The sequence below is a fragment of the Leiobunum rupestre genome, chromosome 1 (genome assembly GCF_980474605.1).
Source record: "Leiobunum rupestre chromosome 1, qqLeiRupe1.1.hap1, whole genome shotgun sequence".
In the NCBI taxonomy this organism is placed as follows: domain Eukaryota; kingdom Metazoa; phylum Arthropoda; class Arachnida; order Opiliones; family Sclerosomatidae; genus Leiobunum; species Leiobunum rupestre.
In genome coordinates this window covers 25,011,677-25,155,855 of record NC_143384.1, presented here as the reverse complement: position 1 = coordinate 25,155,855, position 144,179 = coordinate 25,011,677, and the positions used below count along the sequence as shown (strand labels likewise).

General features: G+C 34.9%; 9 protein-coding genes and 1 long non-coding RNA gene across 15 annotated transcripts; 5 read left to right on the top strand and 5 right to left on the bottom strand.

The window, feature by feature from the left end:
- Positions 1 to 48,947: 48,947 nt before the first annotated feature.
- On the bottom strand, positions 48,948 to 54,536 carry LOC149961973 (uncharacterized). Its single transcript, XM_090177732.1, has 3 exons — positions 54,412 to 54,536; positions 50,444 to 51,352; positions 48,948 to 49,869 (listed from the first exon to the last, which is right to left on the bottom strand). The coding sequence occupies exons 2-3, from the start codon at positions 51,318 to 51,320 to the stop codon at positions 49,016 to 49,018; spliced, it is 1,731 nt and encodes a 576-aa protein (XP_090033858.1). The 5' UTR covers positions 51,321 to 51,352; positions 54,412 to 54,536; the 3' UTR covers positions 48,948 to 49,015.
- A 38,584-nt stretch (positions 54,537 to 93,120) lies between these two features.
- LOC149961972 (uncharacterized) lies at positions 93,121 to 94,082 on the top strand. The gene has a single exon (XM_090163244.1). The coding sequence runs from the start codon at positions 93,121 to 93,123 to the stop codon at positions 94,033 to 94,035; it is 915 nt and encodes a 304-aa protein (XP_090019370.1). The 3' UTR covers positions 94,036 to 94,082.
- Positions 94,083 to 101,118: 7,036 nt separating this feature from the next.
- On the top strand, positions 101,119 to 102,442 carry LOC149961971 (uncharacterized). Of its 2 annotated transcripts, none has more exons than XR_016481210.1 (3): positions 101,119 to 101,166; positions 101,252 to 101,604; positions 101,668 to 102,442. It is a non-coding gene; the product is annotated as an uncharacterized LOC149961971 (long non-coding RNA). The 2 variants fall into 2 exon arrangements; XR_016481211.1 differs by having other exon boundaries at positions 101,130 to 101,296; positions 101,408 to 101,604.
- Positions 102,443 to 105,663: 3,221 nt separating this feature from the next.
- Naa20A (N-alpha-acetyltransferase 20 A) lies at positions 105,664 to 106,292 on the top strand. The gene has a single exon (XM_090177932.1). The coding sequence runs from the start codon at positions 105,756 to 105,758 to the stop codon at positions 106,275 to 106,277; it is 522 nt and encodes a 173-aa protein (XP_090034058.1). The 5' UTR covers positions 105,664 to 105,755; the 3' UTR covers positions 106,278 to 106,292.
- Positions 106,293 to 106,303: 11 nt separating this feature from the next.
- On the bottom strand, positions 106,304 to 107,908 carry LOC149961969 (mitochondrial thiamine pyrophosphate carrier-like). Of its 3 annotated transcripts, XM_090177879.1 has the most exons (5): positions 107,682 to 107,908; positions 107,449 to 107,570; positions 107,067 to 107,387; positions 106,781 to 106,958; positions 106,304 to 106,716 (listed from the first exon to the last, which is right to left on the bottom strand). In XM_090177879.1, the coding sequence occupies exons 2-5, from the start codon at positions 107,554 to 107,556 to the stop codon at positions 106,409 to 106,411; spliced, it is 915 nt and encodes a 304-aa protein (XP_090034005.1). In that variant the 5' UTR covers positions 107,557 to 107,570; positions 107,682 to 107,908; the 3' UTR covers positions 106,304 to 106,408. The 3 variants fall into 3 exon arrangements, with proteins under 3 accessions (XP_090034005.1, XP_090033996.1, XP_090034013.1); XM_090177870.1 differs by lacking the exon at positions 107,682 to 107,908 and having other exon boundaries at positions 106,305 to 106,716; positions 107,449 to 107,667; XM_090177887.1 differs by lacking the exon at positions 107,682 to 107,908 and having other exon boundaries at positions 106,524 to 106,694; positions 107,449 to 107,667.
- A 6,009-nt stretch (positions 107,909 to 113,917) lies between these two features.
- Positions 113,918 to 122,977, bottom strand: LOC149961968 (monocarboxylate transporter 12-like). Of its 2 annotated transcripts, XR_016481180.1 has the most exons (8): positions 122,782 to 122,977; positions 120,569 to 121,654; positions 119,671 to 120,151; positions 119,508 to 119,602; positions 119,218 to 119,445; positions 118,873 to 119,155; positions 117,235 to 117,864; positions 113,918 to 117,017 (listed from the first exon to the last, which is right to left on the bottom strand). XR_016481180.1 is itself a non-coding variant. In XM_090177705.1 (7 exons), the coding sequence occupies exons 2-7, from the start codon at positions 121,484 to 121,486 to the stop codon at positions 117,578 to 117,580; spliced, it is 2,292 nt and encodes a 763-aa protein (XP_090033831.1). In that variant the 5' UTR covers positions 121,487 to 121,654; positions 122,782 to 122,977; the 3' UTR covers positions 113,918 to 117,577. The 2 variants fall into 2 exon arrangements, 1 of the variants encoding a protein (XP_090033831.1); XM_090177705.1 differs by having other exon boundaries at positions 113,918 to 117,864.
- Positions 122,978 to 123,151: 174 nt separating this feature from the next.
- On the top strand, positions 123,152 to 127,485 carry LOC149961967 (uncharacterized). The gene is made up of 9 exons (XM_090162949.1): positions 123,152 to 123,304; positions 123,365 to 123,430; positions 123,606 to 126,092; positions 126,168 to 126,302; positions 126,361 to 126,488; positions 126,546 to 126,773; positions 126,843 to 126,930; positions 126,989 to 127,116; positions 127,176 to 127,485. The coding sequence occupies exons 1-9, from the start codon at positions 123,281 to 123,283 to the stop codon at positions 127,375 to 127,377; spliced, it is 3,486 nt and encodes a 1,161-aa protein (XP_090019075.1). The 5' UTR covers positions 123,152 to 123,280; the 3' UTR covers positions 127,378 to 127,485.
- Positions 127,486 to 128,247: 762 nt separating this feature from the next.
- Positions 128,248 to 131,439, bottom strand: LOC149961966 (phosphoribosyl pyrophosphate synthase-associated protein 2). Of its 2 annotated transcripts, none has more exons than XM_090177830.1 (9): positions 131,240 to 131,439; positions 131,028 to 131,147; positions 130,790 to 130,962; positions 130,606 to 130,721; positions 130,366 to 130,453; positions 129,878 to 129,997; positions 129,740 to 129,810; positions 128,729 to 128,875; positions 128,248 to 128,668 (listed from the first exon to the last, which is right to left on the bottom strand). In XM_090177830.1, the coding sequence occupies exons 1-9, from the start codon at positions 131,311 to 131,313 to the stop codon at positions 128,510 to 128,512; spliced, it is 1,068 nt and encodes a 355-aa protein (XP_090033956.1). In that variant the 5' UTR covers positions 131,314 to 131,439; the 3' UTR covers positions 128,248 to 128,509. The 2 variants fall into 2 exon arrangements, with proteins under 2 accessions (XP_090033956.1, XP_090033947.1); XM_090177821.1 differs by having other exon boundaries at positions 128,249 to 128,668; positions 130,357 to 130,453; positions 131,240 to 131,438.
- Positions 131,440 to 131,590: 151 nt separating this feature from the next.
- Ccz1 (vacuolar fusion protein CCZ1) lies at positions 131,591 to 134,093 on the top strand. The gene is made up of 11 exons (XM_090177782.1): positions 131,591 to 131,737; positions 131,863 to 131,960; positions 132,024 to 132,117; positions 132,191 to 132,313; positions 132,376 to 132,596; positions 132,659 to 132,856; positions 132,918 to 133,060; positions 133,120 to 133,231; positions 133,489 to 133,650; positions 133,709 to 133,836; positions 133,902 to 134,093. Exons 1-11 carry the CDS (start codon positions 131,663 to 131,665, stop codon positions 133,955 to 133,957), a joined length of 1,410 nt encoding a protein of 469 aa, XP_090033908.1. The 5' UTR covers positions 131,591 to 131,662; the 3' UTR covers positions 133,958 to 134,093.
- Positions 134,094 to 135,891: 1,798 nt separating this feature from the next.
- LOC149961964 (NADH-cytochrome b5 reductase 3) lies at positions 135,892 to 137,172 on the bottom strand. Its single transcript, XM_090177857.1, has one exon. It carries the CDS (start codon positions 137,025 to 137,027, stop codon positions 136,110 to 136,112), a length of 918 nt encoding a protein of 305 aa, XP_090033983.1. The 5' UTR covers positions 137,028 to 137,172; the 3' UTR covers positions 135,892 to 136,109.
- Between the last annotated feature and the right edge of the window lie 7,007 nt (positions 137,173 to 144,179).

Genomic DNA, 144,179 nt, shown 5'->3' with positions numbered 1-144,179 from the left:
ACGATGCGCTAATAACGGCAATAACCATCAGCGTTTCCAAAAGTTTTATCCCGAGTTGGGCTCAGGCCGCGCTAAGGGCAGCTCGCGCCATCGTCGCGGAATCCTTCCTATAAACCAGGGCCAGCTCCCCGTTTTTTTGTGGAGTTGACTTTTCCGTGATCCGCGTTGATGGGGTTAGGGCTAAAGAGTCATTTTGAACGAAGGGCCCCGGATTTAATGGTAGACCTAAAGCTTGTGTTTTTATCTGTTTTTATCTTCTCAGATTTACGTTGCCTTTCTGTTGGTCGTCGCAGAACGCTCCTATTACCTCTAAAGGTCACCGTGTCGAGGTGGATTCGCGAGTCTCCATTAAGTAACTGTCTTGCCAAAATAATCGTCGATTGAAAGGTACACTCGATATCTCTGGTTGGATTTCGTCTGTTTTTTGTTGAAGATGGACCATGGATTAAACACTAAAGGATGTTCCACGAGCGAAAAAACGCAAAAATACTCTGTAACCTTGCCACCTAGCGGCGCGAGCCCGCGAACCGGAAATTGTTTCCTATCCAGGGGCAAACAAACATGCGTGTCATGATACTTCATGAAACACGTTACGATCGAGCCAACGCGAACTCGGCATTGAAATCTTAGCTCGTGGAACATCCTTTAGTGTTTAATCCATGGATGGACATTGGTTTAAAATAAAAGATTTTATACAGGGTGTTTGAAAAGGTTGTGCAAAAATTTGAAGGAGCTAAAAGAGCGCCAGAGAGCTTCAAAGTGTGGCCTACTAACCCCTGGATGTAGGCTGCAACAGGCGCAAAACCAAGCAGCAAGGAAATGCGAACATTAAGGTTTGGGTTCGTGTGATAGGTAAAAAAGGACTTTGTAAACAAATCGAGGTAACCAGGGTAAAGAAGTAAACTTAAACAGTATTTAAAGTCCCTGCTGCTTTGTTTTGCGCTTTTTGGAGCCGGCTTCCAGGGGCTAGTAGGCTCTTTTAACTCATTGTATTAAAATGGGGGAAAACAGGCATACTTCTCAACTCACCCCCCACAACTCCTTAAAGTTTTTGCATAACCTTTTGAAACACCCTGTATATCTTGAAAACAGCTTTCAAATCCTTAAATCCGAGAAAATATCCGATTTAAAAATCAATATCTGTAAAAAACCAGAAAAAGTATTCTTAAATATCAATACCAACATAGAAAAAGTCGGAAATCACCCCGAAAAACGTATTCGTAAATCTCAATATCAGCATAAAATTCAGAAATCAACAAGAAAATCGTACTATAAAATCATCAAAATTTGCATAAAAACCTGATATAGACCATATCCCTAGGGAATCAACACGGAAATCAGCATAAATTGTCTTTAATCAAAACGGAAATCGTATTCTAAAATCTCAAAATCAGCATAAATTGCTTTTACTATAAAAACAATTTGAAATACAATTATCAAAGTTCTCTAAAAACTAATAATTAACCTAACAAAAATTGATTTCGAAAATAACTTTGAGAATCTAAATCCCGTTGACAAAGTTTGTTATTATTAGCTTATCCTAATTAAAGAAATTTAATAATAGTTCTACGTTTCAATGAGGGGAGTAGATTATTAATAAAAAATAAGGTTGAGTTAATTATACCTTAATTTATTTTAATTAAATCTCCAATTAAACTTTCTCTCAACTTATCTGGAATATCCTCCACTAGTACTTAATCAACGCTAAATATAAGGATACGCGAAAAATAACTTCATTAAACGCTGAACTTTTGAAAATAATTATTTCCCCAATTAGAGACCTAATTAGCGTGTAAATTGAAAATGAAAGTTGCGTAAAAAGTGTCTTTTAAACAAAAATAAAAGGAACTACATATAAACGCAACAACGGATAACGGACGAAATTTATAACATCGACACTAAGTCTTAATGCAACCCATAAAAAACGCAATCGTTTCAACCTATAATAACCTCAAACGTCACAATACATAATAATTTCGACCGTCACAATCCATAAAATCCTCACACGTCACAACACATAATAAGCTCATACGTCACAAAACATAAAAACGTCACCCGTCAAAAACATAAAAACGTCACCCGTCACAACCCATAATAAGCTCTAACGTCACAGCCCATAATAATATCGAACGTAAAAACCCATTATAACCTCAATCGTCACAACACATAATAAGCTCATACGTCACAAAACATAATAACTTCACCCGTCACAACCCATAATAAGCTCTAACGTCACAACCCCTATTAGCCTCAAACGCTACAACCCATAATAACCTCAAACGTCACAACCCATAATAACTTGAAACGTCACAACCCATATTAGCCTGAAACGTCACAATCCATATTAGCTTGAAACGTCACAATCCATATTAGCTTGAAACGTCACAATCCATATTAGCTTGAAACGTCACAATCCATATTAGCTTGAAACGTCACAATCCATATTAGCTTGAAACGTCACAATCCATAATAACCACGGACGTCACAACCCATAATAAGCTCAAACGTCGCAACACATAATACCTTCACCCGTCACAACCGATAATAATCTCGAACGTCACAACCCATATTAGCCTCAAATGTCACAACCCGTATTAGCCTGAAACTTCACAACCTATAATAACCTCAAACGTCACAACCCATAATAGCATCAGCCGTCACAACCCATAACGGACAAAACACATCATAACAAACTCATAACTGACGAAACACAAACCACACGCCGTATCACGCCGTTGACTACGCCGTAAACCAACGTAAATCCTCTTTTAAAAGTCCCGGCATGTCGCCAGCTGTTAGAAAAAAGGCCATCCTTTTTTTAAGTGCCAAAGGCGCCCACTAGACGGCGCTATAAAAATCCTCGAAATAAAAGGGCAAAGAGCGACTTTTAAATGAGTCAGCTCCAACGTTTTGTTCCGCCCACTTCTGTTAAGCTAAAACAAAGTCACGTAACATCGCAATATATTCCAATAAAGTACAAACTACACCCGTCCCCCCGCCCTTACACGCGCTATCTTTAACTTTCTTTCGGAAAGACACTTTGATGAAGACACGTACTAGGATTTTATTACCGATTCGGGCTATCCTCAGAATTAATTTAAAAGGACATTTAAATTTATAATTAGGAGCGAAATTGACCGCCGGACTATTACCAACACGAAGACCTGATGCAATTCAAATTGGGACGTTAGTATTACGCAAAAACGCCGTCGGAATAAAATGTATACTTAAATTATTCCTTAAAAGCTGAAAGCATTAAGTTTAGGCTTTGTTTTTATTTTACTAAACACGGTTGTTTTAAGGGTTGCAAATAGAGTAATTTTAGGTAGTGCTCGGATTTCGATTAATTTTTATCCATGAATAAAATAAGCTCGGCAATATTTAAATAATAATTATTTAAATAACCAATAGTTGAATAAAAATTGTAAAATGTTTAAATAATCGAAAGTGAATAATCCTATTATTTAAATAAAACAAACAATTATTTAAGTAAATGCCACTTTTATTCAAATAAATGCTTGGTTGCGTAAAAAACATAATTAAATAAGTTAAAATGATATTCTTTTTACCAACGTTTTTAAATAAATCGGAAAATTTGTGGATAATGAATAAACAATTCCGAGCACAAATTTTAGGTCAAGTGATAAGTAGCGGAAAGTTGTCAGACCATGACCACATTAACAAGTTATCTGGTCATTGGCGTAGCAGACTATCATTAGAAAAATTAAGAAATGGTGTACTTATTGGGATTATGTTACTTAGGCTTTTACCAGAACTAAGGTTAAAACGACGTTTTTAAACAATACATATAAATGTGAAATTTAAAACGGTTTTAAGTAAGGTAATTCCTCTTCAGCTAAGTTGGTAAAAATATTTGCCATAAAACTAATTTTGCCTTCTTCGTACAACATCAAACGAATGAAAAAATATAATTAACCCTTGAAATATGCAATGAAAGTTAAAAACATGAAATTGCCGACAATTAGTCTACAACAAAATTTAATGAACTAAGGCTAGCCTAACTTTGTCGCACGTACTGTCGCCTAAGCCCCGACTAACAAAGGAGACTACCCGAGGTGGTTATCACCGATTTTGTTAAAACTCGGGGGTTTAGTAGACCTTATAGTATTATGAAAATTCGCAAAGGGAAAAGTTGCAATGGGCTTTTGTTTTCCTATGGCAACCGAAAATGTTTCGACCTCTCCATTTAAAAAAGCACTGGATTTTCTCGGTTAACCAAATTTTGTTAAAATTTAACCAAACTTGATCAATTTTACTCAAAATCCTTGATCAATTTTACCCAAAATAGGTCAAATGTATGTTTTTGGGTAATTTTTGAAAATATAATTTTTTGAATTTTTTTAAGTAAGTACCCTGTGAAACCGAGAAAATCCCATGTTTTTTCAGGGTTCGAAAACAAAAAACCCGACCCAAAAAACCCAGTGGGTTTTTTGGACCCATACACCCCAAAAAAACCACTATAAAACCCACCTGAGAAAAACCCACTTTAAAATGTCATATTTTAATGAAAAGGCATATATATATATATATATATATATATATATATATATATATATATATATATATATATATATAGTAGTTTACAAATTTAACCGGCTTGTTAACTTAATAGTTGATATTTGAGACTTATAACTTCAGATTTCTACCAGTCCTTTGGTTCAGCTTTGCTGCTTTTGCAGTATCTGTACACTTTTACAAGCTTTTCAGCTTTTTCTGACACAAAAAAAGTGAAGCAGTCTACCTAGCAGACGATATCTAGTTCCTACAATCTTTTTTAGCAGGGCTCGACCATAGAAATCTCATAGGTAACTAGAATGCTGCCGTGTAACTGGCAAATGGACCAAACGCCGTGGCATACGATAGCCAGATCTCAGCCAATCAGAGCTCAAAGAGTGGTTCTGCCAAGAATTTAATGTCACCAGAGAAAATGACGTCACCTAGCTCCCGCGATAGTAGTGGAACCAAGGAGGATTATTATCCTCCTTGGCGGAACCACTCTACGGCCTCTCATTGGCTGAAGGTTCAAAACGAACTGGCGACAAGCTCGGCCGTAGGCGGCAGCATTCTAGTTACCTATGAGATTTCTATGGGCTCGACATAAGACATTTCTAATTTCTCTTGATTTGGGTTTTTTTTTGACATATCATGTAATACAAATATGGAAATAGTATACTAAAATAAAAAACCCACCCGAATAAAAAAAAACACGAAAAACCCACTAAAAAACCCCCTGGGTTGGGCTTTTTGGAAAAAAAACGGGTTTTTTCGAACCCTGTGTTTTTTTAATGGAGATTTTTATTTTGAGAGATCAAAAACATTTTCGGTTGCCATGGGAAAACTAAAGCCAATTGCAACTTTTTCCTTAGGAAATTTTCATACTACCATGAGGTCTACCTAACCCCCGAGTTTCAACAAAATCGGTGATAACCACCTCAGGTAGTCTCCTTGTAAGATTATCGTAGGGATAGTTGAACAGAATTCTTGGGGCGCTTCAAAGCGGCTGATGTACCTCAATAAGCCTTCCGATTTAGGCCACGCCTACCGTGTCAAAATATCGGGAACAGTGAGTCCCCTTAGATTCTTGGTCCATGACTAGAACATGATGTCCACGGATAGTCTCTACCATAAGTCTATAATGTTATTCTATAAGTTTGTAACTTTGGGGAATATTTTACTGAGAGCTAGTAACGGAGGGACGTCATCACAAGAAGAAAATCTCCCCCTAGCGAGGCGCTGTCAAAGGCTACGTGTGACGCGTTAGCGAGCGGACGCGAAAGGGTGATGAAGCCCGTAATGCAGTCTGTCTTGTGAATAGCTCTTACAAGGAGACTACCCGAGGTGGTTATAACCGATTTTGTTGAAAGTCGGGGGTTAGGTAGACCTTATGGTAGTATGAAAATTGCCAAAGGGAAAAGTTGCAATGGACTTTAGTTTTCCTATGGCAACTGAAAATGTTTTTGATCTCTCAAAACAAAAAAATCTCCATTTAAGAAAGCATTGGATTTTCTCGGTTTCACAGGGTACTTACATAATTTTTTTTAATTAAATTTTCAAAACTTACCCAAAAAGATGAATTTTACCTATTTTGGGTAAAATTGATCAATTTTGGTAAAATTTTACCAGAATTTGGGTAACTGAAAAAATCCCATGCTTTTTTAAATGGAGAGGTCAAAAACATTTTCGGTTGCCATGGGAAAACTAAAGTACATTGCAACTTTTCCCTTTGCGAATTTTCATACTACCATAAGGTCTAAATAACCCCCGAGTTTCAACAAAATCGGTGATAACCACCGCGGGTAGTCTCCTTTTTAGTAAAACTTTTGCGTGTGAAGAATAGGAAGTGTCACACTTATGTAACAAAATTATAGACTTATGTCTCTACATAATTAATAATCTTTAACTATAGATAGATACATAATTGCTATTATAGAAAATAAAAATTGCTTAAATTATCCCTAAAAAATACTAAGTATTCAACGAAATCTGTATGGTCATAGAAAACCCCGACAAGTTGCAATTGGCTTCATTACCATATTGAAATAGCATGTCCAGCATCCGTTCACGAAGAAACGTAGAATTACTCAACAACCCTTTGAATCCGACAGCCGTCCAGGATCCTTTTTCGTGCTCCACACCCATATTAATAAACGCGCGCGCGGTTAAGCGTGCATGATAGGAGCGAAATAAAAGTGAGTCAGTTGCTAGTAACAAGCTGATAATGGGACTTGTTCCCAGGAAGGAAACAATCAAAGAGAATTTAGAAAACGGGAGACTGCGGATAAAGAGAGCATGTTTTCCGCCGGAGCTTCGGGGACTTAACTTTGTACTGGTCCCTGAGCCACCGTTCCCGACTCCACCCCTTGACGCTGCCGGTTCGTCTTCCCCGCGTGACTAATACATCATCCCGACTTTATCGGCAGAGAGGAAAAAACAGGGGATTCACTTTTGAATGAGAGAGTTAAATTAGGGTTAATGCCTTCTGGGTATCATTTGACTTTTGGTAAAGTAATTGGTTTTTGAAAAATTCGTGACAAAGTAGACCAGGGTCCCGTTAAAGTTTTTGAAAGGCGAAGCGATTGGTTTTTGAAATTCGTGACAAAGTAGAATAGAAATGATTTAAAGTAGAATAGAAATGATTTAAAGTAGAATAGAAATGACTTTCAGGTTCTGGAGATTAATTTTATATTTTAAAGGGGAACGGTCAAGCTTTAACCAGTTAGATAGCCCTATAGCCCATTAAAAACTAAAATTAACGGCGAAAACCGCATCAAAAAATATTGAGTGGTTAATTTTTAATAAAATATATAAATTTCGGGAAATCGAAAAGTGCGCGTCCGCCGCGACACCTGGTGAGAAGTCGGTGATACAGGAAAACAACGTAAAAGCGCGCGCTGCTGAAGACGCGAAAAATATGTTTTGCGGCGCGTTCCAGTTATAAGAGACTTAAGCCTAAATTGAGCGATTTTAAAAGTTAGGATAGTTCGCAAATCGCTCATACGGGGTTAGGGGCACTGACGGCAGCCCCTAAGATGGCGGCGAAAATTCAAATCCAAACACCTGGCGTTAATTTTCGTTTCAACTTTTTGGGCCAAAAGCTATTTTTTCAAGACAAAAAAGATACGTGTTAGTATATTGAATGTCTTGTTAATCTTTTGATACGGAAATAAGGCCATATTTGGAAAAGCTTGGCCGTTCCCCTTTAAAGATAAAGTCAAGCTTCCCTCAGTAGTCACTGGCGGCTCGTCAGTCTAGGACGTAGTAAAAAATTCAAATTTTCAATACAGATACGAGGTGTACAGAAGTATCTTTGGATTATTTACAACCGCAGTAAGATAGGGCCACACTCCTTTTAAGAAGAAGATTTTGTAAGGAAATATCTTTATAAGAAAGCTATAAAGAAATGATAAGTTAACTATGGTAAAACCCTGTGTACTAATCCTTGTATTACGTTTTACCCAAAAACACTAATTATAACGTTTTCAATCGTTATTTAGAATACAGATTAATTAAAATGTACTTTAGTTAGCTCATGTTTAACTCATGAAGGTCTTAAGAGAGCATACTTTTTGAACTTTTACTGCAGATTACCTTGAACATAGATATTATCATTATAATTACAATTATTATTATTATATAATTATTTTTAAATAATAATCAGCAACATCTTAGGCCCAAGTCATCAAGTGACTTTTAATTCTTTTCATGTTTACAACACTTTTCACAGTCGTACAGTTGAGCTTCGGTTTCTGTTATAATTACTATAAATTTTATTTTTATTAAAGTTATAGTAATAAATTAATTAAATCATAGTAAATTAATTAAAATTATAGTAAATTAATTAAAATTAAAGTAAATTAATTAAAATTATAGTAAATGAATTAAAATTATGGTAAATGAATTAAAATTATAGTAAATGAATTAAAATTATAGTAAATGAATTAAAATTATAGTAAATGAATTAAAATTATAGTAAATGAATTAAAATTATAGTAAATTAATTAAAATTAAAATTATGGTAAATGAATTAAAATTATAGTAAATGAATTAAAATTATAGTAAATGAATTAAAATTATAGTAAATTAATTAAAATTAAAATTATGGTAAATTAATTAAAATTAAAATTATGGTAAATGAATTAAAATTATAGTAAATGAATTAAAATTATAGTAAATGAATTAAAATTATAGTAAATGAATTAAAATTATAGTAAATTAATTAAAATTATAGTAAATTAATTAAAATTAAAATTATGGTAAATGAATTAAAATTATAGTAAATGAATTAAAATTATAGTAAATTAATTAAAATTATAGTAAATTAATTAAAATTAAAACTATAAACAATTCAAATGGTAAAAAAATCATACCATTTTAACATTAAAATTATAGTAAATGAATTAAAATTATAGTAAATTAATTAAAATTATAGTAAATTAATTAAAATTATAGTAAATTAATTAAAATTAAAACTATAAACAATTCCAATGGTAAAAAATCATACCAATTTTAACATTAAAATTATAGTAAATTAATTAAAATTATAGTAAATGAATTAAAATTATAGAAAATTAATTAAAATTATAGTAAATTAATTAAAATTAAAATTATAAACAATTCAAATGGTAAAAAAATCATACCAATTTTAACATTAAAATTATAGTAAATGAATTAAAATTATAGTAAATTAATTAAAATTATAGTAAATTAATTAAAATTAAAACTATAAACAATTCAAATGGTAAAAAATCATACCAATTTTAACATTAAAATTATAGTAAATGAATTAAAATTATAGTAAATTAATTAAAATTATAGTAAATTAATTAAAATTAAAACTATAAACAATTCAAATGGTAAAAAATCATACCAATTTTAACATTAAAATTATAGTAAATGAATTAAAATTATAGAAAATTAATTAAAATTATAGTAAATTAATTAAAATTAAAATTATAAACAATTCAAATGGTAAAAAAATCATACCAATTTTAACATTAAAATTATAGTAAATGAATTAAAATTATAGTAAATTAATTAAAATTATAGTAAATTAATTAAAATTAAAATTATAAACAATTCAAATGGTAAAAAAATCATACCAATTTTAACATTAATTAATTTCGTTTATTAGTCGTCTTGTTCGTATGTAAAGCCAAATACGAAATTATTCAACAAGCATTTAGGAATCGAGACATATTTGGTCAATCTCAAAATAAATAAAAGATCTTTCCGTCTATGAGGAAATTGGGGAGGGAAGAAAACCAATTTCGTTTGCCTGTACCTAAACAATAAAACTTTTTCTTTACAAAGTCAGCCTCGAAGTAAGCCTTGTAAGGAACGCAGTGACAACAGATTGAAGAGTTGGTGGATACGATAACCATATCAAGCAAATCATGGTGCCCTTAAGACGACCTTTTCAGCAAAGCATATCCCAAACAAAATAAATAAATAATTTCAATACGACGGGTACATCGAATAAATAATTCAATAAACTTTCGGTTTTAAAGCAAACAGAAACACCGAAAATTCGAAGACGAGAGTGAAGGCTTAAAACCCGTTTGAACAAGCTGCTAAACCTCAAATTACAGTGCGGCGCTCAAGTCGACATCTACATTCGGGGAACCGAAAAATTGGCGATAAAAGCACAGTAGCCATATCTTTATATTAATTTAATTCCTAATTTTAATTTAATATTAATGACATTCCTTATTTCAATTTAATATTAATTTCATTCCTAATTTTAATGTAATATTAATTTCATTCCTAATTTCAATTTAATATTAAATTCATTCCTAATATGAATTTAATATTTAATTCATTCCTAATATGAATTTAATATTAATTTCATTCCTAATATGAATTTAATATTAATTTCAATTTAATATTAATTTAATTCCTAATATTAATTTAATATGAATTTAATTCCTAATATGAATTTAATATTAATTTAATTCCTAATATTGAATTTAATTCCTAATATGAATTTAATATTAATTTCAATTTAATATGAATTTAATTCCTAATATTAATTTAATATGAATTTAATTCCTAATATGAATTTAATATGAATTTAATTCCTAATATGAATTTAATATTAATTTAATTCCTAATATTAATTTAATATGAATTTAATATTAATTTAATTCCTAATATGAATTTAATATTAATTTCATTCCTAATATGAATTTAATATTAATTTCAATTTAATATGAATTTAATTCCTAATATGAATTTAATATTAATTTAATTCCTAATATGAATTTAATATTAATTTAATTCCTAATATTAATTTAATGTGAATTTAATTCCTAATATGAATTTAATATTAATTTAATTCCTAATATGAATTTAATATTAATTTAATTCCTAATATGAATTTAATATTAATTTCATTCCTAATTTTAATTTAATATTAATTGCATTCCAAATTTTTATTTAATATTAATTTCATTCCTAATTTTAATTTAATATTAATTTCATTCCTAATTTTAACTTAATATTAATTTCATTCCAAATTTTAATTTAATGTTAATTTCATTCCTAATTTTAATTTAATATTAATTTCATTCCTAATTTTAATTTAATATTAATTTCATTCCTAATTTTAATTTAATATTAATTTCATTCCTAATTTTAATTTAATATTAATTTCATTCGTAATTTTAATTTAATATTAATTTCATCCAATATTAGTTTAATTCCTAATTTTAATTTAATTTTAATTTCATTCCTAATTTTATATTAATATTCATTTCATTCCAAATTTTAATTTAATATTCATTTCATTCCTAATTTTAGTTTAATATTAATTTAATCCTAAATTACGCATAGATAGAGGGCGCCATATTTCTAGAACAGACAGCGAAGAACCCCTCTATATATACTCCCTTTATACCTTTGCAGCCAGTCTGCAGATATCGAAGGGTCACTCTAACTTTCGTAATGGTGTCCCCAACCGAAACAAAATTTATGAAATTCGCCCAATAGTCTAACAAGGAGACTACACGAGGTGGTTATCACCGATTTTGTTGAAACTCGGGGGTTAAGTAGACCTTATGGTAGTATGAAAATTTCCAAAGGGAAAAGTTGCAATGGGCTTTATTTTTCCTATGACAACCGAAAATGTTTTTGATCTCTCCATTTAAAAAAGCATGGAATTTTCTCGGTTAACCAAATTTTGTTAAAATTTTACCCAAAATACTTGATCAATTTTACCCAAAAATGGTCAAATTCATCTTTTTGGGTAAGTTTTGAAAATTAAATTTTTTAAAAAAATTTTAAGTATGTAAACCTTGTGAAACCGAGAAATTCCCATGCTTTTTTAAATGGAGATTTTTGGTTTTGAGAGATCAAAAACATTTTTGGTTGCCATCTGAAAACTAAAGCCCATTGCAACTTTTCCCTTTGGCAATTTTCATACTACCATAAGGTCTACCTAACCCCCGAGTTTCAACAAAATCGGTGATAACCACCTCGGGTAGTCTCCTTGTAAGTATAATTCTAGCGGCACCTATGATGCGCCGGACAAAAAAAATAAAAAATGCCAAACAAATATATACGTTTTCCGGAACGAGTCCAAACTGTAAATTTTTTTCCAAACCCGATTAAAATGAAAAAGCAATAGTTCAACAAAAGCGTAAGCTATTAATAAATAATCATCCTCAAATACAACAAATTTTAAAATTGCAATTCGCAAACTTCCTCGCTTAATATTTTGGAAAGTAAATCGTAGAGAAAGTGTCCTTTGCTACAGCGTTGAAACCAAAAGATTATTAATAATAAAATATTATTAGATAGGCTGTGAATGGGTTAGCAGATAGCATTAAGCCTTGTTTCTCATGATCTCCACAAAATAGGCTCCGGCTACACGGAGAGAGAGTCTACAATCGTACTGTAGTATCTTCCCCCCTAACCGAGAGAAAAGGGGGAACGATTACAAGAGAAAAGGCGGATGGGCGTGGTTTTTCACGAGTAATTCAAGAGGCGAACATTTTGCTACCCACCTATTTTCTGTTCACAAGTTGCAAAATGACTTTTGGAATAGAATATATTTTTCTTGTTCGTTTGATGATGGTCTTTCCGAAAATGTAACTCACTTGATGAAATTCCGTCGTTAAGTTTATTTAATATTAAAATTAAATTTACGTGCAGCGCCCCACTGCGAATTTTATTTTGAACGATTTTCACTGAAATTTTTCCCACTGCATCTGGTAGATGCCAAAATTTGTAGAGGTTAACGGTAATAGTTAGTGTAGGAGCTGTTGGCTCGCGTGGCGTGTAGGTCTTGCCACCACCCTCCTACGTATTGTAAACCCGGCCACCTGTTTAAAGGGAATATAACCTCAGGTATTTAGTGTGGAACACCAACGTTTATAGTTCTGGCCACTCTTGCCTTTGGCTTTAAAAGGGTTTGGCGCCACTGTACAGGGAAATTTGAAAAATTGAAGATGGCTTTGCGGGTTATATTCCCTTTAAGGCATTAAGTTCATACATGTTTCTGTAATATCCTTGGTCAGGAATCCATATCTCTACTTGGAATGCTTATAGCGGCATATTTTCATATCGATGTGGCTGACGGTTTTTTGACGTAACTATGTTAAATTAACAAATAACAACGTGGGAATTTTTCTCTCGTAGGCGGGGTCAAAGCCGTCAGAGTGATCTTATCATACGCGATACGGCAGGATAAGCATTCCAAGTAGATGTATGGATTCCTGCCTTGGTAGATATGGTGATGTCAATTTAGCACGCGGGGGTTTTTTAAATCATGTAAGCACCCACGTACTGTAGAAAATTTTCGATTTCGGCCACGGAATCAGTAGCATCTACATTTTGTATCCAAGCCTAAACTCCATGTTGAGGATAGCGGCCAATGAGAAATAACGTGTAGTCAATGATGTCAATCACCACGCTAATATTTAAATTGTTTTGGCGTTCTACGTATGATTTCTAATTAACTACGAAACGGAAAGCAACGAAACTTTATACTTCAAAGGTATTTAAACGTAAGCGCTTCGTTTAATCATGGACAGTAAATTAAGAGGACAGGTTTTCGATACCCTTCCACAGTGCATTTTATTTCTCCCCGCGTATCTATCAGCTCGAGAGACTCCGAGGGAGCCTTGCAAGGTCGTTTGTACCACGTGATCTTAAAATTTCAAAATGGCAATCTAACGCGGTTGATATTGCTACGGAATTTTTTGCTCTTTATATTTTAGTAATTTTTAATTGTGGTTTTTTAATTCAATAAAAACTATCAACTGATATTTAGTATATCATATTTAATCTATAAAAACGTGAAAAAATACCTTTTGGCGTAAAAATGTACTTCGTGTTTATCTATTTTCTTTTTTCGAACAGTATCGTCCACTCTTAGCGATACTTGTTTTTTTTTTTTCAAATAACCTTGGCCGACTCCCTTCGTGTGATTGGTTTACGCAGGCTAAAAACCAGGCTTTTTACCGATAATCTGAAATCATAGAAACTACAAGAGGAATAGAAAGAGTCGATGAAAAGTGTTACGGGCTCGGTACGGGCAAATCGTTCTCCGTTCAATTCCGCTTGAATCTAATTGGCCGTCATTTCCAAAGCTTTTTTTTTATTGGACCAGAGATAACCGGAAATGAAGGGAGAACCTTTTGCCCGTGTCATCTTAGTAAAGCATGTACAAAGGCAGGGCCTTCTATTCCTGTGGTAGTTTATATGCTAAAATCTACTATCCATGGTTTAATAACAAAATTAAGGCGATAACGAATAATTTGCCACTTACTCTTTAAGTTCATAAAATAATATTTGTTTTTTAAATCCTGTTTCATTAATATTTTATTAATTTTATCAAAGCGAAATAATTTTCAATTACTTTTTATTTATTATTAATTTACTTCTGAAATTAAGATAGCGACATTTTCTCAATTAATTTTTAATAAACCGAGTTCGTTTGAGCTAGAGATTATATTAATCCATTAATTATTTTTAAGGACGAAACTCCATAGAACATCAAAAGATAATGTTTATTTATTTTGTTTATTATTATCCAAAATTAATTATCTTGATAAATTTTAAATCATTGCCTGCCTTGATTTAACCCTGTGCTAATTGAGTTTGGCAGAAATTGCAACAGTCAACAGATGGCGCTTTGAGCTCTACATGACGTAGAAGAAACAAGACGTACGACGGTCAGAATACACACAATCCTCCTAATGTGTTAAGTTTGTTTGAGCTATTCACAGCAACCTGCAACGCCGGTATCGCAACCAAAATATATCCACGGTCACACGTATATACATATTTACACTTATTTGTTACTTCTAGTCATACTTTGAAAGCATCGAAGATTCCTTCGATCAGTGTCACTTTTATTTTTTACTTCTGATCACACTTATATGTTACTACTAGTCAGCCGTTGAGTGTCACACTTATTTCTTCTAGAAACTTATTAGTTACTTCTGATCACACTTATTTGTTACTTCTGGTCATACTCCGAAGACTAGGCCGACAGTGTCATACTTAATTGTTACTTCTACTCATACGTTGAAAGCGCGGCCCACTCTGAACGGCGTTGAAAAACGCCAGAGGGAAACGGGCGCGTAGACCTCTATAAAAACGCGGATTTACAATGTTGGAAATTGCGGGGGTCCGTATACGCTGCCCAAAAAACCTTACTTAGAATTAAATTTAAGGAAAGTATTTGCAATTCTAGGTTAAATGTAAACCACAGCTATTCAAAAATATAACTTTCATGAAAATCGGACTTAAATTAAGGAACGTTATGTCGACTTTCAGGCGGAAATATAAAACCACGAACATTGGGGTCCGGTAAATAACCCCGAAAACTATACTTAAATTTAATATTTACTGATATAACCGAAGTTGTAGTTTAACTGAATCCTAACCTATCCAATAATATTTTTTTTAACGTTATCGGACTTAATTTTAAAGAAAATATCTACCACATAAAGGAAATCACCGAAAATAGTAAATTGGGTAAATGCCCAACTTCTTGGGCTCCGATTTGAAAACTTTATGAAAGGCTATCAATGGCGATGTCTGTACATTCGAACGAGATATCATTGACTCTTCTAGCCCTAACCGTTGAAGAGGTATGCGTGACACGGCGGCATCGGCGGCATCGGCAACGGCTACACTGTACGTGAGACTAATACACCCAAATCCTTAGGATTGTGTGTAAAAACGACTGTTAAGTTTAACTAAACCGTCCAATGTTATTTTATAGTGATCTAGAATGTTATATAGAATTATAGATCATGTTATTTTATAGTGATCTAGAATGTTATATAGAATTATAGATCATGTTATTTTATAGTGATCTAGAATGTTATATAGAATTATAGATCATGTTATTTTATAGTGATCTAGAATGTTATATAGAATTATAGATCATGTTATTTTATAGTGATCTAGAATGTTATATAGAATTATAGATCATGTTATTTTATAGTGATCTAGAATGTTTTATAGATTATGTTATTTTAGAGTGATCTAGAATATTATATAGATAATGTTATTTTATAGTGACCTAGAAAATTATATATTATGTTATTTTTAGAATGTTATATAGATAATGTTATTTTTAGAATGTTATATAGATAATGTTATTTTTAGAATGTTATATAATGTTATTTTTAGAATGTTATATAGATAATGTTATTTTTAGAATGTTATATAGATTATGTTATTTTTAGAATGTTATATAGATAATGTTATATTTAGAATGTTATATAAATAATGTTATTTTTAGAATGTTATATAGATAATGTTATATTTAGAATGTTATATAGATAATGTTATATTTAGAATGTTATATAGATAATGTTATTTTTAGAATGTTATATAGATAATGTTATATTTAGAATGTTATATAGATAATGTTATTTTTAGAATGTTATATAGATAATGTTATATTTAGAATGTTATATAGATAATGTTATTTTTAGAATGTTATATAAATAATGTTATTTTTAGAATGTTATATAGATAATGTTATATTTAGAATGTTATATAGATAATGTTATATTTAGAATGTTATATAGATAATGTTATTTTTAGAATGTTATATAGATAATGTTATTTTAAAGTTATCTAAAGTGTTATACAGGGTGTCTGATTTTGCTCTGACATCGCATTTTATGATTTTCCAGGGTATATTTATGACGTAGCGAACATTTAAAAAAATTCATTTTCCGGAAATTCAAAAATTTATATTTTGACCTTCAATGAGAAAGCTGTAGAGCATACTTGAAAACGTACAAATAATGTTGGTTCGGTCGGAAAGACCAATTTTTCATAAAGATATGAGGTCATGAAAAATAAAAAATTGGTCATAGAAGGCAATAGCTTTTTCGGGCACTGTAAGAAAACACAAATGTACCGAATGTTGATCTTTTTAGTCAATCAAAACCGAAACAAACACCAACAAATTACAGGTGGATTTTTGGTTTTGGACCTACTAGATTCTAGTACGATTTGTCGCATTTTGGTCAACGTTCTGATTATTTAGTAATGAAAGCAGGGTTGACAAAAACCCGGCAAAAACAAGTTTTTGCCGGGACATGTGGAAAACCTGGTAAAAACGGGAAAAAAGTGGAAAAACGTCTTTTCATGCTAAATTAATCATTGATACATCTATTAAGTGACTAATTTGGTCATTGCAAATAGGAGAGATGAAAAAAGCCAGAAAAAGAGTGATTAAAATAGAAGAATATACTGCTTTTATTACTTATTTTTTGTTGAATTTTGCCACTAGAGGTGGAAAACCATGGAAGAACGATTTTCCACACGGTTTTTAACAGGAAAACAATAGGTGGAAAAACCGCGGAGAAATCTAGTTTTTTCCCACCCGGTTTTTTCCACCCTTGCCAAATTGTGCCAACCCTGATTGAAAGCGCCAAATTCCTAATCTACTACCTTTGGTTTTAATGTTTCTTTTACGTCACTGTATTTTACATGTACAGGTCTAGGAGCGCGTGATGGAATGGCGAGGAATTTAAGATTTTCTAGTGCGCGTGCAATATTGCGTGTGCTACGATTGTACTAATAAAGCTCCGTCTTGTGACGTAAGATAATCATTTGATATCTATTTTTGTTACATTTATTTTATAGAAACATCTATATTGTACCATGTTGTTGATTTATAAAATGATGAACTTTATGACCTAGCCGATAACGGATAATTTAGCATTTAAATTATACCATTTTTCATTTTATAAAAATAAATGTACAAATTTAAAAAAGTTGTTTTAATTTTCATACTTATAACTCGCACATCGAAAAACTCTACACCCTAAGCCTTATTTATGATATTGTAAATTGCCAAATATTTAATATATAATTATTATCGTTAATTATTATCGTCAATTATTATCGTCAATTATTATCGTCAATTATTATCGTTAATTATTATCGTCAATTATTATCGTTAATTATTATCGTCAATTATTATCGTCAATTATTATCGTCAATTATTATCGTCAATTATTATCGTCAATTATTATCGTCAATTATTATCGTCAATTATTATCGTCAATTATTATCGTCAATTATTATCGTTAATTATTATCGTTAATTATTATCGTCAAATATGATCGTTAACTATTATCGTTAATTATTAACGTCAATTATTAACGTCAAATATGATCGTTAATTATTATCGTTAATTATTATCGTCAAATATGATCGTTAATTATTATCGTTAATTATTATCGTTTATTAACGTCAATTATTATCGTCAATTACTATCGTCAAATATTATCGTCAAATATTACCGTTAATTATTATCGTCAATTATTATCGTAAAATATGATCGTTAATTATTATCATTAATTATTAACGTCAATTATTATTGTCAATTATTATCGTTATTTAATATCGTTATTATCATATTGTCTAATATGAGGTTAGAATCAATTTAATACGTGTATTATACTCTATGGCATTTTAAAAAAATTCTGAAAAATCTTTAAATCCATTTGGAGCCTTCGAAAGGCGGTCTATTCACCAGCGGATAATGTCGTGCTAAAGGGAGCTAACATTTTGAGGGTCATTTTGTGTCCGAAATCCCTCCCTCTCTCTCTCTCTCTCTCTCTCTCTCGCTTGGCCCTAACCGCTTAATGGTCCTCCTGCTAAAATATGAGCTGGCATTTGCTTAAATTTTTCTCTTTAATATAATGTACCGCATTCTACTAGGACCATTTTCACCCCCTTTTTTATTCCCCCCCCCTCCCTTCGAAGAAATTGTCGCTGTTATAGTAATAAAAGGCTGCCTCATGAATTCGACTAGGGCTGTCTGTCAGAATTGTCCTTAAAATGGCCTATATAATTAAATAATAATATTTTAATAATAACATGATCAAATTTAATAAAATCAACGATAATGACAGCATAATAATGGGTGAAGTTTCCCTGATCGTGTTTGTAAGTGATTCTAGAGCCTTTTACCCGGAAAAGGCCCGAAATGATTGTAAAATCTAGAGCAGTTTAACAGGAAAGGGTTTAAATTATTCTAAATCTAGAGCAATTAGACTTGGAAGGGGCCTTGCTTCTTTAGCAATTCTAAAACTAATATCAGTTTGAAAGGGGGCGTTTAATTATTTGAAAATTTAGAGCAGTTTAACCGGAAGCGGCCAAAAGTATTCTAAAATCTAGCGTAAGTTTGACCCGGAAGTGGTTTTGGCGATTCTAAAATCTAGAGTAGTTTAACCTGTAAGAGGAGTTTAATGATTCTAAAATCTAGAGTAGTTTAACCTGTAAGAGGAGTTTAATGATTCTAAATTTAAGAGTAGTTTGATTTGAAATTGAACCTAAATGGTTCTAAAATCTAGAGCAGTTTAACCTGGAAGTGGCCTTAGCTTCCGAAAATCTTTAGCAGTTTGACCGGAAGTGGCGTTTAATGATTCAAAAATCTAGATCCGTTAAACCGGAAATAGTGTTTAATGGTTCTAAAATGTAACTCAGTTCCAAAAATCGAACGTAAATTTTCCCGGGAGTTATTCTAAGGGAAATCCAAAAACCGAGAGTAATTTGTCCCTGAAGTTACTCTAAGGGAAATCCAAAAACTGAGAGTAATTGGTCCCTGAAGTTACTCTAAAGGAAATCCAAAAACCGAGAGTAATTTGTCCCTGTAGTTACTCTAAAGGAAATCCTAAAACCGAGAGTAATTTATCCCGGAAGTTACTCTTAAGGAAATCCAAAAACCGAGAGTAGTTTTTCCCGGAAGTTACTGTTAAGGAAATCCAAAAACCGAGAGTAATTTATCCCGGAAGTTACTGTTAAGGAAATCCAAAAAACCGAGAGTAATTTATCCCGGAAGTTACTGTTAAGGAAATCCAAAAACCGAGAGTAATTTATCCCGGAAGTTACTGTTAAGGAAATCCAAAAACCGAGAGTAATTTATCCCGGAAGTTACTGTTAAGGAAATCCAAAAACCGAGAGTAATTTATCCCGGAAGTTACTGTTAAGGAAATCCAAAAACCGAGAGTAATTTATCCCGGAAGTTACTGTTAAGGAAATCCAAAAACCGAGAGTAATTTGTCCCTGTAGTTACTCTAAAGGAAAGCCTAAAACCGAGAGTAATTTATCCCGGAAGTTACTCTTAAGGAAATCCAAAAAACCGAGAGTAATTTATCCCGGAAGTTACTCTTAAGGAAATCCAAAAACCGAGAGTAGTTTTTCCCGGAAGTTACTGTTAAGGAAATCCAAAAACCGAGAGTAATTTGTCCCTGTAGTTACTCTAAAGGAAAGCCTAAAACCGAGAGTAATTTATCCCGGAAGTTACTCTTAAGGAAATCCAAAAAACCGAGAGTAATTTATCCCGGAAGTTACTCTTAAGGAAATCCAAAAACCGAGAGTAGTTTTTCCCGGAAGTTACTGTTAAGGAAATCCAAAAACCGAGAGTAATTTGTCCCTGTAGTTACTCTAAAGGAAATCCTAAAACCGAGAGTAATTTATCCCGGAAGTTACTCTTAAGGAAATCCAAAAACCGAGAGTAGTTTTTCCCGGAAGTTACTCTTAAGGAAATCCATAAACCGAGAGTAATTTGTCCCTGTAGTTACTCTAAAGGAAATCCTAAAACCGAGAGTAATTTATCCCGGAAGTTACTCTTAAGGAAATCCAAAAACCGAGAGTAGTTTGTCCCGGAAGTTACTCTTAAGGAAATTAAAAAACCGAGAGTAATTTATCCCGGAAGTAACTCAAAAGGAAATTCAAAAACCGAGAGTAATTTATCCCGGAAGTTACTGTTAAGGAAATCCAAAAACCGAGAGTAATTTATCCCTGTAGTTACTCTAAAGGAAAGCCTAAAACCGAGAGTAATTTATCCCGGAAGTTACTCTTAAGGAAATCCAAAAAACCGAGAGTAATTTATCCCGGAAGTTACTCTTAAGGAAATCCAAAAACCGAGAGTAGTTTTTCCCGGAAGTTACTGTTAAGGAAATCCAAAAACCGAGAGTAATTTATCCCGGAAGTTACTCTTAAGGAAATCCATAAACCGAGAGTAATTTGTCCCTGTAGTTACTCTAAAGGAAATCCTAAAACCGAGAGTAATTTATCCCGGAAGTTACTCTTAAGGAAATCCAAAAACCGAGAGTAGTTTGTCCCGGAAGTTACTCTTAAGGAAATTAAAAAACCGAGAGTAATTTATCCCGGAAGTAACTCAAAAGGAAATTCAAAAACCGAGAGTAATTTATCCCGGAAGTTACTGTTAAGGAAATCCAAAAACCGAGAGTAATTTATCCCGGAAGTTACTGTTAAGGAAATCCAAAAACCGAGAGTAATTTGTCCCTGTAGTTACTCTAAAGGAAAGCCTAAAACCGAGAGTAATTTATCCCGGAAGTTACTCTTAAGGAAATCCAAAAAACCGAGAGTAATTTATCCCGGAAGTTACTCTTAAGGAAATCCAAAAACCGAGAGTAGTTTGTCCCGGAAGTTACTCTTAAGGAAATTAAAAAACCGAGAGTAATTTATCCCGGAAGTAACTCAAAAGGAAATTCAAAAACCGAGAGTAATTTATCCCGGAAGTTACTGTTAAGGAAATCCAAAAACCGAGAGTAATTTATCCCGGAAGTTACTGTTAAGGAAATCCAAAAACCGAGAGTAATTTGTCCCTGTAGTTACTCTAAAGGAAAGCCTAAAACCGAGAGTAATTTATCCCGGAAGTTACTCTTAAGGAAATCCAAAAAACCGAGAGTAATTTATCCCGGAAGTTACTCTTAAGGAAATCCAAAAACCGAGAGTAGTTTGTCCCGGAAGTTACTCTTAAGGAAATTAAAAAACCGAGAGTAATTTATCCCGGAAGTAACTCAAAAGGAAATTCAAAAACCGAGAGTAATTTATCCCGGAAGTTACTGTTAAGGAAATCCAAAAACCGAGAGTAATTTATCCCGGAAGTTACTGTTAAGGAAATCCAAAAACCGAGAGTAATTTGTCCCTGTAGTTACTCTAAAGGAAAGCCTAAAACCGAGAGTAATTTATCCCGGAAGTTACTCTTAAGGAAATCCAAAAACCGAGAGTAATTTATCCCGGAAGTTACTGTTAAGGAAATCCAAAAACCGAGAGTAATTTGTCCCTGTAGTTACTCTAAAGGAAAGCCTAAAACCGAGAGTAATTTATCCCGGAAGTTACTCTTAAGGAAATCCAAAAAACCGAGAGTAATTTATCCCGGAAGTTACTCTTAAGGAAATCCAAAAAACCGAGAGTAATTTATCCCGGAAGTTACTCTTAAGGAAATCCAAAAACCGAGAGTAGTTTGTCCCGGAAGTTACTCTTAAGGAAATTAAAAAACCGAGAGTAATTTATCCCGGAAGTAACTCAAAAGGAAATTCAAAAACCGAGAGTAATTTATCCCGGAAGTTACTGTTAAGGAAATCCAAAAACCGAGAGTAATTTATCCCGGAAGTTACTGTTAAGGAAATCCAAAAACCGAGAGTAATTTGTCCCTGTAGTTACTCTAAAGGAAAGCCTAAAACCGAGAGTAATTTATCCCGGAAGTTACTCTTAAGGAAATCCAAAAACCGAGAGTAATTTATCCCGGAAGTTACTGTTAAGGAAATCCAAAAACCGAGAGTAATTTGTCCCTGTAGTTACTCTAAAGGAAAGCCTAAAACCGAGAGTAATTTATCCCGGAAGTTACTCTTAAGGAAATCCAAAAAACCGAGAGTAATTTATCCCGGAAGTTACTCTTAAGGAAATCCAAAAACCGAGAGTAGTTTGTCCCGGAAGTTACTCTTAAGGAAATTAAAAAACCGAGAGTAATTTATCCCGGAAGTAACTCAAAAGGAAATTCAAAAACCGAGAGTAATTTATCCCGGAAGTTACTGTTAAGGAAATCCAAAAACCGAGAGTAATTTATCCCGGAAGTTACTGTTAAGGAAATCCAAAAACCGAGAGTAATTTGTCCCTGTAGTTACTCTAAAGGAAAGCCTAAAACCGAGAGTAATTTATCCCGGAAGTTACTCTTAAGGAAATCCAAAAACCGAGAGTAATTTATCCCGGAAGTTACTGTTAAGGAAATCCAAAAACCGAGAGTAATTTGTCCCTGTAGTTACTCTAAAGGAAAGCCTAAAACCGAGAGTAATTTATCCCGGAAGTTACTCTTAAGGAAATCCAAAAAACCGAGAGTAATTTATCCCGGAAGTTACTCTTAAGGAAATCCAAAAAACCGAGAGTAATTTATCCCGGAAGTTACTCTTAAGGAAATCCAAAAACCGAGAGTAGTTTGTCCCGGAAGTTACTCTTAAGGAAATTAAAAAACCGAGAGTAATTTATCCCGGAAGTAACTCAAAAGGAAATTCAAAAACCGAGAGTAATTTATCCCGGAAGTTACTGTTAAGGAAATCCAAAAACCGAGAGTAATTTATCCCGGAAGTTACTGTTAAGGAAATCCAAAAACCGAGAGTAATTTGTCCCTGTAGTTACTCTAAAGGAAAGCCTAAAACCGAGAGTAATTTATCCCGGAAGTTACTCTTAAGGAAATCCAAAAAACCGAGAGTAATTTATCCCGGAAGTTACTCTTAAGGAAATCCAAAAACCGAGAGTAGTTTTTCCCGGAAGTTACTGTTAAGGAAATCCAAAAACCGAGAGTAATTTATCCCGGAAGTTACTCTTAAGGAAATCCATAAACCGAGAGTAATTTGTCCCTGTAGTTACTCTAAAGGAAATCCTAAAACCGAGAGTAATTTATCCCGGAAGTTACTCTTAAGGAAATCCAAAAACCGAGAGTAATTTATCCCGGAAGTTACTCTTAAGGAAATCCAAAAACCGAGAGTAGTTTGTCCCGGAAGTTACTCTTAAGGAAATTAAAAAACCGAGAGTAATTTATCCCGGAAGTAACTCAAAAGGAAATTCAAAAACCGAGAGTAATTTATCCCGGAAGTTACTCTTAAGGAAATCCAAAAACCGAGAGTAGTTTGTCCCGGAAGTTACTCTTAAGGAAATTAAAAAACCGAGAGTAATTTATCCCGGAAGTAACTCAAAAGGAAATCCATAAACCGAGAGTAATTTGTCCCTGTAGTTACTCTAAAGGAAATCCTAAAACCGAGAGTAATTTATCCCGGAAGTTACTCTTAAGGAAATCCAAAAACCGAGAGTAATTTATCCCGGAAGTTACTCTTAAGGAAATCCAAAAACCGAGAGTAGTTTGTCCCGGAAGTTACTCTTAAGGAAATTAAAAAACCGAGAGTAATTTATCCCGGAAGTAACTCAAAAGGAAATTCAAAAACCGAGAGTAATTTATCCCGGAAGTTACTCTTAAGGAAATCCAAAAACCGAGAGTAGTTTGTCCCGGAAGTTACTGTTAAGGAAATTAAAAAACCGAGAAAAATTTATCCCGGAAGTAACTCTAAAGGAAATCCCAAAACCGAGAGTAATTTATCCCGGAAGTTACTCAAATACGGAAAGGAAGAAATTGGAAATCGAGAGTACTGTGACCTGGATGAAAACCTTGCTATTCATCCCTTGACCTGGATATCCAATTTTATTTAGTTTATTTCTACCAAATTTATTTATTTTGTAATACTCAAAAGTGTCAGCGACTCAGGTTGAGAGTATTAAAACCTTATTTCTAGTAAGCTCATGAATGTCGCTGCTTAAGTCGACCATCATGACGTCGTACGAGATCTCAGTCCTTCTTCCGGTGCATCTTTTTTTTTCATTTTGGTCTAAATGACAGCGTAGTTTTTAGGGGCAGAATATTTTTATTACCCACCCCCGTGCGAACCCCCCCCCCCCGTACGTTTTTTCTTTTTTTTTCATTTTACGGGATAAAGGCCGCGCTCTAAAACTCATTTACCTGATCATATTCAGCATTGCTTAGAGCCGTAGACTTAACCTTAGTCCCCAGTTTAAACTCGCGCTACCAGCTAAAGGTTTACTCCATGACAATGGATACAACATTATGTTCTGACCACTGCGGCTTCGCGCGCCCATTAAATGTTTTACGGTCGGCATGGTCCGAATGGTTAAAGACAGACGTTCAACGCTACTCCGTAACTGTTGTCATTTAGGCTGGCGTACAGCAACCTAGCCGTATGAGAAGACAGCCTGGATAAAGGCGGAGTTTATAAGCTATTAATACGAAGTAACCGTCTGGCATAAGTTTCGCGGCCAAGCGCCCCCTGCCGTTATAAATCCAGAGGAGGCTGTATAGGCCATTTTCACGCTCTTAAAAATTAGGCTTGGGTTCATTCACCCAGCTGTTTCGCCGTTTTTCAGCGCCAGGTGGCCCGAGTGCCGTTCACTCACGTACGGTTTCGCCTTTCTCCCTTTTTACCAGTTCGTATTTAGCAGATTTAAAGGACAGTAAAAATGGTTGCACCTGTGTGTTTTATTATATTTATATAACGGTGTCTTCTCTAGCTAGGCCTCCTCACGACTGCGGGATTTCGTTTTGTTTTGCGGCTGATTTAGAGCTAGAACGTTTAATAGCCGCGAAACTGTAAAATTTCACGATATCGAAATAATAGAATATTTGCTTAAATATTGAAATAAAATAATTATAAAGTAAAAGCATTGACTATTTAAAGTTCATATAGTTTCTTACTGATCCCTCGAAGTTCTTTCAGATTCCTGAACGTTCTTATAGGTCCCTGAACGTTCTTACACACCCCTGGACCTTCTTACAGATCCCTGGATGTTCTTGCAGATCAATGAAACCGTTCTTACGCACCCCTAGACCTTCTTACAGATCCCTGGACCTTCTTACACACCCCCTAGACCGTCTTACATATCCCTGGACATTCTTGCAAACCCCTGGACCTTTTTACAGAACCCTGGACGTTCTTACACATCCCCGGACATTCTTACAGATCCCTGGACCTTCTTACAGATCCCTGGATGTTCTTGCAGATCAATGAAACCGTTCTTACAGATCCCTGGACGTTCTTACACACCCCTGGACCTTCTTACAGATCCCTGTACGTTCTTGCACACCCCCGGACCTTCTTACAGATCCCAGAATGTTCTTGCACACCCTCGGACCTTCTTACACATCCCTGGACGTTCTTACACACCCCTAGACCTTCTTACATATCCCTGGACATTCTTGCACACCCCTGGACCTTCTTACAGATCCCTGAACGTTCTTACACACCCCTGGATCTTCTTAAAAATAGGAATTATATGATTGCTGGAAGCAGTGCAGTATGTATATTTCACTCAATTGGATGAAAAACCTGAAATATCTCAATTAATATAACAAAACCCGGTGGCAACACCAAAATAGGTAATGCGTAGCTTTCAAAACAAAATTATACAAGATTTTATCCACGTGGATTATATATTTATATACCTTAACAACCGACCTGTCATCCCCTGAGATGAACTTGAAGTCACCTTCCATAACTAACAACCTGGCGGAACAGCTTACCATCTTCGGCCGCGCTGTATCAGGTAAGGGCGTACTACGTTCGCGTGATGAGCGCCACCTGGTTTATTGGCGCCCGTTGAAGGGTGACGAAATCAGCATGACGTCACCGCCCAACTACTTAATGTGAGTCAAACAAAAGGCGTTCCCCGGTGCGAGCTCTTCGCGAGATTGTCCAAATAAATAGCGCTTGGGAGAAGGCTGAGCGTCAAGACAGGTAGACGCCGACAGCCGCTATGATGAAGAACTCTTAAGAGAAGATGACTTATTTTATGACAACGGTTCTATTTTCGGAGAGACAACCCCGCCTTCTTTGGGGAAGTACAAAGAGTGAATGGAATTGAAATGACTATCGCGGGAAGTCGAACAAAGATCATGCAATGTTTCCCTTAAATCCCTACCTTCGAAAACGTTTACAGCAGATTTACAAATATTTCGAATTATTCCATTGCAGCTCTACGTTACACTATATTTCTCAAATATTTCCGACATTTCTTGTGGATTTCTATATTTACAGAAATATTGAATATATTTCTTAAGAAATATACGAGTTGTCGTATTAATCTAGATTTGCCTTATTTCTGCGAAGTTACCAAGATATCTCATATTTATCCGGATTTCTATTTCGCTTGGATTTCTGGACTTCAAGAAATACTGAAAATATTTGTTGCTATTTGTTGAGATTTTTGTGTCTTGTAAATTTTTTTATTTCCAGAAATATTGAAAATATTTCTCAGGACTTCTTATGTTTATCTGGATTTCTATTTCGTTTCCATATCTGGATATAAATAACTATTGGATTTATTTCTATTGAATTTCTCGAGATTTCTTATATTTTTACGGATTTCGATTTCTTGTGGCTTTCTGGATTTCCAGCAATACTAAAAATATTATTTAGTATTTTTCCAGATTTTCCATATTTCTAATAGACTTCGGGATTTTCAAAAACACTGAAAATATTATCTAGTTTTTCTCCTGATTTTCAAAATTTCTACTGGATTTCTGGATCTCCAAATATACTGATAATATTATTTAGTATTTCTCCAGATTTTCATTATTTTTACTTTATTTCTGGATTTCCAAATAAACTGATAATATTATTTAGTATTTCTCCAGATTTTCAATATTTCTACTGGATTTCTGGATTTCTAGAAATACTGAAAATATGTTTTGTTTTTTCTCGAGATTTCCAATATTCTACATATTTGTAGAAACCATAATAAAAATAAAGGAATTAGAGTTAGAATGGAATTCGAACTTCCATAGATTTCTAGTATTTCTACGAATTTCCCGAGATTTCCAAAATTACTCTGGATTTGAGTTTTGACACATTTCCGAAATTTCATGTGGATTTCTAGAAATATATATATACTTGTAACACCAGATTATTTTATCAATATTATCTCGCTTTCTAGTGTCTGGGTTTTTATATTCATGTCGTGCTTCAAACAGAGAAAAATCATCTACTCGCACGTGCTACGAATTGTTCCAAACGTAATTAGCGCCGAATTAATTTTGTAAAATGCACCATAAATATGAAACTTTATACTCCTTTTAAGGATAAATCAATTTGTTCCATCAGAGCATTTTATTTAAATTAACATAAATTAATTTAGAGACAGAATGTTTTTGTCCGTACAACAATTTTGAATTAACAATTTGTAAGCAGTATTGGGAAACTGAATAAAAGGTTAGCTTTTTTTTTCAAAACTTCACAACATTTACCAAGAACTGATTTAGGTAAAAGAGAACTTGGAAAAGCCACAGTTTTCCTTTCCATGTAGTTACGCCATCTATTGAGTGAAATCGAAAGTATTAATAATGGCAACTTTCACAAAAACCAAATTTTCCCAATTGTTTAATAATTCTAAATATACTTTTGGAAAATACTGTAAGGAGAATGTTAAATCTGACGACATTTTATGCAATTAATTATTAATTATTAAAATAGTTGATTTTATAAAATAAAAAGTGGTCTTGCCCTACTTGTTAAAATGTTGAGCTTACGTCACAAGACAGCTTTATTAGTAATTCTTCACACGCACGCTAGAAAAATCTATATTCCACGCGCGCGTAGCCTTGTAAAAGTATAAGACTGTGACGTAAGAGTAACCTTAAAACAAGAAGGCCACGTTACTTTACATAAATAAATAAAAAGCATCGTATAAAAAATAAAAAACCACAAAACAATTTAAAAGAAATGTAAACCAAAATAAAACGATTAAGTCCTAATAAGTCCAATTTTATTTTTAGTATGGATTTCAAATTTTCAGGACGCGTAGCTCGTGCAGAAGGACATTTGACACGGAAAATTTCCCCGACTTTGAACCACGTTTTCAAGGTCATTCAAAAATTATCTGGAGAATCGTTGAGTTAAAAAACTTGGTTCCACTTAGAAAACTATACACCGTGACATTTTACGGTAAATTTTAATTGAATTTTCCAAATAAGGTTGAATGAAATTTATCTGAGAAAATATTCTAACAATTTTTTATGTAAATCGTTTTAGATACAGAAATAAAATAAACTTTGTATATTAATCTTACAAAATATCACGTATTTACAAAAATAATACATAATATAATAATAATAAAAAATATCATAATGTTTCGTTTTCCTTTAGAGATGGCGTTCTTTACTTAATATCAAGATGGAGCCTGAAAAGGGGTGGAGCAAAACACCGGGGCTACAAGCTGCAGTCCAAGCATCTTCACCGAGTAAATTAGTACATGATTTTACCTATATAGTTATTCGATTAATAGAAATATTTATGCAATATCAAATAATTTAATTAAAACGAATATTTTTATCTCCAATCAGGGTTGGCTGATTTAAGTCACACTGGTTTAAACCATGATTTAAATCATGGTTTAATCCAAGTGATTTTTTTTTTAAAAACCAATGGTTTTTTCATAATTTGGTTTTTTTAATTAACTAAAAATTATTCCAAAATGTCTGTACATTTTCTTACCGAAATGATTACATTTCTAAACCATTTACAAGGTGAGCACATTTTCTACATTTGAAATACCTTCCTATATTTCCCTTAGGTTTTCTCATGTAGTATATAACCCGAAAACATTCCGTCATCGTATACCCTTCTTCGTCCTATATTTCACTTTATTTTATCTACTGTTTTTCTATATGAATCCTTATTTTTTTATGGTTTTTCTATATTTTCCTTTAATACGCTTGAAAATTTCCTATTTTTTCTGTAAAATTTACCTGCCCCCCCCCCCCCCTGCATTAATACAAAATCAAAAATGAAACTAAAACTTCGTTCCGGTGAGACTTGTAAAAAACGAAACTAAAACTAAAACTTTGTTCTGGTCACGTGTCACTTGCAATAATACTCATGTTAATTTTTAGTTGATTGGGAATATGTATTCACGGTTAAACAAAAGCGGAAAACAAAAAAACCTGAGTTTAAGCCCAAAAAAAACGATTTATTGGGGTTTATATTGAAAAAACCAGGTTTTTTTTCCATCCTGTCTCCAATTATCCCAAGCTTATGACGTACGGAAAGTGAGTCTTCACAAGATGAGGGGAAGAGAAATTATCGCCCACTGACTTTCCCAAAGATGGCGCCCAATACGTAAAGCGTTAAAATGGCATGATATTCTGTCCATTTAATTATGAAAAATTTATTTTAAATGAAACACCCGGAGAGACGTAGCACCAGTTAAATTAAATATCTTAACATTCACCCCCGAATTAAAAGGCGCAAATTTGTTTAGACCCCAAAATATAAACAAACCAGACCCTTAAATTTATACAATAATTCGCCACATTTGGTCCGTGAAGACATCAAAAATGAACGAGACTTAACCTTAAACCAAAGATTCCGTTGTGAGTACAGTACCAAACGTACCACAAACCCCTCTAACACCCTTCTCCTAAACAACCAGGTAAAATATCCATCGTGAAAACCCTCCAATTCATAATTCCCAAACTTTCAGACGAGAGGGCCTGCAAACACGGACCTCGACACGCTGGGCGACAATCAAGAGGTTAAGTAAAAGCGGAAACTTCAAACTATTTCGACAACACCTCCAAGTTAGCTTGACGAAACGTCCGCGAAGTTACCGTGGGAGCCTACAGGCGTGGCCGTTCTAAACGTCGACCACTTAATCTCTCTAATTAAACAAACAGAAACCGCGGAATGAGCCCAAAATTTAAACTGTTTGCCAACAGCCTTCTCTTTGTGTCGGATATAAACCCCAAAATTTCAACACCTGACTGAATACGTCTATATTTGTTAAACGAATATTAATTTCAATTTTGTTTATTTTATGTACCATGCCCCCTTTCTGTATTAGCAGCGTGTTTGAATCAAACTGGCATTTGTTCCGTAATTAATTTAACGTTTTCGAAGCCGACGTTTTCCTTTGAGAAAATGCCAAGGTATTACATTTTTACCTGGTTGGTTCGTAAATTTCGTGGTTTTCTGATTTATCTTTAAACAATTTTGGTAAACACATAATTTCCCTACTTGGTGTTGGATCAATTTTATATATTTATAATTATAAGGGTAATTATTATTATTATTTTAATTGTAATATAATTATAATTATAGTTATAATTGTAATTATTATTATTATTTTAATTGTAATATAATTATAATTATAGTTATAATTGTAATTATTATTATTATTTTAATTGTAATATAATTATAATTATAGTTATAATTGTAATTATTATTATTATTTTAATTGTAATATAATTATAATTATAGTTATAATTGTAATTTATATTATTATTTTAATTGTAATATAATTATAATTATAGTTATAATTATAATTATAGTTATAATTATAATTATAGTTATAATTATAATTATAGTTATAATTATAATTATAGTTATAATTATAATTATAGTTATAATTATAATTATAGTTATAATTATAATTATAGTTATAATTATAATTTTAATTATAATATAATTATCATTATAGTTTTAATTATAATTATAATATAATATATAATTATAATTATTATAATTATAATATAATATATAATTATCATTATTATGAAATGAAAATGAAATGAAAAAGGTGGTTTAATGTGTAGCAAAGCAATACAATGATGTATCAGCAAGTTGTTACACAGGTTTGTTTTTAGATGCTCATGGCATGGTACATTTTTTTGGTTTTATAATTTTTATACATTGTTAAAAAGTTTTACTTACAGCGAATTTACCACAAATGACATAGTTTTAAATATTTTTCTATACAAGAAATGAGACGGAAATGACATTGACTAGGAGTGTAGATGATTAAATTTTCATAGTTTGACAGGAATTTATAATTTTCTGTTTTAAGGAGTAAGATAATTTAAGTCACACGGGTTATACAATTTGTTTTCAAATATTAATTTTGCAATTGTGAATATCAATTGTTTTACTGAATTTATTAGCTGTAATTTGGACCCTATTTATTGGATTTAATCTACTGCGACCAGTTTTAAATGTATCCATACTCCATACATCTAATATTATAATTAGGGACAGAGAGGTTTATTTGGGGAATTAAGTTAGAGCTTATAAGGAGGTTATTTAACAATTTGTACAAAAAAATTAATTCGGTTTGCTCGCGAATCGTTGAAAGAGAATATAAGCCAATGTCTTTAAGTATGTTTTCATAGTTATATTTACAATGTTTATTTAAGAAAAAAAATACAGGTGGTCTACAAATTTACGCAGAATTTTTTCGATGTTTAATAATAGATAATTAGAGCATCGTCCCCAGGCAAGAGACCCGTACATTGCTTTGGAGCGAATCAGGCTTATATACAATAAAATAAAATGTTTACTAGAATTTATATTTCTGCTAAGTTTTAGGGCTACTCCTAATAGACGTTTACAGACGCTTATTGTACTATCAATTTGTTTCCGAAAATATAATTGATGATCAAAAATGACCCCTAAGTCTCGTGTGTCAAATTTGCGAGTTATTTCATTATTTTCTATTACGTAATTGTATCTAGACCCCTGTAGCACATGAAGTCGTTTTAGGGTCGGGGTACGGTCGAAAAGTCGCTTTATAGTCGACGACCAAATGCCGACCTAAAAACGTCCGAACGTTTTTCGACACTAAAACCGTAAATCCTTTTTTGGGACTATTTATGGTCGGTATGCCGACCATTATCCGACTTAAAATAGACCTTACATTTAATTATTACCCCTGTGGCACAAAGAGTCGATTTAAGGTCGCGCTTTGCCAATTAATCGCTCAAAACTGTGAAACTTTGGCGATTTAATAAAACAAATTGAAATATTTTTAAAATAACTTCCTTTCTGTATTATACTTTTTCGAAAAAGATAATATATTCAATCTGAGAATGTTTCCTTATTAAAAATCTCTCAGCTCAAGTAGGTTACATTCGTATAGCTAAATATGTTAGGCTAAGATATTATTAATGAAGATTTATTCGTTACTTTTACTAAGCCCCAAGAAATTCTAGAACTCTGTACTCTAGATTCAAGAGCTTTCCGATTGACGGAAATAAACTCATTGTTTCACTCCCGTTTTTTTTTCGACGTAATTATACAGTGCATTCTAAGTCGGGATGACGTCGTTTCGGAGTCGGTTCTTAGGTCTATTAAAAGGCGGTAAAGAGTCGAAGTTTTGTAGGCGGCCGACCCTTTTACCCCTAATACATTTGGACCCTAAATCCAAAGGTCGGCCGACCGTTGTCCGACTTTAGTGTTTAGTACCTTTTGCCGACGTCGGCCCAACTCTAATTTGCTACAGGGGTAATGACATTAGTTTTTCTGGTGAAGGAAATAATTACGGATTTTGTGGGATTTATTGTTAGATTGTTTAGTTTGCACCAATTATTAATTTTAAATAATTCACCTTGTAATGTGTCACAATCACCAACGTCCCCAATGACTCGACAGACCTTATTGTCGTCGGCAAATTGGTAGAGTTCAGAACTACGTAAATGAAAAAAAAGCAGCGGTCCGAGTGACGACCCCTGCGGAACACCACATGTCACAGGGTAGGTCACATCGGTCGCAACCCCGTTGCACCTTGGACGAATAAATACGGGACCGCTCTCCGGTAGCTTTGTTCATGCTTTTCTCTGTAGTATCAACTTTGAGGCGACTGGACGGTTAAAGGGGGGGCCAAAAAAAGGGGGTTTACTGGGGCGTACAGGTAGCGTCATCTACTAAAACTTTTGGATGTTTTATTTTGACTATTGCGGTGAAAGGAGCGTCAGTATTTACGTCTAAACTGCGCAGTTAAGGCCTCGGTTATTTGTCAGTCTTCCTTTTAATACTCAGATCAAGTGGATCAGTGTCACCAATGTTTGTTGTTTTTTTTTGTCTACGAAAGTTAAATTTATTCTATTTATTATGTTACGAAAATATATTTATAAAAGTAATATTTACCACAGGCTTTCGTTTAGGAGGCATCTAAAACTATAACCTGAACTTTAAGCAGACTACAGAAAGGCTTCACTCTAGCATGTGACCGAAACAGCCTATCACGAACTTGCCCCGTTTTTCCCGCGCGCCACCAATTGAGAGAAAGAGTAACCAAGCGGTCGCATCAAACTTCGTAGCGTAAAATCGTACACGTGAGCCGTCCCGTATTTATTCGTCCAAGGTTGCACTTAACAACGTTTAAACGGTTGCTTAGATAGTCCCGAACCCAACCAAGAAGATTACCATGAAGGCCGTACTTATCGAGTTTTTTTAGGAGGTAGTGATGTGACACCCTATCAAAGGCTTAGCCAAATCCAAAAAAATAACATCAACTTGATTCTGACCCTCAACGTTCGGCACTAGGGTGTTTAGGAAATTTACGTGATTAGTGGCGACGCTTCTTCCTTTGAAAAAACCATGTTGGCAATGGTTTGGGAAAACCAATTAGAAAGGTACGAGTGCATGATGTAATCGAAATTTTTGGTGAAAACGCAAAGGAGGGAAATAGGGGAAAATTTTTAGCGTCACCGGCAAAACCACTTTTAAGAATCGGGCTGACAATTACTTTTTTCCATAATTTTGGAAACTTTTTTGTGACAATATAATATATAATTATCATTATTATAATTACAATTATAATTGGTATTTTACCAATAACCAACAGGTTTTTTAGATTATGTTCAACAAGTTGTCATTGTAATATTGATCAAGAACTTCAAGTGAATGTATTTTTTAATTTGGAAGGAAAAATTCTATTAAATTTCTTTTAAATGTTTCCTGTCCAATTTCATTAATAATTTAATTTAATTTTTATTTTTCTTTATTCTATTTTATTTTTTTTATTTGTAATTTGATATTTAATTTTATTTTTTAATTAATTTGATATTTAATTTTATTTTTTAATTAATTTGATATTTAATTTTATTTTTTAATTAATTTGATATTTAATTTTATTTTTTAATTAATTTGATATTTAATTTTATTTTTACTTTGATTTTTAATTTGATTTTTATTTTGATATTTAATTTTATTTTTAATTTGATTTTTATTTTGATATTTAATTTGAATTTAATTTGATTTTTATTTTGATATTTAATTTGATTTTTAATTTGGTATAGAGCTTGGTTTTCTATTCCAGAAAATGTTTATATATTTCAGAGTACAAATTTAATTATTCAACCGGAAATTAACGTTAAGACTTGGTGAATGAACTACTTACGAAGAAATTGATTTTGTCGCATCGATAGTTTATTTGGTAGCTGCCTTCTCTCTTTTAGAATTTCAATGCTGGAGCACCTGGCGCCATCTAACTAACCCGCCTTTACGATATCTGTTGAAGCACATAAAGATTTAATCGTAAATTTAGGGATTACTCTGAACTCGGAATTATATTTATAATTTAAACACATATTGTTAATGTAAACGAATCTCTGTTAACGTAATTAATGGTAAATTTTTTTCACAGTGTCAAAGCGGTGGTGGCAGGGGCACCGAGGTCATGTAAACCAAATCCTACCAAACATTCAAATTATCTAACAGCCAATGGGGATATGACGTAATAAGGGCAATGCGGCCAAGCCAATTTGTTTCCTTTTTACTTAATTTTAACTAATTATATAAGTATTCTGGTCCTATTATATTTATTGGATTCAATTTAGCGGTTTCATATGGAAGTATCTTTTTAATTTCAAAAACAATTTAATTTCAATAACAATGAAATTTCCATAACAATTTAATTTCAATAACAATGAAATTTCCATAACAATTTAATTTCAATAACAATGTAATTTCCATAACAATTTAATTTGAATAACAATTTAATTTCAATAACAGTTTAATTTCAATAACAATTTCATTTCAATCACAATTTCATTTCAATCACAATTTCATTTCAATAACAATTTCATTTCAATAACAACTTAATTTCAATAACAATTCAATTTCAATAATAATTTAATTTAGAGAGCCATTTTGCTTAGAGAGCAATTTAATTTCAATAATAATTTAATTTAGAGATCCATTTTATTCCAATAATAACTTAATTTGAAGATCAATTTAATTTCAATAATAACTTAATTTAGAAAGCAATTTAATTTCAATAATAACTTAATTTAGAGAGCAATTTAATTTAATTAATGATTTAGTGTGAATAGCAATTTAATTTCAATAATAACTTCATTTAGAGAGCAATTTAATTTTAATAATAATTTAATTTAGAGAGCAATTTAATTTCAATAATAATTTAATTTAGAGAGCAATTTAATTTCAATAATAATTTAATTTAGATAGAAATTTAATTTCAATAATAATTTAATTTAGAGAGCAATTTAATTTAATTAATGATTTAGTGTGAATAGCAATTTAATTTCAATAATAACTTCATTTAGAGAGCAATTTAATTTTAATAATAATTTAATTTAGAGAGCAATTTAATTTCAATAATAATTTAATTTAGAGAGCAATTTAATTTCAATAATAATTTAATTTAGAGAGCAATTTAATTTCAATAATAATTTAATTTAGAGAGCAATTTAATTTCAATAATAATTTAATTTAGAGAGCAATTTAATTTCAATAATAATTTAATTTAGAGAGCAATTTAATTTTAATAATAATTTAATTTAGAGAGCAATTTAATTTCAATAATAATTTAATTTATAGAGTAATTTAATTTCAATAATAATTTAATTTATAGAGTAATTTAATTTCAATAATAATTTAATTTAGAGAGCAATTTAATTTCAATAATAATTTAATTTAGAGAGCAATTTAATTTCAATAATAATTTAATTTATAGATCAATTTAATTTCAATAATAATTTAATTGATGTGTTGCTGTGTCTGGGATGGTGGGCTTGTAAAGTAGTTAGTTCCCTTATAGTTTATATTACAAAAGAACCTGATAGGCAGCAGTAGGTCCTCGTTGCGTTGAGAAAGAATAAACCTAATAAGAAAACAACTCGAAAATACTAAAGACAATAAATCAGCGAGGTTTTCAGCCGGTGGGACTGTGACTCAGGAAGGCTATGTGGTAAAAACAACAACATGGGAAGATCGTGCATCAGCAATTTCATACAATACACTTACATCTTTTCTCTTGATATAAGCCGTCTGACTGGCAAATATATTGGTCAAACGCGTGGATGAATTTTCTACTTGCTTTTTACTCTATCCGCGTTGTTTACCAGGAAAAGTTACAATTGGGAGAGTCATTGTTTCGTTTTTTGGTAGAGAGTTGCGGCCTCATTGGTGGTTTAGTGTAAAACCCAGTTCCATATTGGACAAGTTTATTTGAAACCAGGGTTGGACATAAGGATATTTTTTTAGTAGTCGGCCTGACTAGTGAGCCTCCTATCTAAAGTTATTTTAGTAGTCAATGACTAGTGGGGGTAAAATGGGGGTATAAAAACATGAAGGACAGCCAGCATTTTGCTTTACCCGTCAGAATTAAAATATGAGTTTATCATTACTTCAGTTAGATGATGAATTATGAATTTATAATAATAATAATAATAATAATAATAATCAGCTAGGCTTATACGCAAGGCACCATCCTAGGCCTAAGTCATCGAGCGACTTTTAAAGCCTTTAATTCAGGTGGCCGGGTTTCATATAGGCTAATACCCAAGGCACCACCTTAGGCCCAATTCATCTAGCGACTTATAATGCATTTAAACGGGTGGCCGGGTTACAATGCGTAGGAGGGTGGTAGCAAGCCCTTCGTGCTACGCGAGCTCCCTAGTCCTACTTACTACACTATATTCGCCATTATTTATGAATATTTAGGTAAATTGACTAGTGAGCCCCCATAATTCGATTAATATTAGTAGTCAGAACATTTATTTTAGTAGTCAAATGCCGTAACTAGTGCCTTATGTCCAACCCTATTTAAAACATTGTTGGGTGCCTTGACTGAGAAATAGAAATAGTGGCGCCATCTGCATTCGATTGAGAGATTTAAAGTTGAAGGGTTATTCTGAATTTGAAAGTAAAGTAACATAATATTCATACATATTATAGATGTATCATGTATTTATTTTTAATATTTATACATATTATAGATGTATCATGTATTTATTTTTAATATTTATACATATTATAAATGTATCATGTATTTATTTTTATAATTTATTTATTTATATATGTTTATATGTAACATGTATTTATTTTTATAATTTATATATTTATATATGTTTATATGTAACATGTATTTATTTTTATAATTTATATATTTATATATGTTTATATGTAACATGTATTTATTTTTATAATTTATATATTTATATATGTTTATATGTTTATATGTAACATTTATTTATTTTTATAATTTATATATTTATATATGTTTATATGTAACATTTATTTATTTTTATAATTTATATATTTATATATGTTTATATGCATAAATTGTTGTAGGCGGATAAGCCTATTTTTTACCAACATACGCCTGTAAAAGTGTTCCAGCAGCAGTACGCGGGTGCCCAGGGATAAGAAAACTACCAAATAGCTGCAGTCACTGGACAGTAAACCGCAACCTGAGGGTAAAGAAAAGTCTACCTGAAAGAACGAACCTTCAAGTCAGATAACCTTCAACTCCCAATGAACTCAAGTCACGAAAAAGCACAGACGGATAAAATAAAATCGTCATAAATTGAATCAAATTCATACGGTTTGGAAGCATTTTTAAAATTTATTCGTGACGTACTAATTTTTCCCATCAAAACGCAGAAGCTAACACCACTTCTATTACGATTTCTGAAAATTGAAAATGTTAAAATTTGCACTACTAGTGACTTGAGAAGCCAATTTCAGGTTACAACGCGTAGGAGGGTGGTGGCTAGCCCTTGATGCCACACGAGCCAACAGCTCCCTACACTCCTTATTACCGTTCACCTCTACAAGATTTTATGTGAAGGGATAACCGAAGAACTCGGTGGAAAACCGCTTTAACCAGTGGGGGGATAACTTGCAAACTCGACGCGGAAGGAATGGTTCCGAGTTTTCACCCAGTGCCACAAGCTGGGATCGAAACCGGCTCCTCTTGCTGCGAGGCGAAAGTGCTAACCACTCCACACCCCACTTATCTTTGGTCTTACTAACCAAAAAACAACACAGTGTAAAAGTATGTGGGAGTTAAAATTATCCAATTTAGTGAAAAAGCTTTTAAAATTTGAAACCCTGATAATTGCAACCGATTCTCAGATAACAGTTGCGTTATACATACATTAGATATCAGAACAGTCAAAATGCAAAACAGATAGTTTAAAACCGAAAATAATCTGAGTTCTTTCAAAACCAACAGATAAAATGTGGGAAGATTTCAGTTGCCTTACAGTTATCGATTTTGCATATCCCCCAAATAAATTCCTTTCGAAATTTCAATTACTGTTTTAATTTGCTTTTCATAAGATTATATATTTACTAAACATATAAATAATTTAACTGAATCAGGTGACATGAATTATAACATATCGGTTACTTGGGATACTTAACGGATCCACCTAATCCAGGGGTGTTGATCCCGTGGGGGCTATAGTGCGCAAGCCCCCCACAGGAAAAAACATACGGCAGCAGAGCCTTCACAAAAATAAATTTGGGATAACTAGCAATCAAAGAAAAATTTATTAAGAAAGTTATTATGATATTGAAGAGGCAAGTAACATTAACATGAAATAAGCATAAAGTTGATTTCGATAGATTTGTCCAAACAGAAAATCCCCTCGTCGTGTACCCTGCGTTACACAATTATCTTAAATTATGCTATAAAGTGAATTTAAGTGATCTAGCCATGTACACATATTTTTCTGAAGACATCGACTTAAATTTTGTTAACAATGAATAGGTGATTCTGAATTATATTATCGACCAATTGATGGATTTTGAAATGACGTTTTAGCTCAATAACATGGGATTCTGACCGATTCCCAGGACCCCCCCCCCCCCCTGTGAAAAATTTTAACAAATTTCAAAATTTCGAAAATTCCAAAAATAGAAAAAATAGATAAAAATTGACAAAAAAAAACATCAAAATTGATCAACTTTTGATCAATTTGAGGTCAAAATCCCAGGTTATTTTCAATGGGAAAATTTATTATTTTGTGTTGTCAAAAACATTTTTCGTTGCCATGGCAAAACGGTTGCCCATTGAATAAATTCCCTTTAGGATTTTTCATGATACCCGAAGGTCTACCAATCCCCCGAGTTTGAACAAAATCGGTGGGTTACACCTTGGATTAATAATAGTAGTGTCTACCTGGATATATCACTTTAGCGTTCCGCGTGCATTTGCTAAGTGTTTGTTACGGGTTCTGTCTTGTAGAAGGCTACGTGTTACGGGAGTTTCTGAAATTCTCCGTTAACTTCGCCGAAGCGGCGCTGCTGTCGCAAAAGTCATTTGTAGACAGGTTTTTTCGGGTTGTCTCCTTGTAAATGCAAAACTTCAGATATCTGAAAATTGAGACCCGATGAGCTTGTTCAGTTGGTCGTTCGAAGCCCTTTCCAATCTTGAGAAAGATGATACACTTCTGATAACAATGGTTCGCCTAGTTCAGTGAAAGTTCGCCATCATTAGTCGACAACGTAACATAGTGGAGGGTCCCCCGCTTCCCACGGGAGCCATTGTTCAATCAGAGATCACATTCGCCATTTAATAACGCCATCTCTAGGTAGTAAATTGTACTAAATACGATAATAGAGCCTATATATTAGCAAACAACATGGACCAATGGACCTCCCTTTCTCGGCTCGTCATTTGTCAACAAACTTAAACGCTTAACGTCTTAATAGAGTGCCAAGCTTCGACCAATCTACGAAGACACTCTTCGCGGCTTAGATATCTAATAACCGAATCGACCAATCGGCGACCTCGCCGGTGACGTCACAGCGCATTATTCAATAATACCCCGCCGTTATTATATAATCCGGCTACATCCAATTCCCAAACTATTAAGGGTCATTTTCGTCCCGAATGTTGTATAGAAGTTATTATATAGTCAGAGAATCTGTATAATATTCCGCCTCCGTGAATAATCGCGACGTGCGAGTTTCGCGCTCCGTCAGGTGGATAAAATACGTACTAAATTACCGAGATTGAACCTGGCCCGTTTTAAAATTGCCCCAGGGGTCACTTAACGCCCGTTTAATTATATTCTCGATATGCCTTAATATTATTATTACTATTCCGAGTTTAATTACCTGAAAAATGATAAAATTACCAAGAACCGTTTTACGTCAGGGAGAACTTGGATATGGCTTATAGAGACGCGAAACTCGACCGAAAACGCGCCAAGAAAAATTGTTGCAACAGCGACGTCTTGTGGAGGAAATGCGCATTTTGAACCGACTATATAAGACGCAAATAGAGCTAAAACAACACAATTTTTCCAAAAAAATTTATTTAAAGCAATGGCCGCTCTATCATGGCCACCTGTATCATGAAATGGCCCCTGTTATTAGAGATGGCCATGAATCTATCCGATTCTTCGAAAACCGCGACATTCCTGGAGAGCGTGGTGCCATCTATTTATGTTAAAAGTAGCAAAAGTTGAAAATAGCCAAATGATAACGTCGTCAGAGAGCCATTGTAGAGTTTTATAGTTAGACAAATTATACTCTATTTAGTGACCTTTAACCTAAATTATACATACCACGTAAAAATATTGTTTATAATTGCTGTAGTTTATGTAATTGACCAATTGGAAACCGATCCAATCACCGCGAGGGGTACCTATAAGTACCGCCTTTTTGATTTCGACGCAATCGACATCAATTGAAAAAAAGAGCTACTTCACGTCGAGCCGTCTATTTCTCCACGGGAAATTTTAATTAAATTCTTAGTATTTTAAATAATTTAAAGAGAGTTGTAGCTTCAAAGAAACCCTGCTTGGATGCTTTTCCGTACTACTTCTAAAATACCTCGTAAAGTATCGCCCCCTATAGTAGACGCAACGCGAAATATTTTAATTATATCACCCGTCGAGAAGCTCCATCCTTGGATAAATAATAGTAGTTCCTACCTGGATATAACACTATATAGTCCCGCGTGCATTTGCTATGTGTTTGTTACGGGTTCTATCTTGTAGAAGGCTATGTGTTACGGGAGTTTCGGAAATTTTCCGCTAACTCCGCCGAAGCGGCGCTGCTGTCGCAAAAGCCATTTGCTGGTCAGGTTTTTTCCCAAGTGATTTATCTAGGTAGGAACTACTATTATTAATCCAAGCTCCATCATGCGACGGCGAACGATTTAATTCGAGAGACTATTTCTGTAATAGCGGCGCCGCATGCTTCGTTGCTAATATACGGCAGTTATTTAGTCCCCGTAATTAGACTTTGGAAATTTTAATCAATCGGACTTAGTACACTAGGTTGGAAGAGCTGCTGACATCTATCGTGCGATCCTGGTACCAGAGCTTTTAAAACTGTTTAATCAACATTAATCATCTCACATACCTGGACTAGTGGCGTAGTCCTGTAATTCCCAGCGTCTGTGGGCAGAAAATGTAGACGGTCTTGCGAGGACGACCACCAATCCCCCAACGGGTGTCTGTCTCGCTTCCGCCACTGGTGTCCCGTCCCTGTCCCCAAATATCCCCCCATTTTCGTGGCCTTTACACGTATCTCACCCCTGATTAATCGCATAGCAGTTAGTTGACTGAGTTGTCCCATCTACTCTAAAAAAATCATCTCACATTGGATTGAAACGATTGCAGAAACTTCAACAAGAATGGTAAGATTATGAAAGTTTAAAATAGAAACCGTCGACAAGCGTGTCCGAGTAAAAATAGGTCTCCAAGTTGGCGATTTGTCCACCGAAAAACATCCAATTTAAAAACGGTTGAATTTCAACACCCGCGGGAAACTTTTAATTTTAAAAGAACGATCTGTTTTTGTCGACGAGGCAATAATACCTTTGACCCGCAAACTCTAAAACATTTTGCCAAGGGGCAAATTATAGTTCAGCGCTTAAGTCGCCATCTACATTCGCGAGAAAAGCAATAATATTTTAAAATTAATTTAAAATTAAATAGAAATAGGAAATATCCCTAAGGTTGTGTAGGGACATCTTCCTCATTATAAATTTGTTTTTAAAAATAAAGTGTTCTATAGTGTACAGTCAATCGTTCAAAATTACTTCATTTCAAGTTAATATTCCTCTATACCCTAGTAGCCTGTTTGACCTTAGTACCTTTGGCCAATGGTGTTAACCCAAATGAAATTTACGAAATTTGTCCCTCTGTCAGAGAATAATTCTGGCGTCATCTATGAGGCGCCGGAACTCAAAAAAGATCTGTTCGGTTCCCACACTGAAAAAAAGCCTCCAAACTACGCCAGCAGACGACGGCAGCTCTATCTTGAAACGAGAGTATGATTTCTATATAAAAATCACTTTAAACGCATAGCGTTGTTGGACTGCAGAAAGCGCCGTGTCGGGGTATACTGAGATGAGCGGTTTTATTTTTTCAAGTTTATATTCTTTCGGTGTCGTTTCTGTGTAGTTAAGAGGAAAGTTACTCGCTTGACCGAACCGACTTTTTCTTTAAGGGTCCGGAGAAAAACGGTTTAGTTGATGGTTATATAGTGGTCTGACAGAAAGTTATAGTAGAGTACAGTTTACAAGGTTTGTAAAGTACCGTTGGTACGTAACTGACTTAGTTTTAAATGAGTATTAGACACGTTTGTCGGGCCGTAAAAAAGGTTGATAGGTTTTTTTGGGGGGACATTCACGAATAATGCATTTTCAAAAATTAATTAATTTAAAGCAAGTAGCGGTTCGACATGAAGTAGCTATTTTTTCAATAGATGTCGCTAGCGTCGAAATCAAAAAGGCGGTACTTATAGGTACCCCTCGCGTTGGTTGGATCGTTTGTAAAGTGGTCAAAACATAAATTACAGCAATTATAAACCATATATTTACATTGGATGTTTAATTTAGGTTGAAGCCCACTAAATAGAGTATAAATTGTCTAACTATAATACTCTACAATGGCTCTCTGACGCCGTTATCATTTGGCTATTTTAAATTTTAGCTTCCTTTGCCATAAATAGATGGCACCACACTCTCCAGTAAAGCCGCGTTTTCCGAAGAATCGGATAGATTCAAGGCCATCTCTAATAACAGGGTTCATTTCATAATACAGGTGGCCATGATAGAGCAGCCCCTTGCTTTAGAGGGCGTTTGTATATTTTTGGTGAAAATCAAGTAGCTTCTCCCATTACGTACCTCGTGATAGCGGATTCAGATAATCATATTCTAGGATTTTTCCCAGCTCTTAATCATACAAACTGATAACGTAGACATACTTTACGATGTTAAGTAACATTGCGTATATACCAAAAGTGTGACAATCCCTGTACTTTCGTATGCTAAAGGTTTAATGAATGCTCGACTCGAGATCGACCACACAAAAGACTATTTATTGTCGCCTTTCTGGATCTTTATTTAGTCTATGGTATTATATCGTAGGTAGATGGCGATAGCATCTCCGCAGAACGACGAAAAATCAAAATTCCACTAACTTTGACCAGTGCTACTTAGTTCCTCCGTTCCTCACTACGAGGCGTTATTTGTTGGTTTTAACTTCCCTCCCTTCCCAAGGCATACTTTCCCTTCTCCCCTCCCAACTTGTATTTCGCTCGTAACATTCATTATGAAATAGGTCCGATTGACACACTTTTGGTAATTATGTCACTTTTCTATATACTAATCTCCACCACTCTCCCCCTATTCGGCTTTCCGTTGCTATGCAACTCGTTTTGAAATTTGTAATATTTAGGCTTAGGGTCTCTATTCGGTGTTATAGTCGCAAGCCAGATTTCCCGCACGGTACTGACGAGTTCCAAATAGGACGAAACCGGACTACCGTTGGAATTTCTGGCTATTTTATTTAATTTTTAACTCGAAGATCTATTTGGTCCGAGTTTCGCGTCTTTTTGTTTGCTCGAAGACCTATTGGTTCAAGCTATTAGTAAGTTTTTAAATTTCTTCTAATTTGTTTAGGGTTTAGCTTTATTATCCCTTTTCATAATGGACTAATCTACTTATTCGCTAATTTTATCATACTTTATGATATTTGACATAAGAATGATTTTTATAATTTTTATATTGATAATTAATTGTAATTATAAATTCCATAGATAGCTGCATTCTAAGAGAGAGAGTGTCCCAGGAATCTACTTCGAATCTTGAATAATAAAACCAAAGAAACAAGATGTCGTTTTTGAAATCGGGAGAAAAATTCAAGAGGAAAATTCACCTTTCAAATATTTGTATCCGAAATTTTGATTTTTGTTCACTCTCCCAATACTTCAAGTTTAAATTTTCTAAAACCAAAAATAAACACGAAAATAATCAATGAAATCTAGTCTTAAGATAATTATAATATAGAGAATACATAATCGCAGATTTTTTCCTTTACCACTATACTCAGTTGCAGGTTAAGAAAGGCCAAATATACTAGCACGAATTTCCTGTAAATAGGAAGCGGGAATTTCGAATTTGGCCTGTTTACGGTTGAATTTCTAGGTATACCCGCGCGCGTTATATAATTTTTGAAAATACAGTCTATTGAGTTATATTTAAAAGTGATCATTAATAAAACTAACATAGATAAGATTTAAAATCAGTTGTAAAAATTCATGATTAGTGCGATTCCAGGGTAATTATAGAACGAGTAATGCCGAGATTACCACGTTGACGTACATAAACGCACGATTTGATGATTGTTTAGGAGCGTAATACCAAAAATACGCAAAAAATTATCTACATTAAATATTTTTTGTTCACTTTGACTTGGGCCTAAAGGTGGTGCCTTGAGTATTAGCCTAGCTTATTATTATTATTATTATTATTATTATTATTATTATTATTATTATTATTATTATTATTATTATTATTATTATTATTATTATTATTATTATTATTATTATTATTTACGCAATAGACATTTCTAAAATGGATTAATATAAAACGCGTAGGAACCTTTAGGAATTCAACAAATATTGCTAGTATCTTTCCGCCAAATGAACTATATATTTTGCCATTCTTTACCTGTAACTGAGTATAACTAAATTCATATTTTTAAAATGAAACCTTTTTTGTAATTGTATCTTGCTACTTTTTCCTCTAATTGGTATTATTTTAACAGTTTTCGCAACCTTTCATCTTCATTGTATTGGGGGGAATTATATTGTTAAATAAGAATTTAACTTGGTGAATAATTCTTCATTTTAGTATTGGCATTTATCTGGCTTTTGTCTTGTGACAGAAAAACTATATAATTGAAGAGTTAAGTGCCAGACGAGCCCAAAGGTATGTATGGACAAAAAACACTTTTCAAATGGGCGATCTTTAGTAAACAGCGATTTTGACCTTTAAAATTCTATCTCAAACTTCTAAATGTTTAACTCTAAAATATACTCAAATCTAATAATAAAAAATAACTGCTATAACAGGGTTCGTACACAATTTCCGGAATTATATTCCCTAATATTTCCAGGTTTTCCCTGACCAAATTGAGGTAAAAATCTTGAAAAATATTTTTTTTTCAAACATTTATTTGCCTGATTTTTTTGGGGTCATTTTAAAATTCCCTGACCTTTTGTAAACATTTTTAAATTTCCTGACTTTTCCCTGACCTTTTGGAAACATTTTCAAATTCCCTGACTTTTCCAGATTTTCCAGGTCGTGTACGAACCCTGTATAAGCCGGGCTATATCAAAATTGAAAATGGCAATCTTTTATATTCAATTAAGCGACGCCATCTATTAAAGGGACACACCGGGGTTTTATTTTAACCAGTTTCCCGCGCTTGTTTCCAGAATATCCGAGCCAAATTTTTTCAAACGCCGGTGTGGCCCTTTAAGTTGCTAGATGGAGCCGTCTAATATTTTAGAGTCTAATTTGTGAGCTGAAAATTTGGATTTCTTACTACATAGGCGGGAATTAAAGCAACTGTCGGCTCTATCATTGCCACCTGTATTGTGAAAAGGCCCCTGTAATTAGAGATGGCCATGAATCTATCCGATTCTTCGAAAAAAAGCGACTTTAGTGGAGAGCGTGTACCATCTATTAATGGCGAAGGAAGCTAAAATTCAAAATAGCGAAACAATAACGTCGTCAAAGAACCATTGTAGATTATTATAATTAGACAATTTTTACTCTATTTAGTGGAGTTAAACCTAAATTATATATCCCACGTAAAAAATATTGTTTAAAATTACTGTAATTTATGTTATTGACCAATTTACAAAACGATCCAATCGACGATAGGGGTACCTATAAGTACCCTCCTATTGGGTCAAATTGTAGCTGTACTGTCTTGTTTTTATTACGACGATAGCGACATCTGTTGAAAAAAAGAGCTACTTGACGTCAAGCCGACACTTGCTTTAAATTTGGTTTGACACAGATTGACCCAGCGTTCTATAAAACCGGCCAAACTTTTCATACAGACTATAGAGCTAGTTCAGCAGGACTAACAACATTTGTTATTCTTTGGTTTAAGAGAATTCGGCTTGTGTCCTGTCTTTATATAAATATTTTAGAGACGTACCTTTTAGGAGTTGTAGGAGGGACCCTAGGTGTTGAAGTATGTTTGGGGTTAAGAATATTTTCATGATCTATGTTTCTTTTTAAACCCGTGGATTTGAAACTAGTATTTTGTTTATTTGCCATCATACATTTATTACAAAAATCATTTAAAATAAGAAAAACGGTGCAAAAAGCCGGAAATTAGTTAAGCCTAGGCTAGCAACTACGCTACTCCTAAAAATTGACTGCTCTCAATTTCTTACGGGTTTGCCAGATAAATATTTTTCTCTAACACGAAGAACCGGCCAAACCTTCAACTCAAAAGGGGGAAAGCACACCACACCGATTTTATAGAACGCTCTATTGTGAAAAATCACAGGAAAATAAGTCGCAAAAAAGTTATCAAAATTCTAAGATATTTTTAAATCATTGAAGTTACTTAGGGGAAGATCCCCTTGGATTTCGGGATGCTTGAAATGTCACATATGTGCGGAAACTCTGGAAAGCAATTTGAACGGAAGTGCGAGGGCGGGGTAAGTTTCCTTTGTCTTTTAATCCAAGGCCCGGTTCCTTCCCCACTTTTGCTTCTTTTGGCGCTTTCTTGGCTAGATCGTACATCCTAATCTTCACTTCATTCCTGGCGTCTGTTCCACGCAAAAACACTTACCCTCTACGAAACACTCCGCCAAGTAAGGGACGCAATTTCCACACTAAAAATAAAACCCAAAGAAAACCTCTCAACCTACAAAATAGTCTCTTTATTTTTGTTCTGTTGAGAAGCGTGTGTGGGTTGGATTCTCACTTTTAATCATACATTTTTATCAAGTGTTGTTTTTTGCCGATTATATAATTAACTCCACGAATAGAGAAATTCCGATAGATCGATGAATGAATGAATGAATATTTATTGGCTTCTTTTACAAAAGTATCTTTTATAACAGGGAGGAATCTAATTTAAAACAGGATTCTCAAACAGAGATAACAGGGTTCGTACAAAATTTCCGGAATTAAATTCTATGACATTTCCATGTTTTCCCTACCCAAATTGCCAAATTTTCCCTGACCATTTTTGTAGAATAAATTAATGGTTTGAGGTAAAAATCTTAAAAAATATTTTATTAAAAAATTTATTTGCCTTATTTTTTGGGGGCATTTTAAAATTACTTTACTTTTTGGGAAAATTTTCAAATTCCTTGACTTTTCTAAAATATTTGGAAATTATTTTCAAATTCCCTGACTTTTTAGGTCCATTTTATAACTCTCCGATTTTCGTGATGAGTGGCAAACCCTGTAAGGACACTTCGCCATGTTAGCGAGCATTCAAACATTAAAGATAAATATTATCTCGCAATTTGTTCTAGGTTACCTTAAATTTTGAGCAAAATATTTTCTTTAAAATCCTCCCGAATTTTGTCCCCAAAAGAAGCAATGTGTTGCGTGGCTAGTCTCGGTAACACAAACTCTATATTTGACTTTGATAAGCATTGTATGGAGACAGTTATTGACTATATAACGGTTTACCGACGCCACTTCTGGAAAGTAATGTGGAAAAAAATATAATAACAAAATTATTTAAACTATTTTATTTTATCAGGTAGTACAACTCTTCAGTAAAAATTTGCTTTTAGTATAGTTGAAAGTTAAGTATATTAACCTGATAGATTTAAATATTGCTTTCAGCATAATTGTAATCATTCATAACGACTTGACACGAGAAATCCACTCCACTGGGATATATCGTTTCCGTCTGTGATTCCTTTGTAGGATGAGGGTTTCCGCTTGAGCTAGTAACTTGACCACCAGTACGTGAGTCATCGCAATTGGACGACGTCACGCTTGAGATATTGCTTTTCGATACTTGGATGGCGACGGTCCCATGACCAGAATCTTCCTCGGCGCTTGGAAGTGACGCGGTCGTGTCTCCGCTCAAGGTCATCTCTTCCCAATCAGCATCGTTACATTCCGATTCGTCGCCGTAACGGCCAATCAAGCTGGCGATACCATAATGACGATAATTGATGGCTGCCATCTCGGGCGTACACTCCATCAACCCAATCTTGGTCTTATCGGCTCCGTGTCTCAGCAACAGAAGCGCCACATCCTTATGGCCATACCGCGAGGCCAGGTGCAACGCCGCGCAACTACGATCGTCTGTGGCGTTCGCATCGGCTCCAGCTGCTAACAACAGAGACACGACGGATGCTAGTCCCAACTGGGAGGATATGTGCAGAGGATGAGGACCTAATGGCTGGTTAACCAGCGCTCTTTCTCCAATTAGGAGTTCCACAACATCTTTATGGCCTTGTTTGCTGGCTAAGTACAGCGGGGTTTCGCTGTTGACGTTGATCGAGTTGACGTCGGCGCCTTTTCCGATTAGCACGGTCACGATGTCCTTGTGGCCCAGACGAGCGGCGACGTGCAGAGCTGTATCCATGGTGTGATTTGCCATGCATAAATTGACGTTTGCTCCGTGTTCGAGTAGAATCTTGACAGATTCCTGGTCACCTATATAGGTGGCTAAAGGGTAAAGAAGACATTGAAAAATAGCGATATATGGTGAGTAGTACAGTTCGTAGTTAGCAGTTCAAAGAGTCAGTTAGTGAGTCCCGTAACGCTTTCTCAGAACCAGGAATACCGGTATTATTGCACTATATATAATTTAAAACCGAAGAACCGACAATGAACAGTCATAGAAACTTAGAACGAAGTCTGAACATTCATAAAACCAAGTCTGACAATTCGTAGAACCGTAAATCTAAGTCTGAACATTAATTAATTAATAGTTAGTGTAGGGAGCTGTTGGGTCGCGTGACATGCAGGGCTTGCCACCACCCTCCTACGCATTGTAACCCGGCCACCTGAATTAATGGCTTCAAAAGTCGCTTGATGATTTAGACCTAAGGTGATGCCTTGGGTATAAGCCTAGCTGATTATTATTATTATTAAAAGCGTCATATTTATAAATATTATTGCCAATGCAATTTTGTTAAGTAACGGTTTTAAGAACCGTTTCCCGGTTCCGGATACTCATAGAACCAAGGAACTGGACTTTCTAGGCCTAATGGTAACCAAAGCCAAGTAGCCAACTCACCAATTACCAGGGGAGTATCCCCGTCATCGTCAGGTATGTTCGGATTAGCTCCGTTCTTCAGCAAGATTTCGACCACGGATTGACTTTGATTAATTGCAACCGAGAGCGGCGTCAAACCTTTGAACGTAACCTGATTGACGTCCGCCCCGTATTCAATCAGCAGCGCCACGATGTCCTTGTAGCCATTCTTAACGGCGCTGACGAGCGAACTGAACCCAACCTTAGTGCGAACATCGACAGCGGCTCCGTAAGCCAAAAGTAACTCTACCACATTGATATGTCCTTTGCCGGTGGCCAAATACAAAGCCCCGTGACGGTTCTCGGCGAGGGCGTTCACATCGGCGCCTTTTTCCAACAAGGTCTCCACGACGCTTTGGTAGCCATTCTTGGACGCTAACAGTAAGGGCGTGTGTTTGGTCTTGTCCATGACGTTCACGTCAGCGTCGCTCTCTAACAGAGTCCTCGCCACGGCTTCGTGACCTTTGTTCAGGGCTACCATGAGTGGTGTCAGTTGCTTATTATTGGGCACGTTGACATTGGCTCCTTCCGACAACAATAACTTGACTACGTTGTTATGTCCTTTCTTGGACGCCATCAACAGCGGGGTATTTCCAACCGACGCCTTGTTGACGCAAGCGCCGTGTTTGATTAGTGTCTTGACTATGTCCTTACAACCGCAGGCGGACGCCTTGACCAGTGGAAGGATGTCGTTAGTGCTGGGTGTGTTGGTGTCGGCGCCGTGTTTAAGAAGGAATTGCACCACACCCAAATTGTTTTCGCACACAGCTGCCTCCAGTAGGTCGGACATCGACCCATTCTCTTGACGTTTTCGTTTCAGGTTCTCTTTGGGTGGTTTGGCTTCAGTGTCGTCCTCCATGTTTACAATAAGTACTTTCAACGCAAAATTCACTAAAAGGATAAATTAAAATAAATAAATACATTTCCGGAATTAAATTCCCTGACATTTCCAGGTTTTCCCTGACCAAATTGCCAAATTTTCTCTGACCATTTTTGTAGAATAAATGAATGGTTTGAGGTAAAAATCTTAAAAAAGATATTCATTCAAAAATTTATTTGCCTGATTATTTTGGGGTCATTTTAAAATTTCCTTGCTTTTTGGGACAATTTCAAATTCCTTGACTTTTCCCAGACCATTTGGAAACCTTTTAAAATTCCCTGACTTTTCCCAGACCTTTTGGAAACCTTTTAGATTTCCCTGACTTTTCCCTGACCTTTTGGAATCATTTTCAAATTCCCTGACCTTTTGGAAACATTTTCAAATTCCCTGACTTTTCCCTGACCTTTTGGATCGTCTACGAACCCTGCCAGAGGTGATTTTCACTGATTTTGTTTAAATTCGGGGGATAAGTAAACCTTTATGTTATTGAAATTTCCCAAAAGGAAAATTTTCGACGGGCTTTAGTATTGCCATGGCCACCGAAAATGTTTTTGAATACTTAAAATCTACTTTTCCCTATATCGAAATTAGCATGGAGAAATCGCAGATTAAAATAGTAAAAAATATAAATTACATTAAAAAGAATTGTAAAGTTTAGCCAAATTTAGCCAATATAATGGCATTGCCCTTTCATAACCAAGATTTGGTCATTTTACTTGCATTTACCTAATTTACACATTTTACTAGTATTTACCGAAATGTACATACATTCACTCATTTTTACCCATTTTAAATAATATAACCCAAATTCACATGTGTTTACCCAATTTGCTTATTTTTCCCAAATTTACACGCATTTTCCCAAATTAACCTGAATTTACTCAATGCACAAAATGTACATAGATAAGACTACGGCCAACAGCACGTCGTCAAGGTTGGCCGTTATAGGACTATGGCAGCGACCGATGGGGGTCGATTTTTCGGAGGTCAGATGCTCGAAGTGGGTAAACGCTTCGTTACAAAACCGTCAACCAGAAAGCTCTCAGAATTCCAATCTAGGGTACCCATTTTTATATTAATTATAATAATCATTTGCGGTCATTTTCTTTTGTGAAATCTTAGATTTTCGGTGTTGTTAAAGGCAGTTTTAGTACATTTCAAGATTTGGAAAGTTTTCCTATTTCAATTATTTACAATAATTTACGAAATTTAAATTTTGAGACTCAAAGTCACTCAATATGGTAGTTACCTATTTCAATTTAAAAGTGAAAATTTTCTGCCAAAATAAACTTGAGCGCCATCTATTAAAATATTTTGGTATTAAAATTATACTGAAAAAGGTGTTTTTATAGTTAAAGTACCGTGATACTTAGAACAACTCAGGAATACACTCTATAATTAAATAGCATGGCGTGTCTAGACTTGGACCATGCAAATTCTATTCACGACTGAAAACTATCGCTACGCCCCCTTTGGTTCGCCATTAAAAGCTAGATCGGTATCGGCTAAAGCAGACGCTATTAGTTTTTCCTCATCGTTATTCGTAAATTCGATTTTTTAAATAATGATAGTTGCATTTTAATATAATTTTTACATCGTTTGCTTATATTTTGATAAGATTATTTAAGAAAAAACGTTCTTATGACTTATTAATTTGTCTCTAGCAGATGCTAGATCATAGCCGCAACCAGGGTTGGACATAAGGCACTAGTCACGGCATTTGACTACTAAAATTAATCGAAACATTTACCTAAAAAAATATATATGACATGCGAGTTCTGATTCATAATCTCAAATTAATGCGTCATTTTATAATATTATATTATATTTTATATTTTAAAGACTATATGCCGTTAAAAAATTGTGATCAGCCAAAGTCAAGTAACTGACGTGATAATAATAATAAAATATTGGCTGTCCTTATTGTTTTTATACCCCGGGACTAGTCCGTGACTACTAAAATAAATTAAGATAGGAAGCTCACTAGTCAGGCTAAAAAAATATCCTTATGTCCAACCCTGGTTGCAATTTCGGAGAAGTTAGCGCCGTTACGCCACCTAGAATCGTTTCGGTGGCGAATTACAGAGACTGGTAGGCCTATATGAATTGAGTCGCCTAAATTAATAATGTTAATGCCTTTCTCCTTTTTTGTACAAAAATCTGGCAGCGCTGTAAATTTTTATCGTGCTGAACAAAATGGCGGAGCCGAGGGTTAAATAGGAGCGCTAGCAGTCATTGCCGGGGAAATTCATTTTAAAGCCTAAATTAACTAAGTTGGATTTTACGGTTTTACCTAAAGTTACGATTGTAAAGCTGGCTAATATATTTTTTTCATATTTCTTAACACGCGCTCTCGAAAACGTCGGGATGCGCAGAAAACAAAGACATTTATGGCGCCATTTATTCGAGGCAGACTTCTGGTAATGGATACTTCATTTTGGCTATAATAAAATCTTAAATAGTTTTTCGCCTAGAACACTTAACACTTATCAGCGACTTAAATGCACAGTAGGCCTATTACTTCCCTAACTTCGCGATTAGAGTGCTGCATGAGAATTGATGTTTCCATTTCCCGCGAATGCAAAAGGGAACTTTCGGGATGGAAATGCACGGGATGCAATTTTAGGTCTGTTAAATCAAAGATAATATAGAACTTCATACCCTAGATTGAAATTCTAAGAGCTTAGAGCCTGTTGCAAAAGTATGTTTGTCTAGGATTTGCCAATATAACTTTGTGGTCGAATCTTCGCCAAGCATACTTTTGCAACCAGCCTTAATGTCGGTTCACACAGGCATGAGGCAGTAATTTAGAATCTAGGGCTCTAGGCTACGGAGTTGTGTATTATCTTTGGTGTCAATCAATTTTGCTACTCTCGTCCCCGTCTTTACCGAAATCAATATCTTGAGAACTTCTAAAACGTATTTAACTACTAATTACTTATTATTGATAATTTTAATTAATCATTTGCGAGCATTTTTTTGGGTCTAATCTTAATCCTGGGTTACTAATGAACAAATTAAAAAGGATTCATAATTACTATACAAAGAGATTAGCTTAAATAATACATACGTGACCTCTTTTTCGTATTCGTAATGTCTAATCTCTAAGCCAATAAAAAGCCATGGGTGAAAAACAAAACTTAAATACTATTTTTAAAACTACTCCGAAAAAGTACGAACTTCTCTAACAAACGTTTAGGCCCCGACTGAAACTGACAGAATTGTTTTGTTTTGGTAAATGCCTTTATTAGATGGCGCTAAAAACGTCAGTGTTTAGACTGCGCAAATAATCATAGAAATTATAGTAGAGGAATAACAACTCTAACTTCGACAAGGCCTCAAAACATATCTTTAGATTCTAAAGCTAAATATTTCAACAGATGATACTTAAGCCATAACATAGCTTATCATTGATAATCATCGTATATTATCATAAGTAACACCGAAATTATTTTCAGAATTATTGCTCAATCAAGGTTAAAATCAGCACGGAGCCCCCTAGTGTCTACAATATGCCCAAGGCGGAATAAACTATAGAGTTCGTTTGCAAGCCCAAGTCGGAACCGGTCGAGTGTGTCAGTAAGGAAAAAAAGTTCGGTCAGATAATTAAAATTAAAATAATAGTAAGTGCAGTGGATAAATAGGGCACTCACTTCTTATGTTAATAATATTAACATTAATATTAATAATAATAATAATCAGCTAGGTACCACATTTGGGTCAAGTCACCTAGCGATCTTTAATGCCTTTAATTAATGTGGCCTGGTTACAACGCGTAAGCCCTTCATTCCACGCCAGCCAACAGTTCTCTACACTCACTATTACCATTAATGGACCAAGGTTAAAGGGGAACGGCCAAGCTTTTCCAAATATCGCTTTATTTGCATATCAAAAGATCAACAAGACGTTCAATATACTTACACGTACCTTATTTTGTCTTGAAAAAATTGTTTTTGGCCTAAAACGTTGAAACGCAAAATAACGCCAAGTATTTGGGTTTGAATTTTCGCCGCCATCTTAAGGCGTATCGCCAGCGCCAGCAGCACCTTATTAGTGAGCGATTTGCGAGCTATCCTAACTTTTAAAATAGCGCAATTTAGGCTTAGGTCTCCTATAAATGGAACGCGCCGGGCGTGCAAATCAAATATTTCGCGTCTTCAGCAGCGCGCGCTTTTACGTTGTTTCTCTGTCTCACCGATTTCTCACCAGGTGTGGCGGCGGACGCGCGCTTTTCAATTTCCCGAGATTTCTTTATTTTATTAAAAATTAACCACTTAATATTATTTTATGCGGTTTTTGCCATAAATTTTAGTATTTAACGGGCTATAGGACTATCTATCTGGTGAAAGCTTGACCGTTCCCATTTAAGTTAGACCTTTTTAATTTGAAATAACGTGGTACTTCGGCACATATGCCTTCGGGGTGGACAAGAAACCTAGTAGCAACAACCACAGCATCCCACACAATGAGAACGCAACCCGTCAAAATCGTGCATTTTTACCTCTCCGAGGGGACAAAGTCCCCTAGTTACCTCTCCGAGGGGACAACGACCGTGTCTGTCTGTCTGTGGGTGGGTCTGTCTGTCAGGACTGCGAACGCGTTCGCATTTTCGGTGCAAAGTGTAATCACTGCGTACGCAGTTTCTCAAAGGGTTGGCAAAACCACCGTGTGACGGTGAGCGTTAACGGATGCATTTGCGGTTTGGTTTGGATGGTGTTTTTTCGCTCACCGTCGTGACGGTTTGGTGTATTACGGTTTTAGTAATGTTTATGCGTAGGTTGTGAGTGTTGAATTTGTTGTGTTTGTGTTCTGATGGATGTGCATGTTGAGTCTGTTGTGTTTATATGGGCGTTTTCTCTCCAACTTCTTCTTAATGACTTTGGGACGGACCGAGTGCTGAGTGTAATGCTACCTCTCAACGTTCAATGGCAGGGTTTCCACCAGTTGTACACGGTATTCGTCTTAGTATCAATTTGGGATCGCATCGGGCGGGATTTGAACCCGAGATCTCCTGATTGACAGGCGGACGTTCTACCACAGAACCACCGACACTTGTTACGCCTTATTGAAAATTAGACCTTCAGCTTTATCGGAAGCGTATTTAATAGAGTACGAAATTTTGGTTTAATTGAAATAGAATTGAAATTGAAATTATTGCATCGAAGAAATTCTAATTTAGCGTTTCTCTATTGATTAAAAACAAATGCGCCACCCAGGTTTCGAACCCAGACCATTCGGCTTGGCAGTCGAGCGCTCTACCACAGAACCACCGATAGCTGCTTAGATTCACTGAAATTAAGACAGGCATCGTAAGCATAATAGGTAATAAAGTCTTTTTTTATTAATGAATTTATGAAGGCCTAATCTGGTATTTTTTAAAGGTTAAATCTTGTTTTAGCGCAGTCAGCCGAGATTAGAGGGTTAAAGGGTAGACCCTGTGGGTGGTCCACTTTCTTAACGACCTATATATAGTTCTGTTAATTCAAAGGAGATAATTTAACGTTAATTGCTTTAAAAGCTGGCGGTTAGTCAAGTGGCTCTCTGTGCTTTGTTGATGGTAAGGTTTTTGCTTCTTGTAAATACATTTGGTGTGGATATTTGGATATCTACGATTTCTTGGGTGTGCGAGTCATTATATGATATTGGAAATTGGACGGCATTGGTCTTTTTCATGTGGTATGCGTCACAACGTCAACAGGAAGTGAACGAGTCGTCCACTACCAGATATCTACGGTATCTTCATCAAGGGCGAGTGTTGAAATAAAATGAGCGTTAAAGATGCGGCAAGTATTTCGTAAGCGAGTAATTCCAAAAAGCCTCTGTAGATATTTCTTTCATTAAAATTTGCTTCGTATTATATTTAACTGATAAACTTGTTCTGTAAAAGGGTTTAATTCAATTGTACATTGTTATAGTACGTCTAACTTACTGTTGTAACTACTTAACTTATGATATTCTGAATAAATTAAAATTGGTCGTTTCGTCTCAATTATTTTAATTATAATTAAAATTTTATACCGGGCGGGATAGAAATGGGTTAATATTTTTAACAAATAACTCTAAATTGCGGAGATATATCTTTAAGGGTTATCTCGAGAAATTAATACCACTAGGGACAATTCTTCCGAGGAGAGGTATATTTTGGCTTGCCAACTTGTCTTGTGTACATTTTTCCCTGGTTAGACCATTGAGTTGGGAATAAATAGAGTTACAACTAATTCTGGCTGGCGCGAGACCAATTTCTTTCAATAAGGAAACTTTATCAACTTTATCGTTCTACCGTGGCGGCATCTGTCTCTGGTGGTGGCTACTATATGGCAATTGAATTTTTTCGCGAATCTGACGCGAAATTGAAATGTATGATTACTCGTAACAAACAAACCTTGGAAGTTGTTTAAAAATAATTTTATTCCGTCAACACGATCCTTTTTAACTCAAGTTACGGTGAGTTAGCTAATAATTATTTATTATTAGCCATATAACTTTACAAAATATAGATGGCGCTACCGCCTATTTATAAAGATGTATTTCGTACAGTCTTCTCAGAACAGGTCCCGCGTAACCATGGCAACCGAAATCGTAATTGTAATTCTAGCAGTATTATTCCTAATTCAATGGGTTAGACGCTTTAGCGCCTTCTTCTAGAAGAAACTAACAATAAAATAAAATTCCAGAAGCGCGTGAAAACAAATTATCGATTACAGAAAAAATATCGTATGCCTGAAAACTGGCTGTGGATTTAAATTGTGTGTGAAATAGTGACGTTAAACTTGTGAAATCCAAATTTTTAATAATACTTAAAGCTCGACCGATTGAAGTAGGCTGCAACAAGCGCAAAACCAAGCAGCAGGGATTTTAAATACTGTTTAAGTTAACTTTCTTGTCATAATGTATTTGAAATTGTTTTCTATTACATTCCTTATCGAAACTAGTTAAGGGATCGTACGACATTTTTGGATTTAAAATCCCTGACCATTTTTTGGCAATATCCCGGACCTTTTTGATAATATTCCTGGTAATTTTTCATAGGTAAAATACAAAGTGAAACATATTTTTTTAAATATCACAAACTTAATCATACAGGGTGTTTCAAAAGGTTATGCAAAAATTGTAAGGAGTTGTTGAGAAGTATGCCTGTTTTTTCCCCATTTTCCTAAGATGAGTTAAAAGAGTGCCAGAGAACTTCAAAGTGTGGACTTTAAATACTGTTTAAGTTTACTTTTGTACGCTGGTTACCTCGATTTGTTTACAAAGTCCTTTTTTACCTATCACACCTTAATATTCGCGTTTCCCTGCTGCTTGGTTTTGCGCTCGTTGCGGACTACTTCCAGGGGCTAGTAGGCCACACTTTGAAGCTCTCTGGCGCTCTTTTAATTCATCGAAAATGGGAAAAAAACAGGCATACTTTTCAACTCACCCCCTACAACTCCTTCAAATTTTTGCATCACCTTTTGAAACACCCTGTATAGTACGCCCGAATACGCCATTGAAAATATCGTACATCCTAAAAATTATCTCGGAATTACCGTCGTGTACGATAATTATCGTACGTCTGGCAACGCTGCCGTTAACCTCCACAAGTTTTATAGAAATAAGGACAAACCGAAGAACCAGTGGAGAGAGAACTTGCAAACTCAACGTGGAAGGAGTGGTTACTTATGATATTATCTACGGAATTTCGCGGTTAATCGTCGCGTTCCCCATCTCCCCTGGCGCGAAATGGACTGTTCCACTTAATTCCCTTTGGATAAACAGCGTCCTTGGTCAAAAGAAACGTAACCCTTTACCATTGAATTGGGAATAAATAGAGGTACAACTAAATCTGGCTGGCGCGGGACCAATATCGTTCAATAAGGAGACTTTATCAACTTTATCGTTCTACCGTGGCGGCATCTGTCTTTAGTGGTGGCAACTATATTGCAATTGAATTTTTCGCGAATCTGATACGAAATTGAAATGTATGACTACTCGTAACAAACAAACCTTTGAAGTTGTTTAAAAATAATTTTATTCTGTCAACACGTTCCTTTTTACCTCTCCGAGGGGACTTTGTACCCTGGAGGGGTATTACAATCACCGTGTCTGTCTGTGGGTCTGTCTGTCCTGCGAACGCGTTCACATTTTCCGTGCAAAGGTTAATCATTGCGTACGCAGTTTCTCGAAATATCTGCGTACGCAGTTTCTCAAAGGGTTGGCAAAACCACCGTGTGACGGTGAGCGTTAACGGATTCATTTGCGGTTTGGTTTGGATGGTGTTTTTTCGCTCACCGTCGTGACGGTTTGGTGTATTACGTTTTTGTAATGTTTATGCGTAGGTTGTGAATGTTGAGTTCGTGTTATGACGGTTTTGAGTGTTGAGTTTGTTGTGTTTGTGTTTTGATGGTTGTGCATGTTGAGTTCGTGTTATGTCGGTGGTGGGTGTAGAGATTGTGGTGTGTCTGTGTTATGATGGTTGTAGATGTTGAGTTAAATGAAAGTTAAATCTAGAACGTTCCATAGACTGTTCTGAATAAATATAAACATTTATAATTTTGCATAATTCTGGTTGCCATTTTATTTTCTATCACTCGCCCACAACATTAAAGTTCTGGCAATCCCGAATCAAATAAATTTTCGATATAACGGCGACGGGAAATTATTCTCGTAAATTCATCGCGCGGCCTTAGGGAATATTCTTTTAACAAAATTTCGATAAACTATCCTTTAATTAAAATCCGCGCGATTCCGTTAAAATTATAAACCAAAAAGCGAACGGTCGTTATAATACCCTCTGTAGATATTTCTTTCATTAAAATTTGCTTTGTATTATATTCAACTGACAAACTTGTACTGTAAAAAGGGTTTAATTCAATTGTGCATTGTTATACTACGTCTAACTCACTGTTGTAACTACTTAACTTATGATATTCTGAATAAATTAAAATTGGTCGTTTCGTCTCAATTATATTAATTATAATTAAAATTTTATACCGGGCGGGATAGAACTGGGATAACATTTTTAACAAATAACTCTAAATTGCGGAGATATATCTTTAAGGGTTATCTCGAGAAATTAATACCACTAGGGAGAATTCTTCCGAGGAGAGGTATATTTTGGTTTGCCAACTTGTTAACTCAAGTTACGGTGCGTTAGCTAATAATTATTTATTTATAGCCAAATAACTTTACAAAATATAGATGGCGCTACCGCTTAATTATAAAGATGAATTTCGTACAGTCTTATCAGAACAGGTCCCGCGAAACCATGGCAACCGAAATCGTAATTGTAATTCTAGCAGTATTATTCCCAATTCAATGCCCTTTACTAAAAGTGAGCACCAAAAGTTTCGCCGTAACAAATAAAGACGTTGGAAAGGGGCTTTGTTAGCGATCACCTTCTGAGGTTCTCGAGTTAAGCCAAAGCCGCAATGCTTGTTCGCTTCGTAGCGCGCTTTTAAAGACATTTAGCCAGCAGCCCATCCTTTTGGCTGGTCTCTCTTGGCCGTATTTGTAACTTAGACCTGTCTCGCGCGGTGACATTTACAAATGACAGTACTTCGTGCTAGGGCATTAGACGGGACAACAGTGTCGCCCCTTCCTTTTGGCGGCACATCCCCGCGAAAGGGACTCTGGCAACGTTTCTCGTTGTTCCAATGTGCGCTTTTACTTTTGGGGGGAAACACACTCTTAACTGTGGAACTCATTTTTTAAACCATTTTTAGAGTTGGTTTTGTTGCGGTTAGATCTACGTCTTACGACTAAATATATGTTTATTTATACTTAGGGAAAATAGATATGTTGAATCATAAGTCACAAGATGACTTGGCGCCACTATTAGACCCTTTCGTTACGAGTTGGTGAAAAGTTAATTCCCTCAGATCCCTCTCCCTTAACTAGAGTTGGCGTTAAGTTCATTTCCCCATCCCCTTCGTTACGAGTTTGCGAAAAGTTAATTTCTCCACCCCCTTTGTTACAAGTTGGTGAAAAGTTAATTTTCTCTCCTTTAACTTGAGTTGGCGAAAAATTAATTCCCGTACCCCCTTTCGTTACGAGTTGGTGAAAATCAATTCCATCCCCTTAACTAGAGTTGGCGTTAAGTTCATTTCCCTATCCCCTTGGTTACGAGTTTGCGAAAAGTTAATTTCTCCACCCCCTTTCTTACAAGTTGGTGAAAAGTTAATTTTCTCTCCTTTAACTTGAGTTGGCGAAAAATTAATTCCCGTACCCCCTTTCGTTACGAGTTGGTGAAAATCAATTCCATCCCCTTAACTAGAGTTGGCGTTAAGTTCATTTCCCTATCCCCTTGGTTACGAGTTTGCGAAAAGTTAATTTCTCCACCCCCTTTGTTACAAGTTGCTGAAAAGTTAATTTTCTCTCCTTTAACTTGAGTTGGCGAAAAATTAATTCCCGTACCCCCTTTCGTTACGAGTTGGTGAAAATCAATTCCATCCCCTTAACTAGAGTTGGCGTTAAGTTCATTTCCCTATCCCCTTGGTTACGAGTTTGCGAAAAGTTAATTCCTTCTCCCTTAACTAGAGTGGGCGAAACGGTTATTTCCCCAACACCTTTCGTTACGAGTTGGTGAAAAGATAACCCCCCCCCCCTTTGTTACGAGTTGGTGAAAAGTTAATTTTCTCTCCTTTAACTTGAGTTGGTGAAAAATTAATTCCCGTACCCCCTTTCGTTACGAGTTGGTGAAAATCAATTCCATCCCCTTAACTAGAGTTGGCGTTAAGTTCATTTCCCTATCCCTTTGGTTACGAGTTTGCGAAAAGTTAATTCCTTATCCCTTAACTAGAGTGGCCGAAACGGTTATTTCCCCAACACCTTTCGTTACGAGTTGGTGAAAAGATAATCCCCCCCCCCCTTTGTTACGAGTTGGTGAAAAGTTAATTTTCTCTCCTTTAACTTGAGTTGGTGAAAAATTAATTCCCGTACCCCCTTTCGTTACGAGTTGGTGAAAATAAATTCCATCCCCTTAACTAGAGTTGGCGTTAAGTTCATTTCCCTATCCCCTTGGGTACGAGTTTGCGAAAAGTTAATTCCTTCTCCCTTAACTAGAGTGGGCGAAACGCTTATTTACCCAACACCTTTCGTTACGAGTTGGTGAAACGATAATCCCCCCCCCCCTTTGTTACGAGTTGGTGAAAAGTTAATTTTCTCTCCTTTAACTTGAGTTGGTGAAAAATTAATTCCCGTACCCCCTTTCGTTACGAGTTGGTGAAAATCAATTCCATCCCCTTAACTAGAGTTGGCGTTAAGTTCATTTCCCTATCCCCTTGGTTACGAGTTTGCGAAAAGTTAATTCCTTCTCCCTTAACTAGAGTGGGCGAAACGTTTATTTCCCCAACACCTTTCGTTACGAGTTGGTGAAAAGATAATTCCCCCCCTTTGTTACGAGTTGGTGAAAAGATAATTCCCCCCCCCCTTTGTTACGAGTTGGTGAAAAGTTAATTTTCTCTCCTTTAACTTGAGTTGGCGAAAAATTAATTCCCATACCCCTTTCGTTACGAGTTGGTGAAAATCAATTCCATCCCCTTAACTAGAGTTGGCGTTAAGTTCATTTCCCTATCCCTTTGGTTACGAGTTTGCGAAAAGTTAATTCCTTATCCCTTAACTAGAGTGGCCGAAACGGTTATTTCCCCAACACCTTTCGTTACGAGTTGGTGAAAAGATAATTCCCCCCCCCTTTGTTACGAGTTGGTGAAAAGTTAATCCCCCCCTTTGTTACGAGTTGGTGAAAAGTTAATTCCCCCCCCCTTTGTTACGAGTTTGTGATAAGTTAATTTCACCACCGACCTTCGTTACGAGTTGGTGAAAAGATAATTCCCCCCCTTTGTTACGAGTTGATGAAAAGTTAATTCCCCCCTTTGTTACGAGTTTGTGATAAGTTAATTTCACCACCGACCTTCGTCACGAGCTGGTGTAAAGTTAATCCCCCCCCCCCCTCCACTCGAGTTGACGTTATGTTCATTTCCCCATCCCCTTCGTTACGAGTCAGTGAAAATTTATTATGCCAACCCCTTTTGTTAATTTCTTCTCCTCAACTCGAGTTGACGATAAGTTAATTCCTCGCCCCCCTTCGTTACGAGTAGAGGTCGGCGGAACAAATAAATTAACCGCAAAAATTGCAATTAATCATTAAAATTAGTATTATTTGTTGTATACGAATAAATTATACGATTAAACAACGATTTAACATGCAAAATTAATCATTTTTTTCGAATATTTCTGAATAATTCTCGGTTATGAATAAATATAAACAATCGTATAATTTCTTATTCAAACGCCGACCTCTAGTTACGAGTTGGTGAAAAGTTATTTTATCACCCCTTCGTTACAAGTTGTCGAAAATTAAATTCACTTCCCCCTGGCCACAAATAATATCTAACAATAACGTTACAGACATCATCAAAGTTTATTCTCTAAGTATTTCCTTTAGCAATTTCGTTATGCTAGAATCTAGTCTATCCCACCCTTATTCAAATGAACCAAAGAATAGTTATTTATGGTCCAAAATATTAATAACAACGGTCGTTGAACGTATGTCGCGGTTTGGATGTCTTTGCACCCATTTTGATTGTATGTCATAAAATGAAAAACAACTACTAGTCTGTTTATTGTTTTTTTTTATGGAAACGGTGGATACTGGGACAATAATAAAATTAGGTCGTAGACATTAAGCCTAAATGGAGAGAGCTTGGGTTTTTGCTCACTTAATGGTTTTTCTTACAAATATTTCGTATACACGAAAAAATCTACCGTCGGTTTTAATGAAAGTTTATGGGGATGTTTTATGCTTTTAGACCAGTTATTTTAGCTCCAAAACTGCGTATAACCATAAGTTTATAACGTGTATTTTACAAAAGAAGTAAAATGAAGGCATATTTACTGAAGCCATACTTGTAAAAAGTTAGTAGGCCTATATGATCATTTTATTATTTGAAAAAATATTGGAGCCTACTTAAAGGAGAACTGTCACCAAAACCAAAATTTACGAGGTTTGTTTACAGAAAGATAGAAAATATATTAATAATTATGTCCCTGAAATTTTATAGTTATTGGAAAAGTATTTAAAAAGTTACGCTACTTTTTCCGCAACCTACATCAAATGACTTCAAAAATTTCAAAAATCGTGGTTGAACCTACGTGCAGCGCCAAAAGAATGAAGCGGCAAAATTTGAGAAAGGGCGGCGTGTAAGGCGTATTAAAAACTACAATTTACCAATATAACTTGGTTAAAAAGCCAAGGAGAATGTCGTAGCAGACGGCAGTTCCGACCGAAAAACGATAAAACCGGGGAAAAAATATTTCGTTCACGAGATGGCGCTGCAGGTATGTTCAACCAAGCGGTTCTGAGATTCTCGAGTCGGGGGGGATAAAACACGAAATTTGGTTGCTTATAATAAATCAAATACTGGAAATATTAACATGAAATTTTTTGTATAACCATTTTCGGACGTCCTCTATCCTTTTAAATAGTGTTTAACCAATTTTAGGGTGGTGACAGTTCTCCTTTAAGTATAAGAAGTATAACCAGAACATTAGCAGGATAGGTGTGGATACTTCTCTCTAAAGATATATATTATTTACTTTTGGTATAACTAATTAAGAACACTCCCGGCCTACAACGAGAAAAACAACATACGAAAACTATGAATTAATTCAATAGCTTAGTTAAAGGATGAACATCGTCAACAGTGTTAGTTCGTGTTGGCAGAAATCAATTCGCGATCGAAACGAGTCTAGGTGGCGTAACGGCGTTAGCTTCTCCGAGGTTGCGCCTAAGATCTAGCGCGGCGCCTGCTACAGACAAATTAAAAGGTCATAAGAACGTTTTTTCTTAAAGGGGAACGGTCAAGCTTTAACCAGTTAAATAGCCCTATGGCCCATTAAAATCTAAAATTTATAGCGAAAACCGCATCAAAAAATATTGAGTGGTTAATTTTTAATAAAATAAAGAAATTTCGGGAAATCGAAAAGCGCGCGTCCGCCGCGACACCTGGTGAGAAGTCGGTGATACAGGAAAACAACGTAAAAGCGCGCGCTGCTGAAGACGCGAAAAATATGTTTTGCACGCGCGGCGCGTTCCAGTTTTAAGAGACTTAAGCCTAAATTGCGCGATTTTAAAAGTTAAGATAGTTCGCAAATCGCTCATACGGGGTTAGGGGCGCTGGCGGCAGCCCCTAAGATGGCGGCGAAAATTCAAACCCAAACACCTGGCGTTATTTTTCGTTTCAACTTTTCAAGACAAAAAAAGGTACGTGTTAGTATATTGAACGTCTTGTTAATCTTTTGATACGGAAATAAGGCCATATTTGGACAATCTTGGCCGTTCCCCTTTAAATAAACTTATCAAAATGTAAGCACACGATGCAAAATTTTTATTAAAATGGAAGTATCTTTATTTATAAAGTCAATTTGAAATTTACGAATAACGATGAGGTAAAACTAATAGCGTCTGCTTTAGACGCTACCTATCTGGCTTTCAATGGCGAACCAAAGGGGGCGTAGCGATTGTTTTCAGTCGCCTCGGGTAAAGTATGAAAGCTATTAACAACATAGTTCCACCTTGGAGTAGAGAAGACTGGAGGGGAAATTTCCATATCTGTAGCATTGAGTCTCTTCCCCCATCAATTCGGCCTAAGCCCTCCCAGCATGCACTGCGTTTTTGGTAGGGGCCTACGTTTTACCTTACTCTAGCGGCGAAAAAGAGAGCTATTTCCAAGGGTGTGGTGAATATTTGATGTTGATTTTATAGAACTAAGGCCGAACAAACCGTTAAAGGTTTGAACTTAGAGGTTAGAATGGCAAATTTGTAACCGTCAAAATTATGTTTTAAAAACGGTACTATATAGTTTAACCATTGACATAGTTAGAATTGTTCATAATGAAAAAGTACTGCTGTTATAAAAATTGCAAAAGTGATTCAAGATACCATGTAAATATAACATTCCACCCAGTTCCAAAACCTGGTAAAAACCATGCAACTTTGGAAAAATGTTTAAAATGGATTACTGCCCGATTGAGGGCGACACTAAGGCGCCCCTACCGCGAAGCAAAGGATTATGGGTAACGTTGAGCTTACAGACTTCCCACCGTCTTTTCCCCTCCAGTCAACTTCTCTACTCCAAGGTTCCACAGTGCAATAGGGACTTGGCAGTACTACGTCACAGTTTTTTTTCAATAGTTTTTATCGTGGGGAGAAAAATGTTACCACAATGGTGGCCATGGCCAAAGCTACGGAGTGCCAAGTCTCTATTATGTAAGTGCGTATTTTTAGTCATTGTAGGCTTGCGCGATGGTCTATTCGTAGCAGACGAAGGTCGCGGGTTAAAAACTTTGGCTTAAAAAGTCTTTAAAACTTTATGGGCGACAGAAACGCCTCTAGGTGGTGCTGCGGTACCAGGCCTATGATTTAGGGTTTAAATCTGGGAGTCGTAATTCATCCGCGTTACCATGGAACTTGATGGAAGAAACATAAACAGCGTGAAAATATGGTAAAATGCCAATTTTAAAATTTTATAACATGTATTACATCAGCATTTCCCAATTTGTTTTTGCTTTGGAACCCTAAATTACCCACCTAAATCTGGCGGAACCACAGCTCATTTTTTTAACTTATCATAAAAGATTCTTGACACAAACAAAGATGGCCACGCTGTGACTTATCGGAACCCCTGTGACCCTTCCACGGAACCCCAGGGTTCCGCGGAACACCTTTTGGGAACCACTGTATTTCATACATCTTAACCCTCTAACACGATAATAGGGTCTAATAAGCTACCTATCTAGTTTTCGAAGGTAACCAAAAGAGGACGTAGCGTTAGCATTCGGTTGTGATTCATGTAATGAAAACATGATTTTAAGTTTGTGTTTAAAAGATTTATCCGTTTTTAATTTTAAATTTTCTCTATCTCGACTTTTTAATTCTAAAAATATTGTCAGTTACACTTAGATTTCAATGAGCAACAAGAGATGTCGCCACTGCATCGAAAGATAGGCACTGTTTGGAATTTTTAACATAACGGTTATTGAAGCTTTCATACTTTGCCTCTATCACCCCCGGTAACGCTTGACCAAGCGGAAGTGGGTTTCCAGTGTTACAGGGTTCAGAAAACCACCTGTTTCCGCTAGGGGGCGTTCGGAGCACATCTAACAATTTTATCACGTTGAGGTACATCCATAAGCGAAGCTAGATAGTTAATCCAAGCTTCGAGTACTTTTGATGTTGGGAGTCTAGTATTTCCGTTGGGGTTAACTGCTAATAGGATTGTCTTCCTTCAAGAACTTCGATCAATTTCTATTGAGTACAGATGTTTACTTTCTACTTTTATTTTCTGCAGTTACTGTTAATCCATGAGATAACATCAGCTTACGACAGCACTCTTAACTCTCGGGCTAAATGGCAAACCATCCCTAGACACAATTTGGGGGAGAAAATCCTCCGAACTTCGCTTGTAGAGACAGTGTCGCCATCTATCACTGAACGTGAAAATTGTTATTATATATTTCTTTACGCCTTGGCTCCGATGCGTATCGCCATCTAGCTACCAAAAGAGGAATTATATTGTAACTTTTATGTTACTCATGTGGCATGTGGGACTGAATTAATTAAGTTATTTTTTTAATCTTATAATTTATATTTAGATTTATATTTATTTAATGCAGACGATAAATAAAGTTCAACTATAACAAATATTTTGATTATGATATTTCACGAGTTCTTTGTGACCTATAGTAGAAATTTAAAGGGAGCGTGAACTAAATTAAAAAATTAATGTAACTAGCGCCAGTAAATCCTAGCTTCTGTTAAAATTGATGGCAGTTATGTGAAATTCGATTATCCATCATAAACATGGAAGTTCATTCTCCCTTTAATGGTTAGTTGTTCGGTTAGTATAGTACCTCCTTGGTAATATGGTCACCACACTGTCTGAACAATTTAGCACCCTACAAAAAAGCGGTACCGCAGCGCCACTACGGGAAATCGTTTAAATTGAGGATGTTTTTATTTATACCAAGAAACAATATATGTATATTCTAGAATGTCTAAGTAAGGGGTTGATCACTTCGAGTACTGTAGCTTTGACTAGAGCATAGCGGTCGGCGGCGGCGTGAAGTGGAAAAAAATCTCCACCCCTTTGGAAATTTAAAAAAAAAAAACATTAAAAAAAAAACAAAGTTACATAGGTAAACTCAAAAAATTTCGGCGGCGGGAACAAAATTTAGCGGCGGCGTTGGCTGCGCGAGGAAGGGCGCCAAAATTGGTCCATATTATTATATTAGGGGCGCCAAAATTGCAGCTCGCCCCTGGCGCCATTTTCTCTAGCTACGGTCCTGGGCCAGGACAAGAAAATGACTCAGCGGCCGCGGCTCAGCGCCCGTGAAAATATCGGCGACGGCGGATCGGCGCTAGGCTCTAGCTTTGACTGTACTAAAAATAGTACGTTTACTCGGTGTACATAATTTACAGAAGTGGTGTCTAAGGATCCATTGGCACCAAGCTCCGAAGGCGGCTCGAGAAACGGGTAGGACTTAATGCAAGACGGGACCCAGTGGCGTCGCTAGGGTGTTTTAGGCGGTGCTTGAACCACCTGAAAAATTTCTGAAGCGCCACCTAAAATTTTCGAAAAGCGCCTTCTAAAATTTTCGAATTTTTCCGGTTCACTCGGCGAAAAGTTTCTTCGATTTTTTTTAAATGCTTCCTAAAAAAGGGTATCAAAAACTTCATTTTGCATACTCAGCCTCGATGTTTCAACTTCTTAAACCTTTCTTTGAGGGGGCTTTCCCCCTTATCCCTCAATGGAACACCCCTGACCAGGGGTTATGGCTTAAGCGCCCCCAATTTTTAAATCCTGGTGACGCGTGTTTTCAAATTCATTCGCTGGATGCCGTCGCTAAGAAGGCGCACTGCGGAAATAAAATTATTTACTATACTCAGTTGCAGGTTAAGAAAGGCAAAATATCTAGTATATTTGGGGGAAAGATACTAGCACGAGTTTCCGGTAAATCATCGCCGGGAATTTCGAATTTGCGCTTTTTTTCTGTTGAATTCCTAAAGGTTCCTACAATCCATTTTAGAAATGTCTATTGCGTAAATTTCAAAGTGATCAATAAATATTTAATGTAGATTACTATTTTTAAGCTTCATTATAACGAATTTTTTGTATAATGCTCTTAAAAAATCATCAAATGTACGTCAACGTGGTAATCTCGGCATTACCCGTTCTATACTTACCCTGAAATCACCTAAAGGTTTTTTTTGTAGTACTAAAAATAAATAATTACAACTGTTTTTAATTCTTATCTATGTTAACTAATTAATTATCACTTTGAGATATAACGCAATAGACGTTTATAAAATGGATTAATATAACCCGTGTAGGAACCCCTAGAAATTCAACCGTAAACAGGCCGTGGATATCAAAAGGGACCTTTATAAAAAACAATTTTTTTTTAATTACCCCATTTTTACAAGTTCTCTGAAAATATTGGATATATGTGCCAGATTTCTACATTTTTACCAATAGTTAAAGCATATTTTTTTTATTATTTAAAAATTTAAATAAATTAAAAAATCAATACTTAAAACCAAAGGGCCCCTAACTACGTCATACTGCCAAATCCTTATTGGCGCTGCTGTACTGCTTTGGGGGGGGGGGTAACATTAACCGAACCCACCCACCCAGACGTTTTATCTCTAGTTCCGATGGTCTTATAGACTCTTTGACTTTACCCCCTTTTCATCGACTACCTGATAGTCACGGAACTGATATCGCCATCTATCGACCATTCGACCACAATACGCAAGTACATTTAAAGTTCCTGTTTAATACGTTTGTATTAAAGGCTATTTTTACGTTTGACTCCAACAAACCCTGCAGCTACCTTCCCCGTCCTACTCAGCATGTGCACTACTCGGAGACCTGGAACATTTTCTTTTTTCTTGTCCCCGCTTTGCGGCTCACCGCGGCCCTTTAGTACGCTGCCTTACTTGTCTTCCGGTTCATCCTAGCGGCTCTCATTTAGCTCAAGCTCTTACCCACGTGCATCTCCCGGCATTGCTGCGGGCCCTTTCAATGTTCCTCTCTCACCTCATTTCTGTAGGCCTTCTCTAGTCCTCTCTTACTTCTATAAGCTTTATTCAAGGTGCAGGGCGTCTAAGGATTGCGTACGATCCGACGCCTTACTTGTTTTCTCACAAAAAAAACCCTGCAGCTACACGCAATGTTAATTTTTTTTGCGTCGCTTTGCTGTTTATTAATTTATAGCCACTTAAAATATCAGATTTACCTAATTTTATTTTACACAAAAATTAGTTTAAGTTAATAATTTATAGTTTAAAGCCAAAACTTCCAAAAATAAGTTTAGAAACACTTTAAATCCATTATAAAAAATTATTATTTCGATTTCCATGAATTTGTCGAGACATTTTAGCATACTTCAGAAAATGAAATAAAACTTAGCTTTTAACCGCGAGTGAAAAACTACATTAAAATCAACTAACTCAGTCAACCTTTGTTACCTCATGGAAGTGGAACCCCATTTCAAATTTATAGTGGAAACCTCGCTTGAAAAAAAAGATCGGTATATAAATTTTTTCTGCCGATGCTAATTCTATCATAGCAGATAGCACAGCTCAAAATCTTGTGAATCACTGGAATTTCAAATGGAACCCTGGGGTTGTATGAAGCCCCATTTGAGAATCACTGGACCTTTATATCCTTGATAATCGGGATAAATCAGGGATTCTCAAATTGGGGGAAAAAGCAGGGATTTAAATAATATCGTGATAAGTTAGGGATTTTATTAATCAATAAACTTTGAATCGTATAGAAAAATTAGGTATCTTATCTTGGGCGCTCATGTCTGGCACATTTTCCCACTCTCAGTATCTGGTAGTTATAAAATACCGGATGTTTCAAAAGGTTATGCAAAATTTGAAGGTGTTGTAGTAGAGGGTGAGTTGAGAAGTATGCCTGTTTTTCCCCATTTTCCAACGATGAGTTAAAAGAGCGCCAGAGAGCTTCAAAGTGTGGCCTACTAGCCCCTGGAAGTAGGCTGCAACAAGCGCCAAACCAAGCAGCAGTGAAATGCGAACATTAAGGTTTGGGTTCGTGTGATAGGTAAAAAAGGACTTTGTACACAAACCGAGGTAACCAGCGTAAAAAAGTAAACTTAAACAGTATTTAAAGTCCCTGCTGCTTGGTTTTGCGCTTGTTGCAGTCTACTTCCAGGGGCTCTTCTTAGGCCACACTTTAAGCTCTCTGACACCCTTTTAACTCATCGTAGGAAAATGGGGAAAAACAGGCATTCTTCTCAACTCACCCCTACAAATCCTTACAATTTTTGCATAACCTTTTGAAACACCCTGTATAATTAAGTTTGTGATATTTAAAAAAATTGTTACATTTTGTATTTTACCTATGAAAAATTACCAGGAATATTGCCAAAAAATGGTCAGGGATTTTAAATCCAAAAATTTCGTATGATCCCTTAACTAGTTTCGATAATGAATGTAATTGAAAACAATTTCAAATACATTATGTCATTGTAAATATTTCCTAAACCCAAGAAAACCATCACCATAGCTACGAATACAGATATACATGTAGCAGAGCTATTTAACTTTAGGAGATTAGAGTCCGGCGCTGTACCAGTAATAGAAACGCGTGTCTTACCATAAGTTTGGCTTTCTTCTCATTCACCTGGGTAAAGTAGAAACATAAGTCTACAATATTGTTCCATAAGTTTGTCACTTCAGGGAATATTTTTCTGAAAGCTAATAACGGAGTGACGTCATCACAAGTAGAAAAGCTCCCCCTAGCGAGGCCCTGTCAAAGGCTACGTGTGACGCGTTAGCAAGCGGACGCAAAACAGCGTCGAAGCCCGTAATGCAGTCTGTCTTGTGAATAGCTATCAGTAAAACTGTTGCATGTGAAGAATAGTGTCACACTTCTGTAAAAATAGTATAAACTTAGGGTAGAAGGTATTTAAATTTAATTGTGAACAGCTCCCTCTATTGCAGAAAAACAGAAGGTCGTGAAAATTATAAAATGAAGATGGAATTCTATTTAATATGAAAATAATTTAATAACAATTATTTACTTTTATAATTTAGAAAATAAAAAAATTCAGTAAATATTTATTTAAAATGAAGACTATCTTTACTCAAATAGATGGCGCTAATGTGCAATAACGAGTAAAGAGGGGTAAATTTGAGAAAACCAAGTCTAGCTGACTTATACGTGTCATTCGAATGCTTCCGTAAGCCAACCTACTAAAGTTGAATAACCCTGGACATAGCTTGAATTCTACAAGGTTAGGTTCAGCGTTATCAAGGGTGATGGAGGGGTAAACTTTAACAAATACTTAACACGAACTAAATTATGAAATTTACCGGTTGGGGAACATCCTTCAATGAAGCTAATTAAGTAGTTCATGGTCGATGACGCTCTCAAATATTTTGACACTTTTAATAAAAGATTATTAGGATATAGCGCCAAATTTTACCAATATACAAGCCTGAAAGATAGCAAAGCTATTTAGTTAGGGTTCATACCACCCATTCCTAGAAGGACTTGCATCAACCTCGAAAATAGGTGTCTGAAAAGTTATGCGGCTTTTCTTTTGTTTTTACAGAAAACAGAAAACAGCGCGTGAAAAGCCTTTATTTTACGAAATAAAAATTTGAAAAGTCTTGCACGAGCCAGTTCCCGTGAGATGGCGCGTTCTTAAAAAAGGCGCATCACATTCGAGACAAAAAAAAATCAATTATTACCAGCGATACATGTCCCTCTTGGGGTAGGTGGTCTGGGGTTAGGGTAACCAAGATCTGGTTTAAGTAAATGGGAACCTGATTCAATTTCCATGTAGATCTAGCAAATATATTTATTTATTATCCAATATTCAGATGCCGCCATCTATTGAGCGAAATTGAAGGTATTCATTAATATTACGAATGAAATGCAATATGATATATTAATATTACGAATGAAATGCAATATGATATATTAATATTACGAATGAAATGCAATATGATATATTAATATTACGAATGAAATTTAATATGATATATTAATATTATCAATGAAATGTAATATTATACATTAATATTATGAATGAAATGTAATATTATACATTAATATTATGAATGAATTGTAATATTATACATTAATATTATGAATGAATTGTAATATGATACATTAATATTACGAATGAAATTTAATATGATATATTAATATTACGAATGAAATGTAATATGATATATTATTATTACGGATGAAATTTAATATGATTTATTAATATTACGAATGAAATTTAATATGATATATTAATATTATGAATGAAATTTAATATGATATATTAATATTACGAATGAAATTTAATATGATATATTAATATTACGAATGAAATTTAATATGATATATTAATATTATGAATGAAATTTAATATGATATATTAATATTACGAATGAAATTTAATATGCTATATTAATATTATGAATGAAATTTAATGTGATATTTTGATATTATAAAATATAACTTATTTATTAAAAATATATTGATATTATAAAATATAACGTATTTATAAAAACTATATTGATATTATAAAATATAACGTATTTATAAAAACTATATTGATATTATAAAATATAACGTATTTATAAAAACTATATTGCTATTATAAAATATAACGTATTTATAAAAACTTTATTGATATTATAAAATAAAACGTATTTAAAAAACTATATTGATAATATGAAATATAACGAATTTATAAAAACTATATTGATATTATAAAATATAACGTATTTTTAAAACTATATTGATATTATAAAATATAACGTTATTATAAAAACTACATGGATATTATAAAATATAACTTATTTATAAAAAATATATTAATATTATAAAATATAACGTATTTATAAAAACTATATTGACATTATAAAGTATAACGTATTTATAAAAACTTTATTGATATTATAAAATATGAAGTATTTATAAAAAATATATTGATATTATAAAATATGAAGTATTTATAAAAATATATTGATATTATAAAATATAACGTATTTATAAAAATATATTGATATTATAAAATATAACGTATTTATAAAAACTATATTGAAAATTATTAGTTAATATAATCATACTGTTGAATATTGTTTCTTTTTCCGTTCAAGAGATAGCGCTTTAGAGCTAAAATCAAGATGGAGCACGAAATGGGGCGGGGCGTTGGTATAACATGATAATTTCGGAGGTTTAAGTTGCAGTCCCAAGTTCATCCTGGCGTAAATCGGCTCTAGGCTTAGTAATTAATTTTGAAGTAAGATAGAATAAAATCGAAACACTGCATTGGCAGCTCAAAACGGGGCTAACTTAATGAAAAAATATAAATATATTTTCTCCTCACCTCATAAAAATCGTTTCATATTCAAAATTCCTTACATGTTAATATACAACCAAAAACCGTAAATCCGTAAATGAAAAAAACGTTCTTGCTCTTTAAAGGTTATGTAGAAAGTGCAAAAGTGTACTAAAGTTTGCCTCTCGAAAGACATCAAATAACAAAATAGGGGTAAAAAGGAATTTGGAGAAAAAAATTTAATTTGTTAAAGTTTTAAGTAGAAAATAGAACAATTCGGAACATTTAAGACTGGACCAGTGTAGCTTTCCCACATTGTTTCGCCAAAAATAGGCGGGCTAACTTTAAGTAAAAAAAGCTGTTGTAATGCGGGGGAAAAAACCCTTAGGGTGGAAACGTAAGAAAGGAAAAAAATCCATTCCACCCCCTGTGTAGGTAGCATTCCAGTCTAGCCTTTCGGAGTGAAAAAAAAACTAGAGTTATATTTGGTATGTGACTCCCATAATTTTCGGAGCAGTAACTCTCTTATCACGTGGAAGTTATAGACTGGTGATAACGACGGTACCGCCATCTAGCCCGGTTTATTTTATTTCTTATTTTTTTCACATTTTTTTCTCTTGGTCTCTCTTTATTGCCTGTCTTTTATCATATAACGTTTATCTACGTCCCAGGGACAGTTTTTTTAACACTTGTCCTGGGGTGATGTTCGCATTGAACGCCAAGGGTCCGTCAAAATGCTGAGAATTTTTCACGTGAAATTGAGAATTCTGACTTCGAATTTTGATAATTCAATGTAATTTCTTATCGTGCGTTGTCTTGGATTAGGCTTTTCAGATAAGTTTACTTAGCTGCTAGATTTTCATTTACTAAGCGTTTAAAATCTATAAAGTATGTGCTAAAAGGCTTCTAGCATTGGTCGCTAGTTGGCTTTATATTAAAATTCTTATGAGGAAAATGTTTAAAAGCAGCCAGCGATTAGATGGCGCCACTAAGTGCTAGGGGAGTTAAGCTACTTCCACCAATTGGAAAGCGGGTGAAAGGTCACGCTTTTTCATGGCCCAAATGCCCAATAGGTCAAACTTATTAATTAAATTGGTGGCTCGCCTTCTAGCTATTTTGGTTGATGTTGATAAATATAAATTTTAATTCACAGAAAAACAAATTTATAATTATACGATAATTTCAGTTTAAATAATATGCCTAGTGCCCCCTAAAACTATGAAATGATCGTTCCTACATTCTACGCAAGTATTATCAAACACATTTTTGGTTGTATCAGAAATACAGGGTGACCAGGGAAAGGATTGGAAAATTTTATAGGAAAAATAGGAATTTTAGAGGCGAATTATAGGAAAATTTTGGAAATGATATAAGCGAATTATAGGAAAATTTTGGAAATGAAATAAGCGAATTATAGGAAAATTTAGGAAATGAAATAAGCGAATTAAAGGAAAATTTAGGAAATGAAATAAGCGAATTATAGGAAAATTTTGGAAATGAAATAAGCGAATTATAGGAAAATTTTGGAAATGAAATAAGCGAATTAAAGGAAAATTTAGGAAATGAAATAAGCGAATTATAGGAAAATTTAGAAAATGAAATAAGCGAATTATAGGAAAATTTTGGAAATGAAATAAGCGAATTAAAGGAAAATTTTGGAAATGAAATAAGCGAATTATAGGAAAATTTAGGAAATGAAATAAGCGAATTATAGGAAGATTTTGGAAATGAAATAAGCGAATTAAAGGAAAATTTAGGAAATGAAATAAGCGAATTATAGGAAAATTTAGAAAATGAAATAAGCGAATTATAGGAAAATTTTGGAAATGAAATAAGCGAATTATAGGAAAATTTAGGAAATAGAAATAAGCGAATTATAGGAAAATTTAGGAAATAGAAATAAGCGAATTATAGGAAAATTTAGGAAATGAAATAAGCGAATTAAAGGAAAATTTTGGAAATAAAATAAGCGAATTATAGGAAAATTTAGGAAATGAAATAAGCGAATTATAGGAAAATTAGGAAATTAAATAAGCGAATTAAAGGAAAATTTAGGAAATGAAAAAAGTGAAGTATAGGAAAATATAGGACACTAAATAGGAAAATATAGGAAAAATAATACGATTATTATTGCATATCGGTATCACCTATTATATTGATAATTTTTTGTACACGGACTTCTTACATTATTGGATCACTCAGCGGATTTACATTTCAAGATTTTGTTCGAAAGTTTTCACGTACATAAAAAATTTTTTCATTATCAAAAGACTGTTAAATTATAGGAAAATAGGTGAAAATAAAGGAATTTATAGGAAAGCATTAAAAATAAACGAAAATATAGGAAATATAGGTTATCATGGCTTGTTAAAGAAGAATTTATCTTCCTATCTTTGCTAATGTTATTCGCTTAAATTGAAAAAACATAGTGCGTGGCGTCAGATAATGATTTTCTAATGTTATTTCACCGGTAAAATATAGTTTGTCAATAATTAATTATGCCTACGCGGCGTAATTTTTACATTTTACATCTTTAAAGGGAGTATAACCTTTTCAGGAATTTGGGGTAATATATAATTCCCTCCCCTCATTTTTCTAACCACGTGTTAAACGTAGTGTGAAATAGTGGTTTTGGATAAATTATCCCACTAAAAGTCTACCCGCTTTGATAGTGCTTTAATTTCTCATATCTACTTGAACGCGTTTCATGAATCTAAAACCACGTACCTCATTATTACGAAATTATATTTGAATAAATATCCAAACTTTAATGAAAATAATTAATTTATAGTTCGGATATTGTTCTTTATAGGTTAATTAAGGATGCATTTAAAAGATAAACACTAATTATGAAACAATAAAGGTTTAAAGTGAGAAAACCTCTTCAGGGCGGGCACGCTTCCTCTAATAGAGGAATTGGGTGTTTCTACTATCGTTCTAGAATCTAGACTAGCGCCATGAGCGCGAAAAGAGAGAAGCTATGGCGCACCCTACCAAACAAGGCGGGTTCTACTCCCTTTAAGCGTTTTGGTGTCTGAGGCCTTTGGCCGACACCATAAGTTGTTATCAAAAAAAACTTTAAGCAAAGTAATTGCCTCAGTAAATTTTGAGCCGTGATGCACCATCCGCGATTTGGCGGGAAATAGTTGATTTTATAAAATAAAAAGTGATCTTGCCCAACTTGTTAAAATGTTGCTCTTACTTCACAAGACAGAGTGTGTTTTTCGCACGAGCGATTTGCACGCGCGCTACAAAAAGCTAATTTATTCCTCTGGCGACTCTAGCGCGCGCTCGTAGGCTTGTAAAAGTAAGAGACTGTGACGTCAGAGCCACATTTAAACAATAAGGCCAGGTTACGTTAAAAAAAGAACTATTCGCTCGCAACGGAAGATTAATTTTTAAATGAGGAAGTAGTGCGAACGAAACCTAAATGTACAATTTGTTTTTTTTTTATAAGGCGTAGGCATTTTCTCATACCCCCTCCCCCCCCTTATACCTTTATTGAAGCCTAATAAAGTTCATTTTCCCGGATAAGGCGGTTAGTTTTGTTCTTTCGCTAGATCCGAAAATACACTTAATTTTTTGAACACTGCATATTTTATTTATTGTTAGAATCACTATTAAATTTTTCTACGTTTGACAGTTAATTTTAAAAGATAATTATATATTATCTACATAGTTAAAATTATCCCTTTTTTATATTTTGAGTTTTTTGACGCTTTTGGATTTGATTTTTGATTGAAAAGTCAGAATTAATAAAGGGCCGCAGAATCATTTGAAAAATTCCGCTCGAATTTTAGGTAGCCGGCGGGCTGATTTTTATTTCATTTTGCAGCGCGCCAGGCCGCCGCCGATCTTTCCAGGGTTGGAAATAAGGACAAGTAGTCAGCCTGACTACAGTGACTAGTGAGCCTCCTATCTTAAAGGGGAACGGCCAAGCTTTTCCAAATATCGCCTTATTTGCAAATCAATAGATCAACAAGACGTTCAATATACTTACACGTACCTTATTTTGTCTTAAAAAAAAATAGTTTTTGGCCTAAAAAGTTTAAACGCGAAATAACGCCAAGTATTTGGGTTTGAATTTTCGCCGCCATCTTAAGGTGTATCGTCAGCGCCAGCAGCACCTTAGCGAGCGATTAGCGAACTATCCTAACATTTTAAAATCGCGCAATTTAGGCTTAGGTCTCGTATAACTGGAACGCGCCGCGCGTGCAAAACAAATCCTTCGCGTCTTCAGGAGCGCGCGCTTTTATGTTGTTTTACTGTCTCACTGATTTATCTCCAGAGGTCGCGGCGGATGCTCGCTTTTCAATTTCCCGAAATTTCTTTATTTTATTAAAAATTAACCGTTTAATATTTTTTTATGCGGTTTTCGCAATAAATTTTAGTTTTTAACGGGCTATTGGGCTATCTAACTGGTTAAAGCTTGACCGTTCCCCTTTAATTTTTTTTTTTAGAAGCTCGTTATGAGCGATTGTAACGGGTGGGACAATTTAGTCCGCTCGTCCATTTGATTAATCAGGTGCGAGATATGTGTTACGGCCACTGGCCAACGGGGGGATACTTGGGGATAGGGTTGGGACACCCGTGGCGGAAGTATGACAACCACCCGTTGTGGGATTAGTGGTCGTCCTCACACGGCCATCCACAAACTCTGCCTCCCGGACGCCTGGGATTACAGGAGTGAGCCACTACTCCCGGCTCCCCTTTAATTTATTTTAGTAATCACTGACTAGTGGGTATAAAAACAAGAAGGACAGCCAACAATTTGCTTTACCCGTCAGAATTAAAATAGGAGTTTAATATCGCTTAAGTTACATCTTGGACGAAGAAACACAGGGACGTCTCGCGCGTAGCATCTACAGCGCTTTTTTTAGCGGCGGAAGTTTGTTACAGCTGCCGTGAAAAAAGGGGAAGAAAAAGAGGGAAAAGTGATACAGGCGCCATCAGTGGGAGAGAGATAAAATACGCTCTTTTTTAAAGCACGTGACCAAACACCATCTTCTAGTTTAAGCTAAAGGGTCAAAGTTTAGGAAGTTATTCAGCTGCAGTGACTTAGTTTTTCTTTTAAATTAACGTTCGTTATTTACATGTAAGAAATTAATTTTAGGCCTTGGCCAATGCCTAAGAGATCTCTGACATAATGTTAAACTTGGATAAAATGGCTGAACCAAGCTGATTTTAATATTGTACGCGTATCCAAAAACACACGCAGGCTTGAATTTCTGATAATAATTACATATTTTAAGCCATAAAGCAAATTAAAACTTACGAGAACTTTCATTATTGGAGCCATGCGTTTTTCTCACGTTAATTAAACCTAGAGCAGACCGGCTCAGATTGGTCTAATCATGTGACCGTAAATAGCCAATAATAACTGACTCACTTTTGTCGCTAGCGACACCGCGCGAGATAATTAGGAAATAGGTAACCCGCAACAAAGCTTCGCCGCGAAATATTCGCCGTGAGACGTCCCTGTGTTTCTTCGTCCAAGGTTACATGAGGTGTATGTTTTTTTTTTAAATGGGATTAATGAATGGTGAATTTATGATACGTCATATTCGCCATTATTTATGAATAATTAATTTTAGTAGTTAGAACATTTATTTTAGTAGTCAAATGCCGTGACTAGTGCCTTAGGTTCAACCCTGATTCTTTCTAATGTGCTGTTCCGTTTTCCCGATGAGTTCTTAAGGCCTTTTCACACGAGCCAACTTTTCAAATCAAAATGCTGAGTCAGCAAAAATGGATCAGTGATCCATTTTTTACTCGCGTACTTTTTTGGTGGATCAACTCATCGAACTTTTATTCACACGAACCAACTAGTTGACTCAACTCAAGTTGACTCATCTAGTTGGGTCAAAAAGTTGGCTCGTGTGAAAAGGCCTTTAATGTAAAAAAAAGTCTCAAATTTTATTTGTAAGGTATTTTATCAAGCCTTTATTTTCAATAAAGAAAGGTACACGAAATATTTTAGTATTGTCTAAACACGTTTGGTTTTTGTAGTGTACCCAAGCTTAGTAAAATTTCGAAAATAAATTTCTATCGGAATTTACTCGATATCTTAAGCCGTTGAACTTCGGCTAGTCTAGTATTTATGTACCTAATGCGCAAGATTCCACCACATGTGACATTATCCTTAATAAGTGAAATTTAATATATTATACTATTATTATATTTAGTATTTTACTACAATTAGAACGTTACTTATTACTCAGTTACTAAGTTACTGCTATTACTCTTTTAGTAATTTCCTATTATTACAATTTTAGTATTTACGGATAAAAGGAATTTTGTAATTAAAATTATTAGTAATTTACTATTTTACAAAAACAACAATTTACGAAATTAGCGTGATGTGAAAAATTATTTTTTCAGTAAATGAGTAATTAAGCAATTTTCAAACTTTGCAATTAAATAATTTACGAAATAAATTTAGTAAATCGTAAAACAAACTTCAATAATTAATTTTCGAAATTACAAATTTAGTTATTTGAAATAAATTCTTTATGGTAATTTGAAATTTTTACCTTTATAGTAATTTGAAATATTTACCTTTATAGTAATTTTAGATATTTATTTATAGTAATTTTCAATATTTAGTTATAGTAATTTTCAATATTTAGTTAAATAAATAAAATGGGTGAAATTTGTAAGTTAAAATAAATAAAATAGGTGAAATTTGTAAGTAAAAATAAATAAAATAGGTGAAATTTGTAATTTAAAATAAATAAAATAGGTGAAATTTTTAAGTTAAAATAAATAAAATAGGTAAAATTTGTAAGTTAAAATAAATAAAATAGGTAAAATTTGTAAGTTAAAATAAATAAAATAGGTAATTAGTCGTTCTCAAAAATTAATAGCCGAAGGGATTATTTGCATTATTAAGAAATTGATCATTTGCCTAAATAACTAGCTATTTCTTAATTTGCTTCTGTAGTATAGTATGATAGTACTTACTAGGAGACTACCCGAGGTGGTTATCTCCGATTTTGTTGAAACTCGGGTGGTAAGTAGACCTTCATGTAACTTGAAAATCCCTAAAAGGGTGGACAAGAATGGGCTTTCGTTTTGCCATGGCAACCAAAAATGTTTTTGACAACTTAAAAACTTATTTTCTCTATGGAAATTAACATGGTAAAATCAAAATATTAATATTAATATTAAATATCAAAATATTAAAAATTTCATCAACTAGAAACATATTTCACATCATGACTCAATCTGGTACATTTGGACCAATATACGTCAATTTGGGTAAATATGAGTAAATATACATATATTGGGTAATTACGAGTAAATATACATATATTGGGTAATTACGAGTAAATATACATATATTGGGTAATTACGAGTAAATATACATATATTGGGTAATTACGAGTAAATATACATATATTGGGTAATTACGAGTAAATATACATATATTGGGTAATTACGAGTAAATATACATATATTGGGTAATTACGAGTAAATATACATATATTGGGTAATTACGAGTAAATATACATATATTGGGTAATTACGAGTAAATATACATATATTGGGTAATTACGAGTAAATATACATATATTGGGTAATTACGAGTAAATATACATATATTGGGTAATTACGAGTAAATATACATATATTGGGTAATTACGAGTAAATATACATATATTGGGTAATTACGAGTAAATATACATATATTGGGTAATTACGAGTAAATATACATATATTGGGTAATTACGAGTAAATATACATATATTGGGTAATTACGAGTAAATATACATATATTGGGTAATTACGAGTAAATATACATATATTGGGTAATTAAGAGTAAATAGGCATATATTGGGTAATTACGAATAAATATACATATATTGGGTAATTACGAGTAAATATACATATATTGCGCACCAGATTCAAAATAAAACAAATGGAAAATTAACAATCACTAATAGCGAACAGTGCAATAAAATGAACACACAAACAAAAAAATAAAATACGCGACAAATAGAATAACAAAACAAAAAGAAGAAACGAGATAATAATAGTCCGAAGAAAGTTATCAAGTATAGCGCAAGTGGCGGAAACAGGGCTTCCACATTTGATGTCTTAAATTTCCCTCTGGTGATAATTTCATTTAACAAAAAATCCCTTTTATCCCATTTTTGGATTGGAAATACCCATTTTTATCCCTCGCTATATTTTGGAGCTTTTAGTACTAATTTATATAAATATTCAGTTTAATTCTGAAACGAATTCCAAATATAAGGTTTTATTTTGTACAAAATTACTTAAATTGGAATAATTTTACAAAAATATATCCCCAAAAGTCGCAAATGGATATGTAGATCATGACTTTCATTATTATCTAACGTATTGGAATTGTTTTTTACACCTGTGACTCATAACATATCCATGGACTAAATATACATTTAGACTACGTCTACAACAGGCTATGTTATCAGAAAAGCTAAAAAATCCCTTTCTTCCCGTGCTAAGAACACTTTTCCCTCATTTATCCCCCACAAAATGCCGTTTTCCCTCACTTTTCCCATATTCCCTCTTAAATTGCATTATTCCCTTTTAGCATTTTGGAAGGTTGAAAAATCCCCGCATGTGGAAGCACTGGGCGGAAATAACGTCTGAAAATCCGGCGTGGACCGCTTTCAACACACCCGCCAGAGAGACAGGAAGAACCCTCTTATGGAGACTACTAAGGAGACAACTTGGGATGGACAGGCGAAGAGAATAAGCTCCGCGGTATCTACCACCCCGCACTTCGAGCAAGAATCTGAGCTACTCAAATTAAAGCGGAAAAGAGTAGCTTTCGTGGGAAGGCGTCCGCAGCCGAGACACGCCAAAAGAGTGTCATCCCGCCTGGGGAGCTGAAGCCGCATAACCTCGCGAGGCCCGGATTAGGCTTCGCCTCCCTGAGCGCGTAGGCGGTGGCTCGGGTCTGCCAGTAATCCCACCAAGCACTGGTAACCACTTTACTATACACTGATTTCAATTCGGAGAGCGTAGCCGGGAGGAAAAAGTCCACCTTGGAGGGGCGCGGAAGACTGGTGACGGCCTCGAGACCGTCCGCCGTTTCATTGCCCACTACGCCGACGTGAGCCGGACACCACAAGAGTCATTGAGTAGGAGTACCCGTCGCGTAAGTCATGAATAGCGGTGATTACCGGATCATTTGAACGCGAATGTAACATCGTAAGCGCGCTTTTGGAGTCGGAGCAGAGGACTATTGAACTTGCAAGATGAGCGGAAGCGTATGAAAGTGCCAATTGAATGGCCAACAGCTCTATCCTGTTGATGGGATGGCCGGGATCCACCAAAGACCGAGCACCGACCCCGAGAGAAGGAATGGCGAAGGCGCCACCCCCGAACAACTGTCACCTTTGCGAGTAGTTAGCCAACGGGAGATGACCGTCACCTTGGGAGGTTCCCAAGGAGGAGTGGACGTGGGAGGAAGATGACCCCTGGAGGAATGAAAGAGCCAGGAGAGATTGTGTTCCCTAGCCAAGTTCCACGCCCGGAGCAGAAATGGAAGCCGATACGGGGCGAAGCGATGGTCAATGACCTCCAGTTGAGCCAGGTTGTCCCGCAGAAGAGCGGGATAAAAGGCCGGGGTATCCGCTGCGCCACATGGAGCAAGTGTATGAAGGTCCAAAAGAGTGCGACGAAAACTCAGTGGTGGAATTGCGGCCTCAGCTTCCATCAGGACAATGGGTGTAGACCGTGGCACACCAAGGATGACCCGTAGAGCAGCGTTTTGGACTTTGTCCAAAGAGGCGAGCAGAGGAGCGGCTGCAAACGCATAGAGGGGGCTGGAAAAATCCAGCCTGGAGCGAATGAGGTGGGTGTACAAAAGCCTTAGCACGCCCCTACTGGCACCCCAACCAGTCGCTGAGACAGTACCCTAAAGATTGAGGCGCTTGAGAGAAGACGAGGCTAGAGCCTCGATGTGAGGCTTCCATGTGAGTCTGTCGTCGAAAATACCACCAAGGTACCGATACGAGTGGACCTTGGTTAAGGGAGTGCCATCGAGACTGAGAGGGAGATCGCCTAAGATGCTAGTCGCTTTTGAGAGAAGCATAAACTGGCACTTGAGTCGCTGAAAAGTTGAGACCCCAGCGTGTACCGTACTCCGCAATGTGATCAAGCGATTGCTGCATGGAGCCGTATAAGGCGCGAAGGGCTTGGCCACAGACCAGACCGCAATATCGTCGGCGTGTTCCCCTTGGCATAGTTGAGGGATCCCGTCCAACATTACAGTGAAGAGGATGGGGCTGATTGAGCTGCCCTGAGGAACGCCTCTCGTGACGAGGTAAGTGGCTGAGAGCGCACCATTGACCCTGTCCTGATAGGTCCTATACTTGAGGAAGTCTTCCACCCAACGAAGAAGATTGCCGGTAAGACCCCGGCGTTGGAGTTTGTAGAGCAGCGCCTGGTGGTGAACACTGCCAAAAGCGTCTTTCAGATCTAAGAAGACCGCAAGGCAGTGATTGTTCGTAGCGAGAGCGCCCGCGTCTAAAACCCGATTGCTCTGCAGGCAGAACAGCGTTCTGGTCTAGGAACCAAACCAGTCTGCCTAGAACCAGCTTCTCGCAAATTTTGCCGAGATTAGGAACTTTGTCTGCCTTAAACTATGGCACGCCAAACCGGACAAAATTCTCAATTGGTTGTTACTAGACTCAATCTAGCGCCAACATAGTCAAGACGGTCGCGTCGATATACTCGAGCCTCTCGCGTCGATATACTCGAGCCTCTTACGTCAACATAGTCAATTCACTCTAGCGTTGACATAGTCAATTCACCCTCGCGTTGACATAGTCAATTCACTCTCGAGTCGACATAGTCAAAACACTCTTGCGTCGACACACTCGAGCCTCTCGCGTCGACATAGTCAATTCCGGGTATAAATGTAACCATGAGTTTCTTGTGACAGATGATGTAGTAACTGGACTGAAACATATATTATAGACCACTAGTAAATATGTTTTAATATATGGAAATTTCACAGTATTTTAAATATACCGGAATTATGTCACAAGAAAAACTGATAATTATAATGCCATACAAATTTTACATTGTTAGTTAACGAAATTTAATTTAATAAACAACATGTTATTCCATTGAAATTCCCGAAACCGGCTTTAAATATTAATAAAATCACGTTAAATATTGAAACATCTTACAATACGCACTGATTACCAATAATGGGAGTACACAAATTAAATCTGAAAGCCCCAGAATGACTGTTATTGAAAAAAATTGTTCGCTAACTATTAGATCTAACATTATAAATAAATAAAATTATCGCCTTAAAACTTAAACGTTCAAAATCATTCGAAAATCAACTGAAAACTATTTTCTCGAACTTGGTGAAGTTCACATTTATCTTGGATAAGTATGCCAATTCTCCCATTATACCTTTTAGTAACACCCGGAATTGACTATGTCGACGCGAGAGGCTCGAGTGTGTCGACGCAAGAGTGTTTTGACTATGTCGACGCGAGAGTGAATTGACTATGTCGACTCGAGAGTGAATTGACTATGTCGACGCTAGAGTGAATTGACTATGTTGACGCTAGAGTGAATTGACTATGTTGACGCGAGAAGCTTAAGTATATCGACGCGAGAGGCTTAAGTATATCGACGCGAGAGGCTCGAGTATATCGACGCGACCGTCTTGACTATGTTGGCGCTGGATTGAGTCTAGTAACAACCAATTGAGAATTTTGTCCGGTTTGGCTCAATTCGTTGTCCCCTCAGCAACTCAAGGATCTCGCGGGCCCAAATTCTGGGGTATCCGGCGATTGTCTGCTGAAGTCGCTCACGAGACTTTGTAATCTTATGCTCGATGGCCTCGTCCATCAGGAGATCTACCACGTGCTGTACGGCGCCTCCCTGTGCGCTCCCAAGAAGAAGGACGGGGGTATCCGTCCTATCGCTGTCGGCCACACCGTTCGGCGTCTGGTAGCCAAGTTAGCTTGCTCGCATATTGCGCCAATTCTCGGCCCTTTTCTTCGTCCATCGCATTTGGGGTTCGGTACCCAGGGTGGGGGGGGGGCGAAGCCGGGGCCCACGCCACCCGGCACTACGTTAACCACCCTCATCAGGCTCCCACTGTTTTACTGAAAGTCGATTTCTTAAACGCTTTCAATATGATCCGACGAGACCGTCTCCTTGAATGCGTCCGCGAGGATACCCCCGACCTCTATTGGTTTTTACGCCAATGCTATAGGGCGCCTTCACATCTCACCTACGGTGATTCAATCCTGTAATCCGAACGGGGTGTTCAGCAGGGCGACCCATTGGGTCCAGCGCTCTTTTGCATCCTCGTGCGTAGAGTGGCTTCCCGCGTGGCTTCTGAGCTTAACATCTGGTACCTCGACGATTCGACGCTGGGCGGCAGTCCACGTTCCGTCCACGACGACCTGCTACTTCTCCAAGAACTTTCCGCAGATATCAGCCTGGAGCCCAGCCCTTCCAAATGCGAATTATTACTCCTAAACCCCGGCGGCTTTGACTTTCAACACTACCAATCTTATGTTCCATGCGGCGGCTCCTAACATTAAACTCTTACCGCGCTCCGAATACATCCTCTTAGGAGCTCCCCTCTCCGACGAGGCTATCTCCACTCGCTTGTCCTCTAAAACCGAGGCCTTGAATTCCATGGTTAGAAATCTTCAGCAAATATCTGCGCATCGGGGTTTTTTTCTGTTGAAAAACTCAATTGCTATCCCGAAGCTGTCGTATCTCCTCCGCAGTGCCCCCGTTTGGCGTGACGTCTCTGGCCTTACGTCTTTCGATGACACCCTTCGTTTGGCGCTGCAAACAGTTACGAACACTCTCATCGACGAGGCACCTTGGCTACAGTCGTCGCTTCCCGTGTCTCGAGGAGGCCTGGGTATTCGCCACGCCTCTACTCTCGCTCTCCCCGCCTTTCTCTCGTCGGTATCCAGCGTGGAGGCCTTTGTCCGCGCTATTCTGCCTGCCTCTATCGACCCTCATAGGTTGGATTTTTCCGACGCTTCATCTCAATGATAAATCCTTTCGGGTGCGGCCTTGCCATCGCCGGATCTCCGAAGTCTTCAACGCGCGTGGGAGGCTCCTCTTGTCGAGCAGTCTATCACTCGGTTGTCCGCCCGTACTTCCAGCGACAGGGACAAAGCTCGGCTACTCTCGGTCAGCTCTGCGGACTCTGGGGGTTGGCTAAACGCCCTTCCTTCGCCGTCCTTCGGCACGCTCTTAGACGACGACTTCTTCCGGATCGCTGTCGGCCTTCGGTTGGGTGCCGAATTTTGTGTGGTAGCCGTGTGGACTCTCCACCACCCTCCTACGCATTGTAACCCGGCCACCTGAATTAAGGGCTTCAAAAGTCGCATGATGACTTAGGCCTAAGGTGGTGCCTTGGGTATTAGCCTAGCTGATTATTATTTTTTTTTTCGGCACCCACGGTTTGAGTTGCAAACGAAGCTCTGGTCGGCTGTCAGCCACGGCGCCGTCAATGACCCTCATTTCTGCCGGTGTTCCGACCATTCTAGAACCCCCCGGCCTGTCGCGGGACGATGGGAAACGAACCGATGGCATGACCTTGGTCCCCTGGTCCGGTGGGAAATCCCTGGTCTGGGACTTTACGTGCACCGACCCTCTAGCCCCGTCCTACTTGGCGTCTTCCTCTTCAGCCCCCCTCTGGGCAGCAAATATATACCTAAATTGGGTAATTACGAGTAAATATACCTAAATTGGGTAATTACGAGTAAATATACCTAAATTGGGTAATTACGAGTAAATATACCTAAATTGGGTAATTACGAGTAAATATACCTAAATTGGGTAATTACGAGTAAATATACCTAAATTGGGTAATTACGAGTAAATATACCTAAATTGGGTAATTACGAGTAAATATACCTAAATTGGGTAATTACGAGTAAATATACCTAAATTGGGTAATTACGAGTAAATATACCTAAATTGGGTAATTACGAGTAAATATACCTAAATTGGGTAATTACGAGTAAATATACCTAAATTGGGTAATTACGAGTAAATATACCTAAATTGGGTAATTACGAGTAAATATACCTAAATTGGGTAATTACGAGTAAATATACCTAAATTGGGTAATTACGAGTAAATATACCTAAATTGGGTAATTACGAGTAAATATACCTAAATTGGGTAATTACGAGTAAATATACCTAAATTGGGTAATTACGAGTAAATATACCTAAATTGGGTAATTACGAGTAAATATACCTAAATTGGGTAATTACGAGTAAATATACCTAAATTGGGAAAAGTTTCGAAATTTCGGTGATTTTGGGTCAATTGGGGTAAATATTCTTAAATTGGGTAACCACGAGTATTTGTACGTAAATTGGGGCAAATAAACGTAAATTGGGTTAGTTCTGGCATTTATATGTCAATTTGTTAAATTGGGTAAATTTAGGTAAACTAGGTAAATTTGGGTAAATATACGTGAATTGGGTAAATACTAGTAAATTGGATAAATCTAAGACCATTTACACCTGGACTGCAATGAAGGTTGGCGTTGTTGTTAGGCTAGTGTCACCGCTACCCCAACGCCACCATCGTTATTTAGAGGCAACTGGTCCACAAGGGAATTCAGGCTGAAAAAACACGTTCACTTCGCGCTCCTTTCGTTCATAGCGTCACCCTCCTCTCCCGACATTTTACTCGGTCGCCCCGCGAGTCGTGACCAATTTTCGCCCGTTATTTACGGCGTCAAGGCTTAAGTGGAAACCACATGGCCAAATTTATTGAAATTCCACCTAAAACGTATTGGGAACTTGTTGAAGGTATGTTTAATTATGAATTTTCTAATTTTTTATCATGGTGTTAGATACTCGTCCACCCGCTAGAAATGAAGAGGAGCCCCGAGTCCGAGAAAAACAGTGGAAGGGAGCAAAGAATATAAAGCTCCAGGAATGGAAGGTGTAGCTCCGTCTAGTGGAACTTTTGCGCCTCTCGTTTTTGAAGAGAGACCGGTTCCGGTAACCGTTTCCGGTTACTCTGATTTGCTTTGCGGGAAGTTTCTAGCTCAGCCAAAACACGCGGCCAATAATATCAATCCTTCCATTCCGGGGGCTTTATAATCTTTGAAGAGAGCGCCTCCTAAAGAAGGGGGATCAAAAAAGGGGGGGTTGCTGCATGTTTGTAGATTTCTTTCGCGAATTTTCTCCCCTTGGTGATGTTTTGTAGCGGACACTCTGAAAAAATTGGAGTTATAACATTGGCATTGTAGATTTGTAGTCCAGGTGTAATTAAGAGTAAAACAGAACGAAAATTAAAAGTACACAAAAAATATTTTTAAAAATTATAAAATTAAAATTAATTATAATTTATATTTAATAAAAAAATATTAATATATATTTATATATTATAATTAAATCTATACCTTTATATTAAGGTTCAAAAAAATGATTGCCGCATTTATATGTTGGTTTCAAAAAATAAGGCGTTAGACAGACAAACGTATATATCTTATGAGCTCTACCGTTTTATTAGATCCATCGAAGACTCGAAAATTTGTGACGTGTGCGCTCCTGCGCGCGACGCGTTTTTCCTCACTTGGTCGAAATAAGAGAGGCGATCGCCACGAACGGCTGAATGCACCCCCCTTGGGTGTAAATGGTCTTAGGATAAATGTGGGTAAATACATGTAAGTTTGCTAAATTTGGGTATATACACGTAATTTTAGTAATTATACGTAAATTGGGTTAGTTTGGGTTAATGAGTAAAAACGAGTAAATACACATAATTTTGGTAAATATTGTAAATTGGGTGGATTTCGGTTAATATACGTAAATTGCAATAAATATATACTTAAATTGGGTAGGGTTTTGTAAATATATGAGTAATTTTACGTAAATTGGATACGTTTGAGTAAATATATGAGTAGTTTTACGTAAATTGTGTAACATAGGGTAAATATACTTAAATTGGATAAATATACATCCATTGGGTGTAAATTTGTAAATTACGTGAAACTAAAAAAATTAAATAAATTTTTTTTTTATATAATTATAATTATTTTTCAACAAACTATAATGACTCAATTCTAATTTAAACAATTTAAACCATTTGATACCTCACATTTTTTTAAGTTATGTTTATATATCTCATCCAAAAAGTGTGGTTCGTTTTTGTACAAATTATAACTTTTATGTTAAAATAATTTATAAACCGGTATTTGAACTAATGACTTGAAAAACAATTTTAAAACTTTAAAGTAATTTTGCCTAATTTATATTTTGATTATAATATTACTATTAAAAAAACGCGGATAAAGGCAATTTTATTTTCTTAAAGGGGGAAGAATTAAGTAAAAGCCTCTATTTCGTTCAAGCTGAACGTTTCTGTTTTAACAATTAAAAACTTGAATTATATTTTTCTTATTAGGCTGAACCTTCCTCTAGTCCTTAAAATAATTTTGATAATTCTAATATTAATAGTTAACGAGATATAAGGTCCTAACTAAAGAGTAGTTTGGGCGCTTGCCCAACTTGTTTAGCTCCGGGGGGTCCGAATTCTAACGTAATAACTTAATTGATTTTAAATTTAAAATTGTCAAAATTATTTTAAGCACTAAACAAGAGGCTGTTCTACACTTAAATATTAATTTTATAAGTTAAAATACAAAATTAAAAGAGTTCAGCTTGAAATAGCGCGATAGTAGGCAATGGCCCACTGTAGCCTAAAAAATTTAATCCAAATATATATTTCACCGATATGTATATGGTAACTACTTTTGACACAAACATTTTAATGGAAATTGTAAAAAGGTGTTAATTTTATTAATTACAACAAAGAAGGTAATACTACATATTAGCCGGCAAGTCTATAACTTCAAAGATCAAACTAAAAATGCATGTGGTAGTCATAATAAAAACAAGCAAAGCATAAAATGGTCTGCAAAGCGGCTTTTCAGAAGTAAGGCCTGAAGAAAACCAGCAGTATTTTAGCATCGCTTGAAATATTGGTGCTGAAAGCTGGTTATGAAGTAAAGAATGTTAGCGTATGATATTATTTCTCGATGTTATTTCATCTACAGGATTTTCTTTTTATTGTCGTTTTGAGAATTATCTGTAGGTAATTGAATTTCAATATTTGGTAAATTTACCAAATTTAAGTATATTTACCAAATTAAATATATTTACAAAATTTATCCAACTTACTTGTATTTACTCAAATTCACCCAATTTACGTGTATTTACCTAATTTTTCCCAATTAACTCGTATTTACCCAATTTAAGAATATTAACCCAAATTTAACAAATTGACATATAAATGCCAGAACGAACCCAATTTACGTTTATTTACCCAAATTTACTCAATTTACGTACAAATACTCGTATTTACCCAATTTAAGAATATTTATCCCAATTTACCCATTACGTATTTTAACTCGTATTTACCCAAATTTACCTAGTTCACCTATATTTACTCAATTTAAGATTATTAACCTAAATTTACCCAATTTAACAAATTGACATATAAATGCCAGAACTAATCCAATTTGCGTTTATTTACCCCAATTTACCCAATTCAAGTACAAATACTCGAATTTACCAAATTTAAAAATATTTACCCCAAATTGACCCATTTTACGTATATTAACTCGTATTTACCAAATTTACGTTTATTCACCCAATTTACGTATATTTACCCAAATTTATCCAACTTACTTGTATTTACTCAAATTCACCCAATTTACGTGTATTTACCTAATTTTTCCCAATTAACTCGTATTTACCCAATTTAAGAATATTAACCCAAATTTAACAAATTGACATATAAATGCCAGAACGAACCCAATTTACGTTTATTTACCCAAATTTACTCAATTTACGTACAAATACTCGTATTTACCCAATTTAAGAATATTTATCCCAATTTACCCATTACGTATTTTAACTCGTATTTACCCAAATTTACCTAGTTCACCTATATTTACTCAATTTAAGATTATTAACCTAAATTTACTCAATTTAACAAATTGACATATAAATGCCAGAACTAATCCAATTTACGTTTATATACCCAAATTTACCCAATTTACGTACAAATACTCGAATTTACCAAATTTAAGAATATTTACCCCAAATTGACCCATTTTACGTATATTAACTCGTAATTACCAAATTTACGTTGTGGGGAACTAAAAAATATATATTTATTTATCTTTCGTATTTATTTTTAAAAAAAGGAAAATTATAAAAAATATTTTTTACATGTATATAAGTTCAGATACTTTTAGAAATAAAGTGAGTGTTCAGACTGAAGTCTATCCTGGTCCGTACCTACCTTCCTACTTGCACCATAGCTGCTTTACCCTAGCGTGGAGGAAGTGTTCCACAATTGGTGACTCGGACGTGCAGTCATTACAGTCAAGAGCGAGGCAATGAACGATCATTCTGATGACGAAACTACCACATTGGCCGATCAGGTTCGTCGATTAACTGAACTTTTAAATCAAAAGAAATTGCATGAAGACGGAAAGGGGGATCAAGCTATGGGTGGACAGGAGATATCCCGTGTAACGATCAAACTCCCACAATTCTGGAAGGACAACCCGGATCTCTGGTTCTCGACGGTGGAATCGCAGTTCAGAATCCATCGTATCACTTCGGAGCAAACGAAGTTCGACTACGTGATTCAGTCTTTGGATCAATCTATCATTCTTTACGTGTCGGACATACTGAAAGCCCCTCCTGAGGCTGCATATACCACGCTCAAGACCCGTATTATAACGGCTTTCTGCGAGACGGATGCAAAGAAGTTACGTACGTTGCTGGGAGGTATGCATATAGGTGATCAAAAACCCTCCCTTTTCCTGCAGACAATGAGAAATCAAGTTGGTTCTCATGCAAATGACGCCATTTTGAAGACCCTTTTCATGGACCAGCTTCCTGAACAGGTACGGGGTATTCTGGTTATGAGTAATGAGAACGATCTAGACAAAATTGCAGCTCAGGCGGACAAGATTGTCGAAACTATCCGTCCAACTACGATATCAGCCGTTACTAATCACACCCCAGTAGCTGCAGATTCAACACCGGTGGAGTACTTGGTACAGCAATTGAACGAGCTAAACCGGAAATTTGATAACCTCAGTCGTGGTCGTATCAGGAAGAGAGAGGCTGGCCATAGTGAGCGGGGTAAGACCCGTTCACAGTCGAGAGGTCGTTCTTTCAATCCTCGTGGCAAGCTTTGTTTTTATCATTTCCGGTTTGGGAAGAAGGCAACGAAATGTCAGGATCCTTGTTCATGGGTCCGTTCTCATTCCGGTAGCAAGCAACCGGATTCGGAAAACTAGAGGGCCAGTCGGAATTGGCGGAAACCGGCGTACATGGCCACAAATCCCGTCGATTATTTATACATGATAGGACGTCGCAGCGCAGTTACCTGATTGATACTAAAACTAATATATACATACCACCTACTAACGTGTCTTTGTGAATAAAATAATAATACTGAAATAAAATGTAACATGCGTGTCGATCTCTGTCGGGTTTAAGGCCTAAAAGTCTTTTAAGACTTGGCCATAATCTGTAATTTATTATTCATACTTTTTGGCAATCTATGAAATAAATTGAATTGAATTGAATTGAATTGATGTATCGGTCATTCCACCAACGAAGCAAGAGAGACAGAACGCTCAATGCCATTTAAAACTTTTTGCCGCAAATGGTACACGCATCAAGACGTATGGGACGAAGTCGCTTCAGCTTGATCTTGGTCTACGCAGACATTTTTCTTGGAGCTTCGTTATTGCAGATGTTGGGAAACCGATCATTGGGGCCGATTTCATAACAAACTTTCACCTACTTCCCGATCTGAGATTGAAGAAGTTGGTAGACAGCAAGACGTCACTCAAGGCCCATTGTAAAATCATCAACTGTCCTGCAGCAAACATAACGACGATCTTTGGTACGTCGGAGTTTCACAAGATTTTAGAAGAATACCTTGAAATAACTCGTCCTTCCTCGACGTTGGAGCCGCCAAAGCACAACGTCTTCCACCACATTGAGATTACTGGTCCACCGGTCGTCGAATGGGTCCGTAATCTCAACCCAAAGAAACTTGCGACGGCAAAAAAAGAATTCCTGGAGATGGAAAAGCAGGGGATTTGTCAACGATCACGAAGCAATTACGCCAATCCGCTCCACATGAAGCTAAAGGATAATGGCGAATGGAGGCTATGCGGAGATTATCGGGGACTGAATCGCCGTCCCCGACCAGATCGATATCCTTTATCAATAATGAACAATTTTACTGGTAACTTTGCAGGTTGCAAGATATTTTCCAAATTCGACTTGGTCAAAGCTTTTTATCAAATCCCGGTGAATCCTGACGACGTCCATAAAACCGCAGTCATAACGCCATTTGGACTGTGGGAATTCTTAAGAATGCCGTTCGGCCTTTGCAACTCGTCGCAGACCTTCCAGCGATTCATGGACGAAGTATGCAGAGGATTAGACTTCGTATTTGTCTACGTTGACGATGTCATAATTGGATCACCGGATGCTGAAACGCATAAAAAGCATCTTCGGCTCCTGTTGGAGCGTTTCATAAATTCGTCGAAGTCGAAAATCGGAGTGGAGCAAGTTGAATTCCTTGGGGATCTGGTCAACTCAGGTGGGATCGCTCCGCTTCCGGGCAAGATAAAGGCCATTGTTGAATATTCTAGGCCAGTGACAGTCTCCGACCTTCGCCGGTTCCTGTGTATGCTGAATTTTTATCATCGTTTCATAAGGAACGTGGCCAGGTTTCGGGCGCCGTTGAATGAATATCTGAAGGGTGCCCAAAATCCTATGGACTCCTGAGGCCGAGATAGCATTCGACGCTTGCAAGAAAATCCTTCAGGGAGCTACAATGTTAGCCCATCCAAGAGGAAACGCCCCTCTGGTATTGAAGGTCGATGCGTCTGATGTCGCAATTGGTGCTGCTCTGGAGCAGGGGAACGGGGTGGACGTCGAGCCACTTGCGTTTTTTTCAAAGAAGTTGTCGACTGCGCAACGAAAATACAGTGCATATGATCGGGAGCTTCTTGCGGCGTATTCAGCGGTGAGGTACTTCAAGCATATGCTCGAAGGTAGGCAGTTCACTCTATATACTGACCATAAACCTCTTACCTTTGCATTTCATCAACGATTGGACAAAGCAAGCCCGCGACAAGCGAGGCATTTGGACTATTTGGGGCAATTCACAACGGACATTCGTCATATCCGGGGCTCCGAAAATACCGTCGCAGATGCGTTGCCACGAGTTGAAATCGACTCCACCCAACGGGAACCATTGGATTTCCAGAAATTGGCCGAGGCACAGCAGGCTGACGGCGAATTGAAGACTCTACTAGCTACGTCAACTTCGCTGCAGCTGAAGAAAATCGCGGTTCCCGATACAGACGTAATTCTCTATTGTGATACCTCGACTAATCAGATCCGGCCTTATATTCCTCAGACTTTTCGGAGACACGTTTTTACGAATGTCCATGGTTTATCTCATCCGGGGATACGGCCATCACGTAAGCAGATGGCTCAACGTTTCGTATGGCCCTCGATGAACGTCGACGTAGCAAGATGGGTGAGAGCCTGCGTACCGTGTCAGAGAAGCAAAATTGGTCGACATACCATCAGTCTTCATGGTCGTTATCCACTTCCGGCGCAAAGATTCTCAGATGTCCACGTTGACTTGGTGGGGCCACTGCCACCATCGGAAGGGTACTCTTATATACTTACCTGCGTGGATCGTTTCACCAGATTGCCAGAAGCGTTCCCGATGCGTGATATCACGGCGGAAAGCGTCTGTCGGGATTTCTACGATGGCTGGGTTGCACGTTTTGGTTGTCCGGACATTGTGTATTCGGATCGTGGGCGTCAGTTCGCATCTTGTCTTTTCAAGGACCTCGCAACCCATCTGGGTGCTTGCCATAAACAGGTCACGGCTTATCACCCCCAAGCAAACGGGATGGTCGAGGCAGTACACCGACCACTCAAGGCTGCCATCATTGCGCGGGGCGATGATCAGTGGACTCGGTCCTTACCGTCCGTGTTATTGGGTTTCCGGACCGCTGTCAAGGAAGATCTTAAAGCCGGTTCAGCAGAGATGGTCTATGGTGAAACACTTCGATTGCCTGGCGATTTCTTCCGTCCTGCTCAACGAGGGTGCTGTCCGGACGACTTTCTCAGCTCCTTGCGATCAGTCATGGAGTCAGTTCGCCCGGTGCCTGCTTCTAATCATGCCAAGCAGAACGTGTTCGTTCACAAAGAGCTACCAACTTGTTCCCACGTATGGATTCGGCGGGATGCGGTTCAGAAACCTTTGCAACCAAAGTATGATGGTCCATTCGAGGTGCTAGAAAGACACGACAAGTATTTCAAGCTTCGCATCAAGACGCGTACTGATAATGTCTCAATCGACCGTATCAAGCCAGCGTTTGTCGAGTTCACTGAGTTGCCGAGGGTAACGCTACTTGGACCGGCGGCGCTACCGAGTCTGAAGCCAAAGAAAAGAGTGACATTCGAGGATTTACCTGGTTCTGCGTGCCAGTATACGCGGTCTGGAAGGTGTGTTAAGCCTCCCTCCCGGTATACCGGGCACTGGAAGGGGAGTAATGTGGGGAACTAAAAAATATATATTTATTTATCTTTCGTATTTATTTTAAAAAAAAAAGGAAAATTATAAAAAATATTTTTTACATGTATATAAGTTCAGATACTTTTAGAAATAAAGTAAGTGTTCAGACTGAAGTCTATCCTGGTCCGTACCTACCTTCCTACTTGCACCATAGCTGCTTTACCCTAGCGTGGAGGAAGTGTTCCACAACGTTTATTCACCCAATTTACGTATATTTACCCAAATTTATCCAACTTACTTGTATTTACTCAAATTCACCCAATTTACGTGTATTTACCTAATTTTTCCCAATTAACTCGTATTTACCCAATTTAAGAATATTTATCCCAATTTACCCATTACGTATTTTAACTCGTATTTACCCAAATTTACCTAGTTTACCTATATTTACTCAATTTAAGATTATAAACCTAAATTTACCCAATTTAACAAATTGACATATAAATGCCAGAACTAATCCAATTTACGTTTATTTACCCCAATTTACCCAATTTACGTACAAATACTCGAATTTACCAAATTTAAGAATATTTACCCCAAATTGACCCATTTTACGTATGTTAACTCGTATTTACCCCGTTTACGTGTATTTACCCAAATTTACCCAATTTACCTATATTTACCCAAATTTACCCAATTTACTTATCGTTACTCGTTATAACTCAAAATCACCGAAATTTCGAAACTTTACCCAATTTAGGTATATTTAATCGTAATTACCCAATTTAGGTATATTTAATCGTAATTACCCAATTTAGGTATATTTACTCGTAATTACCCAATTTAGGTATAATTACTCGTTATTACCCAATTTAGGTATATTTACTCGTAATTACCCAATATATGTATATTTACTCGTATTTACCCAATATATGTATATTTACTCGTAATTATCCAATATATGTATATTTACTCGTAATTACCCAATATATGTATATATACTCATATTTACCCAAATTGACGTATATTGGTCCAAATGTACCAGATTGAGTTATGATGTGAAATATGTTTCTAGTTGATGAAATTTTTAATATTTTGATATTTAATATTAATATTAATATTTTGATTTTACCATGTTAATTTCCATAGAGAAAATAAGTTTTTAAGTTGTCAAAATCATTTTTGGTTGCCATGGCAAAACGAAAGCCCATTCTTGTCCACCCTTTTAGGGATTTTCAAGTTACATGAAGGTCTACTTACCACCCGAGTTTGAACAAAATCGGAGATAACCACCTCGGGTAGTCTCCTTGTAAGTAAATTTGTAATTATCTTTAATAGTAAATTACTTTTCGATGAGCGAGTCGTCCAGATGCCGGTCATAAACGCATAATTACAATATTACGATCGCAATGTATTTGTAACATTTAAATTTTTATATTTTTTAATAGAATATTTTAACGTGATACGTTTTTTAATTAGTAATTAATTCCCTAATTAAAAAGTTGTAATTTTCTTAATTAATAATTTCCTTAATTAATATATTAATAATTTCCTTATTTTATAGATTTATAATTTCCTTAATTTTTAAATTAATAATTTCCTTAATTTTTAATTTAATAATTTCCTTAATTTTTAAATTAATAATTTCCTTAATTTTTAATTTAATAATTTCTTTAATTTTTAAATTAATAATTTCTTTAATTAATAAATTATAATTTCTTTAATTAATAAATTATAATTTCCTTAATAAAAAATAATAATTTCCATAGTTAAAAAATAAATAATTTCCATAGTTAAAAAATAAATAATTTCCATAGTTAAAAAATAAATAATTTCCATAGTTAAAAAATAAATATATAATTTCCATAGTTAAAAAATAAATAATTTCCATAGTTAAAAAATAAATAATTTCCATAGTTAAAAAATAAATAATTCCATTAGTTAATAAACTAAAAATATAATTAATTAATTAATTCCTCAATTAGTAAATTAGTCATTTCCCCAATATTAATTTCTAGTTTGTACGAAAAAGAATTAGGTCCCATTGAATGCATTGATAATTAAGAATAAACTGCAATCAAATCCTTTCGAAATGATGTTGATAAGGTTCGTATTAATTATGAATCTATGTATCCCAATTTAGAGCTGGCCCATTGAGTTGAGAATAAATAGAGGTACAACTAAATCTGGCTGGCGCGGGACCAATTTCTTTCAATAAGGAAACTCTATCAACCAAGCACGTATATAAGGGGGGGTTTAGGGGGTTTAAACCCCGCCCTTAGGACTCGATTCCTTTCTTACGCAACATTAAATGTATTAAAAAACTTCGTTTGATACACGTGCGGAAATGTCATTGTCACTCGTCCCGAGTCTGGCCAGTACTTTAAATTTGCGTTATTGCTAACGAAAAATTTCGCGCTCGCTACGCTCGCGATTTAATCTGGTTGTGTTATAACCCGTCCCCCCCTTAGACTTTCTATACCTACGTGTTTGCTATCAACTTTATCGTTCTACCAGGGATCCTGGCAGTTATAGAGATGCGAAACTCCCTATACCCTAAGCAAACCAGTTTTTTTTTAAATTTTGCCGATCGCAGCGACGCCTGTACGTGGGGAGTAATCGCAGAGATCCTAGGATTGTTACCGTTGTTTACAATTTTTGCGTCTCTCGGCTTGAAACGGGCGCTTCCTTCCGGCCGAAGGGCGGCGCTGATGCTTGCATTTTTTGTCAGGTTTTCGGCGGAGTTTCGCATCTCTATAACTGCAGGATCTCTGTTTCTACCGTGGCGGCATCTGTCTCTGGTGGTGGCCTCTATATGGCAATTGAATTTTTACGCGAATCTGACGCGAAATTAAAATGTATGATTTCTCGTAACAAACAAACCTTTGAAGTTGTTTAAAAATAATTTTATTCTGTCAACACCATCCTTTTTAACACAAGTTACGGTGAGTTAGCTAATAATTATTTATTTTTAGCCATATAACTTTACAAAATATAGATGGCGCTACCGCCTAATTATAAAGATGAATTTCGTACAGTCTTCTCAGAACAGGTCCCGCGTAACCATGGCAACCGAAATCGTAATTGTAATTCTAGCAGTATTATTCCCAATTCAATGAACTGGCCAGATTTTCCTAGGGCCTTGCAAACACTAAAACGTCTGCTGGCTATTCTTTGGTCCTTGCAGTGGAAAGCCGCCTGACCCCGTTGCAATCATAGACATATTAAATAAAATAGACCACCGGCGAATAGGCTAAGCCTAACAATAAACATGCTAGCAAGAACTAGCAGTCGTGAGGTAAATTCAGTAAAAAGCGCCATCTTAAATAAGAATTCGAAATTATCAAAACTTATTTCGTGACATCTACTGATGGCTACAAAAAAGAACAAGCGCGAAATTCGACGTAGGGTTTAAAGAGACGCAAACAAGTTTGATATTTACAAGTGCTAAAATCAGAGAGTGTAAAGATTATGAGAGGCGTCTCTTCCTATTCCCGTAACGTTAAAATTTCGTATAAGATTTTGAGAGCACGCGCCCATAGGAGAGGTTACGATACTATCCGACACACGATGTCGCTACTGGAAAATTTTTAAATTTTGTAAACATCCGGAAAGTATTTTTCATCAGTCATGGCTGTTAAACATAGTTGAATTAGGCTAATTTAAAATTAATAAAATTCAATTCCATGAAAAATAAAGAAACGTAAGTACAAGAAAGCGGACTATTTATAATATTTTGATACTAAAAGAATTAATTTGTTTGATTAACCAAGGAAATTCATTGGAAATTTTATGAAATTGCCGAGGCTTAACGAGAACAGAGCGGTATAAGTTAAAAAATACGAGGAAACATTGAAGTTGGTAAAATGTGATTAATATTGTATTTTTAACAGTTTCCTAACTTATCTTTTCTGGGTTTTCATGTATTCATGGTTGAGATCTTGTTTTTTAAGGGAACTATGTATGCAGAATTCTATGAAAAAAGATATCATGTTTTGGTAAGCAGTTGCACATGGAGAATCTTCATTAGCTTTAAAATATTTCTTGTCAATTCTTTGAATGATGAATCTCTCCAAACGTCCTTTAATATTTGTCATGTGCGATAAAAGCTTAAAACTGGTGTCAAATACTTCATTTGTCTCCGTTACAAATTTGAAGAAACTATCAGTTGGTACGATGAGGCTGCTGAACAGCTGATAGAAGAATTCTTTGCTGGTTTGAAAGCTTAAAAGTAAAAGAGCAGATTTGTTGGGTCAACAATTGGATTGTATTTTTTGAGTTGACTTATGCAAGAAGAGCATTGAAGGTTTGAGTAGCAGCGGTGAATTAGATATTCTGAAATGTAACTAAGAACATTTTGTTTTAGCAGGTTTGGACTTTCAATAGATTTACAAAATTCTAAGTCTTCATCGGAACATTGCCCCTGGCTTTGCGAGACTACAAGATTTTCAAAATTGGAGAAATCTTCATCCAGTCCTGGAGCTGCAGTTTTAAAAGTGTCAATGTTTAAAATGAACTCATCCAAATCATCAATGCAATTAGAATCCGGTGGTTTCAAGAGATTATTACAGAGGCAGCCCTGTATGCAGCTCGAAATTGTTGTCTATTGGGATGATCACGGTTGCCTCCTTTCTGTCTTATAGATCCAAGAAAATTATCTACAAAATCTTGGCTAATCTTGTCCGTTAATAAAAACTTAAAACCAAAATTATCATTTAGATCTTCCCAGAGGAGTAGCAAGGCTTGAATTGAAATTACCATTTTCTGAAATTTCCAATGGTGTAGAGTCATTAAGACTGAAAATTGTTGGCACAGCGGATGGTGTGAGCCTATTTTTAGTTCTAATATTCATGAAACTGGCATCAATGAAATGATTCGCGCAAATTCTATGGTTAACGTGTAAATATTCCGTAGTTTTATTTGTAAGTCCATCATTATTTACAATTTTCAGCCACAAAATAGAACTAAAATTTATATTAAGTTAATATGCCAATAAGCCTATCTAATGAAAATGCGAATTTACCAGGCTTTTTCCTTTGGAAACTTAAAAAAAGATAAACAAGGATTTCTTGTTTTCGATATTTTACAATTTAAAACAAAAGAATATACCCCAGACCTACTAAATTATTTAAAAACCTTGTAAAACTAGCATTAAAAATCTGGAAAGTTTTTGCGTCTCTTTTAAACCTAACATCGAAACGCACGCGCTGTGAGAACGGCGCCACTGGTGGCGCCATCGCTCTTACGGTAGTAGTGGACATTTTTGGGAAAAAAAAAGTTAGTACGCTTTTTTGAAAGAGAGACGCCTCTCATAATCTTTACACTCTCTGCTAAAATGGTCGAAAGTTGCGCGTTTTCACATTGCCGCAATTATAAATTAGGCACAAACGTATCTTTTCATAGGTAGGAGTAGTGTTAAATATATTATATTATTATTATTATTTATAGGCCTATAATTATTTTAAACTAAAGGTTTCCCTTCTCTAAACCCGAAACACTCTCTAAATGGATTACATATTTTTTTTTAATGGAAAGTAAATTTTGAGTTTTTGAATGTCTTAGGTTAAAAAATTTCACAACGTTAAATAATTCTGGAAGAAGAACATGGCACGTGAAATATCACAATTTTAATGGAGTCGTCTCTAGCGTAAATCTCTAGGAACCTTGGCCGTCCTCGAGTCACCTTGGAGGAGAGAAGGGGTACCAACAAGACCTAGCAGTCGTGAGGTAAAAACTGCGGAAAGTGCCTTCTATCGGTGACACGATTAAATAAGAAATTATTATTCACGAAGGTCATGTGTGTCGAGAAAATAATTCTTTGGTAATCTGATGAAGGTGCAATTTAATTTTAATTTGGTTATAGCATAAGTAACATAATAACAATAAGTATGACACTTCCTATTGCTTTAACGCTAATTTTCTAACCGGACCTTTTTTCGGCACTGATACTCTCTTCAAGCTGTGACTTGGAGTCGGGGGGTTTTGGATGATGACTCCTTTTTGATAAAAATTTAAGCCTAATATCGGAGAGCACGTTCTGGAGTCGCGAGGGGCTTTGGCTTGGTTTTGAAGCCCGCGTGCGAATCACGCGTGATAAAAAACATGAGCTCGTGGCGCCGAGAAAAACTTTTTTAATTTTTTCTAATATTCCGCCTATCTGAAACCAGATATTTCGGCTTAGCGGAAGTCTCGCATATTTTAGACACTAGAGGGCTATGTGGTGAGAAAACATCTTGATTACGCAATAACTATAAAAATCAGTTTGGTTGTAAATCTCGTTAATTGTCACACTTATTGTTATTATGTTACTTATGGTTATAGTAAAATGACATTTCAACTGTAAGGTGGAATATCCTTTTATTATCCCATGGAAATATTAGATATGTAAAATCTAACAGTAATTTCCGCATGGTAGTAATAGATTAATATTTATACTTAAACCTACACGAATAGATCCGTGATCGAAGTATGTGTCAGTTGTTTGAGAGATATGCTTTGAAGATTCTACTTCAACATGAAATAAATTCTTAGTTGGAATTGCGTTGGGTACCAGTCTCTGTTTTCCTTTGAATATTTCTATATTCGCGTTTAAAAATGGTCACTACAAACAAAATCGTTCTCTGATGGATGCCAGTTATATAAGAAATGTATATAAAGGTCTAGATAAATTTCGGGGCGTCTAAGCCTAACATAAAATACGGAATTGACACCTAGCAGACACCGAGGAAGGCACGTGACCAAGAGCGCGAGCTCTCTTAGCATTTTAGTACTAAGTACCTGACCTTTCCATTGAAAAAAGTTCAATGAGACCTTGTTTCACGCGGAACATACATTGAGCGGACCCAAAAATGCAAAAATGCTTATAATCCTTGCGCTATTGAAAAGGTTACCATGGAAATGAAATCATGTGATCGCGAGGCACGAGCTAAACTTGACATGGGCAAAGCCAGAAACGCGCGAGGTATTCTCATTAACTTCCGTTTCCCATCAGTAAAGTTGATGACGCGTATTTCATCACGGAGTTGTAAGTGATGTAATTTGCGTCATATCCCTTGAACAAGGTTTCATTAACGAAAATGATTTTATGGCATACTTATGACTGATTATGTTACATATGGTATCATTCTTAAGCAGGAGACAATGGCTCTCGGGACGATAGCACGAGCTTTCTTACCGATAGATAGCGCCTTATAAGGATAGCCTGCAGAAATTACTCGTTTCTGCTAGCTGTCACCTCCGTATTTATAATAATATTTGAGCATAGCATTAACCCCTGGTACCATCCTCACAGCTTTTGTCGAGAAAGTTCGTCTGCATTTAAGGCGCATTCAAGGTTATACCATTACCATATAGCAAACTTGAATGGGAAAGCAGACAAATATAAGCTCCAAAAGCTGCGAGGATGATAATAAGAATCCTGTAGTCCAATATTCTTAGTAACTTCAATATATTCTGGGCCATACACACAATTGACCATAGATATAGGAAACGTATATAAAGGTCTAGATAAAATATTTCAAAGGGAGGGAATACGGAGGTGACAGCTAGCAGAAACGCGTAAATTTCTGCAGGCTATCCGTATAAGGCGCTATCTATCGGTAAGAAAGCTCGTGCTATCGTCGCGAGAGCCATTGTCTCCTGCTTAAAAATTATACTTAAAGTCACCAACAGATGGTGTCTAAAGACTACAGCCTGCGGAAAGGTCAAGCACTTTGTACTAAAATGCTAAGAGAGCTCGCGCTCTTGATCACGTGCCTTCCTCGGTGTCTGCTAAGTGTCAATTCCGTATTTTATGTTAGGCTTAGACGCCCCGAAATTTATCTAGAACTTTATATACATTTCTCACATCTATGCAATTGACACAAGGCCAAGCACAGTAGCACCTAGGAGAAACAAACACAACACCCCACACAAGGAGAACGCAACCCGTCAAAAGTCGTGGATTTTCTTGTGTACATTTTTCATTGGCTAGATGCTTTAGCGCCTGCTGCCATCGGAAGGGGAAAATTCGGAAATTGTCTTCCCCCCCCCGCCCGTAAAACGTTCAGCGTAAAGGCTCGTGACGCTCGTCCAATGAAATTCGTACACAACCATTCGTTAGCGTGTTTAAAGGCTAGCTGCGTTCTCCTTGTGTTTGTTGCTCCTAGGTAGCACACAGCATAGAAGCCAAGACCAAAGAATTTTAGGGATTAATATAGAATTTTTAAATTAACTAAAATCTTGAAGGGAATTAATTAAGTGGTCACCAGGGCCACTATCACCCCAAGCATTTAATTTTTAAACTGGCGATTGGCCTGTGATAGTGCCTTATTTCTCACACTGGTTACAAGATTGTTCGCGAATCGCGATTTCGCGTTATTTGAGTTCTAGCAGACGATTATTGTCATTTATCGGTCCTGCACATTAAGTTCTTTAGGCCTTGTTAGGTGCATTAGATAAATTTCTCTAAATAAGAAAATGACGTCTGTTAGACCTTTTACTTGCGACGATTTATTCCGTTACAACAACGTAAATCTGGACATCTTAACAGAGACTTATGGAGTACCTTTTTATCTCCAGTATCTTGCCCACTGGCCAGAGTACTTTCAAGTATCCGAAGCCCCAAATGGAGACATAATGGGCTACATTATGGGTAAAGCTGAAGGACCAGGAGACAACTGGCACGGACACGTTACAGCTCTCACTGTCGCACCAGAATACCGAAGATTAGGTTTGGCTGCTACTTTAATGGCTGGTTTAGAGCAAATCTCTGATAAGAAGCGAGCATACTTCGTAGACCTTTTTGTTCGCATCTCAAATAAAGTGGCGGTTGATATGTACAAACAATTAGGTTATAGTGTCTATCGTAGAGTCTTGGAATATTATTCTGGAGATCCAGATGAAGATGCATTTGATATGAGAAAAGCACTCAGTAGAGACATTTTTAAAAAATCAGTTGTACCATTGGCTCATCCTGTACGGCCTGAAGATATTGAATAAAGACTTATAACATTTATTTCATAATAAAATTTATTGCATATAAATTTATAAATATTGCCTAAATTTCTCAGATCTGCGCATTTGATTAGCTTACAGAGAATAAAATATATTACTAAATTACATAAAATTTACTATACTTTCTTAGACAATAGTAAAATTTGGCAAGCTTGTTCATAAAAAGCAAAATGAAAACTAGTTGCCAAAAAAGCTTTTAACAGACTAGGTGTTAGCCCTTTGTAAATGCCCCTTAATCTTTCTTCAACAAATACACGATGGAAACAATTCAACGTGCCTGTATAAGTTCGAACTGCCCCAAAAGGTTTCCTGGGTTCTTCAAAACCCTGAATTTGAAGTCGTTTCTTTACAACGTCCAAAGGATATGTTAATGTTTTAGCAGCCAAACCGGCACACGCACCACTGAATAAATTTTTAGATATACCTAAATTAATTAAGAGTAAATGTAAAATAAATTTATACCACTAATTTCATAAAGGAAAACGTACCAACATTTTCAATAGGGACTAAAATATCAACAATTTCTTTGAAAAATTTGTAAAATGCAAACTGAGCTCCAGCGTAAGGAGCAATCTGAATTAATGTTGGAGCTAAACCTTTGTAAAAGCCTTTAACACCTTCATTTCTCATTATCTTCAGAGAGGCATCCATAATTCCTTTATATTCCTATGAAGAGTTATGCTTTTACTAATGTACCCTTATTTCTTGTGTGATTGATAAATTATTACAGTACACCAATGAAGGCTCAAAATTATTAAAAAGGCAAGATATAACCTTGGGTTCTCCTTGAGCAACTAATCTCGTACGAAGTAGATCTAATGGTTGAACTATGACTGTTGAGCTGCATCCAGCAAGTCCACCACAAATGAAATGAGTAATATGATTATTAGCCAAGTCTGAATGGAATAGCTTCTCTTTGAATAAGGCAAATGATGTGAATTGAACAGATCCATATATTATGGACAATCCTTGAGCAGGTACGTGTCCCTTCCAAAATGCTGTCAAACCTTCTTCTGTGTATATACATTTCAAAGCTTGATAGATGCTACGGTACTTTGATGATTGCACTCCCCAATGAATAGGTTCAACTTGTAACTGAAATTTCGATATTGCATAATAGTAACACATTAACTGACTAGGTATAATTTTAAATTACTTGGAAACGAATTTTCAAAACATCAAGGGGTTGAAGTAGAAATCTTGTTAAAAACCCACTGATAGCACCAGCAAAGCTATGATCGTAAACTGTCAACTGTGCAACCATTTTCCTCGCCTTTAGTAAAATGATATAAAATTATATCAAAGTTTCATGGGTAAATAATAAAAGGGGCCGCATTTGATAAAATTGTACGACGAACGATAAATATAAACAAATTATTTTATATATAGGAAAGAAAAAGCGATTAAAGACGCATAACCATAACTAGAGATCGACATTTTGAAATTTGTAATTTTTTTTTTAGGTGAAGAGTTTGAGTTGGTGCAAAGAATATAAAGCTTTATATTCTTTGGTTGGTGTGATCATAGACAGTATATATCCCTAAGGGGACGAGTATACTCTCTTATTTTTAGACCCCATGATCCCATCATAGTCGCTTGACGACCAACTCCAAGAGCTCGTATCGATGCTAGGGCCCCAACTGAATAAAGACGGCAGTACTTTAAAAACGGGAGATTTCCAGGTCATTTGAAGCGCTTAGAAGATTACGTTTAACTTTGTTCCCCCCTCTTACAATAACAGAGCGTCAGTGAGAGAAACAGCGGGTCGCCTGAATAACGTGGAAAATATCAAGCCACTGGAACAGACTTGGAAATAGTTCTTCGGTTTCCCCTTCCATAAGAACTTGTCGAGGTTAGTGCAGGGAGCTTTTGGCTCGCGTGGAATGAAGGACCTTCCATCACCCTCCTACGCATTGTAACCCGGCCACCTGTTTAAAGGCATTATAAGTCGCTTGATGACTTAGGCCTAAGGTGGAGATAAATAATAATATTATAAAGTATTATATTTAAGTCGAAATACAAATTGACTCTTTGTAGAAAACCTCGGACAATGTCAGATACCAAAATTCCTTTATTATTAAAAAAAATAAGTCATAACTGACACTCATACCAGCTCTGTTGTTGGTAAAACAACGTAAAATATTAATATAAGGATTGGGAACTTTAATAGTAATCGGAGCACGTTTAATTAAGGTTTCTTGCCAGAGGTTTCCAATATTGTCCGCTGATAATCGCTGATTGAAAGGAAATTGACGGGGTCTTCCATAAAGAACGCGTTGGAGGTTCTATTCCCTTTAAGAACTCAATGAAATCGTTAAGTCCTCGCGTAATATGGGACATGAAGGATAAAAGCATAAATAAAAAAGGATCAGTTAAAAGTCTGTATAATCAATAGAAATAGGGCTCTTAAAAATTAAAAAGGTAAGTTTTGTATTTAAGCATACTTTTAGGCCAATACATTTTAATCTACTTTCCACATTATTCCGGTTCCATGTTATTCCAGTTTTAACATTTTCCACGTTATTCAGTTTCCACCTTATTCCGGTTCCACGTTATTCCAGTTTTAACAATTTCCACGTTATTCCGGTTCCACGTCATTCCATCTTTAATATTTTCCACGTTATTCCAGTTTTAACATTTTTCACGTTATTACGGTTTTAACATTTTCCACGTTATTCCGGTTTTAACATTTTCCACGTTATTCCGAATCCGCGTTAATCCGGTTCCACGTTATTAGTGGCCCGATCTTTTCCACGTTATTCAGCATCTCCGAAACAGCGACGCTTATGCAGTGGAAGGTAGGCGTTTTCAAGTCCCCTTAGGGATATATACCGTCTATGATTTATTTAACTAGTCTAAAAAACTATTGCAGACGAATTTAAGAGAGCTCAGCTTTGGGCTCTTGATGGTACCTGCTTTTGAGTAAGTACTGCTCGGATAGTCCCGAACGATCCGGAAACGTTTCTCAGTAGCCAATGGTCTGCGCCCGAACAGTTCAAGAATACTGTGATAAAATAAATACACGAATAAGTAGAAAAAGTCCATAATGAAAAAGGATAAAAAAGCTAAACCCTAAACCAATTTGAAGAAATTTAAAAACTTACAGATAGGTCGTAACCATAGAAATCTCATAGGTAACTAGAATGCTGCCGTGTAACTGGCAAATGGGCCAAATGCCGTGGCAGACGATAGCCAGATCTCAGCCAATCAGAGCTCAAAGAGTGGTTCTGCCAAGAATTTAATGTCACCAGTGAGAATGACGTCACCTATCTCCCGCTATAGTAGCGGATCCAATTATCCTCCTTGGCGGAACCACTCTACGGCCTCTCATTGGCTGAGGGTTCAAGGCGAACTGGCGTCAAGCTCGGCCGTAGGCGGCAGCATTCTAGTTACCTATGAGATTTCTATGGTCGTAACAATAGGTCTTCGAGCAAACCAATAGACGCGAATCTCGGACCAAATAGGTCTTCGAGCAAACCTATAGACGTGAATCTCGGACCAAATAGATCTTCGAGTGAAAAAAAAAATGAAAGCAGGTATCCATACCTCTACTTGTAATGCTTATAGCGGTACATTTTCGTCTCGATGTGGCTGACGGTTTTTTTGACGTCACTATGTTAACCAACAACAACGTGTGAGGGGAGTGCGCACAGAGGGGGTTTTTTTATCTCGTAGGCGGGGCCAAAGCCGTCAGAATGATCTTACCATACGCGATACGGCAGGATAAGCATTTCAAGTAGAGGTATGGATTCCTGCTTTGATAAACTAAAATGAAATAGCCAGAAATTACAACGGTAGACCGGTTTCGTTCTATTTGGAGGAGAGAAAATTTGGCTTGCGACTATTACTCCATAAATATAAACTAAGCCTAAACAAAAAATTTCAAAACTTAACAAGAATATTGTTCGTGGCGAATAGACCGCGCAAGGACAGTTCGCGCGGTTTGGCACTGGCGAATAGTTTTCTATGATAGTACCAACTTGTTTTTTATCCATGTTCCCAAAACTTAGGTTTATTTTCCACTATTTCAACGGAATCAATTTTAATTGTAAGTTTTAATATACAACTTTCTCGTGGAAACCTTTTTTCTTACACCTGAAAAAACTTATTTTTTTTAAAACTACGAATCGAGTAATGGCAGTGCTACGTCACACGACGTCACCCATGCTTTTTCCTATTAATAAAAAATTCGCGACCACAATGGCGGCCATGGCCAAAGCTACGGAGTGCTACTACTCTATTGTTTTTGGATTTTTCTGAAATTTGCAAATAATACTAAATTTCTAGAGTAGAACGTTATTGATAAAAATGGACTAATCGTGCAATTTGATACAGCCTATCGCTGTAAATGGTTTCTTTTCACCTGTTCTGGGAATTAACATCGTCTGAGCTTCTACTATTTTTAACCGCCATGTTATGGCGCTAGCGGCTTGCCGTAGTCAATGAATGGCAGTAGCGGCGCTAAGGGTGGGCTGAAGTGGGCTTTAGCCCCCCTGCATTTCTGAGAGGGGCCACATATTTATAATTAAGAGGCCACATATTTGAATTTACGAATTTTCTTTATCTCTAGAAATTGTTTTTATTGCCAAGAAACGTTTTTCTGGAGAAAAAAAATCTTTCAAAATCAATTCGTTTACTCAATAAGATAGTAGACCATAAACAAATAGATTCGGGGGGAAGGGAGCAGAAATTGAGAGAAAGTTGAATGGACAATAGAAAGAAAAGAAAAGAAAGGGGCTTAAATGGCACGCGTCCCCTCCAGGTCGGATACAAGGTCAGTAAACGCGACGAGAGCCGCAACAATAAAACGACCTTGCTCTTCTCGTTTCCGGGAAAGTTATAAGGGCTCACTAAAGTTGTATAGGGCCACAAAATTCTTAGGGGCCACAAAATAATTAGCCCACCTGTGAAAAAACCTTAGCGCCGCTACTGATGAATGGTCGCTGATTGGCTGAAGCTTAAGCAAAGACTATATAATCATTAGTCGTTGGCGTCAGGTTCTCCCGTAAACTGGAGCATTCTAGGTAGGAGTATAAGATTTCTATGACCGCGCTTTAGCGGCCCTGTAAATCGCCTCGCATCTAATGTTAATTTGCGTGTATAAATCATCCCGATAGGGGCGCTACGTACGACCTAAAACCTACTATCACCAAAGGCGGGGAATACAAGCGAAATCGTGGGAAAATGTTTTTTCTTCGGTTTTCCACTTTCCTATTTAGACAAACTATCTTTTCGCAATATATTTATGTATAATTTATAATTAAAAAAAATATTACCTTATAAATATTAAATGAAGAAAAAGAGACGCGTTTTTTACACGAAGGCGCCATATTAGAATACATAGTTTTGAAGGCTGTAGAGGTAGGTGTTTAGAGCGTTTTGACGCGTAAATAATGTCTCTTAAAATTTATAAATCTTTAATAATAACAAATCTTTATTAATAATATATATAGCAAATTCACGAGTTTATAACCGTTCTTAGGTAGTATTTTCTGTAAATCTAATTAGTTTTATGAGTAAGAATCTTAAAACTAATATAATTGAAGATAAAAGATGCTTAGGTACATCTTTGGAACTAAATAGGTAAAAGATAGATGCTCTGCAGCCTGCATTTCAAGGAGGATGATTTCTGTTCAGGTTTGTACCTTTATTATGGAAAATAATTTCAGTCAGATAAAATTACAAACCGGCCCTTACTAAATATACAATATTATTCTAGGTTTAAAAAGACGAAAGCTTAAAACTTGTTGAAACCTAATATTATAATTTATTGCGCTTATAATATATTTTAACTTAATATTATTTAATAAAAAATGTTAAAATAATGTATTTACCCTGAAGTTACAGTGAATCTTCTTTTCACTTTTTGTTTTATTTATTTATTTAAACGTGTTTCAAGTATTCAACAATAATACTATCGTCCGCAACATAGACTACGATTACATGTGGCTCTTAACGTCGACTTTCGACGAACGTCGACGTTCCGAAAAGGGGAGCGGTTACATGATCGTCGTTTCAAAAAATACTTCGGATTTTTCCCTCCAAAACAGGCTATTTTGGCGCTCCTTAAAAATATGCTTTACTCGCGTTTTATTAGCATATAATTTTAGGTAAGTTTCTATTACTATTCAATTATAAAATAATACATTTTTAAATATAAATATATCAAGTATTTCATATAATAATAATATATAAAATGACATCTTTTATACGATGATTAATTTATTATATATATATTAATTATAAATTATGTTCATTATATTTTCAGTATAATTTAAAAAGTTTCATGATTATAAATTTAAATTTAAAATTATTTATAAATTAATGGGAAATAAAATTAAGGATATAAATTAATAGGAAATAAAATTAAGTATATAAATTAATAGGAAATAAAATTAAGTATATAAATTAATAGGAAATAAAATTAAGTATATAAATTAATAGGAAATAAAATTAAGTATATAAATTAATAGGAAATAAAATTAAGTATATAAATTAATAGGAAATAAAATTAAGTATATAACTTAATAGGAAATAAAATGAAATATATAAATTAACAGGAAATAAAATTAAGGATATAAATTAATAGGAAATAAAATTAAGTATATAACTTAATAGAAAATAAAATGAAATATATAAATTAATAGGAAATAAAATTAAGTATATAAATTAATAGGAAATAAAATTAAGTATATAAAATAATATTTATATAATAATTATATAAATATAAAAATAAATATAAATAGTAAATAATATAAAAAACTCAAATTAAAACTAATTTATTTCAGAACAGTCGGATATGCGGTAGGAAAACCCCTACTGGCCAAGGAAACGTCGTCGTAAAGAGGTTACATGCAGCGCCGAACGTCGACGTAAGGCGTTAAATCGACGGTTCGAGGTAGTTTTCGTTAAGTCGACGTATCTCTCCGAACGTCGAAGTTCGTGCGGTTAAAATAAACGTCGACGTTTCCTTACGTCGACGCTCCGAGCTCCATGTAACCGTAGTCATAGTATATGTTGCTGGCAGCTAGGAGCATACGTTTTTCATTGGCTAGACGCTTTAGCGCCTTTTGCCGTTGGAAGGGGAAAATTCGGAAATTGTCTCCCCCCCCCCGCCCGTAAAACGTTCATCGTAAAGGCTCGTGACGCTCGTCCAATGAAATTCGTACACAACCCTTCGTTAGCGCACGGCCCCCTGCGCGCGCTCACGCTGCAGCGTGAGCGCGTGCAGGCGGCCGTGGTTAGCGTGTTTAAAGGCTAGCTCTAGCTGCGTTCTCCTTGTGTTTGTTGCTCCTAGCTGGCAGCCTCTAGAGGATGTTCTTGGTTTCTGTTTAACTCTTTTATAATTTATAAACACCGTTAAAAAATTAGAATCATTAAAAAAATATTATACTATTAGTTAAATATTAACCTACATTCGGTTTAATTCAATGTTTTTGAAAATTTATTTAAAAAGGGTCGCCTAGATAAGTTTTATTTCACCCCAAAAACACATTACAAACCTTAGAACAAAGTTGGTCTTATAAAGAAAATATGATCTTAACACAATAAACATTGATAAGATAACGCATAAATTGAAACGATTTAATTATTGATAAAGGGCTACAATGATTACAATATTGGTGTATTAGTTAATGGCCAGAAATTTTCAATGTAAATTATATACTGCATTAAATTCTGTGCATATTTTGTTAAACGAATATAATTAGGCACTTTTCTCCATATTTTTGTTATTTCGAATTATTTTAAACCTTTTTATTTAAAATACTGATCAAAAATAAGACTAGAAACAAGATAAAACACATTCAACAAATGAATAGATGTAGCACTTTAATACTAAACAATCCTTTGTTCTTCTATAAAAAAGATAATGACTATACTTTAAATTGTTCTTGGTTTATATTTTATACATTATCTTACAAAGTCGCAAAATACTACAAAATACATTCAACGCCTCTAAAAATGTTTTAAGACAAACTATTAATTTATAAATAAATGATTGTGGACTGGACAGAAATAAATCACATCTGAACATTAGTTCCTAAAAAATGTACACAAAATTTAAAATTACACATTTTTTTCAAATTCTAATGAAGTTTTATTTATTTAAAGGGAATATTATATGTATTTAAAGAGATTCTGATTAGCACTTAGTACAGGAAGTCTAAAATGACGAGAAACCCCTCTGAAATAAATATATTTAAATTTGTAGTTTTTATTATTTTAATTGAGATATCATTATCCAGTGATTTAAAGATGTTTGTACAATGAAGTCTTTAATTTTAAGCACTTATTCTGAAAATGCAGATGCATGCGTGAGAATAATGATGAATTCCTTTCATCACTCTGCGAGCCCACCCAAACCCTCTCAGATGGATCTCTGAATGCCATCGCAATTAGTAAGGGAACACAAAATGTGATCCAAAGAGGCTCCAAGAGCGTAGAAGGAATTCGTAATAATCCAAAGATAGCAAATATATTTATTTTATATTGTTAAGCACATATTACTTAAGATCCGCCACTAAATTAAGTTTATATGATAATTTTAAACTACAATCAAGTTCAAATAATAAAATTTTGGCTCATAACTTACAAACAAAATAAACGCCTTATCACAACCTGATAGAAAATATGATAGCGGAGGTATTATTTATCTAAATACTGATTTTTTTAAACCTAGTTTGTTTTTGGTTTTAACATACACAGATCTTTTCATTATCCCAAAGTTTTTAACTCTTCCTCAATTTTTGTACAAAAGTCATTTGTGTACTATCCGTTATTTTTTACATATGATTATATCTCGCTTGTAAAAGTACACGTACTTTAATCACAACATTTACTTCCACTTTCTTTCAGCAACCTTTATCAAAAACCCACACTCATGTAGCATCAACCATTCATTCAGTAATATATCCTTTTTACTTTTTGGCCTTTGGCACAAAATTTTCTCACTAATCTAAAAAACCTCACTGGGTACACCCTTTTAATGGAAGATTAACTTATTAGTTACAGTACTAAAAGCTTCCATCTTCAATTCCATGATAAAATTTTTGGGGCAGTGTTAATTGATTTAAACAGAAAAATATTCGACTTTCTTTGAACTTAAAAATATTTTTTTAAATGGATGATATTGAACCTCAAAACCATTCAAAAATCATTTAGCACTCCCTTGAGGAGAAACCCAGTTAGTTTTTCATTTCCAATAATGACAAGCATTTTTTACGCACCCAATATGAGTGAAAAAGGTCAGAGGATTAACTTAGCTGCAAATTAACAGCTATTAGTTTCAATAAAATAAATTTCAAAAATTTGATTTAAATAAGTTAAAAAATTTAACAACTTCCCAATCATCCTTCGTAATGGCACTAAAAAAATTACGTAAAAAAAGGTAAAGCCGCGACGTTAACTCTTTTAAAATATGCCATTTTGCAAATTAAAATCTCAGATATTTACACGTTTAAAATATAAAACAGATCAAGGTTTTAGGAGAGATGGCGTAAATTTTCATATTGAACACTTACTCTGAGCAAAATATTTTAAATTTAAAAGTTTTGGTGATAAAAGCTTTTTTTGCTTTCCGGAACCTCCAAAAAACCATTCAAAGTACACATATTAGTAAATGTAATTATAATTAAATACCTAATGAATATATAGACATTATGAGGCACTAATTCTTCATATTTACAATAGTTAAGTGGGAGTTTGGTTAATTTAAAAGTGATTTTTTTCAATCTTAAGCTAATAAAATTGTCGATGTTGGGAAAACTTGGTGGAAAATCTTGTACTTATGAAATTTAAGTAATTTTAAAACTTGTATGGTAAATTGCTAGGTACTGTATTTTAATATTAATTATAGACCATTTAAATTTCACCATTAAACCAATTTCTGGACCCGACATTTTAAAAAAAATGCATTATCCAAAGTGAGTCAGTTAAAATTGGCAACAAAAAGTACAGAGCTAGATGATAAGCCCTAATGATAAATTTTAACATTTCATAGCAAACTTTAAATATTATATTCTTAATTTAGAATTTTAGAAGTTATAAAATGCTCAAACAAATATTATATTTTAAATTAAAAACACCAGGGAATATTTATTATTTCCAAACTAGACGTTAGTGAATATCTTCACATAATTCGCATATATTAAGTTTTCGTCCAAAGCACCATAATTTAAATTTATACTAAGAGTGTATTCGCATTAACTCGATGGTAAAAATTTGATCAGATCAACAAAATGTTTGAAAAACAAAATAAAAAGTTTGTACAGATGGGCAAGAGAAGCAAGTAATAAAAAACAAACCTTAAAAACCTTTAGTTGGATACTTTGATAGCTAATTAAGGTATATTGAACTACGATGTTCAGGGTAAACAAAGAGTGGAGGCAGTTGGGGTTGGGTTTACAATATTCTAGAGACAAGTCGGGCTGACTATATTTTTGGCCCAACCCAAAAAGAAATAAAATTTACCCGATTCAACCCCAAAAAAAACCTAAATAAATTTTACCCAGCCCAACCAGACCCAAAAAAAAATTTTTTTTTTGCCTGATCTAACCAGAAGAAAAATCTAAATAAATTTATTTTTCTCAGCCCAAAAAAACATAAATAAATTTTACCTGGCAGAACCTCACCTGAAAAAAATAATTTTACCTGGCCCGATCCTACTGAAATAATAGAACCAGTAAATGCTAACAATGTTGTTAATACCTATGCCACTGCTAAATTCTAAAAACCAATGAAACATCCTGCCCAACCCCAAAAAAAAAACACACACTGCCCAAGCTGACCATATTTAAAATTGAGCCTGATCTGACCCAACCTGGTCCCAATTTCTTTCAACGAAAAAAAGGACAGCCCAACCAGACCCGCCAAAAATTAAATAATTTTGAGCCTGGCCTAGTCCGAAACAAGTTCGGGTCGGGTCGGGCCTAAAAAGCCAGACTAAGTCAGGTACCCGACTTGTCTCTACAATATCCCATTGAAGACGTCAGAAAAATAACTCATGACATCACCCACTGTTAGTTCATAAACTTCACCCTTCATTTTCCTTGCTTTTTACAAGATAATTTTTGATAATAAAAACAAGGTGCTGTTTTCTAAACTACAACTTTTATATTAACCTCTTTACTTGCCCATCCTTTATAAAATAAAAATATCATAACTTATGATAAAGAATCGAACACCTAACGTAATATGAGATTATAAATAAATTAAAAACTGAACAAACCAAAACTTAAATAAAATACAACCGGGTTAAAACGAGGAAATATTGACTCGCTTAAAAATCAAATGCAATTAGAAGTATGTTTGTTATTGCCTTCTGGAATATGTTTGACTTCATCGTGAAAACGAACATTTTGTTGGGGAAAATCATCTATCAATTCCGTTTCTTTCCGTCCTTCGCCTTCAGTTATGACAATGGAATTTGTGGTGGGTTCTTTAATTTGGGTCGTTTTGTAAAAAAAAGGAAACGATTCTGCGACAGGGACCACCAGAAAGCCACTTAGAATGATTGAAAACCCCGTTGCCAAGAAAGTTAGCTGATAGGTGCCATAGAGATCATACAACACACCTAAATTTAGTTGGAATCATTTAGTAACTAAATTACCACATCTATAGTGAAGGGATGGGATAGCTGATAAAAATAGTTTTTTTCCATGTGAGAGATGTAATTTTTAAGGCCTAATTAATGAAAGATCTGCATTCTGTTCATACATTAAAAAACATTTAAAGCTTCTATATATAGGAGACTTCGTGGGGGACGAAGCTATTTTTGGAAAAGAGCCAATATTTGCATTAGGATGGTGGATTGTGTTTCTAGAGCACTTGAAATTTGTTGATAGAAATCTAAATCGTAAACCGGATGCTCTTTTAATACATTTATATAATCAAAACATTGCTTGGCATGTTTTAATTAAAAATATTTCGACACTGCAATGTTCTTTTAGGCAACTTAACCATCATCTAGCAATTTGGAAATTCAGATCTATATTTAATCTTTGTTGCAAAGGTTAAATATTTATTGTCTCACCACCACCCTTCGAGCTAAGGCTTATATAGTGTCAAGGCTTAACCAATAACTAGTGATCGCAAGGAGTGACATATGAGTCAGGGTTGGAGAGAGAAAAAACCCGGAAAAATCGGGTTGGGTAGGGTCACGGCTTTTATGAATTTTTATTTTTACGCGTTTTCTAACTACAAAAGTGACAAAACTCATTAAAAAGTAGCACATCGCTTTAAAAGTACAAATAAAACCACAAACGAAAACAAAACAACGGCGAACAAGAGGCGAGTGTGACGCGACCTTTGTAACTTCAAACGAGACAAGTCCCTGAGAGAATAGTCTGACTCGCCCCCGCCATCATTGTTTTGGTTGTAGCTAAGCGCTCACTTGGGCGTGTTTTGTATTTGAAAAGCCTGACTAAAAAAAACCCTCAACCAAAAAATTTAACAAACCGACCAGAGTAAGGTCGGGGTTGAAAACCCAGGAATCCCTGACTTACTGGGTTGGGGTCTGGGTCCCCGTATGATCACTACCAATAACAGAAACATTTTAAGGCTAAATAGAAAATAATATCACCAGCAATCGGAGGTCCCACGAGGCTTGCAATTCCTTGAATAAGCAAAAGCATCCCATATGCGCTTGTAAAATTGTCTAATGATATGAGATTAACGACAATGACAGGCATCAAGGTATAATTTGCGCTGATAGTGAAGCCATAGATGGCGGAAATGAAGGCCAAGATGGAATAATCCATAACGAATGGGATTAGAGCCATTGAGAAGCCACATACAACCACGAAAACCATGTACAAAAGGGCTGAGTCTACGTACGTCTTGTCACCAAAGTAACCCACAATCACCTGTTGATAAACAACGTATTAGTTTCTCTAACAAAAATGAAATTAGATCTAAAGATTTTTACCATGCCCAAAGTATTTAAAATCCCCAAAATGGAAATTAGGAATGCCGCTGGCTCTTTTTCATAGCCCAAAGTGATGGCATAGTCTTGCAAATAGACGTAGATGATATCAACACAGGAATAGAGCATGAAGTTGGAAATGCAAAAGAAGGTGAAACGAATATTTTTGAAAATTCGGACATCTACCATATCGCGAAGAACTTCCTTTAAGTCATGTAGAAACTGATATTTCTAATAGAAGGAATATTTAAACTATAGCTTAAAGAAGTGGTTAGTAAAATTGCTTTGATTACCTTAGTGGATTCACTGATTGTTGTAACGCTGTTGCGATAAATATCAGGACAGCTTGTAGTTCTTATTTTATACCTAGGAATGTTTAGCATTGCCCCTGTCAAAGAATTTGCAAAATTAATAAAATAATTTTAACTTTAGAAGAAATTGTGCATTAGAATTTACCACGATAGGTCATACTTCCTCGTTGAAGCCTCAGTTTTTTCAGGTACTCAGAATTATGCGTGAAACCCTTTGAGATGCTCCAGCCGCCAGATTGCCTCGACCAACGATGACTAGGTTTTCTCTTGCAAGAGTTAGAGCGTTCTTTGGAAGCGTCCTGAATTCCATCTTGCAACACAATTGCCGGCTGTCCATTAGAGTCTGTACTGTTAATCCTAACAACAGTGCTAATGGGCGACAGAGGGCTTGCAATGTTAGGAGGGCTGGACACAGCGGGGCTCTCCAGAAATCGGGTCATCCAGAGGGTTTTATTTGCTTCTGACACCTTCTCCTTAGGCTTGCGTTCTCTATTTGCCATCTCATCGTAGATGTAGTTACTCAGGGAGTCTTTATGCAGATAAGTTGGAAGCTGAAGAAGGGAATTGCAAAGGCGAGGGTTGAAATGCTCGATACCAGCAAATTCGTCGTCATCATCGGTTCCACACTACGAAACCGCAGAAAGATCATAAAAACAAATGAAACGGTTAAATCATTGATTTATGAGCTTAAGAAACCCAGCGAAAAAGAATATGAAATCCAATATAATAAAGCATAAATATTATAGCTACATGCACCTAGGTCAATATAGGATTTATGAAAAGGAATAAATCTGAAGGTTAAAGTAGCCTAGGAGTACCAATTCTAACCTGCAATAAAATCCAATAAAATGTAAGACAAAAACTAATACAAATAAAGTTCAGGGTTGCCACAAAATTTTGAGATTCAAATTCCATGTTTTCCCTGACCATTTTAAGGCCATATTTTTTTTAAATTCTTACAATTTGCCAACTTTTTAGGCCCATTTCTAAATTCCCTGACGTGTGGAAACCCTGAAAGCAACAAAACATCCAAATATACTCACTCCTCCTCTGGATTCGGCAGCTCCGGAAGCACTACTTTCACATTCCTTGGTTTCAAACGGATCAATGTCTCTCATGAGGCACCCAAAGACGGCTATGTTGAGAAAAAACCCTGCGAGAATCAAGAAAGCACCTCTCCATCCGTAGTTCTCCAATAAGTAGCTGACCAGAGGAGGAAACAAAAATGTCCCAATGCCAGTTCCGCAAACTGACAGACCCGTTGCCAAACTTTGCTTCTTCTCAAAATAGTATGGTACAATTACCACCGACGTCACCAGACACAGAGCCAAACCAAATCCGGAAACAGTGAATGTAAAATATAGAAACGACAAAGACGTGGCCGTAAAGCTTATGATGAATCCCAAAGAAGCCAAGATAGCACCAATGATGCATATAATACGGCACCCATATCGATCTGTCAAATAACTGGCAATGGGCCCAGCTAATGATGGCATGCTCAAGATTATTGAGAGCACCCATGACGTTTTACTCTTGCTTTCTTCAAAATAGTCCAAAAGTTCCACGAAAATGGTTCCGGATGATAACGATATTCCATCGGATATGAGGCTTATCATGAAAGACGCAAAAACAATGACCCATCCCCAACCGCCATCAGGGGCATCTCGCAGTGGCATGGAATCTGAACATGGTGGAGGTATGGATTGACTTGAAAGACTTAAGGAGCTAGTGGTATCGCAATTTTTAATTGTGAAGGAGCAGCCACCATTGACTGTGTTTACAATAATTTTTGGGGATGTATCTTCGGGGGCTAATGGTTCCTTCTCTTTGTCCGACACGTACACATTATTATTTATGCTATTGCTAACATTTTCGATAAACCTAGTACTAGTTTCGCTTGAACTACGCGGTGAAATAACATTAAGTTCAGTTTCATTATAAACGGTGTTAACCTCTGACATGTTAATATATTCAAATTCTTGCTATTGTAAATTTCTTCTACAGAGATGCCGAATTCTTGAAGTAATATGGGTTTGGCCATTGGCCGTAAAGAATACGACTTATTTTGAAGCCTAAACTTGTTCATCAATATTCCAGTATCATTCGCAATTTCGGGAATCCAAGACGATCTACATTATAAAATAGAAAAAAAATAATTAAGGTAGAAAGATTATCTGTAATACTTGATACGGTTATTGGGTATCAGATGAATTTAATAGGTTAAGAACATCAAAGAACTTTCTCCCACTAAATGATGAGAATATTTTCAAACTTATCTTTATCAAAGGGAAAATTTTATTCCCAGTCAAAGAAAAAGACTAACACCCACGTTTAGCCACTGTCCAATGAAGCCTCCGTATGTTTAATGAGCGGATGTTAAAGTAATCATTTATTACATAATAATGTCTGAATCCCCAGTTGAAAAAAAAACCCATCGTATTTCAAAAGTTGAATTTCACTGATTGTTTAATTTAAGCAATCATTACAGCTAAAGAACTATATAACACAATACCATCATTGTTTTAAAAAATCCAACAACTCCTATTTCAATTTTCAACAAAGAGTGGTGGGATAGATGAGAGAGAATCATAAAAGTATACAATTTCATATACACTAATTTTAATTATCCAGGCATTCTTTGCTATGTTGAAAATTATATTTCAGGATATGAAAGATTAAATTTCAATGCTGCTCCTGGCTTTTATTAAATGAGCCACTATTGTATTGGAAGCCATCCGAAAACCCAATTCATACTGCATTCTCACAGAGCTAAAAATTTATTTTTATGAGCCAAATTTGTAAACGTGCCAAATAGACCAGCTACATGTATGGAAAATTCTTTTCTTTAAATATAAAAAAGCTGACCATTATAGGATTTAAGCCAATAGTACATTATTTTTTATTTAAATACTGGGAAGAAGAACTATGTAGATTACTAAGAATTAATGTTGTTTCGTCATATAAAAAGAACTTTTTTTCTCATATAAATTAAAAAAAAGTTATATGCAAAAAAATACAGTTTTATTTCCTTGTAAAAACAAACGAAATGTCTAAACTTTTATCAAGCCATATTGGCTAATTGGCTTATACGTGTAAAATTTTAAAAACTTTTAAACGACCATTAAAGAAACAGGAATTTTACTGGCCTTCAATAATCATTACGTTTATAAACAAACAGAATGAGTTGGATCACTTGGTTTTATGATGAAAAACAAAGGCTTAATGAGTACTAGATAGATATTTTTGAAACACTTACATCATAGCTTAAATCCGATTTCTTCAACAAGATCAACATATCACGTTTATATTTATATTATTCTATATCTATAAATTCATTTAAATTAAATATAATACAAGAACCGTAGAAACTCTAAAGAACCGAAACAAAGCGAAGAGAGATAAAAAAAAGCAATTCTTCTCTGCGGCCAACTCGTTCGATAATTAATTAAACTATAGTTTCTTATAAACAAACGAAGTTGGCTTCTCTTCGTCCAACAATTTTTAGTACCAATGATGATCAGGTGACTTAAAGCAACCAATAAAAGGTATAAACATTGCACTACCATTTGCACTGATGTTAGATGACGTCGAAGCGTTAGACAATCTTCAACCACGGAACGAAGATATACACGGTCCGTGCTTCTGTCGCTTTTACCATAGACTAAGAAACCTCTCGGCTGACTAAAACAGCTGTGTAGAAATATTTGGCGCGAAATCTGTGTTCCGTTTCGTCATGGTTTCGTAATGTAAGGTGTATGAAAATTATGGATCGAGATAAGGTTAATACTGCTTTTAACAATTTCAAATATTACTTTGTTGACTACTGAATATACTTTCAGAGTAAAGTCGAAAGCATAATTGAGACACTAAGACGAAAGTTGGAAGCAAAAGAAAGGAAACTTGAGGTAAGGTTAATGGTGATAAAATATGGCTAATTTCAATCTATTTTTTTTTGCTGGGACGGAATGTAAGAAGTTAGTAGTGGTGTCGCGGAGACAGCAGCTTAGGGGATGTGAATAGTTTTGGGTAGCAGATAGACTGTCTATAAATATATGATGTAAATTTTTTATTTGTCATAAGAAACTCAATGCAAGACCTAAAGAGAAAGAAGGAAAATTGAAGTCAAAATCCAGTTTGACAAACTCCTCAAATCTTTCCCATGACTCTTTCAATTCATCTATTAATAAATCTTCCTGTGTCACAAGTGATGGTTTTAGAGTTCCTAATCCTGTTAAAAGTATAAATAAGACTGATAGCATGACTTTTCTGCCAAACGGTGTATCGGAGGCAACACTGAAACCAAAGCAGCTTACTGCTATTACTTGTGTACAAACTTTAAAGTTCAATGAAGTAGGAATTTTCAAACAACATGAAGCCCGACTAGTTGCATCGGATTGCCAAAAAACCACAAGTGAAGCAAATTTATCCAATATTCGTGAAGAAAAAAGCTTCAACTTAGATAGTGCTAGTTCACCCAAAATTGATAAAATGTATAATGCGTGGCAATATGAAGAAAGTGCACCTCTTTTCGACAGTGCTCCTATATTATCACCCATTAATACTAGAATTTCTGGGGGTTTAGTACCCAAAGAACCTGAGGAATTTGTTAACATGAATGTAGAAGTCACTACCCACTCAGATTTTTTACTTCTATCTGAAACTTCAGATAGTCAAAAGATTACAAATCATTTTGAATATTGCCTTGCCCTTGAAAAGGATAAAACTTTAAAAACTAATGATAAAAACAAAAGTAGTAATGAAAAGGCTGATTCTCAAACAAGTTTAGACAGTCAAACAAGTCGTAAATCATCGAGAAAGAGAAGAAATATAAACTATGCGCAGATTTTTAAGAAGGACAAGCGAGTTAAAGTTGATGAGACAGAAATTGCACTTTTGTCTTTCCAAATTTTGACTCAAATGGCCAAAGATCTACCTCAGGAAGATTTTCATCTTCCTCTGATGTACATCCAGTCTAATAATCGAAGGTTAAATCACAAAAAACTCTACACTGATGTCTATTCTGATTCTGAGCTTGTAAATTTTTCTTGCAACTCTCCTAAAGCTGAAAAAGTTTTCAATGATACAAACAATCATGAAAAGACTGAAGTTGCTTATGACTCTGACAATGAACCTCGAAACTCACTAGCTGCTGACTCAGAAAAGAAGCTTCTACATAATGAATCTCCAGTTCCTCAAGATGAGGATAACTTAAACTATCTTAGTTTTAGTCCTCAATCAAATGGAGATATGACCAAAGATGATAAAACAAATATTCAGGAAGTAGATGGAAATGTTTTTGAGAATGAAAATCAGGATATGCCTTTGCCTTTTCCAAATAAATCTAATCAACAAGCTTCATCACTGAATGATGAAATTAATAAACAAGACACTAAAGAGAATAATAAAGATATAGAAGCCATTGTTGATGAAGAAAAAAATTTTGAAAATGAAATGCTAGATTTACCTATGACTTTGAAAATTGAAACCAAAGAACATATTTTATCATCTTCTGAAAATTCAGTTTCAGATGAAATGGGACAAATATCTATGACCTTCAAAAATGGGATCAAAGAGCCTGATTCATATCCTAACAAAGATTCAGTTACTAAAGGGGCAGTTGAAGTCATTGATGAAGAGGAAAATTTATTTGAAGATGAAACTCCAGATTTATCATTCAAATTGCATAATGCAGCGAATGGAAATGCTTCGATGTCAAAGAATGTATTAGTATCAAATATAATAGAACTTTATCAAGAAAAATCGAATAATGATATGATTGGTGTTGAGTCCAACACCTTAAAAGAACTGTGTATTTCACAAATTGACAATGAAAAACCAACTACAAGACCTGAAAAATTTGTGGTTAAAGAAAAGTTTGAAGAACTTAATTTAGGATCAGTGCAAGAAAGTGAAAAAATGCCAAATGAAACTCAAGTGACGCATTGTAAAATTATACCGAATGAAAAGGCACCTGATAACCATGAAACTTCACAAGCAGCACCGAACCCTGATTCAAACAAACTTACTAAAGTTCCGTATGGAAGTTCTATTGATAAACTGTCAGTGTCACCCAGTAATCATATATTATCACAGAATGGACTCTTTCCACCCATTGACAACAAGCACATGGATAATAACATATCTGATTTAGAGGATCAGAATACCGAAATGGAGGATGTAATCGGACCTACTCAAGAAGAACCAAAAACTACCTCACCTAATCTAACATTTGAAAAACGAAACAATGCAGTTAAATGCCAAGCAGCGAATGCAATGAACAAAATCAAAAGGCATCTGTCCTCATGCAATGACGATTCAGGAATTTTTGCAGGCAGATATAGTAAAGCGGTTCTCATGAGAGAAAATGAAGAAAATGTTCTTGGCAAGAGGAAAGAAAAATATAAAAATTACCACGTTTTGAAAGATATTGTCAATGTTCATGAAGATGTAGAACTAGGTAATAGAAACAAAGCTGCAGCAACACAAGTGCCTATGGAAAGTGGAGAAGGGGAAAAATGTATGGAAAATAGTTTAACTGTCAAAGTCGAACGTTCTTCTTGTTTCAGAGTGAGTTTTAATTTCAGTTATTACTTAGTAATTGTAATACAAGTATTTAGATATTATCAGTTATTTATATTACAGTGTAGTAAACTGGATCCGGTTAAAAAAATTCATTTTATCGAGGGTGATGACCCACTAATTGTTGTACAACAGTCAATATCTCTTACAATTTTTAATAAGGAATCAAAAATTTTGGAGGAAATTTGCACCTCATTGGTACATTTTTAAAAGTGCCCAATAGAAATCAGTATTGTAATAATATTGTAACTTTCAGCATGAAAATATTCTTAATTCTTTCTTGATAAAAAACTACATTGTCCTAGTCATTGGTGGCAACAAAACGTATTTACTAATAATTAATTCAAACAATTTTGCTTTGACCAAACACCAGATTCCTAATTGGTACGTTGTTCTTTTTTACTTATGTTGTGTTTGATTTAATTTAATTTACATTCATAGCCTGCCTGAAATAACTAAAGTGCTATCGTGCCCGTTAGAGCATCCATTTTTTGCAACATGCCCTGTGTCACCCCATTCTTCTACATTGACTGTGCATAAAGTTTCGAGTGATGGAAAAATCAAATCGCGTAGCTTAGAAAAATCTGAAGAAATAATTATAGATATTTTACATGTCCATAATATGGAAAGAGCCATCGCTGGGATTATGGAAAATGTGGTTTTCTTGTGGTAATTTTAAAAAAAAATATAAAGTTTCATTTTAATTAATTATCAAAATAACTTTCAATTTATTAAAAGGAGCTATTTTTCTGGTTTATTGCTGAGGAAAGTTCATTTTGATGAAATTGTTTCTCCATTTAGAATATGTTGGATTTACAGAGATTCTGTAAGATTTTTAACTTAAAAACTAAAGAAAAACGTTTCTTAAATATTAATTTTTGTAGGGTTTGTTTTATTACATCATCAAGAGGCGGAATTCAGAAAGAAATTCCCTAATTGTTGCAAATCCTATAACTAGAAAACATCAAATTCTCTTAGAATATAAAAATGGCATGGAATCAAACTGCAAATTGTAAATATTAACTTTGTATACCATTCAATGTTTGAAGTTAATCAATTATATTTTAAAAGGGATTGTTTTGTCACTAAAGTATTTTATACGGAACTAATTGCAAACAAGAAATTGATCATTTACAATTTGTTATCGGGAACTGAGGTGGCTTCCCATATTTGCACGGAATTATCAGCTTCAAATTTGGTTTACCAAGAAAACCAGAAGCACATAGTTTTAACTGGATACGACAATGGCTGTGTTCATTTATTCACTATGTAAATGAAATGGTGAGTATACACTCGAGAAACGCACTAATTTTCTTTTGTAAATGTTTACCTAAATCATGAATAATATTTTTGTAAGATTATAAATTAATTTTTAAATGTTTTTTTAATAAAATCTTAAATTTTTTACTTCATCTTAAATTTTTTACAGTGTTATATGCATGTCCAAAGCTATTACCAGAAGTATATAATTCAAGATAGAAAGGCCATCTCAATATATTGCTAATGTTATTTGCTGTCAATGAAGAAAATTGTGCAGTGCAAAATACTTAACTAAAATTACATTAATAAATTGCTTATAAATATTGTTAATATTCCTATACAATTTAATTTTCACATTTTACATCATTAGTTGGAGGTAAATGATGTTGTGGGAAAATTGCGGCCATTAGTAACGCTGTCAAGCTTGCAAAGCCCTGTGTTATTATTTTAGCCTAGAGGGAAACTTCTGTCATGAGATATTATATACTTCTAATATTAATCATTGTAGTAATTTCCAAGTGTTTAAGGTTAATTTGCACCATTTCCGCAAGCAGGCTGATACTCAAGAGTTAGCCTAAATTTTAGTGTAAATACTAAATAGTGATCAAAACGTCACTAAAAAGAGTTTATAACTTTCTATTTCTTGAAAGTAGTGTTTTCTTATACTTACCAATTAAATTATAGGGGTAGAATTAAGATAATCGACCTTGAAGGGAAAATATCCTTTTTAAAAATAAAGTTATGGTATATTTGAGTTAAATGAACAACTTTTGCTAAATTGTTCATTTTCCGTTTGAAATTTCACTCTAAAAAATATTTTTGGAAAATTGCCAATAATGTACTTGTAAAATTAAAGGCACATTCATAGAGATATCTTTTAATTTGCTTTACAAAGGTCTCAATTTTAACATTAAATTTATTTGAGTTTCAATTTGTCCTTCTCTCCTTAAGGCAAAACCTAAATATTTTTTGAAATCTTAAATCTAATTTAATCAATTTGTAAATAAACAAAATAAGATTTTGCTGATCCAAAATTACAAAACAAATCAAATATTTTCAATTAATAAAAATAATCCAAATTTAATGAAAAATAATATTGGTGGACTAAATCCGTATTTCTCGTGGAAAATGAAATAGAGAATAGGCTAGTCTTCGAGAGTAACATTTCGGAATAAATAAGACATTGACTCTTTGTTATGGATTCGTCTTATGGCTTCGGAGAGTAAAATGCTGATATCAATTGTCTTGATCTTATGGCACTGCATTTTTTGAACCTCATGAGGAATGGTGTTAGTGACTACAACCTGTTAAAAATGAGTCAAAGATTGTTTGATTGATAACGAAGGAAAGCAAATAAAATTAACCTCATCAATTGGTGAATCTTCGATTAACCTAGGAGCGTCTGAAGATAAAATTCCATGGGTAGCTAAAACATAGATTTTGTAAGCACCGCGTTCTTTAAGCACTTCTGCTGCTGCAACAAATGACTCAACATCATCAATCATATCATCCTAAATAGTGAAATTGGGTTATTATTGGATGATAAAATTTAATAATAATTTGTCGGGTGAATATCAACACACCAACGCATGTCCAATATTTTCTATTTTATTTTTTTTGGATACTTGAGACAATACTGAACATTTCTGTGTCAAAATTATTTTATGGAAATGTTTTCTAGCATTACGTTTCTGTTTGTGGTATGAAAATTTCCGTTTTCTGCAATATTGGAGAGGGACAAATATTTTCTATTTTTTTTCTTGGTAATATATCCTCTAGGTAGCGATGCTCGATGGTAGCAAGAATGGGGTTGCGCTGTCAGGCACCAACACTTACAAATTAGTTTATGATTATATTTTGGTATTTTTCCACGATACTTTTTTAAACTCGTCTTGCGTTCGGAGATATGTGTTTTACCAAAATTTGCAGAGGGCATGCGGGCAGTTTAACAAAATTTTGCAGAGGAGCGTGGCCATGTAAAAAGGTTTAACTAACATTTAATTTACGGTCGTTTAACCAATTCCTCAAATAAAAATTAGACAATGCTTTATTTTTATTGCATATTTATTTATTTTAAGCCCATCACGTATACTTCTTTACCTACAACAATGAAGCGGGCCGAATTTTGGCGAAAAGTAACGCTTATAAATGTTAATTTAAAAAAATTAATATCTCAGCGAATTTTCATTTACGCATAATATTTTTGACACAGAAATGTTCAGTATCGTCTAAAAGTAACAAAAAAAAATAAGATAAAAAAAATTGGACACGAGTTGGTGTGTTAATATTTTGCCAATTTGTCTGTAATATTGTTCCTATGTATGATTCTTTCTATACTCAAAGAACAATATTAAAGACTTATGGCAATAACATACCACCATTATGGCTATACGACCACCCACATCGCCTACAACGTTAATAGGGGGTTTTTCTTTGGCAGTGAGGACTGAAATGAATTTGATGCAAGTAGGGTTTAAAATTTTGGCTTTTTTATTTTACTTTTTCATACTTACCAGGCATGATATCCAATCCAACATCTGTTGTACGAGATGAACACACAGCTGGTGGAGAATAACGCCCGTCAACTTCATCAACCTCTGCTTCCTTCTGTTCCCCGTGAATTACAGCAATACCTTGGTAAGTGCATTTTATTAATTTAACTCAATTATAATTTGGCAGCACTATTTTTAAGTTAACTAGTAATGAAACTAAATTTCCCAATGACTTGAATTTTTTTTAACATAAATACTCCCAAAAACAGAATACTTGCTCTACTACCTTTACGGATATTAACATGATAAATGATACGAAAATTTGCCAGCACCATTATAAGAAATTAAAAGATCCAATCTCAAAAATAAGAAAATCATATAAACAACAAATTGATAACAAAACCCAGTTAAGTAAACATTAGATAAGTGCGTTTAGAGAATGAGGTGATTGTAAAAAGATTCGATGAAAGCAAGATGTGATATAGTTTTTAAAGACATACATGTCTTACCCAAGCGAAGCCTTTCTGCGTAAGAGGTAGCTTTTTTGGCACTGCCAGGGTTCCGAGCTACTATAATCGCATTTCGATAATCTGGAATCTAATTACGAAATGGTTCTAGTTAAATAGAATGTTAGATAATTTTAAATGGAAAAGTAGCTATACTGGTTGAATCTATGGAAAACTAACTAGTGCCAATAAGATTTTTTAATTTTATGCATATTATAAGGTTATTTAGAGAAAATATCATACACATTCTTGAATATATTGAAGTAAAAATGGAGACGCTCGTAGATTATCTACTGGAATGTCAAAAAAACCCTGAACTTCTTTTTGATGCAAATCCATCGTAATTAAATGTGTTAAACCTGAAATTTTGGTTTTCAATTATAATTAGAAGTTATACAAAAGTTTATAGTTTCCCAATTATATTCACCAGATTTGCACATCATGGTGGCAAGGAGTTTCGAGACAATACAGCCTCGTTTTCTCATTTTACTCTGTTTACTATAAGGCATGTACGGAATCACCCCAACAATATTTCTAGCACATGAAGTTTTGCAAGCATAAGCGACAATTAAGAGTTCCATGATATTATTGTTCACGTCTCTGCCGAAGATAAACATTATTATAATGATATTCATCAAATGAGTCATTGAAAGATTAATATTTACTTTGATCCAGTCTGAAGAATGTATACATCTTTCCCCCGTACTGATTCGCCAACATCGACGAGTGATTCACGATTTGCCGCATAATAGATAGAACAATTTCCAACACGAATATCGAGTCGGCTGTAAAGTATTTATAATACATGTATTTCCCTATGATTTTATCATTTATTATGGCTTCTTAAAAGCACTAAGCCTTGTAAAAAGCAAATCACCTAGCAATCTTTTGAGCCAAATCTGGATGAGAATTACCCGCAAGGAGAATTAGATCTGATGAGCCTCGCTCCATTAATATGCTTTCTAATTACTTTAACTTTAATTATTATTACTTAATTGATAAAAATTACTAAAAAACTATTTATATCAGCTGATTACTGTGCACTCATCTACCCATGGATTAAAGAAGATATAATTTTAAAGTACCGGAAGTGCGCATGTTATCAACCAATAATTTTTATCAGTTCCGGAAATCGTACCTGGCTTTTGAACGCTCATTGGCTTCTTGTCACCCTCTTCAGAAAAAATGAAATCGGTATATATTTTTTGCAAAAAGCATGCTGTACAAAATAAGCTGTAGTTTTAAAAATAGTATTCTGTACAAATTTCTCTAATTTATTTAAATTGTTTTAGTTTTAAAAATGTCTGTCAAGTCACCAACTTCCCTTTATAACTTTTTTATATTTAATTCACTTTTAGGACCTAAAGAAGGAGATGTAAGTTATTTATTTACCAAGGCTTAGTGCATGTCATGTGTGAAAATTTGAGGGAGGGTTAATTTAATTTTTAATGCACATTTTAAGTAGTTTAAGAACATTTGGGTATTTTTTATTTACGTTAGGAAGAACAAAAAATTTTGTTTTATTTTCCCGAATCTGCGGATATTGACACTAAAATAAAAGCTGTTGGTCTTTGCGAAGCATTATTAAAATTTGAAAGGTATAGGGACATCAGTAAAAAAAATTTAATTAGCATAATGAACTTAAGATGATGTTTTTACAGTACCTTTATACAATCGGAAGACTATCATTTTGTACATACTCAGAAAACACGACAGATACTGTTTCAACCTGAGCCAGAATTCTGGCTTGCTTTGGTAAGTGACAATTGTCTAAAACATAACCATGATTCGTGGAAATTAAATCAAATGGTTTTAATTTGTTTTTCAGACTGTTACCATTCCCAATCAACAGAAAACTAAAGATGGTCACACTTTTATAGAATATTACAGTGAAGAGGCGCAAGATCATGTACTGAAATCCATTTTGCAGATGTGTTATCGAATGTTTAGGGTTAGATATTTACGTGTTTCACTTTACTAAAATGAATTCCTAATTCTTCCCCCTTCCTTCAGTTATTCATGGGTACTTTTAACGATATTCTACGGAAAAACCAGAATGATTATGATAACTTACGTAAAAGGTTATCCCATTTCTTCAAGAAGTATTTACAGTCGTTGAGGCTTAGCCAAGCGGACCTGCTTGATGTGTTTCAAGGAATGCTGTTTTTACCTTTAGAAAGGCATGCATTTCTAAAAATTAAGTGCTTCGTTAATCTTGTTGAAGCTACCTTTCCGTAAGTTTATAGGATAATTTTCACTACATCCAATTATTGACCTTTAATAAGTTTTTCTACAGGCAAATCCGATATACGTGCTTCCTGTATAATGATCAAGTTGTTTGGAGTGGTTTGGAGCAAGAAGATATGCAGGTTCTTTACAAATACCTCACAACTACGACGATTCCAAATTACTTAGAAATAGATGGACCTGGGCGGTCAAATTCCCCATCACGACCACCAGCAAGTTCATTATCTTCTGGTGGAAATTATGCGAGGTGCTTTTCTACTTTCATACTTCTTAATTAACATCAATTAACAATTTCAACTAATTAACAGGTTTATGATAGGACCTTCAACGTGGACCGATAGCAATAGCATTCAACGTGTTCCCAAAATTTACATTTATTCCCCGACAGTTGAAGCTTGTTACCTCGTTATTTACCGGTGTTTAAGCGCAACTGTTTGTTTACTAGTCGATGGTGCGTAATTATGCTTTATTCATTACAGTATTTTTATCTAATTACATTTCTATTTTTAGTAAATTTTCATTTAACGGCTGATTTTTTCAAGCAAATTGATTTGGCAATGGGACCCCAATTGACTAGTCTTGCTAGCGATATTGCCGAGCAATATTCTAAAGCAGCATCCTTGTAAGTGCTAAGTGGGGGGGCGACTACCTTTGGATAAAATAACCCTTTTATCTCTTAGCATTAAAAATCATATTTTCGGTAAGAGAAAAAATATATAATAACATCTAGTTTTTTCGGAACCATTAAAAAATGGTTGTCGTGAGTTTGTTAACATCCAAAATCATATTTTTGGGAGAAAGGTAGTCACCCGCCGTGCTAAGTTGTGGGAGGGCTAAATTATTTAATGTTGTTTCATCCGTTTGTATTAATTAATTTAGAACGTCGGGTGATTCAAGTGCGAAGTATCTATATATGTATTTTAATCATATGAACCTAGCGCAAAAATCTACTATCCATCCTGATGCCAAAAAGACTGGCAGCGTGAGCATATCATCGGAAAATATGAAAATATTAACAGATTTTAATTTAGACCTTTCTCGGTAAGTTTATCTATCTCTTAGGGTTTTTGGTATTTAAAACAATTTAATTTTTCATTAGATTGGATGACAGTGGAGAAATTATTGGGAAAACACTCCATGATTGTTGGGTAATTGGTAAATTATCAGACAAGAGAGAGTTTTACGTTGTACTCCCGCAAAAGAATGCCAGTATTGTTGAAGTTAGTGGTAAGTATTTAGGCTAGAATGTTTAATTTATATATTTTAAACGTTTCTTAAATTTGTTTTTTAAGATGAGCTGAAAAAATTGAATGCAGCCCATTTCCAGAGTATTTTTATTTTAGAATAACAAAATTCCCTTTATTTTCATAAATTATGAGACTGTGATCTTAATAATCATGTTCAAATTTGAAATAGTTTATGAAATGAACATTTCTTTTTCCCTGTATATACTAAAATTATTATTAAACAATGTTTTTATTAAATTTTTGGTAATTTAAAATAAAACATGGATAAATGAAAGAACTGTTGTGCAAAGGTAATAAGAACTATAGTTATTTTGGTCAATCAAAATTTATTAGAACTTACCACTGGTTTTGGGGTTGTTAATAATTTTTTATGTTAAAGGATAGCTTTAATTTAATAAAATATATCGACTGTTGTCAAAGGCAAAATATCGCGTATAAAATAACTTCAGCGATTACGCGAGTGTTTGTAGCAATCAATTTTATTATTTTGTGTTCCAATTCAATAATTTATCATAATAATAAGGGTTCCGTTAACTATTAGCAAGTCGGAGGTTTTTCAGCATTTAGCCATGTTATGATTTATGTTAAATTAACACTGTACCAATGGAGGAAGCTTACGATTTCTCAATTTACTGAAACTAATTAATATTCAGTTAATATTATTCAAAATTTTAGTTTTCTGGAGCCTTAAAGGAATTCAAACGATGTGAGTCATGTGTATTGCTATCAGATTCACCTGAGAGGTATAATTTAAGAAAAAAATAGCCTACCCCATCAGCCTACGCTCCGACCCGACCTCCGCCTCTATGCAGATGACCTTACAACTCTTGCAATCTAATATATTATTTTTGCATCGTTTACTTATATTTTGATATGTTTTTAAAGCCAGTGGCGGCTCGACGTGAAATAGCTGTTTTTTCAATAGATGTCGCTAGCGTCTAAATCCAAAAGGCGGTACTTATAGGTACCCCTCGCGTTGATTGGATCGTTTGAAAATTGGTCAATAACATAAATGACAGCAATTATAAACAATATTTTTACATGGGATGTATAATTTAGGTTGAAGCCTACTAAATAGAGTATAAGTTGTCTAACTATAATACTCTACAATGGCACTCTGACGACGTTATCATTTGGATATTTTAAATTTTTTTTTCAAAATAAGAAAGATATTTATTTGGTGCCTATGACAGCGGGGTCTTCGCACCACACACTCCAAAATTACATAAAAGGACTTAGCACCAGAGCAAAGAAGAGGAAAAAGTAAAAAACAAAAACGAAAATAGAAAAAACTGACAACAGACGAAATCTAATGACAGCCAATTAAAAAACTAGGCAAAACAATGGATATTTTAAATTTTAGCTTCCTTTGACATAAATAGATGGCACCACACTCTCCAGTATAGTCGCGTTTTTTGAAGAATCAGACCATCAAGGACGTATCCTTCCATATTTTTTGGGTGTAAGTAACGTCTGTGGCGCAATTTTAAATATTTGTTGCGTCTCTAGCTGGATTGAATTTTAATTTCCTAATTTTGAACTAAAATCTACTAGGTTATAGAATACAATTTACCTTACGTTGATTCATCGATAAATAATAATTATTATATGCCATGGTTGATTCAATCCCTTTTTGGGCGTTTGTAAATTATTTTAAACTGCTCTTGAACTGCATTGAGCATCCCATAAAATGCTAAATTCCTTAAAATTATAAAGATAGTTTGCCAAATTTTAAGTTTCATTTCTTATTTCAAAGTTCCGACTTGATGCTCTAAATATTCCAATCACAATTAATTTTTTTAATTATTATAATGTAACTCTCCCAAGAGTTATTTTAAGATTCGGTTTTACATACACCCTTTACTTTGATGGCAGCGTTCTCATTGTTTCTGAACACTTCATAATTAAATATACAATAATATCATAGATTAAAATAAAAATGAAACAAAATTTACGGTGAAAATACATTTATTTTAACATTTGAACTGTTACATTTGCTTTTCAATTATATATCTAGTTATATATCTAAATATGTAATATAAAAATAAATACAGCTATTAATTACAACCAAGGCTACGAGGCTATTTTTAATAAAAAAGATAACGTAATGATACATTTCATTTAAATTAACTAACAATGGCCAAAAAAAACACCATTAATATTAAATTCAAAAAACAAAAAAATCCTGCAAAATAATTTTTTTTAATTTCAATAATCACGGAGATCCTGTAGGTTCGGAAGTGTGTTAAGCAATTAGAATGAGAATCTAAGTCGTGGATCATATCCTAATTTTTCCAAATTTGGTATACAGGCAAAGTTAATCATAGGTGGTGGCCCACACATAATGATGATGGTGTCATTTGCGGGTGGCGGTAAATGATCTTTAATCATATCAGAGCTAATAAACCCTTTACTGTATTTCCATTCGTCATTGGGGCGATCAATAGTGTACCATAGTTTAAATCTGTCGGGTTCTTCTTTGGCTATAACTTCAAGTTCCTCACGTAGTAAAATATCATCCTCAGTTTGATTGGCAAAAATCAAGGATAGCTCGGTTTTGTCCGCGGGATCTTTAAAAACTTGACGTACCAATTGTAACATGGGAGTTATCCCAGTACCTCCAGCAATCATACCAACTTTCTTAACGTTATATGAAACGGGAGCCAATTTCTTTTCCAGTTTAATGTGAAATAGACCTCTTCCCTTGTATACTAGCAACCCGGAAGGTCCTCTGACATTTATACTGGATCCAATTTGCATGTTATTGAGATATTGCGACATCTTTCCACCCTCTGGGAATTTGGGATGAACATCTTTGAAGTAGACTTTAATAACTAGATCAACATAACCTGAGTCATCATCGCTTGAAACTGGAGTGTACGGGCGGACTACCAAATTATTATCAACTTTAGCACTAAGATAAATGTGCTGGCCAATGGGAAGTCCTAGTATGTGTTCGGAGCTGGGTAGGGCGAAACGAAATCGACGAGTATCGTGGCTCAATTCTTCCTTTTCGATTAATTTAATGCTGTACTTTACATTCGGATCTTCTAGTAGTTTAGGCGGTGCTTTTTGGCGGCCCAAAATTAATTTTAAGATTACTATCGAAGCGGCAACCACTCCCGCTCCTACGAGAAAAGGAAAAGTCACGTCGTCTCGGAAAAGGCCCATTTTTATCACTAAAAATTATTTAATATCTATGCAATTGCTATTTATAAAACGCGATTATCCTTGTCCGCACCCTCTTCCCCGGTCCATTAACGCCGACGCGTCTTCTGCTTATAATATCCATTTGAAGAGCAAAGGTGTCGCGGCCAAAGTTTATTCAGTAATGTTGGCGCGTTAGACAACGAAATTGGCCGTTTGTATTTATTAAGTTGCTATAAATTTACCTTAGATGTCGCTTTAGCACGTTCGTTTTTTTAATGAAACACTGAAAATAAAGTTTTCAGATATTACCAAGGATCCTTGATATTACTATGTAATTATTTTTGTAGGCGTTTGAATGAAGACAGAAGATATCATTTTTTTTTGGAACATGGACTACAATATGCAATCTAGTTTTCAGAGGGTGTCGAATTTTTGCCATATACATCAATAAATATTTTTATTTTTATTCGCAGGGTTTCATTTATTCAAGGATCTTAAATTGATCATAGATGGAAACACCATTTCCATAGCTTAAAACAAATTGTAAGTTTTTCGGCTGTTTACATTTTACGACCATAGATGGCGACAGTATCCCCGTACGAGTACTAAAAAATCAATATTTTGTTTTGTTTCTACTGATAGATGGCGCTATTCTTTTAGGTAAAGGTTTTTCGTGTGGTCTTGACACAATTTAAAGATTTTATTCGGTTATTTCTGTTTTCATATGAAATATATTTCGCCTAAAACTGAGGCCTATAAAACCAGGATTAATATTTAATTATAAATAGATAACTGTTTACTAAACAGCAGAGAAGATGGCGAAAGTGGCTCAAAGGTAGGGCGTGGTTGGGGAAAGGGGGGACACATTAACCTTCCACTAGAAGCTGACGTCACGAGAATAATTTTTGTGCTCTTGAGAAGTACTTACTATACTGCTAAAGCTATCCGTTAGTACCTTCCCCGACTAAAATATTTTTCAGACGAATTACAAAACACGCTGATTTTCTAAAAACATTAAAGCAATTAAAGGCTTCAGTGTAGTACCTGAATGGTACGATAGATGTCACTTTAAGCGGCTCCTCTAACCTAGTGTATTAATTAGGTTCAATTGATGGAGATTTCCAAAGCTTAATTACGGGCAGTGACGGGCACCGCTCCTCACAATGTGAGCGCTTTTGTTATTATGAGCAAAATTGAGCGGCAAAATGATTTTTTTAAAAGACCGCGAAACGAAAATGAGAGGAGCGCTAATTTTACCGCTCAAAAAAAGAGCGGAAAGAGAGGAGCGCTTATTTTACCGCTCAAAAATGCGTGAGCTTGAGCGTATATTATGCTAGCGAGTGCGAGCGGTGAGTGAGCCGAGCGGTTCTTTGAGGAAAATGCCCAACACTGATTACGGGGACAAAATAACTGCTATTCAAGAACTAGTCTCTCGAATTTGACTCGTTCACCGTCGTAAATTATTATAATTTTTTTCGATAAACGAAATAAGTTAAATAATTAAGTTTATCAACAGAGTAGATTAGGTATTTTATAAAGGGTGAAAAATATTTAATTAATTAATTAAACTGAGATATTTAATTATATCACTCGAGAAGTTCGAGTTATATAATTAAATATTTCGCGTTGAGGCTACGATAGGCGGCGATAATTAACGGAATAATTATTTCACAAGATTTACTTTATATACTTAGACTAAAACCTATAAAGTTCGAATTAAATTAAGTTAATGCAAGGCTTCACTCGTGTTAGAATATTATTAGTTTCCAGAGAATAGAGCTGGAAAAATACAGGCACATGATTGGCTGCATTGTGTTTTGGGAAGCTGGAATGTACGTATGAGTCACGTTACGGAATGGGAGGAGCTACCTAAAATTCGACCCAAAATTGTTGAACGTTTCTGTGCACCTTTAAAATACAAAACGTCGCTCGTTTGTTTGACCGGATCGTACCAGTAGTATTTAGTACCTAAATAAAGCTTGTGAAACTCATTTTGCCCATGGCTATCTTGTTTTATCCAAAAATAAGCAGCTTCCGGATTATTACTGCGGCGCAAAAAAATGAAAGTCTTCTTCCGAAGCTTTCCTTTTTTATTATTATTTTTGCGTTGTAAGCCCTTATTTTATTAGACTCTGGGCCAAGCTTATAAGCTGCTCTTTTTGATTATTGAATACCTGCGGATTAGTCTGAGATTATCAGTAATCTACGAATGATTATCATATTGAATAGGAAACCCGTGGCAGGTCACAGAAATGTAGGAAGAAAATTTTCAATTATATTTTTAAATTTACCCTAATCCAAAATTTAATTTATCATAATCCAAAATTTAATTTATCATAATCCTAAATTTAGTTTATCAAAATTCTGAATTTAATTTATCATAATCCAAAATTTAATTTATCATAATCCTAAATTTAATTTATCATAATCCTAAATTTAATTTATCATAATCCAAAATTTAATTTATCATAATCCAAAATTTAATTTATCATAATCCTAAATTTAATTTATCATAATCCAAAATTTAATTTATCATAATCCTAAATTTAGTTTATCAAAATTCTGAATTTAATTTATCATAATCCAAAATTTAATTTATCATAATCCTAAATTTAATTTATCATAATCCTAAATTTAATTTATCATAATCCAAAATTTAGTTTATCAAAATTCTGAATTTAATTTATCATAATCCAAAATTTAATTTATCATAATCCAAAATTTAATTTATCATAATCCAAAATTTAATTTATCATAATCCTAAATTTAGTTTATCAAAATTCTGAATTTAATTTATCATAATCCAAAATTTAATTTATCATAATCCAAAATTTAATTTATCATAATCCAAAATTTAATTTATCATAATCCAAAATTTAATTTATCATAATCCTAAATTTAATTTATCATAATCCAAAATTTAATTTATCATAATCCAAAATTTAGTTTATCAAAATTCTGAATTTAATTTATCATAATCCAAAATTTAATTTATCATAATCCAAAATTTAATTTATCATAATCCAAAATTTAATTTATCATAATCCAAAATTTAATTTATCATAATCCTAAATTTAGTTTATCAAAATTCTGAATTTAATTTATCATAATCCAAAATTTAATTTATCATAATCCAAAATTTAATTTATCATAATCCTAAATTTAATTTATCATAATCCAAAATTTAATTTATCATAATCCAAAATTTAATTTATCATAATCCTAAATTTAGTTTATCAAAATTCTGAATTTAGTTTATCAAAGCAGGAATCCATACCTCTACTTGGAATGCTTATCCTGGCGTATCGCAAGATCACTCTGACGGCTTAGACTCCGCCTACGAGATAAAAAATCCCCTTTGCGCGTGCTCCCCTCTAACGTTGTTGTTTGTTAAGCTAACATAGTGACGTCAAAAAACACCGTCAGCCACATCGAGACGAAAATCTGCCGCGATAAGCATTCCAAGTAGAGGTATGGACTCGTGATCAAAGTTATAAATTTAGTTTATAAAAATTCTCAATTTAGTTTATCAAAATTCTCAATTTAGTTTATTCAAATTCTAAATTTAGTTTATCAAAATTCTCAATTTAGTTCATTCAAATTCTAAATTTAGTTTATCCAAATTCTCAATTTAGTTTATTCAAATTCTAAATTTAGTTTATCAAAATTCTCAATTTAGTTTATTCAAATTCTAAATTTAGTTTATCCAAATTCTCAATTTAGTTTATCCAAATTCTTAATTTAGTTTATTCAAATTCTAAATTTAGTTTATCCAAATTCTTAATTTAGTTTATTCAAATTCTAAATTTAGTTTATCCAAATTCTCAATTTAGTTTATTCAAATTCTAAATTTAGTTTATCAAAATTATCAATTTAGTTTATTCAAATTCTAAATTTAGATTATCCAAATTCTAAATTTAGTTTATCAAAATTCTGAATATAGTTTATCAAAATTCTAAATTTATTTGATCATAATTAATCATTTACTTTAAGAATAAAATTCTGGGGCGTATTTTCATATTTTATACGATAATTTGTTGTTTTTTTAAATTGAATAACGATATTTCGCCTAATAACCGTGAGAAATCGGGGAACTTTAAAAGGGCAAACAGATAAATTAAAAATAACCATAAAATGTCAGGGAAATAAACCGACGAATGACAAGGTCTTGGACTGTAAGTCGAGGATCCGAGAAAACGTTATGGCAACCTTTAGACCATGTCCCAGGAAGGTATCAGCTGGACGGATAGCAGAGTCAAAAGATCAAGTTTTATGACCTTTGGTCGAGCTGGAAATTCCTTAAGGGATTTTATATGCTAATTTCTTGAAATTTGGACTTTTGTAATGCCCATTTCAAACATGCGTAAAAGTGGTCATTCAAAGTTAAAATTGGGTAAAATGACCAAAACTGGCCAGTTCAGTTTGAATCAGGAGTGGTCAATATGGTCCAAAATGGTCAGCTTGCGATCAGAGATGGGCACTTGTTTTTCCTATCTATCTTTTTATCTCTCAAAATCATCAAGATGGCGCCAACATCACTATCACGATCAATTTTTTTTATAACCCGCAACGTTTCAACATCATTTTCAAATCAAAGATGAATAACTTAAATCGATCAATTTTTTTCCTTTAAATTTTTTTAATATAGCGCCACTATCACTATTCCGATCAAATTTTCTAACAATACCTCAATACCCGATCAATTTTTTTTCAAAAAACCCACAAAGTTTAAAAATCAAATTAAAATCAAATCTTAGTACTTCCTACCTGATGGATTTTTTTACCTTTCAAAAATCTTTGGAAAGCACCACTATCAAATCCCTATCAATTTTTATCTAAAGCCCTTTAAGTTACATATCAAGTAGTAAGTTATAAGTTAAATAAATAAAATAATTTTTACCTTTTAAACAAAAATTCTAAATTTCAAACGAGTCAAACGACTTCACAATGGTAGGCTTTCCAATTGCAGGGCGAGCTACGTACCCTCATCCAGCGACTAATGTATGGTTTGATTTGGTTTTGGTTTTATTTACCGCGCCCAGTGTTGCCAAGTTTTGAAAGTAAAATTTACCTCTCAGAACGTAAAAATTTCCCTTTTGGATCAAAAATTCCCTCAATAACCACAGCACCCTTACATTCGTGAAAACTCCTCGGAAAACAGGCACCATATTTAATATTTTTTAATATAATAAAAAATTACAAATATGTGACAAAACTTATTAAATAAAAGACGATAAAAACGAGGCTTTAGCTATATAATTGTGTTTTGAGAGCCGCAGGGTCTTTCAGATTTGACCTTGAGGGGATACAAAAACCGGAATCTACTGCGCATGACGAGACTATCGCATGCTGCCTTCACTTTTTCTATCTCGTCTCACTTTTACTATCTCGTCTCTAATCCCTTCAAAATTCCCGCAAAATATGAGTATTTCGAGAAAAATTCCCTTTTCCCCTCCCCGATAATTTAACGACGAAAAGGGAAATTTCCCGCACATTGGCAACACTGACCGCGCCCTAAAGAAATTTCTAGAATTTGTTTACAGTCTACACAAAAGATGCAGAGTTCCAAGCCCACGTGATGACATCGAAAGTTCGAAACCACCAATCAGCAATCACTGTAGTTGGCGCCTTTTTTAGGACACGGCCAACTTTAATCTATAGCGCAAGATCGAAGTTGGCCGTGCTTAGGATAACGTGTACCTATGTATGAGCATGGTATGAGTTACAATAAAACCTTGAACCTTGAACCCTGTAACGTTGAGACAGACAGAGCACCAACCACGAGCTTTCCCCCTTTTTGTCAGCCCCCATACTCCTACCGGCATCCCGGCGGCGCGTTTGCTAGAGAAGGCGAAAATAAAATTGGTATTTCTTCTCGAACTTTAATGAGGGGGGTGGGAGGTTAAAATGAACAACGCGTCAGAAACAAGATGTGCAAATTTATTCTATCTATCATTTACCTCTCAAATCGTATAGATGGCGCCAATATCACTATCGCGATCAATTTTTTTAAAAACCCCGCAATGTTTAAATATCAATTTAAAATCAAAGATGAGAAACCTTTCTCGATCAATTTTATTCCTCTCAAATTTTTTAATATAAAGCCACTATCACTATTACGATCAATTTTTCTATACATAAAATACGTGGAATCACAACCAATCAATTAGTATATAATTTTTTGGGTTAAAAATCGTATCAAAAATGATAGAATTATAAGGTATATTTCGGGAATAAATCACAAAAAAGTATCAGATTCAAAAAAGATATGATAGTGCCCATCTTGCGATGGGAGTGGTCAATATGGCCAAAAATGCGTGATAAAAAAACACGAGCTCGTGGCGCCGAGTAAAACCTTTTTAATTTTCATTATTTTAGCCTAATATTCCGCCTATCTACCGAAAACCCCTTCCATAAAAATTTGTAAAGGTTAACGTTAATAGTTTGTGTAGGGAGCTGTTGGCTCGCGTGGCATGTTGGGCTTGCTATCACCCTCCTACGCATTGTAACCCGGCCACCTTAATTAATGGCTCTAAAAGTCGCTTGATGACTTAGGCCTAAGGTGGTGCCTTGGGTATTAGCCTAGCTGATTTTTTTTACCAAATATTTCGGCTTAGTGGAAGTCTCGCATATTTTAGACCCTAGAGGGCTCTGTTCCTAGAAAATATCGTGATTACGCAATAACTATGAAAATCAGATTGGTTGTAAATCTCGTTAATTGTCATACTTATTGTTATGTTACTTATGCTTTTATTTATTAGATATGTATTTCCTTTTTATCACGAGCTTCTATTTTCTGCAATAGATGACGCTATTAACAAAGTCTGACTTTCGATGGCACAGCTATTTCTATTACTATAGTATACTCCAACTCCCTACAAGTCGAATAACTCTGCCCACACCTAGCGCTAAATATTGGATTTGGTAAATATGGCAACGTAATCATTAAATTAAGAGAAAGCTCTCGGCTGATGAGGCAAAATCCGCTACACGGCGATAAATTTAACGGGCCAAGTTTTAATTTCACCAAGAATAACTCCATGCACCGTTTTCTTTGCGGAAAATCTTTCGACGAAAGTAATTTTGATTCGAAATCACGTATTTGGATCCTCGAGAGCTCTTCAGATTTCGGAATAATTGTATTCCCTTTTCAAAGTGGCGCCGAGCTGAAAC

Bases quoted from the DNA above. Each gene is read 5' to 3' on its own strand.
- Naa20A (XM_090177932.1), top strand. From the start codon at position 105,756: ATGACGTCTGTTAGACCTTTTACTTGCGACGATTTATTCCGTTACAAC.
- LOC149961964 (XM_090177857.1), bottom strand. From the start codon at position 137,027: ATGGGCCTTTTCCGAGACGACGTGACTTTTCCTTTTCTCGTAGGAGCG.
- LOC149961968 (XM_090177705.1), bottom strand. From the start codon at position 121,486: ATGTCAGAGGTTAACACCGTTTATAATGAAACTGAACTTAATGTTATT. The intron at 119,603-119,670 runs GTAAATTCTAAT...ATTCTTTGACAG, and splicing joins AGGAAGTATGACCTATCGTG to GGGCAATGCTAAACATTCCT. The intron at 119,156-119,217 runs GTAAAAATCTTT...GTTTATCAACAG, and splicing joins TTTTAAATACTTTGGGCATG to GTGATTGTGGGTTACTTTGG.
- LOC149961969 (XM_090177879.1), bottom strand. From the start codon at position 107,556: ATGGTTGCACAGTTGACAGTTTACGATCATAGCTTTGCTGGTGCTATC. The intron at 107,388-107,448 runs GTAATTTAAAAT...TCGAAATTTCAG, and splicing joins TTTTGAAAATTCGTTTCCAA to TTACAAGTTGAACCTATTCA. The intron at 106,717-106,780 runs GTACGTTTTCCT...TAATTAATTTAG, and splicing joins AGTCCCTATTGAAAATGTTG to GTATATCTAAAAATTTATTC.
- LOC149961967 (XM_090162949.1), top strand. From the start codon at position 123,281: ATGAAAATTATGGATCGAGATAAG. The intron at 123,431-123,605 runs GTAAGGTTAATG...ATTTGTCATAAG, and splicing joins CAAAAGAAAGGAAACTTGAG to AAACTCAATGCAAGACCTAA. The intron at 126,774-126,842 runs GTAATTTTAAAA...ATTTATTAAAAG, and splicing joins GAAAATGTGGTTTTCTTGTG to GAGCTATTTTTCTGGTTTAT.
- LOC149961972 (XM_090163244.1), top strand. From the start codon at position 93,121: ATGAACGATCATTCTGATGACGAAACTACCACATTGGCCGATCAGGTT.
- LOC149961966 (XM_090177821.1), bottom strand. From the start codon at position 131,313: ATGGAGCGAGGCTCATCAGATCTAATTCTCCTTGCGGGTAATTCTCAT. The intron at 131,148-131,239 runs GTGATTTGCTTT...AATACTTTACAG, and splicing joins TTGGCTCAAAAGATTGCTAG to CCGACTCGATATTCGTGTTG. The intron at 130,963-131,027 runs GTAAATATTAAT...TATCTTCGGCAG, and splicing joins ATTCTTCAGACTGGATCAAA to AGACGTGAACAATAATATCA.
- LOC149961973 (XM_090177732.1), bottom strand. From the start codon at position 51,320: ATGGAGGACGACACTGAAGCCAAACCACCCAAAGAGAACCTGAAACGA. The intron at 49,870-50,443 runs GTGAGTTGGCTA...TTTACCCTTTAG, and splicing joins GGATACTCCCCTGGTAATTG to CCACCTATATAGGTGACCAG.
- Ccz1 (XM_090177782.1), top strand. From the start codon at position 131,663: ATGTCTGTCAAGTCACCAACTTCCCTTTATAACTTTTTTATATTTAAT. The intron at 132,118-132,190 runs GTAAGTGACAAT...TTTGTTTTTCAG, and splicing joins CAGAATTCTGGCTTGCTTTG to ACTGTTACCATTCCCAATCA. The intron at 133,232-133,488 runs GTAAGTGCTAAG...TAATTAATTTAG, and splicing joins TATTCTAAAGCAGCATCCTT to AACGTCGGGTGATTCAAGTG.